Genomic DNA, 123,849 nt, shown 5'->3' with positions numbered 1-123,849 from the left:
AGGGTAGATACGGGTATAAGGGGTGCACGCCCCCTCTATGTTTTGATATTGTCCAACGAACATACATGTACATGTACATTACATGCATGTATTAATATAGCCAATTCTAGGAAAATTGTTATGTATGCCCCTCTATAGCTGTAAAGTATTTCAGAATTTGCTCTTTGTGCCCCCCTCTATTTCAAAATCCTGGATCCACCCATAGAAAATCATAATGTGCAAAGCTAAACCAATGAAGATACTCTACACATTACAAACTTGCCTTGAACTTTCTCTCTCATTTGAATTGATAGACTGAAGCCATTTGGTGTAAACTCAACCTGCCTTTTGGCCTCTCACCCTATGCCTGTCTACACTGTATGTGGACCTCCTGTCTGATTTTAGTGACTTTCTGAAAACACAAAACAATGCTGTATACTTGTTCTTTTAGGCTTGTATATATCATGAACTGCTTCATCGGGTGATCTCAAGTCTGGTGTTGGTGTTGGAAGCATAATTTGGATTGAGTTTCCTAGCTCTAAAACCTATTCTGAATTCACACAAATAATTACAGATCACAATATTGACAGTTCAACACCTAGTGACTGTGAGTGACTTTTCAGGATCATCTTCATGTACATGTATGTTTGGTGTTATACATGTACTTGTGTGTAAAAATTGATCTGACACAGACACCAAAAGGTCAACACTGAATTTCAAATCACCCATTGCATTATAGATAATAATAGTAATAATAATAATGATGATAATAATAATAATAATATAGTAATGATAATGATAATAATAATTTAATAATATATGATATATAGTATTAGTTATATTTGTATAACGCTAAATACTTAATACTTCAAAGCACTTTATTTTGCAATCGGATCCTGGCATGCCCAAACACAATGTATGTACTTTCTCCACTCCCTGGGGAGCATTCCAACAAGAATTCCAATACTCAATTGCTAGGCACACCGGGTTTCACATCCTACTGGCTAGCCATTTGACAACTGGTTGGAAAATGGCAAAGTGTAGATTAACAAATTTTAGTTTTCCCATTCACTTAACAAATTTTTCACTTTTACATACATGTACATTGATTAAAAAAAATCTTTTTATGGAAATTAAAATATTGTCTCATCCCCGTGCTGAAAGTTTTCTCTTTTTGTCCAAACATTTTGACAGGGGTATGAAGCTTGCCATAAATTTGTATGAGTTTAACTTATCTGAATTTTGTTTTACAACCACTGCAACTCAACAAAATGTATAATTTCCTTGTAATACATATATTTTGAAGCAGCAACACAGGAAACTATAATTGATGTTGCTTTGTATTTCATAACTGCAGTCAAGTGTGTGAAGTGGGGAAGGACTCATAAAAAGTAATTTTAGCTCAATACTTCAAGGGGTTCTTAGTACATGAGTGTGTGAGAGATGACGATATAGTGAGATAATGCTTTTCACTTTTTAAAAAATGCAAATAAAAAAAGAAAAATGTCAACTTTCTGTACATGTAGTAGCGCAGTGTGTGCTAATGGCATTTATGCGGGAAGGCGATGATTTTTCGGTTGGTGAGACTCTGACCTTGGGTGGAGGCGAGTGACGCCTTTTAGAACCTACATGTAGCTTTCACTGCTTGCTATGAACTATTGATGGGTTTATTTCCAACTCGTCTAATGCCAAGTCGTCCAATTGCCAACTCGTCTACTGTCATTTGGTCTACCATCAGTTCGTCCACTCACCACATGGTCCACTTTCATTTAGTCTAATGCCATTGCCTCTAATAACCAGTTGGTCCAATGGCCATTTAGTCCATATACCATTTGATCTAAAGTGAGCTAAGTGTTAAATTGTGCAAAATGAATGAAAATGAAATGGATGTTAGACTCAGGCATGAAAATTCTCCGCGTTTCCGCGGATTTCCGCGTTTTTTGTTTGCTGAATTTCCCCCCCCCCCCCCCCCCCCCAAAAAAAAAAAAAAAAAAAAAAAAAAAAAAAAAAAAAAAAAAATCAATTTTTTTTAAACCAGGGAAGTGCTATTGCTATTTTTTAGTATTTTTTAGTTTTTTTTAATTGAATTTTGGGCAAAAAATCCATATAAATACTTCATTACAATCATTCAACTCAAACAGGTTTTTGGAGTTGTAAAATTGATAAAACCCTGGGGCGGTATTCTGAAAACGTTCTTATCTCAATTTTGTTCTTATCTACGTCATGATCTCAAATTGGTATTCTGAAAACGTTCTTATCTTTTTCTTATCTTTTGTTCTTATCTTTTTCTTATCTTGCTTTCCATCCTACGCTGAGCGCGTAAATTTACTACTCGCGCATATAATACAAAAGCGCGCTAAAAAGATAAGAACAAAATGAAGATAAGTGGTATTCTGAAAACGTTCTTATCTTTTTTCTTTCTTATCTTTCACGATATTTAAGATAATATTTAAGATAGCTAGAGGGTAATCACATCTCACGATGTACGCGTTCTTTCTTGCTCAAAATCGATGGCCACTAGTAGTAACAAATACCCACAAGTATTCCTCCCACCCTTTCTTTAATTCACCCTTTATTTTGCCCGTCTCTTCTTTTCTATCCCTTCTTTCTTTTCTTTTATTTATTTTCTATTTTTCTTCCTTTCTATCTGTCTGTCTTTCTTCTTTTCTTTCATTCTTCAATTATATTTTTTGTTTTATTCTGTTTGAATCTTTCATTTTTTTTCTTTTGCTTTGTTTCATTTATACTTCATCTTTCTTCCTTTTTATTTTCCCTTTTCGTTTTATCTCTTTCTTTTTTCTTTACTGAGTCTTTATTACTGCTTTACCCCTTTTCTCTTCCTTTCCTTTCCTTTCTTTTTCCTTTTTCTTTCTTTCTTCCTTCATTTATTTGTAATCTTTTTTTTTCTTCCTTATTTTTTCTTTAATTCTTTCGTTTTATATATGCTTTTCATTTTTTTTAATCATTGATTTTATTTTTCTCCCTTTTTCTTTTTCTTCCTTCCCTTAATTCTTAATTTTTCTTTCTTAATTTTTTTCATTTCTGCTTTCTGACACTTTTTGTGTCTTTTTTTACTTTCTTTCTTTTTTTTCTTTATTTCGCTCATTTTTTTTTCGTTCTTCATTTACTATTTGTCTTTACTTTCTTTCTTCTCTCTGTCTTTCTTTTATTAACTTTTTCTTTATTCTTTCCATTGATGTTATTTTTCGTTTTCTTTTCCTAACTTTTTATTTTCCCTTTTCGTTTTTTGTTCTTTCTTTCTTTCTTTCTTTGAATTTAGCTTTCTTTCCTTTAGCTTTTTGTAGTCTTCATGTTTGCGTTAATTTTCCTTTCATTTTTTCTCTCTCATCTGTTTCATTTTCCTTTTTTTCTTCCTTCACTTTTTAAATTTTTATTCCCTTTTTCTCTCTTTCTTTCTTTTTTATCTTTCTAACTTTCTTTCATTCGTTTTTTTTTCAAATCTTTTTTCCTTTTCGGTTCCTTGTTACTTTATTTTTTATTTTTAGTCTGACCTTTTTCTTTTTTTGTTCCTTTTATAGATTCGTTCTTTTCTTTATTTTTTCTTTATTTTTTTCCCTTCACTTTATCATTGATAATTGTTCTATTTCTTTCTTCTTTTTCCTTCTTTTATTCATTCTTTTTTTCTTTTTTCTTTTTGAGTTATTTTGCTTGCTTTCTTTTGTTTACTCTATTTTTTTTTCATTTTTCTGCTTTGTTCCTTTCATCTTTTTTTCTGCTTCATTCTGACCCTTTTCTGTCTTCTTATTTCAATACCTACTTACTTTCTTTCTTCATATTTTATTCCTTATTCGTACCTGCTTTATTTACTTTTCTGTCTTTATTTTGTGCACGTGGACGTCTCGAAATAATAAAATCAGTCATTGCGTACAAAATGCCTATTTCGCGCAATGCGCCAGAAACAGTGTACGCGCAGTGCCCATGATATTCTCTTCACATAAGGAACACTTCTATTGGTTAAACTGCCAATATAAAGCGCATTTTGATTGGTAATATCCTAAAAATGGGCGTGTTGAAGATAAGAAGGAGGCAGTCCTTACAGAGATAAGAACGCGTTAAGAAGATTTTCAGAATACCGATTTGCAATGATTTTAGCGTCTTCTTATCTCAGTGAGATAAGATAAAAGATAAGAACAAAGATAAGAACGTTTTCAGAATACCACCCCAGGAGCTTAAGGGGGCGTTGCCCCCTGGACCCCACCCGTTAGCAGCGAGCGGCTCGCCCGGTGGGCTTTGCCCACCGTCTTGTCAATGACATTTCCAAAACCCTTTCAGCTTTTTTTTTCATACCCAATTTTCATGCCTGTAGACTAACTGGGTATGAGACGAAATGGTCATAGACAAAGTGATGATTGGACCAAATGGTTAAAGGACCTAATGGATGATAGACAAATTGTTGATGGACAGAATTGCATTAGACTTAATGAAGGTACTTGTTTACGAATTGGCAATTTACCTTCATGATGTGCCAATACGTGCTGTTGACACTTATGACGTCATGGGAATGATACGCTTTCTGATTGGCATCTACCTCTCAGGTAGTAGATTCAAGCTGGAACAACGGTTAACATTCATACATTGTAATTAATTCAAACCTGGGGGGTGTAAGTATGACTTATAGTCGCAGTTAAATGCCTAGTTACGTATGGTACATGTCAACCAAAAAATTACTTTTTTTCTTTCCAGGGCTCTTTTTGGAGAAACTTAAAAATTTTCCAGGGCTACTTTTTCATTTTCCAGGGCTCTTTTTCCACTTTCCAGGGCTACAATTTCTACTTTCCAGGGCTACAATTTCTGGAGCTATTTCGCGGCTTTTTTGCATTTGGGTGTGTGTGTGTGTGTATATATATACACGGTAGCTAGCATATACCAGGGAAGTATAACACTTCCCTGGTTTGACCTTCGCATTGTTTCTTCGAAGTGATTGTTTATGATTTTAGTGTTGTGATGATAGATGGATTTTGATGCTTGAACGATATCTGAGTTGATTCATGGACCTAATACAGACCTATTCAGATTAAATCATGGAGGTAGAACCTCCATGAATTAATCCAAGTTTGAATGTTTGATACTTGGTTGACGTGAGCTTTGCGTGTTTACTATTTAGTGTTATAGCCCATTTGTCAAATTAATCTAGAAAGATCTGTATTCGTGTCTAAAGACAATGTAATAGAAAAAGAAAGTTCTGAATTTGTACAATTCTGAGGTAATTTATTTTATCATACAATATAGGTACCTGCAAATGTTATGAAGTTGAACAAATATCCTTCGTACATATTTGACTGAAAGTTATTTAAATGACACTTTTTAAAAAAGACTTAAAATTATTCATACAAAATAATGATATAAGTCATAAAGGTCATTGAATTGTTAAGCGTTCGTATCAGTTACACAGATTCATGACAAAAAGGCCTACCAGAACGTAAACTGGCAATTTCCATCATCCATCATGAATGCCTAGCCTTGCACAGCCTCTAATTGAAATGAACTTATCCACGTCTTTGCAAATTTTACCTGACCTAATTTCTCCACACAGTGAGAGAGGCCATGTGGCAGCCAAACCAAAACAGAATGAAAAGGGCGGCAATCTCGTACCCCCCCCCCCCCCCACCACCACCACAAGAATATCAGATTTCCAAACATGTGCTTCTCAAGATTGTGCAATACATGACGGAGACAAAGAAAGTTATGTAAACAAATTGCCGAGGGTTGATGTCCCTGAATTAAGGGGCTAGTCTACGTTTTCAGTCACTTAAGAAAATGGCGAACTGGCCAAAGGTGAAATACATCATTGAAAAAAAAATGAATGTTTGGATTAAAATAACGAAGATTAAATGAAATATGACTGAAAAATATCCATAGTTGAATCTCTACTTTTATTACTGACAGAACAATAACATCATTTTTTTATTAAAGGAGAATGAAACCCTTGAAACTAGCTGAATCCATATCAAAGAGAAAAATCAAAGAAACATATTGTTGAAAGTTTGAGGAAGATTGAATGAATAATAAGAAAGTTATGAGCATTTGAATATTGAGATCACTAGTGCCATGTAGATCCTCCCATCGGCAATGCGACCAAGATCTGTGATATCACACACGTACAACTCCCTCATTACTTTAGTACTTATTTCACTTATATTCTCACTTTTATAGAGTCTATCACAAGGTTAGGTGTTTTCTTTATGAGATGACAAGTACAGAGGTTTCACAACATTATATCATTGATGAATCGTTTGTCATATGATTAGAATGAGCAAAAAGAGATGTTTTGGAGTATATTTTCAGTGTCCGAATGGGAGAGTTGTACGTGTGTGACATCACAGATCTTGGTCGCATTGCCAATGGGAGGATCTCCATAGCATTAGTGATCTCGACATTCAAATGCTCATAACTCTTTTATTGCTAGTCCTATTTTACTCAAAGTTTTGTTGATCTTATTCTTTGATTTTTCTGCTTTCACAAAAGCTAACTTGCTCCAAGAGTTTCATTCTCCTTTAACTTCTTGCCAATATTCCAATAAGGCAAGACTCCCATTTAAGACTAGAATGAAAGAAAAAAAAATCAAAGCATGATTTTTTTTAAAGGGATAGACGAGACTCTTGTTTTGAACAGAGATATAAAAATATTTAAAAACAAACAAGAGGTGATAAACACTTCATTAAAATTATAATGAAGTTCGTAGTGAATTACAACTTGAATAAGGAGAAATTAACAAGAATAATAGGGAAACTAGAACTGCAATCGTTTCCGAACGATGTGCATGCATTGACGCGTCTGATTGAAAGGTCAAGTCCACCTCAGAAAAATCTTGATTGGAATCAATAGGGAAAAATCAGACAAGCACAATGCTGAAAATTTCATCAAAATCGGATGTAAAATAAGAAAGTTAGGACATTTCAAAGTTTCGCTTATTTTTAACAAAATAGTTATATGAACGAGCCAGTTACATCCAAATGAGAGAGATGATGATGTCACTCACTCAAAATGGCGCATGCACTGTCATGCATGAATGATTTTAGAAAATGAAATAAGAGGTACACAATAATGCATCATGGACAACATGTCTACCAAATCGGAATGAATTTGGATGAGGAGCGGAGTCAGGGGAGGACTAACAAAAATTACATGTTAATCAAATTGGATTTTCGCAGATTTTGCACTCCATAGGAAGCTACATTCTCGAGTCAACCATTTTAGACCACATTGCACCCCATAGGTTAAGTTCGTTTTTGCGTGAAACCGATCCCATAGACATTGTGTACAATTCTGTTATTGATAATGTGTGCATTCTGAGTAGTATACCATGTGTTCAGATGGGCTTATCTTGAAATTTTCTGTTGTAACCTATGTCATATTTGGTATCACTGCAAAGACCATTCCAATGCGGTGACATTGATACTACTTTTATTTGTGCTTAAGCAATAGACCGGAAGTAAATGCCATATAAAGAAAAACATTAAAAATGAAGGTTTTGCACAATAATTTTAAGCTGACGTCAGATTTTTGTCAGTTTCTGTTACAAAAGGTTGACGAACGGTTGAAGTATATATCAATACTCATATCTGCCAAGTTAGAAAGGATAAGCTTCAATAATAAGGAAATAAGAGCAAGTTGAAGTTGTGCTGGCATTATAGTGCATTTTTGCGTATTTTGCTGATTTTCGGGAGCATTTTTCAGATATTTGGTCAGTGGTAAGGTATATATTTTTCGAAATGGCATGAAAGGGCATATCTTTAACACCCTAAATCTAAAAAAGGGTACGGGTTTGGCCATGCATGACGCAATGAGGAGCATTCAAACGTAAGCGTTTTTGAAACTTTAGAGGGCGCTATTTCAATACCGGAAGGTCAATGATGCGTGAAAACTAACTCGTAAGTATGATATGTTGCCTGTAATAAGTCCTGAAAATATTAGATCGAATTGAATAAAAACAAGAAAGTTATGGCCATTTTAGGATTTTTTTGACTTTACATTTCAATAAATATGAAATTTTTGAAGGAAGGCTATTTCGGATTTGAATTTAGGGCATGAAGATGGCATTTTGAAGGTCAGGTTATACGTCGCAAATGATGGAGCAACTCTTTGACTATCTATAGGAATTTGTTAGAAGTTTGTAGCATGCAGGATGCGGGAGTTAGGACGAGATAAGTAATGGTATGCAAATGGACTTGAAATTTACAAAATGGCGCCTTGATGGTCATGCATGAGTGATTTTGGAAAATGGAAGACGAGGTGCACAACTAGGGATGCTGGACAACATGTCTACAAAGTTTGGATTAATTTGGATGAGGGACGGAGCCAGGGTAGAGCTAACAAAAACCATGTGTTAAAAAACAAATGGGATTTTGTGGAAGAAGCAGAAGAAGAAGAAGAAGACGACGGAATAGGAATACGGAACAAGAACAATGCATTGTCGCCATTGGGCGTCAATGCAATAAAGTTTGGAAGAAAAGAAGGAATGAGGAGAGACAAGCTTTGGGGGAAGGATCAAGATGGGTGGCTGCAGCTCGACATGGGGCTAGATAAATGGGAGGGGGGGGGGAGCAATCATCTATCAAGTCGCCCAAAATCTTACACCTTCACCAAACTTCTCACACAATCCACACACAAATCCCAGTTCATGATACAATCACAAGTGTCGCTCAACACATGCGCACGTGGTCTCTACTGGCATTTTACAGTCACACACACAGAAATACACACTACACACAATGCACACGATGCATCCCCATACCACATGCAGTCACACTGACTGAGCCTAAAGCACACAAGCAGAGAAACGTGATATGACTCCTCGGCTCCAAATTCTACATTTATTTTATCTCAGTGCTTGGAGTCGGCGCTGGGGCCGATTTTCGTCCATGAATGAGAGAGCATGGCAAAGACTTGAGTCCCTTTATCTCAGAACCGCCGCCGCTTGGTACTCGAGTCTCCAGAGATCAGGGTCGACTCCCCGACTCTGGCATAGAGAATCGGGTAGACTCGATTACCCGGCGCTGGCTCCCAAGCCTAGTTGACGGGGGCGATTATGAGTTTTGCAGTCGCCCTTGTGTGAATGTTTTTAGCCCTTTTCCGGGGCTCTTTTTGGACTTTCCGGGGCGAATTCGCCCGCCGCCCCCGTGTAATTTTTTGGTTGGTACATGTATTAAAGGTAAATTCCAGTTTTGGTAACGATATCAAAATGAGTTCGTACAGAATCCAATAAAATGACCACCAAAGTGTCTGTTTGTATTATAAATAAAACATATGTGCCAAAGGATTCTGGAAGAAATTGTGTAATTGCTGAGAAATCAGGATTCGGGTCAAGCGTCGGGCCCAACGCTCAAAGCAATAATTATACACTGCCCCACGTGCGCTTATCTGTGTTGGTGATCTTCAGCGTGAACATTTTTCAGCGTAGATTTCAAGATTTCACAAAGTTTGGTTTATGTAACTGTACCAGATCTAGATCCTCGATGATATACTGACAGTTAAGCCTTGTTTTACAGACTTTCTCATGAAATCAGTGTTTACTGCAACTACTGGCATTTCTCTTTAAAGACATAACCGCATTAGGCAGATCATGCAAAGAGGACGCATACTACTGCGTATTCTCTTGGCTTGCTTCGCGAACGAAGATTTATAAAGGCAGTCCACGTCGACTGCAGGCACGCATGTGACTCACAAGGCCAATACGTGATAGACAGGCCCGGCCACAGCGGCCGCAGTCAAAAGTCACGTTTGGTGTGGCTGCTGAGGCTTCGCGATTCTTTCTGCGGCGACGTTTCTCCCTCAGGTGATCTTTTCGGGATTCCTCGAAAGAAGAGGCAGCCTGATGGACTATATGTCGCCAGCTAGCACGGTCAGCAGCCAGAGTAGACCACTGGCAATGATCGATATGGCATGTACCGAGGGACTTCTTCAGGATGTCCTTGAAGCGTTTCTTTGGAGCCCCTCTGTCACGATTGCCAGTAGAAAGTTCGCCGTACAGGGCTATCTTGGGCAGGCGATGGTCTTCCATTCTTGAGATGTGTCCTGCCCAACGGAGCTGAGTCTTCAGCAGCATGGCCTCGATACTGGGGATCTCCGCCTGTTCAAGGACCTCAACATTTGTGACATAGTCGGTCCAGTGAATGTTGAGGATGATCCGGAGACAGCGCTGATGGAAACGCTCCAGGAGTCGCATGTGGTGGCGGTAAGTTACCCACGACTCAGAACCGTACAGTAGGGTGGTGAGGACAACAGCTCTGTATACGCTGATCTTGGTGCCCCTTTTCAGATGCTTATTTCTCCAGACCCGCTTGTACAGTCTGCCGAAGGCACTGTTAGCTTTGGCCAGTCTGTTGTCTACTTCCCTGTCAATCTTGGCGTCTGAAGTAATTGTACATCCCAGGTAGGTAAACTGGTGAACGCTCTTCAACACAGTCTCGCCAATAGTGATGTGAGGAAGGCGGTACTCTTCCCGGGGTGCAGGTTGATGGAGGACTTCCGTCTTCTTCAAGCTGACTTCGAGTCCGAAGAGTTGAGCAGCCTCCGCAAAGCAGGATGTCAAGCACTGCAGGGCTCTTTCGGTATGGGCAACGAGGGCAGCATCATCGGCAAAGAGAAGGTCTCTAAATATTTGCTCACAAGTTTTTGTGTGGGCCTGCAGTCTCCTGAGATTGAATAGACTGCCATCGAGGCGGTAGCGGATGTAGACAGCCTCGTCTTCATCAAGACCTTCCATGGCCTGCTTGAGCATTACGCTGAAGAAGATACTGAACAGCGTCGGTGCAAGGACACAACCCTGTTTCACACCGTTTGTGATTGGGAAAGATTCGGAGTGATGGCTGTTTAACCTAACTTGGCCACGCTGGTTTTCATGCAGCTGGATGATCATACTGAGGAACCTTGGGGGACAACCGAGGCGTTCCAAGATTAGCCAGAGGCCCTTTCTGCTCACCGTGTCAAATGCCTTGGTTAGGTCGACAAACGTTATGTACAGTCCTTTATTTTGTTCCCGGCATTTCTCTTGGAGCTGACGGAGGACGAAGACCATGTCTGTGGTACCTCGGTTTGCTCTGAAGCCACACTGGGTTTCTGGGAAGTGGTCTTCTGCGATGACAGGTACTAGCCTATTCAAGAGCACTCGGGCAAAGATTTTTCCTGCGATGGACAGTAGAGTGATACCCCTGTAGTTTGAGCAGTCAGACCTTTCCCCCTTATTCTTGTATAAGGTAATGATGACTGCATCGCGGAGGTCTCCTGGTAGCTTGCCCTGTTCCCAACAACAGACAAGGAGTTCATGGAGCTTGTTGTGTAACACTGGTCCTCCACATTTCCATATCTCAGGTGGAATTCCATCAACTCCTGCTGCTTTGCCACTCTTCATCTGCTCAATGGCTTTTGTAAGTTCTTGCAGAGAGGGCGGTACATCCAGTTCCTCCTTGACTGACAGCTGGGGGATGCGGAGGGTTGCTGAGTCCTGGACAACCCGGTCAGCTCCAAAGAGTGCCTGGAAGTGCTCAGACCATCGGGTAAGGATAGATGTCTTGTCTTTGAGGAGTGTCAGTCCATCCGCACTGCGTAATGGACTCTGAGCCTGGTGTCTGGGGCCATAAACAGCCCTGATGGCTTCATAGAAGCTTCTGTAGTCACCAGCATCGGCGTACTGCTGTGTTCTTGCTGCAAGTTTGGTCCACCACTCATTTTGCATCACACGAAACTTACGCTGGAGGTTGTTGCAGATGTGACGGAAGGCAGCTTTCTTCACAGGACAGGACGGATGTGACAGGTGGGCCTGGTGGGCCGATCTCTTCTTTTCCAGCAGTTCCTGGATCTCTTTGTTGTTTTCGTCAAACCAATCTCTGCTCTTCTTTATGGAAAACCCGATAGTTTCCTCAGATGACTGCAGAATGGAAGCTTTAAGCGAGTTCCATAGTGTTTCAGGAGAAGGATCCTCTAGGCAGCTGTTGTTTTCAAGCTTGGCCTGTATGCCTACCTGGAACTCAGCTTTCACTTCAGCTAACTGTAGCTTGTTGAGATCAAACTTTTTCCTGCGGGGGCCTCCCTTTCTTAGCTTAGGTTTGAAATGCATCCTGAGTTTGCAGCGCACTAGGCGATGGTCAGTATGACATTCTGCGCTGGGCATCACTCTGGTGTGAAGGATGTCGTTTAGGTCACGTCCACGCACTAAGACATAGTCAATGAGGTGCCAGTGTTTAGAACGAGGATGCATCCATGTTGTCTTGAGACTGTCCTTTTGCTGGAAGACGGTGTTGGTAATGACAAGTTGTTGTTCCATGCAGAGCTCCAGCAGCAAGCGTCCGTTGTCGTTACACTTTCCAACACCATGCCTTCCGAGTACTCCTTTCCAGGCGACATCATCCTGTCCTACTCTAGCATTAAAGTCGCCGAGAATTAACAGCTTGTCGTCTGCAGGGGTGCTTTGGAGAAGTCTGCGGAGTTCCGAGTAGAACATGTCTTTTTCTGCAGGATCGGCTTGAAGAGTCGGAGCATACACACTAAAAAGTGTTGCATGCTGCTTGTTCTTTAGAGGCAGGCGCATGGACATGATGCGGTCGGAATGACCAGTTGGTAGGTTTTCCAGCTTGGAGGCGATGGAAGATTTGAGCATGAAACCAACGCCAGCTAGACGTCTTTCCGTTGCAGGTTTCCCTGACCAGAAGAGGGTGTATCCAGCGCCCTGCTCATGTAGGCTGCCTTCTTCTGAGAAGCGGACTTCGCTTAGGGCAGCAATGTCAACATCAAGCCTTGATAGTTCATGCGCGATAAGAGCAGAGCGACGTTCCGGTCGGTTGCTGTCAGTTCGGTCAAGCATAGTTCTGATGTTCCAGCATGCTAGTTTCAGTGTTTGTACACCCTTACAGGTGGGTGTGTACCTTTTTTTCTTTGTTGTTGTTCGACCGCGTGAGAAGATGCCCGTTGACCGCGGCTAGCCAACTGGGTGATGAGAGACGAGCTTTGGTTAGGCCACCTTTTCTAGGCCCCTCTCCGTGTGGAGCAAGCAGTGCTGTCCCTAGATAAGGCTGCTCGGTCGTTCAGGGTGCTGCCGAATGATGCCGTCGTCTCTGGGTCAACATCAGGCGACCAATATCCTGAACCGCCTGCATGCAGGATTGGAACTGCGGCTTCCAGTGACATCTTCCACCTGCCGATTTCGCCCCTTTCCCGTCGCTACAGGGCTTGGTAAGTTTGGTGGCGTTTTGGACATGGACATGTCCTTTATGCCTGCGCTATGGAGGTTTAAAGTGGAGTACAGTGTGCGCAGTCCTGGCCCCACCCTTTACACCCGGGGTTCATCTGCCATAGCCTAGCTAGCTGGGACGGTGACAGCGAGGTCCTCGAGTCGTAGGTTTTACATCAGACTTTCCTTGTCCTAGATGAAAGGCCTGCCAAGGCTGGAGAGTTCCATCTACCCTGATTTGCTGGATGGCCGCTGTTGGCTCTCCTAAGCCAGCGCCCTTTAAGATGGATCTTACTTTTCATTCCATCAGGGTGTCCAGCCACCCTCCACACCAAAACCCAAAAGGAAAAGGTGGGGGAGACGGTTTAGTCGCCGTCGACTCGACCCTGAAACAGGTAGTACTGGCTTCCAGGTTACCAGTAGCAGAAAACTGTCAGGTCTCCAGACCTGACAAGCCTCCTGACCTGACCTCCCTGACTGCGTATATCAATAAACAAAATCGCGCGTTGCATATCATGTATGCGTCGGCATTTAAGTGCAGCTCTAAGGGTGTGTTTATCATGCTTCCATTGCGGAAACAGAATCAGCGTTTTCAAACCTTGTTTCAGAACGCCGATTGCAAACATGGTTCTGGGAGTACTGTTTATGCTTAGTTTTTCAGAGGCAAAATAGGGATCTGCAGCTGGCTTCGCATCATAATTTTCGTTCAGCAGGAAAGCGAGGTCAAATTGGGCACGCCCTTTCCAAAAAATATATTCCAGTGTTATGGTCGCCTATTATTTTAACTTTGAATAATTTCTGATAGTAAATGAATATTCATAAAGACATGCCTAGAACTGTTTCAACGGAAAAATGCAAATCTTTAAAATTCAATAACTTTGTTTGTTATCCGATTTTGATCAAATTTTCAGCATTTTGCTCTTTGAATTTTACTCTATTTATTGAAATATAAATATTTCCAGCCAGGACGATCCCTTTAAAGGCTCTGTGGCTAACTTGTTCACTTGGGTTTGAGCGATTATTCTCTTTTTATGAGTCGCTTGTTTTTTGTTAAATAGGCCTACATGTACATGTATCAGACATGGGACCTTGTCAAAAGGCTAACATTCCTAAACCAGCAGTAGACCACTTCTAAATGTGATGCCCTTACCTATGCCTATTATGGTAGCTATCCTATCAATATACATCTGGCACATATTTTACTTAGTGCAGAAAAGGTTTTTTTTAATCAAATCTTTATTATTTTTGTGTCTTTGTTTAGACTGTACTCCTGCCTTGCTAATGGAAGCCCTGATGAGTTCCAGAGGGGTGAGCATATGGTCAGGAACAAAGCCGTCAAAGATGTTCTTCAAATCGGTAAGCCAGTACTTCCAAACATGGGAGTATTTCATGAAACAGTCACTGAATTATTGAATTCTTTACATCTGATTGGCTGACATTGATAAAACTTTCATGAAATGCTTCCTTGACCTAATTAGGGCTGATTGATCCCATTTGCATTTCTCCTTTTTTGTTTCCTCTGGCTTTATACACAAGAAAATTAAATTTATTATAAACAAAATAATAACATGCATGTAGATGTACCTGTATCTTATTATCAATCTTTTTTGTCTTTGTCCAATTAAAAAAAAAAACTTTTAATCTGTTTAGTCCGTGATATAGATCTTGCTTTATTTATTTGAATCAACTGTATCTCTGGTTGAGTTCCCGATTGACTTTCTATAATCACTGTCTTATATTATGCTTTACAGACTGTGTGACATCAAGATAAAGATTGGTGAAATGTATTTCCTTTGTAAAATGCTATAGCACTAGCAGGATTTGGTCTTAAAAATGTGTTCCATGTTTCCCTTTATATTTCCCTAAAGTTATTAAAATGTCATCAGTACCAGCACAATAGCACATCCTGTTTACCAAGAACTGTTTATAAATATTAGGATCAGGATAAAGATAATGATTATGATACCCTTGTGATTTGTTCTAAATTAGAGATAGCGCATGTGCTTTCATTATTCCAGTGTCTCCAGTTACAATGAATTTTGTAATGTTTTTGAATATTTCATTTAGGAAGTTCACAGGAATGATCCATCCTTCAAATCCATTACTCTAGTAAAGAGGTGTAAAGGGAAAAAAATGATGTTGGTATTTATCAAATCGCCAGCCCAAATGTATTATATTAGAGTTTATATTTGGCTGTACAGAAATTTCAAAGGCTCTTTTTATTGCTTTTAGTTTTCGGGCATTTTGGGAGCAAATTCGCCCCGAGCCACATGTATTATTTTACCTGGTTAGAGTGACTATTAGTATGTATTATAGGAAGTTAGGATATGCATGAACTTTTTCAATGGTTAATACTTAGATATCTTCACAATGTTTGCAATTTTCCCTACAGGATTTCACCTGAGTGGGACTGTAGTACCATCCCATCCCATGACCCAACAGCATGGTACAAGCGCAACCTTCAACGTCGCCATCACCTTTGACCGTAGACGCATCTCCTCTTGCAGCTGTACATGCAGTTCGGCCAGTAAGTGGTGTAGTCACGTGGTGGCGCTGTGTCTCTACCGAATCCATCATCCATCGTCCGTCTGTCTTCGTGCTCCTGTTTCAGAATCCCTGTCCAGACTTCATAGAGAACAGCTTCAGAAGTTTGCCCAATATCTCATCAGTGAATTCCCTCGTTTGGTATGTCTGTTTGGAGCGATTTAAATCTGATTGTGAATTAAGAATTTATTTTACACTTCAGCATTTAATCTTTTACCATTAACCATTCAAAAGGTGTAGTAGTCGTGATATACATTGCTGTTTTCTGTGACTTAATATTTTGATACATTTTTCAGTGCTCTTGAATTTTCCAGAGGCTTTTATGATGGGAAAAGCTGAGAAAGTTACCAAACAGAATCTTTATGTATTTCATTTCTTTCTGTCTGTCTGTCTGTCTTTCTTTCTTTATTATTTATTTTGAATATTGATGTATTTATTTATTTATTCATTCAATTATTTTTATTTATTCATTTATGTATTCATTTATTCATTCATTTTTTATTATTTTTTTAATTATTATTATTATTATTTTTTTTGGGGGGGGTATGTCCTTAGCAGTAACCTTTCATTTATACATTTACATGAACATCATGAACAAAAGTCTCCATCACTTTCCCTGAGGTCTCATTTATTGATGTGCAACACAGATGTAAAACAAATTTTTGACATATGGCAAACATACACCTGCTCAATAGCACATCCCCAAAGCCCATTTAGACTACCAAAACATTAAACTGAATTTGTATGGAGATATTGAAGCAAATGGAGCATGCAGACTAAAGTACAATATTTATTGGATAAAGAAAGCTGAGATGCACTGTTAAAGAGGATTATGTTTAAGCATTTGGCAATCATCATACTGATTCCTCATCACTTTTGATATTTATTTGACATACTGCTTGTAAAGGCATTTGACAGAACTTACAGTATTACAAGTGTATCTGCATGTTCTTAGAACATATATTTTCTTCTTTACATGTGTGTCCTTTCAACATTTCTTTTTATACCAATTTTTGATACTCAATGTTCTCTCTGGGAAAGTCTGATTTATTCCATGTGTACACACAAAACATATGGGACTAGAATCAATGAAATTGAGAAGTCAATGTATTTTTTTTCAAACTACAAAACATCCTGAAATCAGTATTTTACACAGCACTGTCTTGTCCTTTTGGGTATGTCAGTTTGCATTGCTTTGGTGTCGTTGTAGATGCAGTGACTCAGTGATAAACAGCTACAGTAGGTCTGTGTTATCAGCAGAATAATGTAAACTTGGTTGACATTTCTAGCTCAATGAGACAATGAAGGCTTTCATTCTGAATTTTATTTGGAACAGTATCTCAAAAACATTGACAGAAATTAAAACGTGTTATGCTTGAAATACATTGTACATGTATTAAGGGCTCTGGATCAAAAACTTATTTGAGTCAAATCACAAAAGAATTACCTATAGATAGATTTGCAAAGGGACACTTCTTTTCATGATGGAGAGGAGATTGCATTTCTTTCTTCACTTATATGAAGGAGAAGCATCAGGCTAGTACTTGAAGTTGGGTAAAAGTACTTGATGATATACGTATATAATTTCCGACTATAATTTTGTAATATTGTACATCTACAGCTCCGTGATGAATTGCTTTTTCTCTCAATGAAGTGCCACCAACAAGGGTTTGTTGTGTCTCTAATCCTAGGATATATCTACAGAATTTAATTCTCAATCTTTATCTTTGTTCAATCTTATAGATCCTACCTACCGCTCAGCGACTCCTTGATGAGTTGCTATTGTCACAAGGTAGTGCTATCAACAAGGTTTGTGGTGCTCCTGATCCTACTGCAGGACCACCAGCTACAGAGATGACACATTGGTTCTTAGATGAAGCCATCCTTCATGAGAACATCAAGAAAACCTTGATCAGGTTCAGTGGCCCTTCACCCATTGTTTTCAGGTAATATCTCTCTTTACAAGTTTATACCTACAGTACATCTACCAAACAATGAGAATATGAAGGAATCGTATACATGGATGTATATCTATATATTTTGGAAAGAAATAAGGGGAATATCTTGCCGATCAAGCAATTTCTTATCCTATGCTAATAAATGTGGCACCCACTCTGGGCTGGGGTGTCTTCAGTGAAATAATCACCATGGACCTTGAAATTGTTTTCATTTTATTTTGAATGCGGTAAGCTGCTGCACATATCTGCCACCCTTATTGCAGTCCTTGTAATCTTAAAATTCACCTGCATACTCATTGTCAATCCTTTCTGATTTTTTTGAAGTGATGTCAACTCTTTATACCTGTCCTCTACGGCACCTCAAGCAGCTGCAGAATGGACTAACTTGCTTCGACCCCTGAGGGGACGGATGCCTGAGGGTATCTGGAACCTGCTATCTATTGTCAGGGAAATGTACCGTCGACGTGACAGCAATGCCATCTCATTGCTTCGTATTTTAACAGAAGAATGTATCATTTGTGATCAGGTGAGAGTAAGAATTGAAAAGGGAGGATTTTTTGTTATTTACCTGCCCTTGTTGAAGCTAAAATGGTTAGAATGAAGAAGCCATGAATACATTAGAACTGCAAGTAGGGGGTTGCTTAAGAAGTGCAAATGCAGTTGCCTGCAGGCAAAAAAATATTTTAACTTCTGGGGCTACTTTTCACAACCTACTGCCTAAATCTGCTACATTGGATAAGCTTTAACATGGAAGGGAATGTGTATTTTCCAGGGCTCTTTATTTAAAGGACAAGTCTACCCCCCAAAAAAAAAGTAAGAGAAAAATCCAACAAGCATAACACTGAAAATTTCATCAAAATCGGATGTAAAATAAGTTATGACATTTTAAAGTTTCGCATAATTTCACAAAACAGTTATATGCACATCATGGTCGGTATGCAAATGAGGAGACTGATGAGGTCATCTACTCACTATTTCTTTTGTATTTCATTATATGAAATATTCTAATTTTCTCCTCATTGCCAAGCGAAACAACAATTAATTCCAACCTGAACACGTGGAATTAGCATTGTGTAATATGATATGATTCAGTCAAGTTGGTCCTTATTGTCAAATTTGTAAAAATATGAAAAATATAAAATGAATTATTGTATATTTCAAACAAAAAACAAAAGAAATAGTGAGTGATGGACATCACCGACTGACTCATTTGCATGTCACTGAGTTGTGCATATCACTGTTTTGTGAAAATTAAGCGAAACTTTAAAATGCCATAACTTTCTTATTTTACATCCGATTTTGATGAAATTTTCAGCGTTATGCTAGTTTGATTTTTCTCTATTTATTCAAATCAACATTTTTCTGGGGTGGATTTGACCTTTACTTTTCTTTTAGACCTCCCACTAATACATGTTCCAACCGCCTATCTGATTAAGCCACATGTGGTAGCCCAAATAAACTTCACTCCATTATTCTTAACCTGCTTGAGTGGGATATATTCCTTGTCTCAATTTGCTTATGTACTAGTAATTGACATATGTATGAATGAGATGTGCCTCCTGATTGTACGGATGTATGACAGGAAGGTCCAAGATAAGTGTCTTTAATTCAGAGCAAAATGCTTGATCAATGCTCAGTATACAGTTGTGCCCAAAAGTTAGTGAACCCACCATAAAATGCACTCCTTCATGCTGAGTGTTGAATGTAGACAACAACGCTACAATGTTTGGCAGGCCCTGAGAAACAATCTTTATTTAATGTAATATTTTATCACCTGACTTCACAATCAAATATTCAAAACATTGCAGAACATGAACACTTAAAATATCTTCATTTTCTGTTGGGGTTCACTAACTTTTGAACACCACTGTAATTGACTTATTCTTTAAAAAAAAATCAAGTAATTCCCAACAGACCTTCCTTTGACTTATTCCTTCTTCTGTTTCTCTGCTATGGATATATACTAGATTATAAGTCTCTTTATTTTGTTTTCATGAGTATATCTTCTGTTTAAAGCGGGTAACACAAGTGTAATTCATAAGGTATAATACATGTACCATGAGCAAGTAGTACATGATTACACTATTTATACCTGCTTATATAGTGCTTCATACCTTTTTAACTGAAGTCTCTATTCAAAGTACTCTTCAACTAATGCAGCATGATTACACTGGCTTAAGCAGAGCAGGGGCATGTAACACAAATTTCCAATTAATAATTGCACAATTGAGCATAATTATGGCAAACCATGGATGATAACTTACAATCATTTGTAAATATTGACATACCTTGTTATGTTGCACCCCCTACCTGGATTTTATGCACTCTGTATGTGATTCCTGATTTTCTTTTCTTTAGGTAATAATTTTCACCCATGTTTTTATTGTTGATTTTCAGATTGTGATTTGGTGGTTCACCACGCGTACCTCAGCCCTCCACTCACAACATGGAAACCATGGACACCGGGCAAGTAGCAATAGCAGTACAGCTGCAGCTCAGCATGCATGCGCTAGTATGTGTGAAGAGATCGTCACTCTGTGGCGACTAGCAGCTCTCAACCCTATCAACTCGCGCCAAGACCGCAGAAATCACGAGCAAGAATTCCGCAAGTGGCATCTGCAGGTGATCGAGAAGGCAAGGAAAGCTCGGGGACCATCACATTGGGTGGGGGCTGGTGGCACGGGTGGGAACAATAATAATCTTCGTAAAGTTGACATTGAGGTCTTTGCAGGGTTCAAGCCTGCTATTGAGGCTTGCATGTTGGACTGGAGTGATTTCCCCATAGAGGGTGTTACACACAGAGAAACACGCATCCCTCGAGTAAAAGTAGATCAAGGTAGTGATTCGAACAATCAATCCTCAGGGAGCAACCACCTAGTCAAAACACCAGAATCTTCCATGGCGGGAACACCAACATGCCGATCGAGTCCAGAGTGTAGCAAGCAGGAGGTTAATGTAGTTGTAAGTAGTAGTCTTCAAGTGGAATCGCCAGGCTCTAAGGAAGAGAAGGTGAAGGTTGAGTCGGACAGTGAGACTCTCCTGCGTGCGAACTCCTCTGATTCTTCAATGTCTTCATCGAGTGACAGGGTCGAAGGTTACCAGACTGGTGCAAGCCTATCACACTCTGATGATACAGACTCTGATGTGCAGACTGTCTCAAACTTTGCTTCAAAGCATTCATCGGATGGCAAACATTTACAACCTCATGGAGCCGAAATCAAAGACACTGGTAGTCAGGGTTCAAACTCACCTCGTGAGGGCGCCACTGCTGGGGATAAACCCAGCGGGAAGCGTAAAACAAAGAGCAAGCATGTTGATAGAGGTGATTCTGATCTAACAGACAGTGAAGCTGGTCTTGTAGCTGAACCGCTCAGGAGAGAGCAGGAGAGTGATTCCTCTAATGATGCAAGGGCCGGTCGGAAGCAAGCGCTTCAAGTTGAACAGAGAGAGTCACGTGAGTCGCAACCTTCTAGTGATGAATATCAGATGTATTATTACGACACCAGACAGGCCAAAGCAGCAGAACCAACCCCACCTAAGAAGAAGAATGATACACCTAACCCATTTGTGGGTATTAAGAAAATGGAAGATAGGATAGAGGTGAGTTGAGTTTATAATGCTAGATAAATAAATGCTGGAATGCTGTAATTTGGTAATGTCCTCAATCCGTTATGTATTGCATCTCTACTGATTCAGTGTCAAAACCCATTAAATAGGTAGTCATGGATGTTGAGTTGCATGTTCTTAGTTATACAAACACTGTCTGGAAAAATATGCTCACTCAAATGCAACAAATGTAGCACTTTGGAAAAGAGGACCTACGAAAGTTAGTCAGTCCAATGGATGAATGTAATTTGAAATGTAAATGGTACTTCAATTGGCTTATATTATTCCATGCATTATACATTTGACCTACACTTAAAATATTGTAGTTTGAACCACAGATGAAATCATCTAGATTTAAATGAAGTTGAAAGATATTTTCTTTAAAATGAATAAAAGCATAATTGATTTAATATCTATTTTTATCTTTATCAGATCATGTTTTCAAGAGCAGAAGCGTTACATGCTCATGGTTATACCAGACATGCATGTAAACTGGCCATTCAGCTAGCTGAAGAGATGTTAGACAAACCACCTGTGTTAGATGCACCTCCTCCTACTGGTTTATCAAATAGAGTAAGTCTATCAATAAAGCTCTTTGACAAAGAAAGTTTTTAAGCTCTGAAAAATGTTCATATTTTCAAGTTTCAATTTTTTTCCTGTGTTCGATGCTCAAAGTTTCAGTTTTTCAAGTAGTAGTACATCATGTCTTTATTAAAGACCATGTACATGTAGAACAAAGAACCAGGCCAGCAACCTATTAGGTTAGCCGACAGGTTAAAGTTTACATTTTAAGAGCATACAACAGCGGTAAATCACAGTACATTATACATTACAATCACATTCAATACATTATCATATTACTGTTCGATACAGTAATATATGATAATAACATTAAATATCCAAAATACAGTAGAAATGAGTTGTTTAAGGCATTCCCTCAGTGATAATATTGTCTAGTTGCCCTTTAATATAAAAGATGCATTTAATTGATCTTTGTGGTAAGATAACAGACCATGTTGCTATTGATCATAAGTTTCACTGTGATCTCGTTTTGCTTGAGGGCACAGTAAATAAATAGATTAAAAAACGATCATGAAACAGATTATTCCATGCAATGTTACAGTGTTTTTATTATACTAATAACTACATTCAACATGTCAGGCCCTCTAGTGCAGCGTACTAGCCGAGTTTGCCCTACTTGTTTAGGATAAGACTGTCAGGCTCTTTAGGGATCTTTCGTTAAACATACATGTAAAGAAACTTTTCTTGTTTAGGATAAGACTGTCAGGCTCTTTAGGGATCTTTCGTTAAACATACATGTAAAGAAACTTTTCTTGTTTAGGATAAGACTGTCAGGCTCTTTAGGGATCTTTCGTTAAACATACATGTAAAGAAACTTTTCACATACATAATTTTTGATACATTTCACACTATGTTCTTATTTCAACATGACTCTTCTATAGACCAGTAATGTGGGATGCACTATCTGGCAATAAGTCAGAAAAAATCTTTAGTGCAGAGTACTAGCTGTGTTTGCCCTACATCTATTTTTTTTGTCCCAAAATGAATTATTAATGTGAAAACAAAATGTTCATAGTGTGAAATGTATCAAAAATTATGTATGTGAAAAGTTTCTTTACATGTATGTTTAACGAAAGATCCCTATAGAAGGATAAGAGGAAGAGGGAAACAACAATTAACACGTATGTTTTTTTCTATTCTCCTAGGCAAGGAAGAAGCATGTTCATTCTCAGAGTGTTCTAACCAGTATGACTTTGTCTAAGGCAGCGTTCCTCTGTAGCGTTCTCTCAGAGCAGTCAGAATGTCATCACCTTGCGTTCAGGATGGGAATGTTTGGCTTGGAGTTGCCAAGGCAACCAGCATCTACCAAAGCACTAGAGGTAGGTTTTTGTGATGTTTTTCTGTTCTTATTTCAACATGACTCTTCTATAGACCAGTAATGTGGGATGCACTACCTGGCAATTAGTTGATGACAGGTTCAAATTCTGTTAGTTCCAAGATTTTTTCTGACTTATTTTTCGGATTGAACATTCATTGGGTGATAGAAATATCTTTAAATTGTTTAAACTTCCCAGCAAGCCTTCAACATTGCAATCTTGTATTTGCATTTTTTAACCTTGTATTTATTCATAAGACTGTAGTATAAAATTGATACATGTAGGTACATGTAGCTGCCTATCTTCTTGATTATATGTACTCCCATTTACAAATTGATTAGCAAAAATTGTAATTAGAAAACAAGAAAGAAGAATTTATTTCCATGTCCATTATATCCATACATGTATTTCCAAATAATGAGTTCTTAATTATTTACGAGTGGACTATGTCCTTTGAATTGCACACATAACCCATCTTCATGGTGCATAATCCTTCACAGTGCATTCAATAATATGTCTTTAACAGTAAAGGAATTTAAATATACTTGTACACCAAGCAATCCATTTGTAAGGACCCTTGTTTGACCTTTCACCTCACCTCATCTTGTGTCAAGCTGGTCTTCATTGTCCTCACTGTCTTGAAGAGGGCTTCCTAATTGAATTACCTACATGCAGGAAGAGGCCGGTGGGCAGGATTTTGGTGGATGATTCTTATCATCAAATCCGAACAATATGAACGGAAATGCAGTCTGAAGGAGTCCATTTCCTCTCGGCCCTGCTCTTCATCAAGAATCCCAAAGCCAATTTCAAAGAGAACCTTATAGAGAACAATAAATGAGTTAGAGGTTTTTTAGTGAGTCCCAGGACTAACTGATGCATATGCCTCCCACTGATCTGTGACAGCCTCCCTTATCCTGTTGAATGGCATGGGTGATGCAGGGATTTTATCGGGAACAGTTCAAGTTTTATTCAAGAGGTCCGGGGTTGGTCTAACATGTGGTTGGAATTTTCAGGGGAAGGTTCTTTCAGATTGATGTACGCGTTTTGGCTCAATGGATAAGTCTCTGACTTTGAACCACAGAGTCTGGGGTAGAAATCCCACCATGCCACTTGCATCCTTTGGCAAGGTGTTTATACATTTGCCACTCTCCACCCAGGTGTATTAAATGGGTACCCGGTAGGAAGAAATGCTCATGCACGCGATCAAGGTAGCCATGCTATAGCAGGGGTAATAGTATGCAGCACTTAGCAACATTGTGGCATATCATTATTTTTATATTTGTTATACCTTTCCCCTTATTTTTGTAAAACATTTTACATTTTTAGAAATATGGAATGTAAGGCCCATGTCCAGTAGAGCCCCTTCTTAATCATCTTTATATGTGTATGAAATGATGCAATGAAAAGAAATAGTTTTGTATTATTCAATCATGTTCACCAATTAATGATAATCCTCGCTGTAGTCTATTTTTTCCTTCAATAAGAATACATATCAAAGCATGAAAATGGTTTAAGAATACTCTGTATCCATTTTATCATTATTGTATTATTTTCAATGCAGTCAATTAAATTCTATTCATTCACTCTTCAAAAAATCAATTGACAAATATCATACAGTATACATCTCAATAATATAGTGATGGGATCACATTTTGAACATTATTATTATTCATTTTTTTTGGTCTTTACTGAATTAATGTAAGCAGCAGCCTTTACATGTGATTTTCATCTGTGCAATCTTGTAGCATCTTGGTAGGTAGGGCTGTTGTAGGCGTCACTAACCTTCCGCTTGATAATGATTTGATCTTATCTGTGTGATTAATGCCTTTGTATTGAGGTAGGAAGTACCCCCATATGGCATCAATATCAAACAATTCCTGAAATAGTTATAATGATGGTAATCACAGTTGAAGAATTTCTTCTGATTTTACTTACTCACTTTAAGTTTTTGAAGATAAATGAAATAGGATACAAGGGAATGTCATTAGTGACCAAGCATGACCCTTGTAGAATATGAAAAGGAAATGGAAGAGAGAAAAATATGGAAAATAGATAAAAGGAGAGACACATATGTTGAATCATCAAGGAATGGGGAGTAGAGAGGAAGGAATAATAATAGCAATAGAGAAGGAAGGAAGGGAATGGGGGGAGGAATAAGTAGATAAAGAGATATTGGCATGAGATAAAGAGCGAGAGCGAATAAAAGTCAGAAAGAAAAAATAAATAAATAAAAGAAGTAAGTGAATGTAAAATTCAAAGTATTTCATTGTTCAACTTAAAGGGGAAGTTCACCCTGACAAAAATTTTATTGCAAAAATAGATATTGGGGAAGGTTTGAGAAAAATCCATGAAAAAATAATAAAGTTCTTAGAATTTTAATTATTTTATTTGTGATGTCATATGCGAGCAGCTTTCCTACATATTGTATAGTAAACAATCGATGAAGTGTCATTTTCTCAGAAAAGTGAAAATGGTTATTACTGTACCTTCAGTATATCAATAGACAAATTATTTCACACCCATTCCTAAAAAGAAAACAAACATATATGTAAAGTCACCATGAACCATTAAAAAATTGAAAAAAAATTCTGGGTGAACTTCCCTTTAAGTGATGAATATAAGTTTTGTGATGTTTGTTAGCTGATATTTGTTTCGACAGCGTCATGTCTGTGGCATACAATCAGATTATTGGTCACAATATTTATAAGGTGTGAAGTGATATTAGGCAGGAAATGTCTGACATTACAATATTTTACAAGCTATGACACAAAAATGATGGGAAGGGGAAATCAGAAAAACATGGAAGAAAATTCATTGGACATGGTATGCCAGTAGGGGGAAGGGGTAGCTTATTCTTTCAAACAACACATCTAACATGTGTGCATAAACCCATGGGTTAGTAAAGATAGTTAGGGTTCATACCAACTAGGTCACATCTATTATCCAGTGAGGAGTCCATGAACCTGCTTGTTGTAATGTCAAGCTTATGTCTTTTCTAACATCAGAAGAATGGTGGAATTAAATTGTTTTCTCAGTTGTAACTTTGAATTAAAAAAAAATTGATTAAACATTCTTTCTTTAATACTCTCTATCTTTGTATCTCTCTCTATTTCTTTCTCTTTTTCACAATATTTCTCTTTCTCTATTTTTTTATTCACTCACAAGCATAAGTTGGTTTTTTTTTGTATAGGTGCTGGCTCATCATTTTTACATGTTTGGGATTGTGATGATTTTGCTGTTGATTTTAATGTCCCCTAATAAATACAATACAACATTTTTATCTTGCTTTGTTTTCCCCTCTCTTTCTCACTTTCTTTCCCTCTGTTCATTTAATTTTTCATTTCCTCTTTTTCTTCTTTGTATCTCTCTTGCTCTCTCCATTGTATGGACAGGTAAAGCTGAATAGCCAGGAGACTGACTTGGTTACCTTGCTGAAGAGGATACCTCTAGGTCCTTCTGAGCTTGGTATGATCCGTGAGAGAGCTCAGAAGCTACAAGAAGGTACCCTACGATCCAGGGGAGAGGCATTGCTTCCTATAATGCTTGCTAGCTTTATCTTTGATGCACTTTGCTTACCAGGTATGTTCACACAGCTTGATTATAATCATCTCTTTGCAGGGGTGACAACGACTCATGTCACAATTTCTTTTAAGGAAAATCACTTTTGTTTTTATAATTTCAATAACAATTTCATTATTATGCTGCAAATCTTGAAGATTGGCAACTCCATGAAATTATCACCATTTTTTTTAACTTTGACCCCCATATTCTTCATTAAAAAAATAATAATGAATAATAACACAGCATTTATATAGCATCTTTTCAATTTTTTCAATTTTTGATTCTTCATTAATTGCACAAGCTATGATAATTTGAGAGCATTACAACCTCCATATGAACTACATTAAAAAGTAGAGAGAAATCATTTTGGGAAGGTACATAATACATATATATGGAATTGCTTTAGAATAGTGTGACATATAAAGCAACATATCCATTCCGTAGTGTGCCCAAGGTACATGTACTTAAAAATCAAGAAGATAAAAGAGTTTTAGAAGAGATATAAGTAGTTCTGATGCCTTCAGAAAGGCTACCTCTCAAAGTTGGGCATGTGTGAGCAAATGATCTTTTCCCACCAAATGTTGGTGAACATAGAAACCTTCATGATTTGTAATAATAAAGAAAATTTATATTATATAATGTATTGAATAGTACCCACGTATCAATGTATTACAAAGAGAGATTGAATGAACAATTATCACCCTCTTTAGGTCAACCAGCTGCAAACATACCTCGCACTTCAGTTCGTCTGGCCCTGGTCAGGGAGCGTACTCCTAACGATGAGAAGATGGGCTTTGAAGCGGCCGTTGGTGCTATGGCAATGAAAGCTAATGTGAGTGAAGCTGATCATCCTCTACTGTGTGAGGGTACAAGAAGACAACGAGGAGACTTGGCTCTAGCTATGCTATCACATTACAAGGAAGACCAAGGAAAATTCAGACAGGTTAGTAGCCAAGTCAATATCTCTTTATATTACATAGCTTTTTACCTCGTTTATAATTTACTATAAAGGTAACTTTTCCATTCAATAATTTCTTTCATGGAGTCCTTGATTTTGATTAGCTGTTGAGAATTTTAACTATGGCAGATAACATTGGATAGCAACGTTACCATAATAGTAACTTAATGAGAACTTTTTTCAGATTCACCGTGTAAGGTAGTCCTCTAAAGAACTTGGGTAATCTTTGGGTAATTGTTTAGTGATAGTAACTTATATGCAACAGACCCACATGTCTGTCTTATCTAGAATTGTGACCAATGCAAATCATTTCAATTAACCTTTGAAATTGATCTCTTACCTAAGAGATGGAACTATTAACTGATTTGAATCAAACACATTTCTTTTTTAAGATTTGGCCATGGCCATAGAAGCAAGGTATTTATAATTTCATGTTATCCATTCTTTTCTCAGATTTTGGATGCCCTTCTAGATAAGCAAGGTCCAAAGACCCACAAGACACCATGTGCTGCTCCTAATCCTATTAATCCAGTGGTATCTAGACCATCTCAGCAAATCCCCACTCATGGCCATGGCCATGCCCATAACCACATCCACCCACAAAGTCACATGCCCCACCCACAAACAGCCACAGGGGATGACATAGCTGCCCGTATCGCACAGAATATGGGTGAACTCTCTATGACTGGCATGCCTCCTGGACAACCCGCAGGAATTAAACCTCAAGATGTAAAGAGAGGTAAAGGTGGCATGAAAGACGGCCATGATAGCTGTGAGGGCGGGTCTGACAGCAACAGCCGCAAGGATAAGAAATCCAAATCTAGACTAGAGGCTCCGGGACCACGCCCTGTTTCCTCTGGACCACCTCTGACAGTCTCCGGCAACTCCAATCTTGATCCTGCCATGTGTAGGATAGGACAACCTAATATCAGTCAGGCTGGTGGAGGTAGGAATAGAGGGGAATTCCCTACTATCAGTGGGGAGGATGATGGAAGTCATCACCCCTCTACCCATGGTCCACCAGGGGGAAGCAACCACCCATCAACTACCACTGGTATTGGTTACTGGGGAAGGATATTTGGAAGACATCCTAGGAAAAGTAAAGGTGAGGAAGAAAATCTCCCCTTTTTTCAATACTTCATTAATTACTTGATAATATGCAGAAATTCATTTCTTTCATTTTTTCTCTTTTCAAGTATGCAAGATAATTACATGTATGAATTGGGACATTTGTGTAAATAATAGGCAAATTGCACAAGATACTCCTATTAGGACTGATGAAATACATGTAGCATTGATTTTGAGAAGTTTGAATTACTTGGTTATAGAGGCAATAAGCAGCAATCAGATAAATGTTTTGATACCTCCATGAATATAACTTTTAGACTTGTGTGACATTGATTTAGATTTGTATTAATCTTGGTGTATGTAGAGGAATATTCTGTAGTGATATATTCTTATTGGTCTTAGTTTTCAATCTGTGATAGTAATAGTTTGATACTGAAACTTTCAGTAAGAGTGGCCTTATTTCAATTTCATAAGATACATGTTTATAGTAAGGTATGTTATTAAGATCAGTCATTGCTACACTAGTATGAACTATTTCAATGCTTATGTAATCCACGCCTCCATCCTTCCTCTAAATTATGTTCATACAATTTTCATCCTTATAGGTATGGCTAGTATAGACAGTAGTGCACCCGAGACAACCTCCAGTGATAACTCCCCCACCCTAGCAAGACGAGTACCCCCAGGGGGATGGGGACGGTATCATGGACCAGGTAGTGATAGCGGAAGCAGTGGTAATTCAAGTGATTCAGTCAGTTCTAGTAGTTCAGGAGAGAGAGGATCAGGTGCAAGGCCCAAGCTTAGGGAGGCTGAACCGTAAGTACACTGTACAATTATCCTTGGATATTGATATTCATATCCCTTCTATGAATATTCATGAGTTAAAGTGAATAAATGATTACCCAATTGGTGCTCACGTGATCAGTGATATCAGTAGAAAACATTAATCTCTGCCAGAGCTCTGTAGAATTCATTGGGCATGTGCAGTTATGGCCAGTTCTGCCTCTACTTGCTAACTCTTATGATGTGATGGCAAAGAGACTAATTAAATGTCTGTAAAACACAATGGCTGAACAACTTGAGTGTGATGAAGAACATTCATCAAAACCTGTAATATAACCTAGCTTTCTAGTAATCCCAGTACATTCTAAATATGGTTGGCAGTCAAAAAGTATATAGAAAATGGGCATAGTTCATCTACGATAAAACAAACTCATTTTCCATCTGTTGATATATAAGAATTAAACTCCTTATTTTTTCTCATTTACTGAATGTGTAGAAGTCCAGGGCAAGGCATACCAGTGTCACTGATGCGTGCTAACCCAGTCAGTATACCGGTTGCACCAGAGAATCTTAATGAGAACAAGGCTTGTATAGCAGCAGGCAAAGCAAACAGGTGAGTCTAGACAGTGTACTTTATGAAGTCATGTGCATACATGATTAGGGGTGGTATTCTGATTTCATTTTATCTCTCAGATAAAATTTAAAATTTATCTTACGTATAAATTTTATCTTGCGTATCTATGACAGAGCTGCCAAATAGTACGATTTTGTCGTATTCCGTACGATTTTTCACTTAAAATACGACACTAGGATTTTTACAAATAAAATACGATTTTTTGAAAATATAGCTATGGTAAGGCTCGACATAACAGAAATCCACCTCGGGCAATCATTATTGAAAAATGTTAAGTTTTGGTGGCCCGAATCGGGCAACCAATAATTTTCAAAGTAGCGCAATTTTTCTCCCGATTTTGCACCATTTATCAACTTTATACAGTTCAAATTGCAACCAATTCGTCATGCGCCCTTTTTGTTGATCTACACACAAATACACACACACATGACAGTACATAGGCTTACCGCTCTAGCATACAGTAGCTATTATCCAGCCGGCCGGCTGGCGTGCGTGAGCTTTGCATGAAACCACTGCAGCTACATGTAGCTATCTGTGCGCTATCAGCCTATTCAGACGTAGACTCGGGGAGCTACGATACGAAATGTTGCTGCTAAGATATCTTCCACAGAACTTTGAAAATCTATTTGCAAGCATTAAAAACAGGAATTATGACCTCTCTTTTGACTCAAAAAGACCGATTTCCAAATGTATTAATACACATAAAAACACATAGGTGAGTACATCACAGTCCCATATGTGCATTTGTATGTATGTTGTTGATACTTGGTTTCTTTCGAAGCTGTGTCTTTTCTAGCAAAAAATAAGCAGACAGTTTTTTCCTTTTTGTCTCACCTGCATAGCAGAGTGAGACTATAGGCGCCGCTTTTCCGACGGCGACGGCGGCGGTGACGACGGCGGCGGCGGCGTCAACACCAAATCTTAACCTGAGGTTAAGTTTTTGAAATGACAGCATAACTTAGAAAGTATATGGACCTAGTTCATGAAACTTGGCCATAAGGTTAATCAAGTATTACTGAACATCCTGCCTGAGTTTCATGTCACATGACTAAGGTCAAAGGTCATTTAGGGTCAATGAACTTAGACCATGTTGGGGGAATCAACATCAAAATCTTAACCTAAGGTTAAGTTTTTGAAATGTCATCATAACTTAGAAAATATATGGACCTAGTTCATGAAACTTATACATAAGGTTAATCAAGTATAACTGAACATCCTGCATGAGTTTCACGTCACATGACCAAGGTCAAATTACAGTGAGCACAACAAAATAATGAGATGTATAGTAGGAAAGTACACGACGGGTATGAATAGGATTTTTTGTCTAAAAATAGGATTTTTTGGGTGAAATAATAGGATTTTTTGTCAAGTGTGGTTGGCAGCTCTGCTATGATGATATGCAGCAGAGCAGTGGCTGCATAGACATACCCATAGCGTATCTGGCCATTGCAACGCGGGTGATGTTCTTGCACCCAAGTTACTTTGAAGAACAAATAAAAATAAACTTAAAAGAGGGTAGGGGCTATTTTTCTCTCCGCGACGTTGATTTCGTCAATATTTCTAGGTGAATTAACTCCAAATGTTGGCATGAAAATTAAGAAAAATGATATATTCATTGAGAACAACACCTTAAAGTTATTCCCGTACAATCAGGAAGCATTTCACAAGACTTTTCTTGGCTAATATTGTCTTTGATGATGCTTGAAAAGATGCGATATAGACTTCGAAAAAAAGATGAGAGTATTGCCATTTTTGTCTCACCTGCATAGCAGAGTGAGACTATAGGCGCCGCTTTTCCGACGGCGGCGGCGACGGCGGCGGCGGCGTCAACACCAAATCTTAACCTGAGGTTAAGTTTTTGAAATGACAGCATAACTTAGAAAGTATATGGACCTAGTTCATGAAACTTGGCCATAAGGTTAATCAAGTATTACTGAACATCCTGCCTGAGTTTCATGTCACATGACCAAGGTCAAAGGTCATTTAGGGTCAATGAACTTAGACCATGTTGGGGGAATCAACATCAAAATCTTAACCTAAGGTTAAGTTTTTGAAATGTCATCATAACTTAGAAAATATATGGACCTAGTTCATGAAACTTATACATAAGGTTAATCAAGTATCACTGAACATCCTGCATGAGTTTCACGTCACATGACCAAGGTCAAAGGTCATTTAGGGTCAATGAACTTTGGCCGAATTGGGGGTATCTGTTGAATTACCATCATAACTTTGAAAGTTTATGGATCTGATTCATGAAACTTGGACATAATAGTAATCAAGTATTACTGAACATCCTGTGCAAGTTTCAGGTCACATGATCAAGGTCAAAGGTCATTTAGGGTCAATGAACTTTGGCCAAATTGGGGTATTTGTTGAATTACAGCCATAAATTTGAAAGTGTGTTGGTCTAGTTCATAAAACTTGGACATAATAGTAATCAAGTATCACTGAACATCCTGTGCGAGTTTCAGGTCACATGATCAAGGTCAAAGGTCATGTAAGGTCAAAGAACTTTGGCCACGTTGGGGGTATTTGTTGAATTGCCGTCATATCTCTATAAGTGTATTGGTCTAGTTCATAAAACGTGGAAATAAGAGTAACCAAGTATCACTGAACATCTTGTGCGAGTTATAGTAGTTTTCAAAATCAGCACTGCTGCTATATTGAATCGTGTGATGCAGGTGAGACGGCCAGAGGCATTCCACTTGTTGTTAAAAAGAAATCTCTGTAAAGACGCGCAAGCGTATAGTGCAAGCGTATTGAAGTCAATAAATTGACACAATCTCACTCCTTTGCCACACCTAGCGGAATGGATTTCCATTGGTTGAGTGATATGAGAGAACTATAAAAGCGCGTTTCTAATTGGACATTGATTAAAAAATAGGTGTGTCTTACAGAGATAAAATGAAGATAAAATTGTTCTCAGAATACCAATTCGGAGAGATTTAAGGGTATTTTATCTCACTGATTTTAACAGAGATAAAATATTTTATTTTATCTGAGATAAAATGGATCTCAGAATACAACCCTAGGGTATTAGAAAAAGTAGGATTTCTAGTTTTGCTTGACTTGATCCAATGTCGTGAGAATGAATTAAGAGATTGATTGATTGATTGAATTTATTCTTCTTCATTTCAAACAAATTGACAAAGTAAGTAGGAACAAATCAGAATATGAATAAAAGAAATGAAAAAAGGGAACTCACTAATAAGCATCGCTTGTTTATTTGAGTCCCCTGAAATAAATAACTGATTAAAGTTATGAGACATACCAAGTCTCATGCTTTAGGTGTAAGACTGCCATCTTTGAGACTCTTGCTCGTATCTCCTTCTCACGCCTATATCACAGCCTATCCCTAGACGCAATGCCTGTGATTTCATCCCGAGTCATGGAAAATCTCACGCATAACTGGTCTTTGAACTTGGCATCTCTGAGATCAGTGGAACTCAAGTGTTGATGCTTAACCTCTTTGTCAGTTCCATGTCTGATATTGCAGTTGTACATAATATGATATCAGTGTAACTCACCTGTTGACACTTACTCCTTTGTCATTTGCATCCCCCATATTCAGTTTACGTCAAAGTGTTGATGTGTAACTTCCTTGTCATTTCAATCCATTGTATTCAGTGTAAATCATGTGTTAATGCTAAAAACCTTTATTTTTTATTCCCCTATATTGTGCTTGTACATAAAGTTACTCAAGTGTTGATGCTAAACACCTTTGTCATTTTCATCCCCTATATATTCCCTGCAGAAGGGGTCGTAAAGGAGGTCGTAATGACAACTGTCCGACCGTTCCGAACCAGCCCAGCGAGGCTTCAGCACACTTCTTCTTTGAGTTGGCGAAGACCGTGTTGAACCGAGCTGGTGGTTCAAGCAGCACGGCGCTCTTCACCCAGGAGTGTACAAACTCTAATCACTCCGGGCCTCACAGAGGTCTTCATCTGTGTGCGTTTGAGATTGGATTGTATGCATTGAGACTTCATAATGCTGTTACACCTAACTGGCTTTCCAGGACATATTCATCTCATGTTTCATGGATTACAGGTTGGTTAAGTGTTTGTAAATCACTGTGGCCATTGTGCCTTATTATGACAGATAAAAGTGAGTGATATACATGTACATGTACTAGCATTTCCTTAAGTGATCAGGTATGATTCTTCTCTCTTGATCCATCTATTTCCACAGATTTAAAAATCTTGAAAATTACCCCCCAAAAATTATTGTATGTACATGTATATACAGGCTCTTCTCTATGGCTTCAATCATTTTTCTAGGGAAGCACGGTTACATTCCACTGGAATTTTAGGGTGTTAAAACTGAGTAAAATGTTTTAAAACATTTGAAATCAACCATCTCAATTACGCTCTCACTAGCGAACCAACATCTGTGATAAGATGGTGGACAAATGTCAGAATTTATCAATAAATCCTGAGAAATTACAGTTATTTCTGTCGAGTAAGTGTATTTCTATACCCTCAAAATGTTATTCTGTAATGCATTTTCAATTCCTGAAATGGCAAAATTTTCTACAGGAGGTTCGGTTGCTGCGCTCCTTCAAAGCCATCAGTTTTATTCTTTTTACATATATCTCTGTCTCATGCCTGAGTGATATATATCTGTCATTTACACTGATATCAATGTGATGCTATGGTTTCACGCCAAACATATCTATTGTAGTTAATTCTTAATTGATAAACTGTAACCCCGAAAGGAGCACACTAGTTAGAATATAAAGATATTAATAAAAGAAATTTGGTTGATATATAGTGTATTTTACATGCATCCTAGTTGACCTTGTTAATCGCTCACGGTCGGGAATATTTTGTTTTAAATAAAATTTCGTTATTGATATTTTACATATTTTCTCTATTATTGCACAATTTGCTGGAGCAGATTTCACCTGTATTTGGAATTCATGATGAAAAGTCAACGTACGTAGGAGTTTTCATTTTAGCTGACAAAGCAACTTTACTTCTCTAAAGAAATTTCTCATTTTAATGTATCTTCTTACCTTTAGGTCAAGCTATGGAGATTGGGAGTGCAGCTATCAACCTTCTCGTTGAAACTTGGGAGGGGCATCTTACTCCTACAGAAGCTGCTTCATTGGCTGACCGTGCTTCCAGAGGGCGTGATCCTAACATGGTACGAGCAGCAGCCCAGCTAGCTTTGTCTTGTCTCAGTCACGCTCACGCTCTCAATCCAACCGATGTGAACAGGGCACTCATGCAGGTAATGAATTTGTAGATGCATCAAGTAAAAATTTATCAATTTCTATTTTTGTTTTGCTTCTTTTCACTAAAAGACTGAGATTGTGTGGCGTAGTTTTATGTTAAAGTAAAACAAAGACTTCTATCTATTATACCTCTGTCATCTAGCACAGTGTAATATGTTATACAGATACAACATAATTTCAAAGTTGAACTGGATTTCTCCCAGTTTTTTAGCTTCTGGTTTTTTTTTAGTTGCTTTTATGGAAATTGATAGTAATTTTTGCTCTAGATATGTTCAGTGCTTGGAAACATTGTATGCAACATTATAGATATATATGTCATTATGTCATTATTCTTTGATAGTTATTTCTCTTAGTTTGCGTGGAAATTTTATTTGTGTTTACACTACAAAAGAGACTGCTGTGATTCTGGTTTGCTGATGTTTTTTTTTCTGTCTTCAGAATAGTTTATGAAATCTTTCTTTTCCAAGGACTCTGATAAACATTGATAATTAATCTCTTTTGCATTTTTAAGTCAAGGGTTGGACTTCAATTTAGAAAAATCATTGACTAACATTGCCCCCCCCCCCAAAAAAAAAAAAATGAAAGGAGGGGATTAATTTTTTCTTCTGTTCATGCCAATGACTTTTAACTTTAAACACAGTAGCATTAGTTGGGGGCTTTTAGACAAGGCCATTTTAGATGGGGGGATCATTCTCTTCCTCTGTGAATCTTTTGCCTTTGAGAGGACCCATAACTAGGGATGGTTTATGCACCATTGTATTTCAGTGTAAGGAGCAGGATATCATGATGTTACAGAAGGCATGTGTAGCTGTAGAAAGCGCAGCCAAGGGCGGAGATGTCTACCCAGAAGTACTGTTCAATGTTGCTAAGCAGTGGGAGTGGCTTCATGACAACTCTACAGGACAGGGTAACCATAGCAACCAAAGACATCAGCATCATCACCACCATCAGCAGCATCAGCACGATTCAGATGAAGACAAATCAACCGCAGCAGACGAAGGTACAGGAGAGGAGATTGGGCCTGTGGTTCCTTTTGTCAACGCACCTGTGCGGGGTATCTTACCACAGCAGCGGGTGGTTGGTCTCCCATATGGGTTGGCACAGCCTCACGCTGTACCAATAGTCTATCATCATCCAGAATACCAGGAGTATGTTGCTGTTGATCCTTACATGGCAAGACATCAGTTTGGTAATGCAGCTCATGCAATGCCCGTCGGAGATCACAGGTTACAACATCGACCTCCGATGCCTCCAGATGCTCACAACATGCAGTGGCTTCCACATCACCAATACCACGGTCCATGTCCTTACAACGCCAACGTAGCCATGCCAGGGATGGCCGTGTCTGTTCCCCGTACAGCCTTCCAACCTACGCAGGTCATGCAGCTTCCTCCAGGACAGGCCATGGCTCAAAGACCCATCATCCAATATCCAATGCCTCCCACTATCATCCATGCACGGCCTAACGTGATTCAGCAACAGCAGCACCCTGTGCAGCCTATCCCTAACATGGCCCAACCTATTGCCCCTCAGCAACACCCAGGACTGTTTTATCTTCATGCTACTTATAGGGTTGGTATGTTAGGTATTGATACCTTGGCTAGGAGAGTCCATGATGAGAGAACACAGTCTAGGTTCTCTCCTAATCCTCCATATGGTGAAGATATCAAGTGGCTCATGGAGATCTCTAAAAGATTAGGTAAGTCTCACTCTTCAAATTGGCAAGGAAAGTAGCATCGGTTTCTCCAAAGATAAGCTTCTGAAAAATGATTTGAATGTTACAGTTTCTTACTTTTTGGAAATCTTACTTCAAATTTCATTCATATATCAGAGACAGGGTCTTTTTCCATAGTGTATTGAGCCTAATGGTTTTTTTTATAATGTATTAAAAAACATTCTGAATTCTAATGATATATTATTGCATGCCTTTAAAATGTAAATTGTAATTTATTAAATGAAAACTTTTTATGAATTGATTCTTTACAATATTTTGATTGTGTACACTGCACATGTTTATTTGAATGTGTATTGACACTAATTGAATACTTTCTTCTTCTCTTCTTTTTCCAGGTGTAAGTTATGTTCAACAGTTCTGTGCATGTGTACTAAGTGTGGTGGTGAGTCCGTTTGTTCTACATACAATAACCTGGGAGGCTGCTCATTACCTGGCATCTATGAACCACACATCCGTTCAGGCTAATCTAAGATCCCCCATCTTGAGTCCCATCGTACAGAAGTGCGTTCAGATGTATATACAGTGTATACATCAGAGGATGTATCATATAACACCACCCGAGTATGATGATTTTATTAGTGTTGTTCAGAGTGCTCAGAAAGCATTCTCAATGCAGGCTGGTGGACAGGCACAGTTTAAAGACTTCATTCAGTCATTACGGAGGTTGCCTAGATGCAAGCATGATTTATGGGTTCGGCTGTCAGCTACGCTCTCACCAAGCCTCTTTGAGCATTCCTCTTCCTCTTCGGCTTCCTCTCCTTCCACCACTACTGTCTCAACCAATCACTGACAGTGTCTCATTCACAGTCGGGCAGGTCAAACCAATCGATAATAGTCTTTGAAATGTTTGGTTGGCAAAAATCTTTGGGGGACACCAAAAGTGAGAGACGATTCCTTTGCTATGAATGATGGGATATTGTGTGTAAATGTTTTCTTCCTGTCTCGTCAGTTGTGTAGAATAGGGAAAGCCAAATTCAATTTCATTTTGTGAATGTGTGTGCCATTTAGTCAACTGTGATACACAGTGAATCAAATCTCAGTATTTCTCTAAATTCAATATTTCTATAATTAAATGTCAAATATTTAAGCAATTCAATGCTTCCTTGGTCAGTTCTACATGTAGGTAAATGAATGTTATTTTCTCTTTTTTGCTTTTCTTGTGAATTTGATAATCCAAAAGTCTCTAGAAAGGGTTAACACAATATTCATATTTGTTATCCATGGGGTGTAAATACTCAATAAACTGGTTCTTTTATAAAGCAGGTCTTCTTACTTCTTATCCATTTTCATTCAAGAGAGCATTTTGTCCCACCCAAATGTATTTTTATGAAACAATGTACAGTTTAATATTTCAACCATTGTTATTTATTTCCAAAAATTTTTGTAACTGATAACTTGAAACTCATATGTTTTATTTTTGTTTTATATCCATGTGCAAGCGTATTTGAAGGACATGTGTTTTTGTATATAATAAGTGAAAGGATGGGTACTAGGAGAAAGACACTGGATTTGTAATTAATTTGATTGTAATATGGAGTATTTGAAATTATTCCAAGAATGAGTTGTGAAAGTGATTTAAAGTCAAGATTGATTAATCAATTGTAATTGTAGTAGAGCAACCGGTTTTGACTCTGTTACAATAGAAAATGAATTCCTTGGTTTGAGCCAAGATAAAAAACTGAAATCTTATTAGTGTTAAGACAAGTAGCGATTAACCATGGAATTACTTTGTGGCATGTAAATGAAAAGAGGTATTTGTGTATCATCCTATTCCCAATTTTCAGAATATTTACCTCTAATTCTGCACCAAAACTTTCATTTCATTCTACATTTACAAATTTTGGAAATGAATTGTCCCATCTCTTTAGATATTGACTTTTTGGTCTGCCTAAAGTAATTTGGGGCTGATTTTGGTTTTAATGTTCATTTGAAAAGAAAGACATAAAAGCAAAGAAATTCTATTTAAAGAAAAAAAATGTAAGAAAAAAAATTGGCATTCATAATTTGCCATGAAGAAAACCTACTAGGTGGTTACCAACATGGCATTTGCCCCCCCCCCCCCTCAAAAAAAGGGGGGGGAGAAATGTGGTCTTTTGTATGCAAATAATGTTTGCATGTGAATTTGTGTGCTTAATTCACATTTGGTAGAAAAAATGATAATCTTTTACCAGTAAAAAGAAATGTGGACATCAAGTGTGAGTGCAGTTGGTGGTCAGGATATGAAGAGGGGATCATGGTCCTGCTTAGTCCTAGATACCTTCTCAATAGCCCCAGTCCTTATGAGTTTAAAACTAAGGGAATTTCTCTTATTTTCAGTGTCTATTTATGATTTTATGTTAGCCCTTTGGCTACTGGAACTAATTGGTCCCTGTTTATAACCATTAGGATTATTTCATTTATACAAAAGTCAATAGGTTATCAAGAAGCAGAATATATTAGGGGAACATCTGAATGTTTCAAATATTTTCAAATATATGTCTGAATTAAAGGATTTTATACAAATGAAAATGGCATGCCGGTATACATGTACATTGTATATTCCATCAATATGAAGAAGATACAAAATATATTTTTTGGCAGGGCATATGAAATGTGAGCTCACAAAACACATCACAGAGTTGCAAATGATTCACAAAGGTATTTGTACACAAGATGAAAAAAAATACAAAGCAATTGATTTTTAAATCTTCCTTTTTTTTTCCTTATAAAAAGTAGCTGAAGCCTGACATACATTATTTCTCTTGCTTTTCATCTTTAAAATCAAGTTCAGATCCTGACATGTATCAGTTACTACATGTAGATATAATCTCAGAAATCATCATGTTATCATAAATATATATTGACAAAGAATTAAATTCAGTCAGTTTGCTTAATTATTTCTTTTTTTCTATTATAAAATCTTAAGATTATTTGCTACAAATTTAAAGTATTTCACATTTCATTTTTTATTTTTTTAATTGTCAATTTCCTACTTATTTATTGAAGAGATCTTTTTCCGAAATGTATATTTTTCAATGTTTTCCTATGTGTAATATGTGTATAACTAGATGTATAAACTTAAATGAGAGAAAAAAAAATCTTACCCCTCTGTTCTCAGGATTATATTAAGCTACCTTTTTAGAAGTATTGTTGTTTAATGTTTAAAAAAATATGTGCAAAGGGTTCAGCGTTTAACTTGTTTCATTGTCACAAGTCATATATATGTGTTTGAGATGTTGCTGTAAATAGCTATTTGATCTCATCTGTATATACATCACTTTTAGATCTCTCATGTTGATTCTGTGAAGCTTCTCCTTGTAGCTGTAATAGAACTTGATTTTATGTAACTGTATGGAAAATTGTCAGTTCATCTCTTCCATATCTAACACAATCCATAGATTTTCTTTGGTTTCTTTATTTTTAATCCACCTATGGTCTATGATGTGTATGGAAAATAATAAAAAAAGCTAGTTGTTTCATGGCATTTTATGTACTAGATAAGAATAACTTTTATCTTTATAATGAATTGAATTTTGGGAAGCTCAATAGGATTCTAATGATATTTTGATATCATGTGAAATACATGAAGAATGAGAATTATTACAATTCTTACAGATTATCAACATTTTTTATTCAATGCATATTTTGCCAATCCTTCTAGAGAATGATCAGAAATACCACAACACTCTTTATTTTTTCACAAAAATTTTTTAGGACTCCTACTTGACTTTCCAAATGCAATTTGTTTGTAAAATTGTTCTTAACGTACACACAGTTTTATGAAATACTCCTACGGTTACTTGTAATTTTTTAGCTATGAAATACTATGTTGCATCAGCTCTGCATTGGGATTTCCAACTTAGAATGATACCACATGTGATCTGTGTGTGTAAAATTAGGCACTGATCTACTTTGTCTAATCTGACATACATGCAATGTTGTACATGTACTTTAAGATACATGTCATACCAATATTATGAAGAGAAGTATCTGACTTTATTGTTATATCAAGAGACACTGCAAATGCTCCAGTCATCTATGTAGTCTCTGCCAAAAGATGGGTTTTTATTCTGGATACACTATGAATACAATTTGGAAAAATAAGCATCTTGGGAATCAGGGCAATATAACAGTTTCGTGTGATAGTAGGGACTTTTCGGTTTGCATGTTCACTTTGCTATGTCATTACGTTGCAACAGTCTGCTTGGTGTTTTATCCATACAATGTTTGTTGAATGGAACTCTGTGACTTAGCATATTATCCTGTTGAAAGATGTTATGTGATAGCAAACAGTTGATATATCAGGTACGTTGATACATTAGTCAAGGCTGGGCATGCCGAGTGTCTTAGTTTGATATATCAGGTACGTTGATACATTAGTCAAGGCTGGGCATGCCGAGTGTCTTAGTTTGATATATCAGGTACGTTGATACATTAGTCAAGGCTGGGCATGCTGAGTGTCCCAGTTTGCTTTGCTCAATCGACTTTGAATGCTGTGAACCACGAAGCAGAATATGGAGTATTATGTATGACATATGATGTAGTTACATGTAATACGTAGCAGTCCACTGGTGAATGTACAAATCGAAAACTCTCTAATTACTCCCTAAGCTATATTCTAATTGTTGGAATAAACAAGAATGGAGAATACTCAAATAACAGGAGCAATAAGGATTTCAATCTGGATTTTCTGTGCAAAAAAATGCGCTCATCACTTAGAGCATTTTTTTGATAATGTAATTGTATTTTGGAATTTGAAACCGTTTTGGAAACACCCACTGTAAGTGTAACCATGGAGAAGCAACTTGATTTTCACATTTTCATGAACTTGAAATACAGAGTCTAATATATTGTAATGATAGTCATTCATACACATTTGTCATCATAACAGGCAGAGTGTTAACTTCTTTTTACAGCACAGGTGCAGATGAATGGCAACAGAATTGGCTTGCATAAAAAGGAAACGAGTTTTGCCCTTAGCCATTTAGTCTTTGAATGTGATATGTTTTAATTCTGGTCTTACAAGGATGCATCACTATAGGATCATTTGTCTGTATGATTCGGAAAACCACTGAAAAGAAAAAAAAAAATCCTTTTTCTTAAATAGGATATTTGTAACATATTACATTTGTTCTATTTGAAGAAAAGAAAGAATCATTCAAAAAAAGGAAATACTTTTGTATCCCTGTCTATATAGGCATCAAAATAGCCCAATCCTTTATGGTTTAAAAAAATGCAACAGAAAGAGATGCAATGAATTTCTGCACTTCTTACTCAAATATACAACATATTTCACCTTCAGCAAAATGCACCATTTTCTATCTACAAAGATGTACATATGACCTTTTAAACGTGCAATTACACAGCATGATACTGTGTACAAATTACTTAAGATTATTACAGACTGAATTTATCACTGGATACATGTAGAAGGTAATTCTTGTTAAAACTGAATTTTCCACCCTGACTTTATTATTAGTTGATTTCAAAGTTATATTTCATTTCCTATCCTACAATTTTACCTCAAATTCAAACAAAATGATGAAACTATGATACATTTATGTTGAATCATGACTGTGTTTTAGCTCCCCAATGTAAGGAGGAAGCTAAACAAAGAAGTCTATTTTACATGTTTTACTCAAAACTCGAGATGAATTCAATAGAAATGTGTAATATATAGATATATGTCTTCTTTTTAAGTATGATAGTAAACTGAGTGTGAGAGAGTATGAGGATTAGGATGACTTTGTTTGAATGAAACAACCAAAGATAACACCAGGGCCTTGTCTTACAAAGAGCTACGAGTTAATCTCAACTATAGAAAGCTAGCAATGCTGACATCTAGAATGCATATGCCTGTTTAAAGTGTATATCTTGATGATTTATTACTGCATGTACATGTATGGCGCAGGTCTACAGGGGTGCACCCTGTAAAATTTGAAAAATGCAGTAATTGCGCACCCCGTAAAAACAGCGATAACCCTTCTGACATTTTTGTCTCACCTGCATAGCAGAGTGAGACTATAGGCGCCGCTTTTCCGACGGCGGCGGCGACGGCGACGGCGGCGGCGGCGTCAACACCAAATCTTAACCTGAGGTTAAGTTTTTGAAATGACAGCATAACTTAGAAAGTATATGGACCTAGTTCATGAAACTTGGCCATAAGGTTAATCAAGTATTACTGAACATCCTGCCTGAGTTTCATGTCACATGACCAAGGTCAAAGGTCATTTAGGGTCAATGAACTTAGACCATGTTGGGGGAATCAACATCAAAATCTTAACCTAAGGTTAAGTTTTTGAAATGTCATCATAACTTAGAAAATATATGGACCTAGTTCATGAAACTTATACATAAGGTTAATCAAGTATCACTGAACATCCTGCATGAGTTTCACGTCACATGACCAAGGTCAAAGGTCATTTAGGGTCAATGAACTTTGGCCGAATTGGGGTATTTGTTGAATTACCATCATAACTTTGAAAGTTTATGGATCTGATTCATGAAACTTGGACATAATAGTAATCAAGTATTACTGAACATCCTGTGCAAGTTTCAGGTCACATGATCAAGGTCAAAGGTCATTTAGGGTCAATGAACTTTGGTCAAATTGGGGTATTTGTTGAATTACAGCCATAAATTTGAAAGTGTGTTGGTCTAGTTCATAAAACTTGGACATAATAGTAATCAAGTATCACTGAACATCCTGTGCGAGTTTCAGGTCACATGATCAAGGTCAAAGGTCATGTAAGGTCAAAGAACTTTGGCCACGTTGGGGGTATTTGTTGAATTGCCATCATATCTCTATAAGTGTATTGGTCTAGTTCATAAAACGTGGAAATAAGAGTAACCAAGTATCACTGAACATCTTGTGCGAGTTATAGTAGTTTTCAAAATCAGCACTGCTGCTATATTGAATCGCGTGATGCAGGTGAGACGGCCAGAGGCATTCCACTTGTTAATACATTTTTTGGCTTGTCAAATTTTACCCGATGGATATGTCCAGTATTTGGGGCTGATGATTGTAATTTTTTTTTGGCTTGTCAAACATTTCAGGCAAATTCACACCACATTGAGGTGTGACTCTGGATTTGTGCTTGCTTTAAGGACGTTCCACAGTTAAAATGAAGTCCATGTCATTTTCACCAAATTTTGCAGAGTTACTTTGGTATCTATGCATTATGATAATGCAAAAAACAATATAGGTTCATGTGCTTATTTTTTTTCTATGGGTCTTCAAAGTCGCCGTATATGAATGATATACAATCTTGCGCAATCAAGAGAATCATGCCTCTCTTAGACCTCACGAATTCACCAAATGAGTTTAAATCATCTTTACTCAGTGGATACAGCATCAAACTTCATCAAATTTTCAAGATATATAACAAAGTGTATACCAAAGTAAGAGAAAGTCTTTTAATTGGTGAAACTATATCAATTTGGAGTCAGCAGTGCCCTCATATGGCAAGAATGGTGCAAAAACTCGGAAAAAAGAAATCTTCAAAGACGTGAATCGACTCAAAAATTAAAACAGTATTTTGTAAGATGCCCTTTTTTCAAAATCCACGTCATTTTCATCAAATTCGGCTAAATTGTAGAGGAATGCATATGGAAGGTGTAGGGAAGTTAAAAATATGAGGTCCATGTGCTCGTTTTTTAACTATGAGTGTCTAAAGTGATGCGAGCTGGCATGAAAATCGCCGAAAATGCACCCAAACTGAGCAAAAGTCTAATAATAGCGTCTAAAATGCGAATGGTTCCGTAGTTTTTCCCCCAAACATTCAAAATCCATGTCATTTTCATCATACTCTCTAGATTTGTAGAAGAATATATTCTGAAGAAGTCAAGACATTTAAACTATGGGGTACATGTGCTCATAATCAAACTATCAGTGTCTAAAGTGTTGCGAGTTGGCTTGAAACAGCCCAAAATGCGCCGAAAACAAGTAAAAGTCTGATAATATCGTCCAAAATGTCTAGAATACGAATGGTTCCGTAGTTCTGCTCCCAAACATTCAAAATCCATGTCATTTTCATCATACTCTCTAGATTTGCAGAGGAATATATTCTGATGACGTTAAAATATTAAAGACATGGGTTCCTTGTGCTCGTTATCAAACTATCAGTGTCTAAAGTGTTGCGAGTTGGCTTGAAACAGTCTATATGCGCCTTAAACGGGCAAAAGTCTAATACCGTCCAAAATGTCTAAAATACTAATGTTCCTTAGTCCTGCTCCCAAACATTCAAAACCATGTCATTTTCACCAAACTTTGCAAATTTGTAGAGGAAGGTATACCTAAGAGGTGCAAACATTACAAAAATATGGGTCCATGTACTTGTTTTCACACTATCAACACTCTTATTAGAGCAAATTTGCTTCTTAAAACACCCGAAAATGCGCCAAAAGCTTTGTATCTATGTGAGGAAAAATGTTGAACCACTTTTCCATTTATTCAAACTCGGGGTCATATTCATCATACTTTGCAGCACAACAGAGAAACTATTTTGAAATTGTAGAGGAATAAAAAAAATGGTCCATGGAATAATTCCAGCTTATTAGCTTCATAAAATAACACATCAGATTTGCAATTAGTGCAGATAAGGAGAAAAATCAGTTCACATTACCTACAGCTGATTAATCACCAGTTCATCCGTTGTGACGTCAGCGCGCAGAGTGTAAAATATGCGCAGATCATGATGCGCACAAACATAAAACGTCCTTAAATAGACTCATGCATATATTAATTTCTTGACAATTCAATTTACACCTAGATTTGTTTTTAATAGACATTGTGTACATATCCTCGATGAATAATTATGACATTGATTTCCATTGGTAAGATTGATTGGATTAATCACAACTCTTTGTAAGATGGCACCCAGATGGTTTAGCAAAGTTATATGAATGTTTGTGTGTGGATGCATATATTTGAGTCTCCTCCTGTTTGTATGTTTATGAAGTGTGAGTGTATGTGTGTGTGTGTGTGCATGGGACTTGTAGAGCTCCCATTCTCTTTGATGTTTTAACTTGCAAGTTGTAGCATTGTATTTATGTGTACTCTTGCGTGTTTCGAGCTGTATCCATGGTTTCTGCATTAAATTTTTGTCTTGCTGAACAGAACCTTTCAATTCAGATTATCTCTTTTCTTTTACTGTGATTGGTTAAATACATGTTATGCATAGTGAGTGGTGAGAAAGAGAGGGGGGAGATAAAGGCTTCAAAAGGGGAAAAGGGGAGATGAGTAAGGTGTAAAGGGGTGTTGATCCAATAGGGAAGAGCAAGCCTAGAAGAAAGGGGTACTGTTTATGGAGACATGGGCCCGTATGCTGTCGGGTTTGACATAGACTATGGTCTATCTCTGTGCTGAAATTTTGGAAAGCAACATTTTCACAATTTTCCTTACATTGTATGTTTTTTATGTTTACTGTGGTTTTTCTTAACTCCTGAATGGTGAAGAAGGCTATCTTATTTATCCTTCCAAAACAGTTAAGAATGATTTGAGAGAAAAATTAGCCTATACATGTACATGTACATTGAAATTTTACTGTTTTATCCCACTATTGGATATCCAAGGTTAAACCACAACTTTAAATCAGAGTTTAAATTAAACCAGACTTCAGAATGTGGGCCTAAGAGGAAAGTATAGAAGAGATTTGAGGAAGTAGAATAAGAAATGGAGAGAAGGAATAAAATGACATTAGAACTGGAGATGCATCGGGGAGAGAAGGTGAAAGAGAGACAAGTATGATATATATATCGGTACAAAGGAAACGTTCTGTGGAGGGAAATACTTGCACTGCAGGCATGTGATGTCACGTGATTGTAGAGGAACAATGATGAAGCCATGCGTCAACGATCACACCCCAAATCTTTGAAGCAGAACTAGAATTATTTGATTGCTTTTTCATTGTCTCATCTAGAAAAATAAACCAATTCATCAAAGCTGTCAAGCTATGTGTAATATGTAATTACCGGTGCAAACATGAACTTTGCAACGGTTTGATGCACTTAGTAACGTAGATCTTTACTATATGTATAATATAGGACACGTACAATGATAGGAAATATTTGTGTACAGTATTTGTTTGACTTCTAAATCAGAGTTAATATAAAAAATGTTTTTCCTCTCAAATTAACTCCTCTTCAAATATTTCCACCTTTGAAGTGGATTACTTTCCAATGGTATCTCTTTCATTATAAATATTCTTTTCTTTGTATTAGATTCTCGGGGAGTTTTCAATCATGAAGGGGTTCCAAAACAATTCACAATGAATATTTATAAAAAACAAAATTGTATGATTATCTAATTGGGTGGGAGAACCAACATGATTAGACCTGAATTAAATCCTACAAAATGGAAAGTCATTTTGAGAGGAACTAGAAATTCAACGATGCCCCCGCTTAACATGATCAGAAATTCATTCAATATGATTGAACTTAATATCGTGCCTTAGTCTCGCTCTGCTATTCAGGTGAGGCTATAAAGTGAAACAAGGGAATTGTTCTATTTCCTGGTCAGGCAGAAAGGTTCTCAATTATTCCAAGATTAGACAGTTTGACCCCCCCCCCCCTTCTATATACAGGTATACACTCCAAAAGTTCTTCCCAATATATTTTATTGGACACGTCTGGGATGAAGTACATGTAAGTTTAGCATACCTCATTCAACTCCTTTTATACACAAGGTACAAATAATGCGATCAGCCAGTGTTTGGTGTTTACTTCACAACATGCAAACAATCTTTATTTCATAATGCATGTTTCAAACAGAGAGTATCTGTCTAAAATTACATGTAGATTGTTACATTTTTATATAAACATGTATAACCCTTAAGTTGTCCCCCTTTTTTCCATCTTTCAAAAATAGACAGAAAAAATATTACTTTTCAATCAGTTGCCTTTTAAGATCACAATGTTTCAGTTACATGTATTTCCAACTGGGAAAGAGTCAACCACAGTTCTAACGAACAAACAGTGTATTAAAAATATAATGTGTACATTGAATATTCAAATCATTGCAAATAAAGTTCACATGATCACTTCATCAATATTTCAACAAATAATCTAACCATCAATTAATGTTCAAATCCTAACATCGTAATTTAATTAAAATGTAGCATCATGTCATTGTTATGTTAACCCCATTGTTTACAAACAAAACAATTACAGGCACATGAACAACATCTCCCTCTGATAACCATTTCTAAATCATTACAATAAAAAAGCCTTATTCTTTAATTAAGAATCAAACAAAAAGAAGGATGGTATTAAGAGTTTGATATTGCTATAATCTAAAATAAACACTACGTTGGGAGAAGACTTCTGAACAATTCAACAGAAAACGTAATGAGGTTATTTTCATGATATGATCAGGGTATTTTACATTTCCTTGATTACAGCAGGACTGCCTACACTTTGCACAAAATTCATATGACCTTTTAGAGTTGGAATAAACGCACCCCTGTAATTATAATGAAAAGTATTCAAGTATTTGGAGTTCAGAATAGAGGAAAAAAACATTTTAAATTGGACTACAATATATCTACACAAAATAATGTGAGTAATCAGGAGATATGAAAGGGACCACCGTTTTATCAGTGCCAGAGTTATATTAATTTACATTTATTAAATACTAAACTTCAAATGGTTGTATTTATCTAGTAACATCCCTCTTGTTCTCTCTCCCATTTAGCATATCTTTTCCTCCTATTGCAATTGTTTGCTATGCCTTTCATCACTTTGGTCATGCTATTCCACAAACACAAGGTGTTTGTATTAGCAGCTCCACAAGAGGAAAATCTTTCTGCCGCCCGGAAAGGCGAGAAATATGTTTCTTCACAAATATAACAAAGAAGTAACCACACCACCCTTGTATTAACAAAACATGTTTTCATGAATAACTCACAAGTGCAATAGAGACCTTGAATCGTTGAATAATGACACAATTTACTTCCCAAATACCAATTTGAGCCTATTACAGTAACCTATTGGTTCTGTATGAATAGACATATGTCATACAATCTAACAATAAAAATATATGACGGATAGCACAAATCCCTTGGCATGATTCCAGCAGACATAATGACAAAGGATACAAATTAAATCAAGACTTTGGCTTTTTTTGCCAACTTCTCCTCTGCTAACAACAAAAGTCGGAAGGAATAACTTACAATTTAATGAAATATATTATGACAGCTAAAACTGTGACAATACTGAGATGCACAAATAGGCTAAAATACCCTTTTTAATATTGCTTGACAACACAAATATTGTGTGCTTTTAGGGAAAAGTTTATATTTTTTGCAAAAGTATGCTCTTTTAAATGAGGGAAATATATTTTAGTAAATGGTCTAAAGACAATAGACAATGGTAAATGAATTCTAATGCAATCAATCTAATCACTGATTTACAACCCACACATGCACAAAATGAAAATCTGTTCATGATTCTTGCTGGGGAAAGACAAGAGAAGAGCGAAAGAGAGAGAAAAAAAAAGAAAGAGAGAGGAAAGGGGGAGGAGTTTGAGGGAGAGACTGCTGTATCAGTAGTTGTATGCAATCCCAAATGGGTGCATTAAGGTCAGACCTTTATTTCACATAATAACTGGATAGAGATTGTCCTTTAACAAATCATTTTTGCAGAACTCAAACCCAGCTGAGAATGTCAAAATATACAATAAATTCAGCACATTAAATTACTCCATTGACAATATCTAGTTACTATGAGTAGTCTACACACACTATTAATATACACTTTAATCAGCAAGGAATCATTGAGAGAAATTTAGCAAAAGTGAGTGTCTGATATCAATTTGTTTTGAAGCAGATATAGTACAGAATTTGGAACACAATTCAAGTAAGTCTCTTCTACTTTACGTTACAATTTAGACTACTACATGTAGAATGTGTTTTGACAAACCTGGGATTTTCCCCTGAATATTCAAATGATTGTCAGCTAAAGAAATTATTCTTCAGTGCTCGATGCAGTATGTCATCACAATGTTACCTTCCAACAACAAAATTACACCAACTTAATATAATCTAGTAGAATCTTTTCATGTAGGCAACATTTAATATTTGTTAACATTTAAAATAAAAAAATACATTCATTGTCTAATTTTCTGATTTCATGTATTTCTATGATATACGCTATTTTATACAAAATACTTTTTGTACCCACTCTATAAACATGTATGTATTACTTAAAGAGAATGAGATGGAAACAAATTTCCAGGCAAATGAGGTAAATGGATTATTTCATTTTGACTTCAACAATGATTTTGTTCCACATGTACATTCCTTAATCAATGAATTAAGGCATGTGTAACATCTGATCTCATGAGATTATACTCTATAATGTGTTTACCTCATTCATCTACATGTAAGTCAACATTAAAACTGATATCTTAGAGCAGCACGTATTATTGATACAATCATTAAAGGGCACAGGCAGTGATGCAAAACCAATGATTCAAAAGCACTGATTATGAAAAGCATGAATAGTAAGCTTGCAAAGAATATAATCTCTAAAAACATACATGGATGAAAAATAAACTAAATATTAAAATAAAATCACTATGGGATCTTCATTTGAATGCATGGAATTAGGAACTCATGCTAATACTATATAACAGATTTTATGACAAATGAGTTATTCCTTACACATACCCTTGACATACTCATGATCGCAAATAGTCCCAAACCAATTGTGAAAGGGGCTTTAATAACATCCTGCATTTTCTACCTCTCGCTGAAAGAGGTAAGGTATTGATTGCATCATTGGAAGTTCATAAATCTCAATTCTACATTTTTTTAACTCATGGATCGTAGTCTGAGTTGTCGCATCCAAGTTGCAAGCTTGAAGATTAATGGGAATCACACGTGTTGTTCTATCAAATGTTATCTGAAAAATGCAATCAATGAAATTCCCTGACCTCTTAACCAATTAAAGACTGTATAATTTTGATATAACACATGTTCTATTATACTCCAGCAAGCATACATGCTAGATCAGTCTCCAATGGGTTAACTTATGACCTTGCTCAGATTGTTAACATATTTTTTTATATACATATTGAACTGTCATATGAATTCCATTATACCAAGATGATGGTTGAATTCACTCAAAGGACCATATTACAAACAGGTCCTGGTAATCTTCTTCTCATTAATCCAACCCAAGTATTGAGTGACCACTGCATACACTCCTGGGGCATTAGGCTGAGCGCAGCCGTACCCCCATGATGTCACACCAACAACCTTCCATATGGATTCACTATTCTCACAGACCAATGGACCACCGCTATCGCCGTCACAGCTGTCAATACCGCCCTGTAGATACCCAGCACATAGCATCTTATCGGTAAGCTTCCTTCCATAGACGTTAGCTCTAGTACAGGTTTCACGTGGTAAGAGGGGAACTCTAGCCTCTTGTAGTCGACTGGGATACCTGTCATTACCTGGTCAGGTAGGAGAGAAGAAAGGAAATTGTATCATTTTAAACAAGGTGTAAAGAGATTACTGTAAAGATAAAGAATGGGGAAGATAGAAATTAGAAGCAGGGAAGCCTGACTCCTTCTCTTCCTCCTCTCCTCTGCTTCCTCCTCTTCTTTTTCTCTTTCAATTCTGCTTACATTAAATGTACATCAACAAAAGAGGGGGGGGGAATCCATATTTCATTGTTCAAAATTGAAATCTGTATTGGAAAACACTCAGATAACTAATTTTGTAGAATTGATCGTGGATCCAGCAGCCACTATGCAGCCACATGTGAAAGTAATCAAACAATCAAGGGATTTCAAATGAACCATCATAATGTCATTAATTGTCACTCTGAAACCAATTGACCTTAGTGCTTGAAATATTGAAGTGTGATTGATAACATGATCTTGATTGCTCTTACTACGGTAAAATGCCACCTGACTCTACTTTCCATTGTGCCTCACCCAAAATGGTACGATTACCATTTAGTCCATTTACAGTTTTGACTAATTACCAGTTAGGCTACTTGGTTTAATGATTAGATAAACCAAATTTTCATTTGAGAAAGTGCAAAATAATAAGTAGAGTAAAGTGAAAATTAAGACTATCTGGAGTATTAGACTAAATGAAAGGAAGACTAAATGAGTTTACCGGTGGACCAAATGATGGTTAAAACAAATGGTTGTTAGACCAAATGATAGGAGACCAAGTGTCTTTAGATGATCCAAGAATCTATTAGTAAACCCTATGGATATACACTATTAACAAGTTTTTGTTATTTACCTGTATTACCCCAACCTGAAATCCAACACTGGTGGTTATTACCAAACTCTCCTTCTGTTGGTAGGCAGGCTGGTGTAACAAATGATGTGATTTGGGCCGGCCGGTCCAACCTTATTACGGCAATGTCATTATTGGTAGTCTTAGAGTTGTATTCAGGATGCTTGTACAGGCAACTAATACGGAAGTCTTGTTCAGATGATTCATTGATGAATTGATGGTGTTCACCTAGTCGAACCTTGAAGGAGCTCTTACCATACCTAATCAGAGTCAATTAATCAATAAAGTCAATTAGCATGAGACATGATAAAGCTAATACACATTTGTCATTAATACCTAAGCAATGAAAATGAAAAGTAACCAATATCACTGACAACACTACAACATATAAGTATTGTGAAAATAGCCAGAACAAGCTGAGCATCTGATCTATGCAAGCAAAAATTAGGTGAATGTTAATTTTAACTAATTATATTGTATTTTGTCAGACTGAGCTCTGATTCAAAAGATTTAACATACTGTAAGAAGTATCCTTTTACCCAAGAGTTTGCTCAGTATTTTTCCTTCACTTTTTGTTGATGGGAACCAATCAATGAACCCGAAGGACTCCATGCCCAAAAATGGAAAAGTAAAAACACTTTTTATACAAAAAGCCCACCAAACAAATTAATATGCTTAGGTTTGCAAAACAAATCTTTGTATGTCTCATAAAAGCCACAAAGTTTCCTCGAATAGTTAGCTTGTGATGATTTGAAAATTAACATTTCCTTTCTGTATTCTTCATGTCTACTGGCTGGCTGCAGTTTAGCAATTGTTGTAGGACTCCGTCATTGCAAAATATTCAGAAACCTTGCCATTTTTGGGTTTACATTCACATCCTTTGCAAAACGTTTGCAAACTATGCAAAAATCACGCTTTATTACATTCCTCATAACTGACTTCTTGAATCACACAAATTTTATCAATATAATTGAAGTCAATGAGGTACTACGGGATACCTTCTACTCTACAAATTCATTAGATTTAATCTTAAATCTTGTAAGCTTCCAACACTGAAAAACAAAAGTGAAACCTGACCTTTGGAAGCAATGAGCTGCTGTAAGCACATGGGATTCGTCAATGAGTGTTCCACCACAGTAGTGACCGCTCCCCCTTAAGATCAGCTGAGCTTGCCACGGCCAATTGCCTCTCTTAGCAGAACTTCCTCCAATGATCCTTGCCATGATGTTACCATTCTCAATGCCCCGTACTCCACAAGGAACTACAAGTTCACAAAACAGAAACAAACCGTTTCATAAAACTAGATATTTATTGCCTCTCTTCGCAGAGCTACCCCCAAATATTCTAACAATAATATCATAAATATTCTGTACTAAACAAGGAACAACGATAAAAAAAAATGGAATATCAAAGATGGATACTAAGAATATATAAATTCCTGGGCCCTGTCTTACAAAGAGTTATGATTGATCGAATCAAGTAACTCCTTTGTAAACAAAGAAAAGCAGTGAATTTTTTAAAGAAAACAATGAATGCATGAATATACATCAAAATTAGAAAACATTTTGAACAAAAATGCATAATACATGTTGATGTTGCTGGCCATCCATAGTTACGATTGATCGGATCAATCGTAACTCTTTGTAAGACAGGGCCCGGAACTTCTCCCTCCTGTACTGTTCAACAAATATCAGTCTAAATTTTCTTGGAAGCACTTATTATCATGAATGAGTTAGACAAGATAAGATTGTTGACATTATCTGTAACTTACGTGTCTCTAAGCCGCATTCGACACCGACGTCTTCATTGTGCTGGCAGTTATGCCGACCGAGTTCAGGAGTGGTGCATTGACGTAATGATGGTTCCGTACCAGAGCATCTCACATCATCAAGCCATATCTGTCCTGACCCTTCCCCAAATGAGGCCTGAGGGTACACACGAACATCTCCTCTATCGAAAGAAAAGAATTCATTTTCAATGATCTGCCTTTAGTAAATACACTTTGGAGGTTCTGCTGTGGATCAAAAAATTGTCTATAATTCTTCACACTATTAGCATTATAACCAGTGTTAACCTAGCAGTTCAGCGATATAGTCTTATAGGTTAACAAGACTGCCATATACAATATGAATGACATCCCCTCCTTTTGCTCCCTCTAATATATACACACAAGTCAATGAAAATGTCTACATTTGAAATATTAGCGATGTAGAGTACATGAATATATACAGTATACAGTACTTCAAACAGTGAGGCATGGAGTGTTTTATATATTTTTAATCATGCAAAAGGGCAGACAAGTTCCAGGGGCATTTGTTTGAAAATGTTCCTTACAATTCACGTATACTGCACAAGTGTATTTATTAAAAGAATATAGAAAATATGTGTACATGGTCTATAGTGGAGCGTTGTGGCCCAGTGGATTAGTCTCCGGACTTTGAAACAGAGGGTCGTGGGTTCGAATCCCAGCCATGGCGTAATTTCCTTCGGCAAGAAATTTATCCACATTGTGCTGCACTCAACCCAGGTGAGGTGAATGGGTACCTGGCAGGAATTTATTCCTTGAAATACGTGTGCGCTGTAATCTTAGTAATTACGGCAGCCAAGCTACAGCTGGGGTAATAATATCCAAGTCCTTTGGAAGCGCATAGAGACATTATTCATAAATGTGATATGCGCTATACAAGAACTGTTTATTATTATTATTATTTTAAGGCCGAAACATGTATATGTAGGTATCATTTAATTTTTTTATTTCACACCAATTTTTTAAATAAGTGGGACGTGAGTTTTTTCCTTCATTTCTTACTTGATGTTGAGCTGATTACAGACAACTCTAGCGGCTGCTTCACTGAAATAATCATCACAGACGGTACCCCATTGGTTGTTATGAAAGACCTCTACCCTTCCTGAGGTTTGTCCGTTTCCACCAACAAGACGAACTGGTAATCGCTGAGGCTCTATACGACAAGAGAAAAATGGTTCCATTATGCATAAACTCAAGTTCACTTACATTGTAATACATACATTTGCCTCAATGCTCATTCAACTATCCAACTACATTCCTTGTTCATATTCTTACACCCCATACAGTTCAGAAGATTAATGCTAGAAGTATCTTGGCAATATCAGTCATTGTAAAAAGTCATTTCACATATCAATTCAAGTGACAAAATTCCACATATCAGACTTCCTTTAATTGGCATTTATATTCATTAGTCTTAATCATCTTTTTTTTTAACAATTCAATGCATAGGATAAAGGACTTAAAAAGTGATAAGCATTGTTACTAAAATTTAATCAGTTAAACTCTAGCAGTGGCTATGTCTAATAATAATAATAATTAATATAGGGTAATTATATTGCGCACATATCCACCTTAATCATACTATAGAACTATACCCAACATAAGTAAATGACTCTATTTACAATGAGAGGGAGAGAGAGAGAGAGAGAAAGGTAATGACAATATACAGATTACCATAGCTTTTATATGGCTATGATAGTAGAGTCTAAGGAGTATAAAGAAAAATAAATAACGTCAAGAGAGAAAACCAGGGGCTTGTTGCAGAAAGAGTTGCGTATAAACGCAAGTCAAAATATCAAGCGCAAGTCCCAAATACGGGTGCCTCATTGGCTGAAAATCAAGTTGCGCAAGATTTTTTTAGTTGCGTTTGATTGCAACTCTTTCTGCAACGGGTCCCAGGGGTCAATTTCATAAAGAGTTACAACTATAATTACCATTATTGTAACTACCATGGAAAACCTGATTGTTCCCATAAATATACAAGTACTTGGTGCAGGTATCCACATAACATGCCATAGAACGGATATAAAGGTTAAAGGCAAAGTCATATTGTTAGGAGGAAATTATTAACAATAAGAGTTAGCTAATCTACCACATATCAAATGATGGAAAATACAGTTGAATACCAAAGACTTCAAGATTTTTCCTGTTCCTTGTGTGCTCTAGCAGGCAAGGCAGAATGTATAACTGTACCATGGCTTTTGAATATAATATAGATCCTTTAATTCAGGGTGCTACATAACTTTTAAGAAGCACTTGCCTTGTCGGGCAAGTAAATTTTAAATAGTTGGAATATACTTGCCCGAAAATCTATTTCGCTTGCCCGAAAAAAATCCAACTAAGTTTTACCTCTTCAAACAAAAATATTGTGGTTTTATAAAACCATTGACCTTTTTTCCCCTCTTTTGACAAGAACTGATGTACCTTGTTCTTGCATTTCTTTTTCCAAAGTGATTTTATCTTGCCCGCCATGCCCAAATTTAGGGTCGATAAATCATATCGACCCTAATTTGGGTAATTCTACTGTGAGAATTTTGCTTGCCCAATTCGGGCAAGTAGTTTTGGTCTATACTTCAAAACACTTGCCCCACTTGAACTTTTACTTGCCCGGGCAATCGGGCAAGTGCTTATGTAGCACCCTGACTTTAATTAATCATACAGATTATGATAATAATAATATTCCATTTTAACATTGCACTACAAATTTCCATCATGGACGGTAATAAAATAATTGAATAGAATATGATTCCTAATGGACGGTAATAAAATAATTGAATAGAATATGGTTCCTAATGTAGCGCAACAATGTCTCTAAGCCCTTGACAGATCTATGTATCATTATCCGCGTCATTGGATCCTGGCTATTTTACTTTCGAATTGGAAGTTGTAGGCTAAAGCATGAAACGCCCCCATTTAAAGTCGACCATTCCATGTACACACAAAACGTGTGAATGTGCGGGAAAAGCTCTATATATAAAGCAACTCATTTGAGTGTGGTTCATTTGCGTTAATACACCACGCAGAGAAACGTACATGTTCAACTGGCCGCATGAGAAGCTAACATTGTAATCAACAATTAGAAAGGAGGCCGCGGAGAAAGAAATAAAGCTTATCAAATTTTGTCTGGAGTGATGTCAAAGCTGGAGCTATAACAAAGGATTTGATCAATCTATATAAGGTGAGAATCAACTGTTCCAAACCTATACAAATAAACAAAGTAGGTAGCTTGTCAAAAAAAGATTTACAGATTTACAGTTCAACAAGCACTTTGAACTTGAAAAGAGAGGATTGTTATGACTAGATTTGATTTGATCAAAAGTGAGCAGGCCTAGAGCAAGTGTGGCAACTATATTTCAGAGCACATATTTGTTTATCATTGTTGTTAGAGATTAACAAGTACATAGAATATAAGAAAAATGAGGACATAATTTGTTCCTGATTCATTTTTTTACTAATATGGAGTTGACATTAGAATATTGTTTTCCCTATTATCTTGCATTTAAACAGAGTGATGGCCTTCTGGTCAAGTCTGCGTCAATGTTTGGCAAACATCTGTCATGCCTGTGCAAGGTGCATGGAGGGTGGCACATATGAGGCAGTACCTGATGAAAGAGAAAACGAAGAGAATAAAAACCTTCCGAAAGACTCCACGTTACCAATATCCGTTCAAGTGGAAAATGAAACTGATGAAGAAGATGCCAAAGAAAGCGATCTAAAGGCTCAGGAAAAAGCATACAGTGAGCGTGATGTGCCTTGAAATATATCTCAGGAAACAAAATGCTATGTATTATTTAACTATAGGCAATAACCATTTAAACAGACCACCGAAATGCAGATGACAAAATTAACAAGACGACATCATTTTTTTTTTTTAAGAGTCATGAAAGCAGTGAGGTCTCCTGTGCAGCATTTTCAAAACCATAGGCTTATTTCAGAGAGATTTTTTTCTAACCCCAAAATGTGTGATGATGATGATAATACACAGCATTTGTATCGCGCCATATATCTGTCAAAGACATTCAAAGGCGCATTGGAGGAGCCAGCCAATCTGGGTCGCCAAGAAGGGCACGCACACAGAACTGTGACCCGAAGGTCTCTCCTCCCGATAATTGGCTGGGGAATGCAGGTGGACCACTACACCGGGGTTTCCCCCTACTCTTAATCGAATAGTGCAGTGGGTTCTTAACGTGCAAAGGTGGGGATTCTCATCTAAACGGGGCCTCCATTTAACGTCCTATCCGAGGGACGGAGTGTTTTCCACTGTAACAAAGCCTGCATCTATGAAACAGGGGAGAGACGTTTACACACGATGCACTGGCTTCAGTCATCCGCCCGGGTTGGACTCGAACCCACGATCTTTGGTTCGACGGGCAGATGCTTTACCAATTGAGCCAACTTTGCTCTCAGTGTGCTCAATAATACATGTATATAGGGTACCGGAAAGAACTTTCGCACAAAATGTCTAGGACCAGTTAATACCTACTTCCTCTCAAACCGTAAGTCTTCATTTCTTTATATTTTCTCTTCTGGGGAAAGGGGGGGGGGGGGGAAGGGGGTCTAAATTATTGTGGAGTGGTATTAGCAGTTCTAGTTTTATTTCAGACTAATTAAATCATCGCCTACATGTATGTAACATTGCCCAAAAGGAAATTGGTATTGGTATTGGTAATGGATGGAAGATTTAAGAAAATTCTTATATTATAAAATTGTAGTATATGCTGGTATCATACATGTATATTCAAAAGAAACATTAAGAAATATTTAGAAAGGATTCTTTTCTACATTGTCTTCCAGGAATAGATTTCGACTAGTTTCATATTATCACATGATACATACGCCTCTGATGACTTTACAGATATGTTATGAATAGGAGTTGTGCAGTTTATGTTTCATTACTGTAGCTTTTGTTCAAAGTACGGTTTAACTATTTTTTAGAGGGGGCATCGAATAGTCTTCAAATAATATATTTTTCAAGATTTACAAAAGATGACATTAAGATGGTTAAATATGCTGACGACACAGCAATAGTAGGTCTTATAAATAGTAATGAGGCTAATTACAGTTATAATAATAATATGGTCCATTTATATAGCGGCTGCTACTATAATTGCATATACTCTACTGCGCTTGATATGAAGATATGAAGTAAATACGTTTGTAGAATGGTGTAAAGATATTTTTCTACTGCTCAATACATCTAAAACAAAAGAAATTGAAAAAATTTCAGAACTTCCACACATGACTTTAATATTGCCCATAACTATGAAAGAAGAAAATATTGAAGTATGTCGAATCATACAGGTATATCGGTACTGTAATCGATAGCAAGATTTCTTGGAATAACCAATGCAAGTCTGTTCTATCAAAGACTCAACAACATGTATTTTCTCAGGAAACTTAAATGATTCAATGTAGATAGGACTATCCTTACTCTGTTTTACCTGTCATCGAGAGTGTTATGTTATTCAGTTGTGTTGTCTGGTACGGCGGTAGTCGAAAGAAGGATCTTAGGAAAATTTAGAAAATTGCCAAACAAGCAGGAAAGATCACAGGCCAAACCCAAAATTTACATGATGCCTGCAAAACAAAAATTGTTCTAGAAATACAACAAATACTGAAAAACGCAAATCCCCCACTCTTCTCCAATTACATGTATGTTATCATGCGTTCAGGTAAACGTCTTCGGTCACTGATCTGTCGCACATCATTTCCTGAATTCCTTCGTTCCCCTCTCCATCCGCACATATTTAGTCTCATCACCTGATTTTTTTTCTGAACTATTCTACCTGGACAATCTTCTTACTTATCGTTTTTACTTTTCACATTTTTTATTGGAAAAACTTTAAGATTGTCTGAAGAATTTCCCTTGTATTTGTCACTTTCAAATGCATTTTTGTATAATTGCATCTATGCAAGTGATATATGTAATATGTAATAATTTATTACAAAATGTTTTATGTGAGCAAAACCATTTTCCATGCATGTGGACAATAAAATGAAATTGAATTGAATTGAACACTTTGCATGGACAGATGATGGTCATTGTTGTAGTTGTAACCAGATTGAACTGGTTAATGCTAATATCTTTATAGACCTAAAACTGTACATCATGTACACGTTGCAGGTACATGTACAGAGGGTAGATATATTTATAGAAAGTACATGAATGAGGGTGGAGGTGATATTATTTCTTCAGTATTTAAAGGGATGGTCCACGCTCGAGAAATTCATATCTCAATAGAGTAAAATTCACAAAGCAAAATGCTGAAAATTTGATCAAATCGGATAATAAATAACAAAGTTATTGAATTCTAAAGATGTGCATTATTCCAGTGAAACAGTTCTAGGCATGTCTTTATGAATACTCATTAGGTGGGCTGATGATGTCATATCCCTACTTGTTCTTTTTTATTCTATTATATGAAATTAGGTTTATTCAAAAAGAAATTACCAAGGACTAAAACAATTGGATTAACAACTGATTAAGTTATTTACCGCTGCAACTTATTTCATCATAATGGAGACACATTATTTACAAATGTATGAAAAAATGAAAAATTTATGATTTCATGTAATAACATAAGAAAAAGGAAAGTGGGGGATGTGACATCATTAGCCCACCTAATGAATATTCATGACGAGGTGCATATAACTGTTAAAAAAAATATTGATAAACTTTAAAATTCAATAACTTTATTATTTGTTATCCGATTTTTGATGAAATTTTCAGCATTCTGCTTTGTGAATTTTACTATATTTCTTTAGATATAAATATTTTCAGCCCCAGACTATCCCTTTAACACCAGGTAAACTGGATTACACAATGCCATGTGTACTAGACCATGGGAGACATGATACATGTAGGTATGACTTGTGAGGCTGTTGATGTCACACAGGTGGTGTTTTTAACTTTTGTATTCAGGCAGGCATTAACACATGTGCCTTGGAGCATAGATTCAAAACCATTGTGCATTATTATTATTTTGAAATTCCATTTCTAGAATTTTGATTTCTTCCTATTTTATTCCATTTTTTCTTAATTCTTCATTTTTTCATATATTTTATTTTTTGTGGTCATTTCTCTTTATTTGGAGGGAGGAAGAGGGGGGGGGGGGGTACTATCCATACAGGGAGTTTTCCATTATATTTCTTCTCATTTTTGTTTGTTTAATCCTGCCAAAGAACATACAAGTTTGTGTGTGCATTTGTGCAAACCAGATTTACCTTGCATTGCAATACTGCATATATATTAAAGTGTATTTATTAGGATGAATGTAGAAAATGCATTAATATGGTCCGCTTTAAGGCTGAGACATGTATGTGTACATATTATTTATTTGGTTATTTCATAATCAAACTATTTATTCAGATCAAGAAAGGACAAACTCACTGCACTTGTGCAAAAGCACTATAAAGCTATACAAGTGACAAATGTACATGTATGTAAGTATTAGAGGCTTTCTCAACAAATTATGTAATTTTGTAGTAAAAATATCATTAGTAGTGATTTAAGTTCCTTGTGAATACAATTGTATTATACATGTAAAAGAAGTTTTAATTGATATTTACTTCATTGGTTGAATTGCATGATGTACTTTTCCAGGACATGAATATTTCATATTATGTAAATCAACTAAGTGATAGAGCTGGTAGAAATGGAATAAAAAGCACCTTTTACAACTTTGTTATTATGGTACCATGATAGTTATCATAACAGAAAAGATTCCATAACTGTAAGTACATGTAAGTCCTCAATGAAATGGGCCTCTAGTGTAATCTATGAATGTGTATATAGTACAGCATCATTGTTGGCAATAACATATTGTGCCTAATACCATGGTACTTTCAATGAAATGTGAAGAAAGAGAAAGGCTGGTGCTATTTTTAGGTATATATTTGTTTTCCAAAGAACATCAGCTTTTATACATTTTCAAAGCAGAAAGAGAATCAGAAAGAAAGAAAAAAAAAAGAAGAGAGATGAAAATGATATATTTCTGGTAATGGTATTAATTCTTATGTACTGTAAATACGTATAGACACTTGTTGAGAATATTGAGGATTCATTCATCCTTTGCATTGTATGAGTTCACAAGATGTGTATAAAAAATAGAACAATAAATTCTTTGGTGCATGTATTACTAAAACTGTGTCTTAACAAAACGGTATGTTTTTGCAGATGTAATTACTTGTTGCAAACAGTACATGTACATCTCACATTTTTGATAAAGGGATATATGAATTAAAAGAAAATCAACCTGAGCAACGCATGATCTTGTGATCAATAATTATTTGTTGTAATTGATTGATTCAGGGTTTATACAAAGTATGTTGAACCCAGACATTCAAACAGAAGCTCCAATTAAAGTACATTTTCAAGGGCAGACCGTAAAAACTGGCTATACACACATACAATACGACTTCTCTGCATACGCCATGTCCTGCTCATAATTTAGCTATTAAAATGTACTGTCTGATGTTCATGAGAGGTATGTCTGTAATATGTGCATGTCTAGGGTGAGAAGAGAATGCTACTCAACCTTCAGAGTAGCATACATAGCTAACTACAAACACTCACAATTTTATTTTCTTTCTTTCAATGATGAAACCTCCAAAAACATTCAATTTGATCAGATGTCCCCAGTTTGGTATGAAGCCTGATTCAGTGGTTCAGGGTAAGGATAGGGAGCTGAAATGTAGGTATTTTGAGAGAGAAATGAGAGGAAATATGGGATAAGTTTAGAAAGAGAGGGGTTGCTAAGGTGTGCTGTGTCCAAGAACGAGGTGGAGAGGGAGAGAGCTTGGCTGATAAGATAGAGAAAAGAAGGTATAAGTTGAAGTGGATTGAAAAGGAAGTGTGTACATGTACATGTAGTCTTAGTGAGGGAGGTGTTGGAGCTGAGAAGAAATAATAGTGGTGACGATTGTGATAGTTATGTACCCCTGTGAAAACCCCCATTTTCATCCTTCCCAGGTCATTCGCATGATACACGATTTTTACTAACACACCTAAATTTGTTTAAAACTTTATATATATAAGTAGACAATGTGCACAGCATACTGCCCAGGAACACTTGCTCCCTGGCCTCTGAGTACTTATTTCTAAAAATTTATCCATTTGATCTATGCTGTCTGAACACACTTCCTTCAGTACATTATTACATGCGTTCTAATCAAGAGCGCTGCGAGCGGTGGCTCAACTAATCAACTATTAGGTCCTTTATAAACCCTCCAAATTAGCTCTGCAAATTAGCTCTTTAGTTCATCAGCCGCCAGTTTTGAGAGACATATCCACATCCTAGAAAAATTTGAGTGCCCCTCCCCCCATCCCCCCCCCCCCAAATAAAAGTGGTAGAACAAGTGAAAAGAAGGAGAGCTCTTACGATATTAAGAGGCAATGTGTGCATTATTAAAAGGACATTTTAGTACATCACAGAGCTACATGGCTTTATAGAAACTCCTTAGTAATTGGCCTGTAAGCCTCTTTTGCAGGAAACACAAAACAATAATCCAAAATGTCATTTCCTCCTCCTAACATACTTCTAAAACCTGCATTACGCAAACCAATATCACTATTAATAACTCATTTCACTCCATCAAAACGAGATTCTTTTTAATGTGAGTCATCATTCACTACCACCCTACCTCTTTGTATCTAACTCCCTCCCCCACTCTCTCTCTCTATCTCTCTCTCCGTCTCTCTCTCTCTCTCTATCTCTGTCTTGAACAATGTATTTTCTATGAATGAAGTAATCAGTCATCTTCTGTGCTCACTACAATCTCAAGGGCATGAGATACAGATGTTAATTACCAATGAGTCTGTTTATCCATTAATTCTTGTGAGATCAAACAAATGGTGTTGGGGAATTGCTTAGCTTCGATAAGGCGGGAAATAATGGAACAATGAAATAGAGACATACCACATATCCTGTCTTGCACACACACAAAAACTGTTGATTATTTTGGCGTGTGTGGGCATTCAACCTCCATTTTAGTTGGTGCATTAAACCACTTTCAGATTGAGATCAATTTTACTATATGATAGGCCTATATATTCCATCATGAGCATGATCTACATGTAGCACGTCAATCCATTTACTGAAATTTCATAAACTTCTTCCTACATTATGATCATATACTTGTACTTCATATACCAGACAGTCTGTTCATATTTAACATATTTTATGGTAATGATGGCCATTGTCTGGTTTCAAGGTCAAATGCATACATGCATGTCATGGCAATACTTCTTTGATAAAGATACTGTATAATAAATGTATGTTTCATAGCAACGGCTGTTGACCAAGAACGAAACAGGGTAGCAACTCCCATCTTGGTGTGACAAAGTCAGAGCTTGAAGTCCAAACCTTAAAAGATTGGAGTTGCTGCTGGCCTGCTACCCTGTTTAGCATGAAACGATTAAAGGGATAGATCTGGCGCTGCACAGTGGTTGGCAAGCCCACAATCAATTGGGCAAACCAAATTATCATGTCTATTTTGAACAATGAAAGATGGAATTTCATTGTCATTTTTTTCACTAAAAATCATTATTTCAAATCAAAACCTTCTTTTCCATTTTGATACAACTAAATTTGTATGGGGCATTTCTTTTACAAATAACATCTTTCAAACAAATATGCTGATATCAATGTTCATTTGAACAGCACTGTATGATCTATAATTTTAATGTACAATGCATTGCTGTTTCAAAGATTTTTCAAATCAATTTGGGAAATACAATCATACTTGCTTTCTGGGATTAATAAAAATCAACAATATTTCAAATAAGCACATTCTATATCTGTTTATCTTACCTTGGAAGCAATTCAGTTCATCAGATCTATCATTACAATCATCCACATCGTTACAAACGACCGTCTGAGGAACACACCTGAGATTGTTGCATTCAAAGTGATTCGCTGGACAATCTGTTAGAAGCATAAAACAGCAACAACAATAAAAGATAAGCAAATATTGAATTTTTAATTTGATTTTTAATTGATCTTCTTGCAGCAAAGTGTACGAGTGTACAAAATGTCTAGTGTTGATCCAAGACCATTGCTGTATATAGGGCATATACACGTCTAAAGGGGCAAATCATTTAGGGATGATATAAAGAAATCAAACCCTAAAAGGACTGAGCTATTTGAGATGAATTGAGAACTAGGGGGGGGGGCATAAAGGCCCCTCCTCCCCTTCTGATCTCGGCCGTCATTCACATGATGGCGTCGAAGTTCGGCATGCACATTCTTTACCACATAAACTACAAGCCAGTATAAAAAAATATCTGAACATACTTCTTTTGTATTCATTATGGATATAATATGCAAATTTATTTTGTGAAAAACACTTTTTGCATATTAAAGAGAAATACCAGTAGTTGCAGTAAACACTGATTTCATGAGAAAGTCTGTAAAACCAGGCTTAATTGTCAGTATATCATCGAGGATCTAGATCTGGTACAGTTACATAAACTGAACTTTGTGAAATCTTGAAATCTATGCTGAAAAATATTCACACTGAAGATCACCAACACAGATAAGCGCACGTGGGACAGTGTATCATTATTGCTCTGAATGTAAGCCAGACGCTTGACCCGAATCCTGTGCTCATTTGCTAATTTCTCAGCAATTACACGATTTCTTCCAGAATCCTTTGGCACATATGTTTTATTTATACAAACAGTCACTTTGGTGGTCATTTCATTGGATTCTGTATGAACTCATTTTGATATCGTTACCACAACTGGCATTTACCTTTAAACACAAAATTTACTTCTTTTTTTTTAATTATTTTAAACACAATTTTTTTTTCCCCAGATATCACCTTTGTTGCAAAAGCCAAATTTTTCTTATGTATTTCTTTGTTTTTTCGATGGAAATAATTACAGACCATTTAACTAAATTAAACCCTAATTTAATTACCAATAAGAATGAAAACTAATCACCCTTTTATGAATTTCATCTCCCATAGCCTTTGCACATGTATAAAAATGAGCCATTTTCTGCATAACATTGTCTCATAAAGTCATGTGGCGTCGCAACACTTTACCCATACATCACAAATTTGGTCTCAAAAGTTGCGTGAGACTTTAAAGAAAAAAGTCATAAAATTTTGCAGCCCTATCTTTTTGCGTTTCAGAAATATCACATGAAGCATTGAGGGGGGGGGCCTGATGGCATGCCCCCCCCCCCTTTTAGGGTTAAAAGAGTGCTAATTTTTTTGACAGCCAAATGGATATTTCAGACTATTTCAAGCTTGAATGGAACTAGATAATTAAACATCATTCACCCAAGAAGACACTGAGGATTTGGTCTGTGGTTTCAATTCAAAACCACTCCTCTGTGCGGTTTGTATTCCCAACAAAATTCAGTGCAAGGGCAAATTGGTTTTACCACCTAAAATGACAAATTGAGTTATTAGGACAGTTCATCTTTTACTTTACATGTACATGTATATCCTCACATAAATTTGAAACAGCTAGGCTTAAAGTGGGTATTTTGGGGTATATTTGATCAGCTTCCTATACAGAGTCTGTGAACAAAAAATTAGCATTTAGGGGCATTGTTTAGTCACTTAGAGCAAACTTTTGATTTTCTGCATAAATTGGCAAAATTAATTGGCAATGAGATTTTTCGCAAAATTTGATCTTACAGTTTTGTAGATTATGCCACGGGTAACGTGTGTGTCAATTTTCGTCGCGATTGCGCAATTGATGGCTGAGGTCATAAGGGGGGCTGAATCAGCCCCCCCTCAGTCTTCTTAGGCATCAAAATAGCCCAGTCTATTTAGGGTTACGAGTCAAGTGACTGAACAACTAAATCAAGACACCTCCACACCTGTTAAAAAGTAGGGTTACAAATATTTGTCTGAAAGTTTGCATCCATATACAAAAATAAGAATTCAAATATAATTATATCAGACCTTGATCTTGTTTGCAGAGTACCCCTGCAGCCTCTCCAACCACACAGTTATGTAAGTTCCATCCAGCATGGGTGCAGTCTGCTAAGGATTGTTCAGTTCCAGTGCACTGTACATCATCCATCAAGATTTCAGTCAAGCTTCCATGACCAAATTCACCAACAACATACACATCTGATGCTCCTCTGATTTAAGGGGGAGGGTGATCGACATAAATGAAAACAGATAATGATAGTAGGAATAATCTTCAATACTACTGTACCTAGCAGGCAGGTTTAATTCCTTGAATGCACTGATTGCTGTTGAAAAAGTGGTAGTTTGAGCCAGGATAATAATAGTTGAATTTTGTATCCTGTGGCAAAAAGTGCTATACACATTAAACCAAACTCTCATTATCATTATCCTCATTTTTTCATCAACTGGTGGGGCTTTGAGTATCCCCAGTATTTTGCTGATTCATATACTAAAATGTAAATGATTTTCCATCTCATACATGTATTAATCATATTAAGTCACTCCCGGGGGAAAATACATCATGGCTCAGGGCAAATTTGACTATAAAATTCCCATAAAAGCAATCAGAAAACGAAGAAGAGCACCTACAATCCCAATATCGTCCAATATAAACTGGAATAGAAAGAAGACATTTTGGGTGAGCCAAAAAATTAGGGCCTAGAATTTTTAACTTATTTTCCCTAAACTCAATCTTAAACATCTTTCATCTTATTTTGTGGAAGTCGTCCTTTCTACCACCTTCTATATTATAAGTTATAGCAAACATAATTTATTACACATACATGTACAGTGGTGCTAAAAAAATAATAAACCCCAACAGTAAATGCACTCCTTCATGCTGAGATTTGAATAAAGACAACAACACAACAATATCTGCCAAGTCCAGAAAAACAAACTTTATTGAATGTAATATTGTATCACCTGACTTCACAACTAAATATCTAAAACATGGCAGGATTTAAACACTTCAAATATGTTCATTTTCTGGTGAGGTTCACTAAATTTTTAGCACCACTGTAGAGATTTTTGTTACAAATAGGACAGTCTCGCTACTTATTGTAAACATGCAAGCTGAGGGGCCCATTGCAAAAAGAATGGCAATTAGAAATAAGTCAAAATATCAATTGCAAGTCCCAAGAGCAAACTTTTGATTGGTTGAAAATTAAAAAGAGATTGATTTTTAGAGTCGTATTTGATTGCACCCCTGGACTTTGATTCTTGGAGAAATTTCCAACATTTGAGGATTAAATGGATGTTTTCCTGAGAATGATATGAGTGAGTACCTGCTGTATCCTAACTGCCGACAAACGACATGTCCATCATTCAGATCCCACTCATCGTCGCATACCAATCCCCACTCGCCACGGTACTTTACCTCAACGCGACCTTCGTTAGGCGCAGTCCCGTTGACGATACGGACTTCAAATGCTTCTGCTGACGTACCTACAGTAATTATCCAAAGATAAAAAAAAGGGATAGCAGCGGGGCAAGAAAAATAGTGAATACTAGGAAGACAATCTGATTTGGGTATTTTGTTGTAATATAATATAAATTTAAATTCTGTTAGTTGGGTAACTGGTGACATGCAAATGTAATAGATGCAAACGGTTTTGAAATTTGTAATCATCACACTGCATTCCTAAGTTAAAAACTGAAGTCTACACTCTATTTGAGGAAGCTTATTTACTAATATCTTCTTAAACACTTCAGCAAATGATACTGCTTTGAAATACATTTTGAAAGGCTTAATTCAATTTGTTTAATTTGAATTTATATTGTTTCGCTCTAGCATTCTAGTCATTCATGTGATTTTATTCTGATGAGTGCACGTCGAAAAGCTTCAGTATGTCAGTTTTTACTATTATTATTTTATTCGGCATAATCAAACATATAAACATATACAAACAATAGAATAGGGAGAGTCACATGGACTGCCAGGAAAGGAAAAAGATTAACTAAAGACTATCACCCGAAGATCTTCCTTTCCTATCAATGTGACTTTACAAAAATAACATACATGTAATATAGTATAGTAAAACTATAGTGTTGAATATCACAACACATTAGAATCAAACATACAATCAAGACTTCAAAATTTAAGGCTATTATACGATTTAGCGGTACCAAACACTTATATAATCTGAACTTTGTTGCATAAAGATTTGTGATCAAATGTAGAATATTGAATACCCTACATACCACAATTTGATTCATCAGTGAAGTCACTGCAATCGTTATCTCCATCACATAACCAATCATTAGGGATACATCGACCAGAAGGACATGGGTGATACTGGATTCCATTCACATTAGTACAATCAGCTGTAAAACAAAGAAAATTATCTTTTTCACTCCAGGGCCCCGTCGCATTAAAGTTACTATTATGGTAACTTTGCCATCCAATGGTAACTTTCATGGAATCCTTGATTTTGATTGGCTGATGAGCTTTGTTGTCATAGTAGTTACCATTGGATGGTAGACTTACCATAATAGTTACTTTTATGGAACAGGCCCAGAGGTTCTATTTCATACTACAACTATGCTAACTTTGCTACTATTGTAATTAACATGGAAATATTTATTGTGATTGAAGCAGTGTAATATGCCAGAAAAATTGAAGAACACCAGGATGTATCTCTTGATTCACGTGAACAAAGAGACAAGAGTCTATAATGAATGATCAATGAAACAACAATTAGGATTTTACCAGGGCTGTTCAATAAAAACTCCCGACTCATAATAGAATTTTTCCCTTTTGCCCCACATTTGCCTTAAAGCTAATAGACCAGCAAATACCTTTGTGTCAGAAACTCTTTGTCAAACAGAATTCAATACAATATGCTGTCTGGTCATGTATCTTTGAATGGAGGGTTTTTGTGGCATACCTTTCAGGAGGAAAGCCATTAGAAATGGATAACATATTCCTTGTAATTTTTTTAATCCCTTTAGTGCTAAAAATAGTGAGGGTTCACATGACTATGGGCAACAGGAAAGGATTTTTCATATGTAAACCCTGACCTATTTTTATTTTCAAAACAATAACAGGACAAACCATTTTGTATAGCCCCTACAATAATAATAATTTTTTTCGGAATGGGTGGATTACCAAATACTATGGAATAGCCTGCCAATTGACATAAGAAGCTCTCTATCCTTGACTCTCTTCAAAACAAAATTAAAAACATATCTCTTTAGTAAAGAAAATTTGCTGTGTAGACATAAGTAAAAAGAGCTCTGATCAAGAACATCTGGATATATCCAAATAAAAGCTGTGCTATTCAAATTAATGTTTATTAATTACTTTTGAGTATAAAAACTACATGAATACCATATTCATGCAACAACCTACTTGTCTGTGATATCCTTTCATAATGTGTAACACCCTGACGACTGAAAAGTCTTCCATTTTGCGACCTGCTAACGTCAAATAAATTACATGTTCGTTCGGCAGCAATGTAATCAAAAGAACGACATATGAAGGTCATGGCGGAAACGCAGAATCTGGCGCATTCCTCGGCTGTTTTCTCCATGTAGATGACAGATGGCTCCCTATTTGGAAGGAATTTGCCGGCCATTACCGTGAAGTCATCCATAGGATCAGCTAAAAATTAAAAGAAAAAGAGTGACGATATTAAGTACCATTAAGTTCTGTTCTACTTTTTGAATGATAACACAATTCTACTTTCATACATGTATTCAGGGACAACGTATTGATATTACATGCAAATTGATTATAATCTGACATACAACTGTATCAAGTATTAATTGATATTCAGAACCATCCTAAATTCAGACCTGGGTACATGAAAGATTTAGCGCCCGAGTGGGGCGACCACACAAGAAACTTTGCACTTTTAGAATGCATACATGTAGTTGAAAATTTTGAATTAAACTTTTTAATTTAAAATGAAAAAGAAGATGTCGTTACTGTCTTGAAAAATGGGGGGAGGGTGATTGTATATACTGTCCCTCCCCCCCCCCCTTGGATTTACACCCATGACATGATGACAAACATACTTGCTAATCAAAAAAGCTGCCACAAGATTAAGGACAAGTATATTCTAAAACCTACTAAAGGTCATTTTAAAAAATCCATGTACATGTATATACTTGTACATGTACTGAAAAAGACTGCTCATATGACTATGATTATGATCTATAGAAAACAACAATCTATCAATGGTTAAATGTACATGTAGAAGATATTAATTTAATAAGATAAGAAAATAAATTATAAAAGATGGGTCTTCTGTATGCATGTCTGTTGTATTCATCTATGTTACAACATTCTATCTATTACAACATTCTATCATTGTTGTAATAGAAATGGCATTTCTTCCTTTTGTGGGCAAGAATACACTCATTGGACTACAATATCAATAGCATTCACAAAGAATACTTCCAAAAGTGCTTTAACTTTTCACCGATGTAAAACCGGTCAATTTAACGCCAAAGGGGTCATGTGCCTCAAAGAATAAAACCCTAATGGTGACAATAGTCAAAATACCATTCTATTATTTGAGAAAATATGGGGTGCTTCATTGCATTGCTAAAAAAAATCAACATTGAAAAATAACAGGGCTTTTCAGTGTTGAAAAGATCGTACATTTTGGTAAAGAAAGAAACTGGCTGCTAAATACATGTATCATTCAGTACCATCAGCCCCCACAAAATCAATGTTGATATTAGCAGGTTCTATAACTCAATTCAATAGAAATTAATTGTTGGCAGGCTGCCAGGCTCCACTGAGTTCCACAAGACATAGGAAATATATTTGCAACAAAGAAATTCATGCAACAAAGGGGGTTTCTTGCATTTAAAATTTAAATATATGAATTGGTTGCCACCTATAATTTGATAACCCCATTTGTTGGAAGAATTTTTCTTTACATGGCAAAGCAAAAAAAATTGTCTTGTACAATATAATTTTTATCATCAATTTTCTTGGTTGCAGGAATTGTCAAGACTCAAGACTTGTCGGAGAAGGGAAGGGGGTCCCTTCCCAACTAGGCAAATTTGAATATTTGTCTTTGGCCCAACCTGAAATTATCAAATTCATACAGTCGAACTTGAAATTTGGAATCCAATACCCACAGTAGATAAATATGGATTTTCTTTTTTTTATGACTGTGTGAGAGGCTGGCCGGATCAGCAGTTGATGTAAAATTAATCAGTAAATTTCCCATTTGATTACTGCCAACTTGTCCACTCACTACATGGTCTACATTCATTTAGTCTATTGCCAATCTGTCCAACATTTCGTCTAACAACCATTTTGTCCAATAACCATTTGGTCCAATCATCACTTCGCCTAATCACCATTTTTCTCTATGACCATTTCGTCTTATAACCAGTTGGTCTAATATCCATTTGCTTTTCATTCATTTTGCACAATAAATACTTAGTCCAATAAGACCAAATGGTATATGACATAAATTGCTATTGGACCGACTCGTTATGAAACAAAATGGTGAGTGGACGAATTGGCAATTAGACCAAGAGGAAAGTGGAAGAACTGATGGTAGACCGAATGATAGTAGATGAGTTGGCATCAGACGAATTGTAAATAAACCATTTATCATGCTCCTCTCACATGTAGTTTACATTATGCACAATGTATCACAGCCCTGAAACTAAACAAATATTCACTGAGTTTATATTCTAAAGACATAAAAGACAAGAATTAGGAAAATACATGTATGAGCTTTGTATTTGAAAAAGCAACACTTGTCTTGCATTACAGACAGCGGGCACCATCTATCCAATTTGAGCCTACAATCAGTCTAACAATGGAAGACTTAAAAGCTGTGATTGAATTTTGAAACTCAATTTCATCGACTCATCCTCTTTCTTTTCTTCCAAGACCTGCTAAATACATTCTCCAATAATTCATGCAGGTAAATTTTCCAAGTGTTTGATATCAAATTGACTATTTCCGTAAAAAACCCACCAATAGTGTAATTGTGCGTTGGCAGCAGTGAAATAGTGTCATTGTAACCTCCTACAATAGATTAGATGCAGCTTTCACCAGTGAGGAGGCAGCTGCATTTATTAAACATTTGGTTCTTCCATATCGGGCCCACATATCTGTGTTTATGACCAAACCCCTTATCCGAATTAGTGCCGGTCCCAACCTGTCCGGATAAGAGCAGTGGGATTGCACATGCAGATTCTAAAATGAGGCTTGAGTTTGTTTTGGAGTGCCTTATTGCATTTAAATAGAATATATAAATATGTTTCAAGATTTGATTTTTCTTGACCCTTTCTTTTTATGGGGGGGGGGGGAGGAAGCTCCTAGAAGGTATTGCTAGCTCAATAAACATCTATCAAAACCAACATTAAGTGGCTATTGACAGTAATAGCGTGTTTTTTTTTTTTTTTTAACTGAAGATTGATTCCATCAATCACCATCTAGAATCAATCTTTATATACGTATCCCTATGAGGCACATAAAGTAGAAAACATTGAACCCTGGATACCAAGCCACATTTTCCAAAACAAATATTTCACATTCTTTTGAGCTGTCTCATAATGGTACCCGTGCTCTGACCACGTGTCAACTGTGATCATGAGAAGTAGCTTGATTTTGTAATAACACCACACTACAATGCAATTTGTTTACCTTGAGCTAACAATTACTGAGAAAAGGAAGTCATAATTCAATGCGATATCAGATTGATATAGTATAATCAAATATCAATTCTTTTTGTGAGTAATATAATCCTTAGAGCTGCCAAGAAAGGCGGAAATATAACTAGAACTATCAATCAAGGTGATTATTACCACCGCCCTATGCAGTACCATGGCAACAGTTTCCAACACATGGAAAAAATGTCTTGCCCATCTTTACCCCAAGACCTGTGTGTGAGCAAAATAAGTATTGGTTAAATACTGATGAAGATATTCGAACCAATAGATTTTTACCTAATTTGGGGCATATATGTGTTTCCATGGCAACACGATGTCCGACACACAAAATATTGGTTTCGCACACCTCTATCTCGAACCCAATGTGTGAGCCAAATTCATGAGAATTCATTGGAAATTGATAAAGTTTTATTACCCAATTTTTGTCATATGATATGTCGTTACCATATCAACATGATTTTTGACATGTACATGTACACAAAATATATGTCCCGCATATCTTCACCCCTACACCAATATGTGTTCCAACTTTTATGCAAATTGGTTAACAAGTGGAACGCCTCTGGCAGTCTCGCCTGCATTATGCAATTCGATATAGCAGCAGTGCTGACTTTGAAAACAGCTATTAAATAATTATTCACAAAAGAATGTCCATTCAATGTCCATTGACCCAAGATGACCTTTGACCATGATCATGTGACCTAAGATATGTGCAAAATAATCATTTATACTTGATTACCCTTAGGTCTATGTTTCATGAACTACATGTGTACATGTAGATCCATACACTTTCTAAGTTATGATGCAAATTCAACAAATACCCCCAACACGGCCAAAGTTCATTGACCCTAAATGACCTTTGATTTTGGTCATGTGACCAGAAACAAGCACAAGATATTCAGGGATACATGGTTACTCTAACATCCCAAGTTTCATGAACTAGATCTACATGTATAAACTTTAAAATTATGATAATTCCACCAATACCCCCCACATTATCAAAGTTTGTTGACCCTGAATGACCTTTGACCTAGATCATGTGATATGAAACTTGCACAATATGTTCAGGGATACTTAATTGCTCTTACGTCTAAGTTTCATGAACTAGATCCATAAAATGTCAAAGTTATGATGACAATTCCTCAAATACCCCCAACATGGTCAAAGTTCGTTGACCCTACGTGACCTTTGACCTTGGTCATGTGACCTGAAACTCAGGCAGGATCTTTGGTTATACACTATCACCCTTATGTCCAAGTTTCATGAACTAGGTCTATATTCTTTAGAAGTTATGATGACATTTAAAAAACTTAACCTTGGTTAAGATTTTGATATTGATTCCCCCAACATGGTCTAAGTTCATTGACCCTAAATGACCTTTGACCTTGGTCATGTGACCTGAAACTCAGGCAGGATGTTCAGTAATACTTGATTATCCTTATGTCCAAGTTTCATGAACTAGGTCCATATTCTTTCTAAAGTTATGATGACATTTCAAAACTTTAACCTTGGTTAAGATTTCAATGTTGACGACGCCGCCGTTGGAAAAGCGGCGCCTATAGTCTCGCTCTGCCATGCAGGCGAGACAAAAATTGAGGAAGTAGTTTGATGCGCAAGATTTGCAACGGACCGACCGACCGTACGCTGATTCCTATAAACCCCCTTCAAACTTCGTTTGGCGGGGGTATGCTTACTAAAGCCTCTCAAAGGTAATCAAGAATTTAAAAAAATGTCATCTACCCATCCCCAATAATAAAGAGTGCCCCTTATGATAAATCCAATCAAAATGTTCAATGATAATCTTTAATACATCATAGCAAAAACTCTATTGTCCACTTTCCTATTCCACATTTTCTAACTTTTGTGATCTTGACTTAGTTACCTTTGCTTGCATTCAGTGCATTTTATGATGTTTTGTTTTCCTTTATTATGATCTTGTCTAGTCTGGGGGGATAGAATGGGTACTGTGATCCAAGGTTGAAAGTCCAAACACTTATTGCTCAGGGAGCCACACTTGTCTTCATCAATTGGACAATGATAGCGTCAATACCAGTTTATTTATTGCCAAAATAGCCATTAATTAGCACTCAATACATCCTCCTCTTTGATAAACAAAACATAACAAAAGAATTGTGTATCAAGGTTGTTGGGAATAAAAAGGCATGTCGCGATAGGAACCTGCAAATCTTGATCGATGGTACAATAGCAGTGTCAATACAATTCTATTCAGTAAGTCAACAGCAAGTATTTGAGCCTTTTAAGAAAATAATAATAATTCTTTCACAGTATTGAATTATTACCAGGGATGGAGCCTATGGAGGATGTTGATACAATAATGACATTTGACACACCAGGAAGTAAGAATGACAAGAGTAGTGGTATTATTTCTGATTTGGGGTTTTGGAGGGCATTTGTAATTTGGTTTTGAAGATTTCAGTGCTTTTCGAAGTGACTTTTTCCCTTGTGAGCTTGTTCCAGTGGTGAATTATGTCAGGGAAGAAAGAGTTCACTGATTGCATTGTTGATATGAAGGTGGATTTTACCTTCATATCTATATCAAAATCCTCATCAGTGTAATCATGAACACTATCTATTAAGATAGATTTCTATGTTTACTCTTTTTTTTCTATTTTCAAATTTGTATGATTCTTCACATGGATTAAGCATCTGATAATAAAACTTCTGTTCAGAAGCAACTGTATATTATCTCTCTTCTACCTTGCCCTTGTTTAAGTGTTCGTCTGCATAATCTCACAATTAACTCATTGCCTACTGGAACTAGGTTGTCCCTGCACAATGAATATAGAAATGACAACATTCAGAAGCTAACAGGTTAACCCATTGCCTACTGGAACTAGGTAGTCCATGTAAAATGCATCAGGCTTTTGAGTTTTCCCAAAGCACAATCACACAAAAAAAAACATCAATAGAAAAAACATTAACCAAAGGGAGAAGAATCTACTTGTTCAACATCTGCTAAAAACCAGAATAAACCGGTTTACAATGTAAATGTGGAAGTCTAAAATTAACCAGGAACCTGTCTTCCCCCATATGACTCATGGCCATTGGAAAATACCCACTCAGGTATGCCAGAGGTGCAATTAATCTGTATTAACATATTTCAAATTCCGTCTCCATGTGGGGTATCCTACCCTGGATAAAAACCAACCTGTTCAATGGTAGTCCTACCATTGATCACACCCTATACAAATGCAATCAAGCAGTTACCTGTGTAAATACCCTAAATTATCTCATTATTGCTATTAAAGGGGAATGAAACCTTTGGAACAAGTAGGCTATGTCGAAACAGAAAAATCAAAGAATAATAATAATAATAATATTCCGCATTTATATAGCGCTTAATACATCGGAACGACGTCCCTAAGCGCTTTACAGACATATTATTACCCCGGTCATCGGATCCTTGCATGCCCGCATACAATGTATGCACCTTCTCCACTCCCTGGGGAGCATTCCAACAAGAGTTCCAAGACTCAATTGCTAGGCATACTACATATAGGCTTTCACATTCTACCGGGTACCCATTTAACACCTGGGTGGAGAGTGGCAAAGTGTGGATTAACGCCTTGCCAAAGGACGCTAGGCCATGGTGGGATTCGAACACACGACCCTCTGATTACAAGGCGAGAGTCAAAACCGCTACACCACCTCCTATTGGCAATGCAACAAGGTTGTGTGATGTCACATGTGAACAACTTTCCCTTTGATGGACTATAAAATACCCCAAAAATTTCTTTTTGCTTTTTCTTACGGTGATACAAACTCTTTATCCATGATGTATTCTTTGAAAATCTGTATTACATGCCCTCCTATAGAAAGAACCCATGATCTACTGATAGATGTGATGAAAGAGGCATTTTTAACTGAAATATATACTAAAGTAATGGGGAGAGTTGTTCACAAGTGACATCACACATCTTTATCGCATTGCCAATATGAGGATCTCCATAGCATTAGTGATCGCAATATTCAAATGCTCATAACTTTCTCATTATTTGTCCGATTTTTCTCAAACTTTCGTTGATCTGTTTCTTTGATTTTTCTGTTTTCACACAAGCTATGTTGTTCAAAAGGTTTCATTCTCCTTTAAACTGTTCCTTTATTTTGTATTTTGCCTCTGTTTTGCCTGTCTTTCTACTTTAAAAAAAGTTATTTCTATATCTATTTCATACAATGGAAATTCTTTCTTTCTCTTTTTGAAAAATGTTTTGATCATTTTGATCATCTATTTCCATTCAATAACTTTCTGGGAAGATAAATAATTATATCCCATGTTATATCATCCATTCCTGAGGAGTAATCTTTTTATTTCCAAAAGTTCCCTCCCCTAATAAGTTGAATAATTGCATGGATATGGGTAATGTCAATTTGAAAAAGTAATTGTGTGAGTTCCTTTGTTTTAAATAGAGACTTTCTGAACTTATTTATATCAGACTGTTCAGACAACATGAGGCACTGAATTGATTGTCCATTCTTAATCAAGATAAGTAAGCACATACACATTTCAGTTTATTGACTATAATGATGTGTAGTTTCTGCATGATTAGATTGTACTATTCAAAAGGTCATCTGTATATACATTGCTCTCTTTAGTGCAGATCACAGGTGGCATTTATGAACTCCCCCCCCCCCCCCCCCCCTCCACCACTTGTTCTTGATTTTAAGAAAATAACCCCACTGGTCTTTGGTCTTAGATTCTGAATTGTCAAAATCACTGGATTCACGCTTGCTTAAGTTTGTCCACGTACCATAACACTTATTTTAATATCTGAGGAGAAGTTTGCCCACTGCTTTATCTTGTATTAGAAAGAGCCCTGTTTATACATGTATAGGGAAGTAAATTGCCTTTGGTGTGCTTGAAATGTGTGTACATCTAAGTCCTCAATCTACTACAACTACAAGAAAAAATAAATGCAGATCCACACTGAGGAATTTCTCTTACATGTAACTCTTATTTCCAGAAGAGGAGGGGGGGCATGTCTATATCCTTAGGTAAGGATCAATGAATTACATGTCTAGTTTAGGTCTTTAGCCGGTGTTGTCAAAAGTGACTGTAACATATTGACTTTAAAGATAAGTGACTTACGACATCCAGATTCATCACTTCCATCTGTACAGTCATTTTCCCCATTGCACTGCAGTCTTTCAGCAACACAAGATACACTATAGGGGAAAAAAAAAAAGAGTTGAACATTGTTTTTCCAGAAAAAATTGCAATTTCTGATGCTGTTGTACATGTAACTGATGTAAGGGACAAATGAGTTTGTGTGTTTACTTGATTTTTGAAAAAGGTGTATGACATTACTTTTAATACACTAGCTTATCTTAAATTCTTATATTTTTGTCTTTTGGAGCTATTCTGGCATCAAATTGGTCTCAAAGGATGCATGAGACCTGAAGGGATATGTCATGAAATATTGCAGTGAAAGCTTCCAAAATTACAGATTCATCTCACAAAAAGTTGAAGATAGCCATTTACAATGTAGACCACTAGTCTCAGTCAAATCTAGTTTTGGTTCATATGGTGGATGTTCCCTAGTATATCAAACTCTTATTTTAGTCTTAAATCAGAGCTGGTTTAGATTGATATAGGTGTGGTGCTGGGTCTACTGATGCATATGAGGCACTGACTAGTAACCTTTAAAAGTCTGAAGGTTGATGATTCCCAAGCAATGTATTTCATAGGCCCCAGAGCATTTTATCTATGTTGCCTTTTTGTGTCTTTTGGATGGTAACAATAGGTAAATCCCAAACATCAATTATCATATCTCATTGTATGCCTTTTAAAAACCTGAACATACATGCATGTGGCTCTTCCCAAGCCCACTGTAAACCAGAAAATATAAAAATCTTACGAACACAACACAATGTGATTCATACCCCTAGTTCACCACAATAGAACTTTATAATTACAGAAGCATAAGAGTAAACATTTGTCATTCTAAACACCTGATACATGAAATAACATATCTCATAGAGTAAAACACATACATGAACATTTACAATCAACCTCCTCCTTCCCAAATAAAAGGCATTTCCCTACTTCCTCTTTGAGAAATTAGCAACCATTCCTTATCTATAAAAACAAATTATGTGTGTGCTATAATACCTCTAAAGCTTTTTTATTGAAATTCTAAATAAAATGCTTTGGTAAAGATATATGAATTTCATTGAAGTATCATTATAACATTCAATTATGATCTGATCTACAGATCAGATTTATAGCACACTGAAAGTATAATTTCATTATTATCCTTAAAGAATACTCTTTAAACAGTTACACATATTCCTGCAAATGTCCTGTTCCATGGTTGAGGAGTAGTTTCATTAAAAAAACACCCTTTATATAAACAAAGATAAAACTTTTTTCATTTCAAAATGCTATACACATCTTCAGGTTCCTAACTGAGGTTAATTTGATGTGTGGAAATCAATTGTCAGGCACATGTCTGTATTGACTTTGGCAGAATCATAATCATATCTTATCGACCCATCATTTTTTTTCATGCTGGAAGGGTAATTGTTATTGTTGGGAATGTAATAATATTGGATGATATTCATTAGCCATGATAGATGGTATTGTTATGGCACGTGAGTAGCCACTGCCTGGGGAGCCAGGCTCAATGCATGTACTCCTGACCCCATTAACACATACTGATTTGTTCAAGGTGAAGTCTAACCCAAGAAAAAAGTTGACTTGAATGAAAATCAGACAAGATTTACCCTGACAATTTTATCAAATTGGAAGTAAAATAAGTGTTACGACATTTCAGATTTTAACCCGTTTACTAAAAAGAAAACAGTTATATGCACTACACAGTGGCATAAGCATGAGAAAGTTGATGATGTCCCTCAATCACTATTTCTTTTGTATTTTATTGTATGAAATATACAATGTTTCAATTAGTGCACATTTGGCAAAATGAAACACTCACAAAATCACAAAAATACAAGTGGCAGATTCACATATTCAGTGAGAAATCATATGAGAGAGTCTCCTTTTAACTAAAACAGATTATGCAGTACCCCACCCACTCTACAAAAATTATACTTTCAACTGTTCAGGCATACGTCTATGCACACTGAAAACCCATTTGAGACAATCATTTGTTCCCAATGCAATTCATCACTTTAACACTCAAGTCCGAAGGTCTCAAAATTAATAAGTATCCTTCTCTTACTACTTGATCTGTAGTCACAATAGATGATTTTGACTATACTTATATAAAATAGAGGTTCTCTTTTGGAAACAGACACACCTCTTATGCACTTCCCTTACTCTCTACTATATTTTACAATAGCATATGCATACCAGTTTTTGATCCACTGCTATCTTTTGTAGATAACTTTAACCATATATATCATTTTAAAATATGAATAATTCTTAAACCAAACCAGACTTTTAACTTGGACTTGTAATTTCAAATACTTGTGTATTGCAAATTTTACGTGAATCTTATACATCCGAGTCAAAACAACTGTTGTCATGTTATCACCATCTTTTTGTTTTGTTCTGTGTATGTACATTGTACATCGTATCTACATGTGTGTAAACCAGTGAAAAAGACTTTCCTTTATGGACAATAAACTTATTCAATTCAATTCATATGTTTCATAATATGAGAAATTTAAGATACTTTATATACCAAAAGAAAATCAAATTAGTGAATGAGTGACATGGCCATTTCCGTCACCTGCATAATATGGTGACCGGGGGACCGTTTCATCAACATTTTTGTCTGACAAATTGTCAGATCTGACATCTTTCCTTGATTCTGATTGGCTGAGAGGCACTGTTACTATAGTAACTGTCGGATAAAATGGGACTTGTCGGATAAAACGTCCGACAAGTCCTTTCATGAAACGCTCCCCAGATGTGCTTAGAACATTTTGGGAAATAAAGCAAAGCTTTCTTTACTTAACATCCAATTATGATGAAACTTTCAGCATTGAGCTTGTTTGATTTTCCACTTTGTATTGAAATTCTGTTGGAGTGGATTTCCCCTTCAGTTTACATTTCAGACATGTTTATTCAAATTCATTTAAAGTCTGGATCCTATTCATATTATATTATTTATCTGCTTATGTTAAATAATTTGCAAATGATATAAAAAGATAAATACCCAAATTAGAACATTAAATTTCGATAGGTGACTGACTCAAATAAACCATTTCATACCAGTTAGAAAACCCTAATATACAAGCAAAAGTACATGGTGTTGTATGTATTGTACTACACTAGGTCTGCCATTATCATTTTCGTCATGCATGAATTTTCAAACGGGAGCTCTCCTGTAAGTTATGATGATCATGTATTTGGAGACAAGTGCTCAGAATACTGGGTAGAAGACTCCCATATCTACTGTGAAAACAAAACAGAATGCCACTGGTATTCATACAATACAATAGCAGGCATATCGCTACTTTTAAACCACAATGTGATTGTGGGTGTGAAATTGGTTTTCTTTTGTTACCTTTAAAAGATAAATACCTCTAAATTATCTGTAAAAACTTCAATGGGACAATAGGACATGTGGCAAACAACCATTGTGAATCTTTGGCTTTTATTGGAAAGGGAGGAAACCAAAATTGGTTCAATAGAGGGTTTTGCCTTATGAAGCTTTGCATTGTATTATCCATGATCTTGATATGATTGATGCACAAAAACCTAGTCTAGCTCTCCTATACATTTTAAGCAGCAATGCATAAAAACTGAAGTACACCTTAATCAATCTTAATATTTTCATGAGACTTTGTTGTCAGAGCCTCCATTACCAAATGTATCTGGGAGATAATTCTTGTGGGAATTATTCTTTGATAGAGAGATCATTGGTAGTCAATGACTATAAGATAGTCTTGTTATTCAGACCCACCTTCCTGATGTGCACTCAAATTCAGATGCGGTACAAGTGACTGCAGGTTCAGGAGCTATTTGGAAAAAAGAGAGGGGAAAAAAGATGTAATTTTTTGCAATCAGTACGATATTTTTAAAAACAATGAAACTGAAAAGAAGCACTAGCCTTCAAAAAATTGTGCCTCAATACATAGTTTTTCATAGCAAAACATTCTGCTGTCAACCATACAACCACATCTATGTTTTTCCTAAATGATATAAGATATGTTCATATCTATCAGAGGCATAGCAAGCAAAATTTGATAAGGACTAAACCATATAAATAGAGAAGGGGGTAGATCTACGAAAGGAGTCACAGCATACTGGTCGCCATCCGTACCCCTAAAAATACAAGAATGAATAAAAAGATGAATGATTAATCAAATAAACAAAGTAATACATAAAAACAGATAATAAAACAAATTAATTCATGTATACAAATAAATAACTCAATGAATGAATAAATGAATCAATAAGTGGATATGAAATAAAGTAAACATGTTAATTTGGTTGGTAAACAAGATAAAGGAAATGGCATCATTTCAGAGATGAAGGGCATAAAAGAGAGAAGATTCAATGTCCCTGTAACACTCCCTGCCCCATCAGATATAATGGATTATTGGTATTCGGCAATGAAGATTTTTGTTTCAATGTGCACTGGCGGGAAAAAATGGTCGAAATGATACCTCCCCTTACACACCAGTACACGTACATAACTCTGCCTATTATCACTTTTTGTTTAACCCAAGGCCATGTTGTAGTGATAATCAAATATGTAGTACTATGTGTTTTAACCTACAGAATCACTATTAAAAAGTAAATAACTGTATACATGTATTCCAATGAAAGAATCTACAACAAATCTGCTACATTTCACTGCATAAAAGATAAAGGTATATCATATTGTAGGGCGGCTCAGCAAACCAAGGGGGATTGAAACACTAAACTGACAGGAATGAAATACTTGTATGCACCCCTTACACACTGGTAATACCAGCATTTATCTCTTAGCGGGTCATTTTTCTCATGAATTCTGTAATCTGATTGGTTGATTTGTTTGTGAGAAAAACCCGTATTTACCTATTTTACTTGGTCACAGAAATCAAACAGGTAATATGACCCTGTATCACCTGTTTGGTGTTTAGCTGTTGTTGTTTTGATGTTGTTTTCATTGTTACATACATGCCCTGTTCTGATTTTAACCACATAATATGAGGTCATATTACGTGCATATTCAAGCATCGCGCTGCGCACTACAATTTGCGCATTGATTTTAATGTCAAAATGCGCATGTTTTTACTGTGATCATTGTGATGTTATGAATGACTTCCTTTCAAAACTCACTCTCAAAATGCAGGGTTTTGCATTTTTTAAAGTTTTATTCTATACATTTCCCTTATTTTGCAATAATATAAGGATGCACTTAAAGATATAAAATCACTACACCCAGTTTGCCCTTACGAAATACAGAAAATATCTAAGTTCAGGGGGCCGTTTCATAAAGCTGTTCGTAAGTTAAGAGCGACTTTAAGAACGACTGGTGAACCCTTCTTACGCGCTAAACAATCGTCAATTCAATATACCATTTACCACAAGAAAGGATCACCAGTCGTTCTTAAAGTCGCTCTTATCTTACGAACAGCTTTATGAAACACCCACCTGGTTCCATATTATGTGAACAAGCAGGGTGTCACTCACAGTATCCATTTACCACCCTTTATAATTATGCTACACATGAGTAGTCAAAGATTACAAAAGAAGAAACAGCAGGAATATGTAACCATTCAGTGAATTATTTAGCCTACATGTACACCAGATTCTGGCTCATGTGCATTTGGTCATAAACTTTAGCATACAACTGCTTTATTATTAAAGGATGGGTTCATTTTCACAATAGAATCTGGGTTGTCAAGGTAACTGGACTCAAATCTCAAACACACATTGAATCTCTAACCATTGACCTATGTGCCTTTAACAAAACATTAAATATTATCAATGGTTCCATAAAGCAAGTGATAATATACTGTGAATTTTAGTAAAATAACAAAAAATCAGGAATGCTTGAATTCATCATTTAAACATTTTGTTTCTTGGCAAAAAGTGAGGACCAGGTAAAGAGTAGCATAAAAATATTTAATGAGAATGTTGCATCCTGGGTAATAATCCAGGAGTGATATTAGTAGACGAGGTCTTATCCTGGTGCACTTCAGAACTTGTATAGTTTATTACATTCATGCAATTTTTTGTTGGTCATGATAGAAATATGTTTTGAAATGCAAACTTGAAATGATGTAAAAAATGTGTTTAAAGGTCGAATCCACCCAAGAAAAATGTTGATTTGAATCAAAAGAGAAAATAAAAAAGCATAACACTGAAAATTTCATGAAAATTGGATGTAAAATAAGAAAGTTACGACAGTTTTAAGTTTTGCTTATTTTTCACAAAACAATAATGTGCACAACTCAGTGACATGCAAATGATATATAGTCAATGATATCCGTCACTCACTGTTTCCTTTGTTTTTTTATTGTTTGAATTAAAAAATATTTCAATATTTACAGCTCTGACAACTTGACTGAACCATAAAATGTTAATATAATGGTAATACCGCATCCGCATGTTCAGGGAGGAATAAAAACTTTCACATGGCAATGAGGAGAAAATTATAATATATTTCATATGATAAACTACAAAAGAAATAGTGAGTGGATGATGTCATCAGTCCCCTCTTTTGCATACCGACCAGGATGTGCATATAACTATTGTGTAAAATTAAACAAAACTTTAAAATGTCATAATTTTCTTATTTTACCCCCGATTTTGACGAAATTTTCAATGTTAAGCTTTTTGGATTTTTCTCTTTATATTCAAATCAACTTTTTATTGAGTTTGGACTTGTCCTTTAATAAATGTCCTGCACCATTTTTCCAAAAAAATTGGCTTAAAAGCAAAAAAGATCTCAATCATGAGCTAGGATAAAATCCTGTTTTTGTTTCAGATTTGGATTTCTTAAACTTCAAGCTTAGCCATTCTTCCTGGGTTAAACTTCTCGGAAAGTTATCAGTGGCATGACTTAAAATTGGAGAAACAGTGTTGAAGAAATTAGCTTATTATGCTCTCATATTGCATGAATACACGTAAGTGACCCTCCACCACAAATTAACCAATAATAAGAAGCCAAAAATGAATTTTGAGATTGTGTAAGTTCGAAAAATTAGATCCTAAGCTTTCAAATGACATAAAACTTCTTGACTGATCAACAATACCCCTAGGGTTAAAAAGTAAATAACTGTATACATGTATTCCAATGAAAGAATCTACAACAAATCTGCTACATTTCACTGCTTAAAAGATAAAGGTATATCATATTGTAGGGCGGCTCAGCAAACCAAGGGGGATTGAAACACAGCTTCTAAACTGACAGGAATGAAATACTTGTATGCACCCCTTACACACTGGTAATATTAGCATTTATCTCTTAGCGGGACATTTTTCTCATGAATTCTGTAATCTGATTGGTTGATTTGTTTGTGAGACAAACCCGTATTCACCTATTTTACTTGGTCACAGAAATCAAACAGGTAATATGACCCTGTATCACCTGTTTGGTGTATAGCTGTTGTTGTTACACACATGCCCTGTGCTGATTTTAACCACATATTATGAGATCATATTACGACTACGTGTGTATTCAAGCATCGCGCTGCGCACTACAATTTGCGCATTGATTTTAATGTCAAAATGCGCATGATTTTTACTGTGATCATTGTGGTGTTATGAATGACTTCCTTTCAAAACTCACTCTCAAAATGCATAGTTTTGCATTTTTTTTTTAAGTTTTATTCTATACATTTCCCTTATTTTGCAATAATATAAGGATGCACTTAAAGATATAGAATCATTACATCCTGCTTGTCCTTACGAAATACAGAAAATATGTACGTTCTGGTTCCATACGTGAACAAGCAGGGTGTCACTCACAGTATCTATTTACCACCCTTTATGCTACACATGAATAGTCAAAGATTACAAAAGAAGCTTACATGTACATCAGATTCTGGCTCATGTGCATTTGGTCTTAAACTTTCGCATACAACTGCTTTATTATTAAAGGATGGGTTCATTTTCACAATAGAATCTGGGTTGTAAAGGTAACTGGACTCAAATCTCAAACACACATTGAATCTCTAACCATTGACCTATGTGCCTTTAACAGAATATTAATTATTATCAATGGTTCCATAAAGCAAGTGATAATATACTGTGAATTTTAGTAAAATAACAAAAAATCAGGAATGCTTGAATTCATCATTTTAACATTTTGCATCTTGGCAAATAGTGAGGACCAGGTAAAGAGTAACATAAAAATATTTAATGAGAATGCTGCATCCTGGGTAAGAATCCAGGAGTGATATTAGTAGACGAGGTCTTATCCTGGTGCACTTCAGAACTTGTATAGTTTATTACATTCATGCAATTTTTTGTTGGTCATAATAGAAATATGTTTTGAAATGCAAACTTGAAATGATGTAAAAAATGTGTTTAAAGGTCGAATCCACCCAAGAAAATGTTGATTTGAATCAAAAGAGAAAATAAAAAAGCATAACACTGAAAATTTCATGAAAATTGGATGTAAAATAATAAAGTTATGACAGTTTTAAGTTTTGCTTATTTTTCACAAAACAATAATGTGCACAACTCAGTGACATGCAAATGATATATAGTCAATGATATCCATCACTCACTGTTTCCTTTGTTTTTTTATTGTTTGAATTAAAAAATATTTCAATATTTACAGCTCTGACATTTTGACTGAACCATAAAATGTTAATTTAATGGTAATACCGCATCCGCATGTTCAGGGAGGAATAAAAATTTTCACATGGCAATGAGGAGAAAATTATAATATATTTCATGTGATAAACTACAAAAGAAGTAGTGAGTGGATGATGTCATCAGTCCCCTCTTTTGCATACCGACCAGGATGTGCATATAACTATTGTGTAAAATCAAGCAAAACTTTAAAATGTCATAATTTTCTTATTTTACACCCGATTTTGACGAAATTTTCAATGTTAAGCTTTTTGGATTTTTCTCTTTATATTCAAATCAACTTTTTATTGAGTTTGGACTTGTCCTTTAATAAATGTCCTGAACCATTTTTTCCAAAAAAATGGCTTAAAAGCAAAAAAGATCTCAATCATGAGCTAGGATAAAATCCTGTTTTTGTTTCAGATTTGGATTTCTTAAACTTCAAGCTTAGCCATGCTTCCTGGGTTAAACTTCTCGGAAAGTTATCAGTGGCATGACTTAAAATTGGAGAAACAGTGTTGAAGAAATTAGCTTATTATGCTCTTATATTGCATGAATACACGTAAGTGACCCTCCACCACAAATTAACCAATAATAAGAAGCCAAAAATGAATTTTGAGATTGTGTAAGTTCGAAAAATTAGATCCTAAGCTTTCAAATGACATAAAACTTCTTGACTGATCAACAATACACCTCACTTGAATAAATTCAGCATGGGTGTCAAAGAATAAAGAGACAACAAGGTTTGAAAGTCGGGGTCCTCTCAAGCCAGAAATGTGCAATTTGTGCAATCTTGGTGCATGTCCCAGTAGAAGTTCAGAAAAAATAGTGTCAAAGAAACTCTTGAATCTTGTCTTTCATCTAAACTCAAAAAGTCAAATTTAGACAATATGAGAAAGAATTAGTCTTTCAGATAAGCCAAAGCACTAAATTTACTAGTTGATGATCAAATTACTTCTTTGGCTATTTACAGTGAACCTAACGTGGCAACTTGTTGTTGGTTTGGAGTAGGAGGGTCCTTAATAGAATACAATGGAGCATTGTGGTCCAGTGGATGAGTCTCCAGACTTTGAAACATACGGTTGTGGATTAAAACCCTAGCCATGGTGTAGTTTCTTTCAGCAAGAAATTTATCCACATTGTGCTGCACTCAACCCAGGTGAGGTGTATAGGTACCAGTTAGAAATCATTTCCTTTAAATGCATGTGCACTGCAAGTAATTACTACCGCCAAGCTAAAGCTGGGGAAATAATATCCAAGTCCTTGGAAGCGCATAGAGGCATTGTAACCATAATGTGATATGCATTATACAAGAACTGTTTAGTAAATTTATTATTTCAAGAGATAGTCACCTGCTGTAGGAGATGAAGGTGTTCCATAGACCTCTACCTCACAGAGTGAAAGATAATCCTTACGAGGTGAACCAATATGAACATAGCTCCCTCTGATGGAGCTAGGACAATCAATCCTGATGCGCTTGTGAGGGTCGCTGTTAGCTTCGGCCGTCATGCCTCGTGTGATACGACCACACTGGATGCGGCTGGATGGATCGGTAGCAGACGAACCAATGGAGACCATTGATCCACGCAGCCTCTCTCCTGTAAAGGGATGGTGGGAGTTGGAGCTAATCTTAACTTTCTTTTCAATTTTCTTTATCACATAAAGAAACAAAATATTATAAACTTGAATTCTTTATCTCGTAATAATCATCATCATAATCATTGCTGTCATTGTCCTTCTCCTGCTCCTCCTTTTCATGTTTTCTATCACATCATCATCATTACCATCATCATCATCATCGTCATCACCACCACCACCACTATCAGTATCACCACTATTATTACCACCTTACCCACAACCATACAGTTAATGGTGATGATATCAACCAATGGCTCTAAAGCAGACCCAGTGTGATCTGAATCATGACATTATAAAACGAACCGGTCATGTTTTCAATAAATTATTTGCTTTCCTCACCTTGTGTATCTTTGTTGACTATGACCACAGTATTAACATCATAGGTTCCTTGTAGATCAATGTACCACCATGAATTCGCTCTATGATCTACAAAAGAACATTAAAGGCATCTAGTAACTTTGTATTTTAAATAATAATCATAACGTGACATATAAGGCGCCAAATCCACTCTACAGAATGTTCAATGTGCATAAAGAGCCAGGGATCAAGTAAAAATGTTTTGAGAAGATTTGAAAATCAAAATTCCTTTCCAGCTACTGTGCTATACAGACTTTGCAATCATTCATATATCAAGGTATTTACAAGAGAATGTACTAGCACACCACCATACCATGAAGAATTCTTCTGGTAGGTATAGCTCTCTGTGTTTTCCAGGCTGCTACAGATGTGCTCTGCATTCTAAGCACCCTCAGGGAAGGTGTAAGATGAACCTTAATTATTTGTCACAAGTAAATTGCTCTCATTTTGTCTAAAACTTGTAGGTATTACATAAATTTAGAAAATGAGCAATGATTATCAATATGGTTTTGTCACGATATCTTTGAAGAAAAGTGTAGCACCACTGCACCTAGTAACAAAATATTAGGGGGCATCATAAATTGAGCTAGGTGGTCACTATACATCCAGGGGACAATTTCATCAACATTCATCATCCGCCAATTTGTTTGATCTGTAACATTTCCTTGAATTGGCTGAGAAGCAATGTTACTACCATAACTGTTGGAAAAAACAGACTTGTCGAGTCGGATAAAACGTGCGACAAGTCTATTATGAAACGTGTCTGACAAGTCTACTCATGGTTCAATACTCACGAGTTCTGGAGCAGGATCCTTGATCAAAGTTTGGGTTTGCATTGCCATCGACAGCTAGGCGAGCGTGGTACATTACACCACCTGAGGTAAAGGTTGAACTCTGGAAGGCAGGTTTCCCTCTTGATATAGACACAGGACCTAGATACAAGGGTCAAGGGTCAAAGGATCAAAGGTCGCAGGAATAGTTTGTTAGTTTGTTTTTATAATTAAATTTCAACATGGATGCATTTGAATCATTTGATACAGAACAGATAAATTTCAATGGAGAAATCCAAGCTTCTAAAATCATTATTAAGTAATTGTCAAACATACAGTAGCTGCCACAAGTTTTCTGAATAGTTTCCCTGACAGAATAGTCTCTTTACATCTAATTTCCATATACATGTACCATCATGATACAAAAGATAATGATGACAACAAAAATTAATTTTCAAATTCATTCTCTCACCTGATGGAGCTTGGGTAGGTACCGGCGGTTGAGGTGCCGGTCTTTCCGTTGGCAGCGCTGTGGTAGTTGAACAAACAGTTATGTTACAATACATCCATCCAGTTACAGTTGACGAGTCAGGGTCCTTGTAATAACACCATGGTCGACGGTCACTGTCTGGGTTGCGGCAGAAATTATGATTCCCAATTCCTGGAGGGAAAAGATCAGTAATTCAATTTTTGCAGAGAACAAAAAATAATTCAATTCAAAATAATAATACCAAAAAATATCATTTAAGGTAACTTAACCCCCATTCTGACATGACTGCCTTCTGTGAGGAACTTTATACGTAAAGCAAGAAATAAATCTTTCCTGATGTATTGCCATCGTATGTCATTATCTTTTCAATGTAGTTTTTATTCTTCCTTTATTGAAAAAAAATTCGACTAAAAAACTATCTACAAAGATTAGAGACTGTGAAATCCCTTATTCCAGATGTACAATGAATGGTGAATTTCAGGAAGACCTCAGGCATACCTCCATCAGGAAAGAGTGCAGGTGTTACTCCTACACGATCAAGAGCTGCTGCTTGCCAGTTAGTACATTGTCTTCCTTGCACTGTAGTGAAGCTAAATCCACGATAATTCTCTCCATTGCCTGAATAACAGTTCGGAGTGGCTGAGGAGAAATAAAAAGAATGAGTAATCAGGGTTGGTATTCTGGAACAGTCATAAATTTTGTCATAAATGTTGTAATTTCTCTCTGAGATGTGACACCGCTATGATTGTCACAAATCGGTATTCTGAACATTGTCTTTTCCCTGTGATTTCTCTCTTTAAGTTCCTGCCTATCTTTTCAGGAGCAAACCAATCAAAATCATCACTAGATCCCAGTGAGAGCCCTTCTAGCGAATATGAAGGCCCTGTGGCAGGTAGGGCGTATCCCCAATACAGCTGCTGACATCGCGCAACTACGCGCTTAATTACAAAGAGACAGGGAGCTATGAAGGATTTAGAAGAGAAATAGAAAAAGAAGGAAAGCAGAGAAAAAAAGGAGGAATTAGGGCCTAACTAATTGTAGCATGAAAACATAATTTTGAAAATTGTCATGGATGATGAGTGAAACTAATACCACAATCTAATCTAAATAATATCATTATATGCTTGAAATTCAATCGGCTCAGTATCGGGTTATTTGGTACAAAAAGATATGACAACATTTATGACTGCTACCCCATCTGTCATAACTTTTGTCATATCATTTTTGGTGCGCGCTAAAGAGAAGAGACAAAATTTCTGACAATTTTAGTGACAAAAGTTATGACTCCACCAGAATACCAATTTTGTCATACAGGTGTATCTCTGAGAAAAGACAATGTTCAGAATATCGTGCCAAGAGAATAGTTCGTTTAAATACAGTCCACATGAGAAATTTAAAGGAAGAGTTCAATTTTTTTTATTTTAAACAAAACTAAAAATCATTTTAATCCCTGAATGGATTGTGTTTGTTTTTGTATTCCTGTCTGATTAATCAAGAATTTTTTTGTTCCAATTAGCTATGCCTTTCTTTATTATTCATTCCCTCTCTTATGGAATCATAGAATCTCATCACTCAGCTATTATCTAGTTATAAAATGGATGTACGTATATGTTTTCATTATACACATTGTATCAAGGGAAGTATATCCATTTATATCTAGGGACATGGCATTGAATCAACCCCCCCCCCCCCCTTGAGATCTCGGCCGCCGATCAAAGACCTTGAAAATTGGCATGATAATAGTGTGGGATGTAATCTACAAGGCTGTATGGTTTATTTTTCCGAAATCATCAGATTTTTGTTATATGAATTTATTACGCTAATTCATGTGTTAATCAAACTCTTTATGCTTTAATTCACTATAAAAAGCTCGTAGAATGCTAATTTTTGGAGTAAATCTTCTTTATGCCATTGCTAACAATTACAAATAATAAAATCCTGGTTTGAAAATGAATTTCTCAGGCTTATTATTGTTTCATGAATTTCTTATTTATTTCTGTACTTTTTTACCATTGTTTTTCTTCATTTTTTAAACCAAATTTATTGCATGTCCTTTTTGAAGCACAATTATGCTAAAATCAATTAATTTCAGCTGATGAAAGTAAAAATAATCATATCTTAAATAATGAATAAGATGAGAATACCAAATTTACATTGACTTTGTACACAAAATAACGTTTTAGAGCAATTATGAGTCTGATATGCGATTACGTAATGTTGTGTCATTTTTTAACCGCATACCCGGGCATCGTAAATTTGGTCTCAAAAGATGCGGAAAGACTTCAAAGTAAAAAGTCAGCGAGCCGGCCGATCAACAAATATCATACAGGAGAATGGTCGCGGAAAATGTCAAAATTATCACCATCATTATCGTCATCATCACCACCATCAAATTATCATCATCAACTTAGTCATCATCATCATTACCATCACTATCCCCACAATCAAAATCACAATCACCACCACCAACACCACTACCATCATTATCAAGATTGTCATCACAATCACCACCATCAACACCACTACCATCATTATCAAGATTGTCATCACAATCACCACCACCAACACCACTACCATCATTATCAAGATTGTCATCACAATCACCACCACCAACACCACTACCATCATTATCAAGATTGTCATCACAATCACCACCACCAACACCACTACCATCATTATCAAGATTGTCATCACAATCACCACCACCAACACCACTACCATCATTATCAAGATTGTCATCACAATCACCACCACCAACACCACTACCATCATCATCAAGATTGTCATCACAATCACCACCACCAACACCACTACCATCATTATCAAGATTGTCATCACAATCACCACCACCAACACCACTACCATCATTATCAAGATTGTCATCACAATCACCACCACCAACACCACTACCATCATTATCAAGATTGTCATCACAATCACCACCACCAACACCACTACCATCATTATCAAGATTGTCATCACAATCACCACCACCAACACCACTACCATCATTATCAAGATTGTCATCACAATCACCACCACCAACACCACTACCATCATTATCAAGATTGTCATCACAATCACCACCACCAACACCACTACCATCATTATCAAGATTATCATCACAATCACCACCACCAACACCACTACCATCATTATCAAGATTGTCATCACAATCACCACCACCAACACCACTACCATCATTATCAAGATTGTCATCACAATCACCACCATCAACACCACTACCATCATTATCAAGATTGTCATCACAATCACCACCACCAACACCACTACCATCATTATCAAGATTGTCATCACAATCACCACCACCAACACCACTACCATCATTATCAAGATTGTCATCACAATCACCACCATCAACACCACTACCATCATTATCAAGATTGTCATCACAATCACCACCACCAACACCACTACCATCATTATCAAGATTGTCATCACAATCACCACCACCAACACCACTACCATCATTATCAAGATTGTCATCACAATCACCACCACCAACACCACTACCATCATTATCAAGATTGTCATCACAATCACCACCATCAACACCACTACCATCATTATCAAGATTGTCATCACAATCACCACCACCAACACCACTACCATCATTATCAAGATTGTCATCACAATCACCACCACCAACACCACTACCATCATTATCAAGATTGTCATCACAATCACCACCACCAACACCACTACCATCATTATCAAGATTGTCATCACAATCACCACCATCAACACCGCTACCATCATTATCAAGATTGTCATCACAATCACCACCACCAACACCACTACCATCATTATCAAGATTGTCATCACAATCACCACCACCAACACCACTACCATCATTATCAAGATTGTCATCACAATCACCACCACCAACACCACTACCATCATTATCAAGATTATCATCACAATCAACACCACCAACACCACTACCATCATTATCAAGATTGTCATCACAATCACCACCACCAACACCACTACCATCATTATCAAGATTGTCATCACAATCACCACCACCAACACCACTACCATCATTATCAAGATTATCATCACAATCACTACCATCATTATCAAGATTATCATCATGATCATCATCATCATCAACACCACTACCATCATTATCAAGATTATCATCATCATCACCACCACCAACACCACTACCATCATTATCAAGATTGTCATCATCATCAACACCACCATCATCATAATCATATTCATCATCATCATCACCATCATAATCATCATCACCATCATCATCATCATCACCAATACTATCATCATAATCATAATCATCATCATCACCATCATCATCATCATCACCAATACTATCATCATCATCATAATCCTCCAAGAATCTCACCTGGACCTCTCCTAGCAAAGAAGTCGTACGGGTTCTCAGGGAAATCACTCCTAATAGCCACCTGACTTGGAGACTTGTTACTCAGCCAGCACCTATTGGCACGTCTAGCAAAGTCAAAGGAAGCACAAGGCCAAGGAGCAGTAAGACACTTCTCAGCGCATTCCTCCAAAGATACTGCTGTCAAAGACTCAATGTTGTTACCAGGCATTGCAGAATTAGGTGTCATGTCAAATAGGGAGATTGGACCTAAATAGGGAATTTAAAATTGGTGTTCATCATTATTTTCAGAGTGAGTGAGCCATTATTGATGATATATCAGCACATTATGTGTCATTAAAGAGTAAAGTAATTAGGAAACTATCATCTTTAAAAGCATTCTAAATATCATTGTTTTCAACATTGTCATAACAATTATGTTTATAAATATATAATCATTATCATCATCCCAACCTTCATCATCATCACCACCAACATCATCATCTTCTTCTTCATCATCATCATCATCATCATCATCACCATCATCACCATCATCATCATCACGATCACGATCACCATCATCATCATCATCCAGCCAGTATCTTACCAATATCCAGCCTCTCAAAGAAGTTAATCTGGGATGTGGTTAGAAGTGTAAGATCTGCATCTCTTGAGTTACTGGAGCTAGTAAAGCACTCATTAGACTGCTCATTGTACTCAAACGACCTACAAACGAAGGTCCTCTCCTGAATACATTTCTGGGCACAGAGTTCAGGTGTAGCCACGGAAAAGGTCCCATCATTGTGACCAGCAAGAAAAGCAGCAGGAATACGAGCAAACAGAGAGAGATGATCAGTTATTTCAGCATTGCCTGCATGGTTAAACCCCAAATGAAATGAAATACAGAAATAAAAGTTAAAGGAAAGGAAAATAAGCTTGTCCAAGCAAGAACTTTCATTTGTAATCATAGAATTCATAATAATTAATGTTACAATAAAAACCCCAAAAACTTTCAATCAGAATAAATTTTAGGGCTTTTTGAGCCCCTTTTTTAATTTCTTGTTTCCTAATTCAGTTTATGTTGATACTGAACTGTTTTCCTGACTTGGATTGGAAACATAACTGCCATGTACCAGTAATGGTTGTATGATTAAGGGGGTATCAAGCATAGCAGACACAAACAGGATGAATATCTAAATAGAAACAACCAACAAACCTGTACAATTATCAAGATAATATAATGGGAGGGATGCGTAAAGGGGGCAAAAACATGTCCAAACATGCTGGGATAAATACACAAGTGTGAGGTATAAGGGTAACATTACAAGCTCTCCAAACACAAATAATATGTACAGTACATCATATAACATTGCAGGGTTGAGCTGAGGTTTCAAGGAGAAGTATGGAGTAGTACTTCCAATCATGCAAAGGATCGTGAGAAGAGGAAATCATTCAAAGCTTTGCAGGAAACAAAAAGATCATACATAAGGAGAGTGCTCATCAATACTTAGCTTGAAAAGGTGTCAATTCTGATAACTTTCCTTGATTTGACTGGTTGAAACACACAGGTGTCCAACAGTTACTATCAGATAAAAAATCTGGCAAGACCTTCATGAAACACTCACAATAACAATGTACTGTATGATTGAGCTGATGTTTTTAGGAATGATATGGGATAAGGGGCAATACTTCTAATCATGCAAATGTTCTTGTGATTAAAGGAATAGCATTCCAAGCTTTGCAGTCAGAGACAGGTTGGGTAGCAAGATAATGTATCCAAGCAATGAAGGGATAACATCCCAAGATTTGCAGACACGAACAGGTTGGGTAGCAGGATAATGCATCCAAGCAATGAAGGGATAACATCCCAAGATTTGCAGACACGAACAGGTTGGGTAGCAAGATAATGTATCCAAGCAATGAAGGGATAACATCCCAAGATTTGCAGACACGAACAGGTTGGGTAGCAGGATAATGCATCCAAGCAATGAAGGGATAACATCCCAAGATTTGCAGACACGAACAGGTTGGGTAGCAGGATAATGCATCCAAGCAATGAAGGGATAACATCCCAAGATTTGCAGACACGAACAGGTTGGGTAGCAGGATAATGCATCCAAGCAATGAAGGGATAACATCCCAAGATTTGCAGACACGAACAGGTTGGGTAGCAGGATAATGCATCCAAGCAATGAAGGGATAACATCCCAAGATTTGCAGACACGAACAGGTTGGGTAGCAGGGTTGTGTATCCAAGCAATGAACAACCTTGGTCAGCCTGGGCTGCTGCGGTGCATGATGTCCTGGGGTTACCGACATCACAGTACTCCCTGATGATACGAGGATCGGTAGTATAGCACCAAGGCTGAGAGAATGTCCCTGGATTCCTACAATGGTTATGATTCCCAAGGATCCCTGTGTACTGGGCAGGGGTGTAGCTATGGGTGTGGGGTGTCTGGACATTCCATTGCTGACAGGTGTGCCCCGAGATGGTCTGGGAGACAACACCCCTGTAATCTTGACCATTCGACATAGTGTAACACTCGGGGTCTCTCGCTCTGACGACTGAAAGCAGAGATAGAAAAACAAAAGAGGATTAATCAGATAAACAGTGATTTCAAGGTTTAAAGGCAGATGTGTCATACAGTATTTGCACTTACCATTATATTTTTGTACACATTTAACTATACTCATACATGGTGTAGGCCTATTCTAAGACACACATAAATGTTTCTTCTGATATAACTTTCTGTCTAAGACATAATTCCATATGCTACTGAATTGACTCACTTTTTTTGTTTCATACTTTTTCAAAAAAATGAATAAGAAATCAATATAGGCCATGAAGATTTTTTTTTTGAATAATCACATGTTTTTCAATCTAATCAAAAGCAGTTTAAATAAAGTACTGTTTCATTTACATCACTTGAATCATTCAACAACAACAAAACATTTTAGCTTTGCATTATCTGATTACCTACTTCAGTATACATAAACCCCTCAAAAAAAGTTTGGAAATCTGTGTTTGGTCATTATTTTCTCCCAACTCCCAATTTTACACTATTTGATATCATTCAAAAAATCATTTAATTCTCTTTAAAATGATACCATGCTTGTTATGATCATGCTATCACGAAAAGAGCAGGATTCAAAAGTGTTGGATGAGGTCTGAATTGAAAAGCTGCAAAAATAGGAAAAAAAGTTTGGAAATCTGAGTTTGGCCATTAATTTCTCCGAACTCCCAATTCTACACAATGCATATTTGATATCATTCAAAAGATCATTGAATTTTCTTTAAAATGATAGCATACTTGTTATGATCATGCCATCACGAAAAGACCAGGATTCAAAAGTGTTGGATGAGGTCTGAATTGAAAAACTGCAAAAACGAGCAGAAATAGTCATGAAGGGTCAATACAGAACATGATTCTTTCGTTTGTTTCAATAGCTGAAAATCCATTCAAATCAAGCCCCTGCTTCTGTAGTGATGGTTTTGTGAGATAACATGGTTTGAGTCGTGGTTTGAAATACCCATGCATGTTTGTTTGTTATGTGTTTGCTTGTGCAGAGGTGTGTTTGATTCCATGTTAATGATGATGTTAAGGTGCATGAAAACAATTAAAAGAAACCGCTGAGAAACTCACTCATCACCACAGAAAAAAGAACAGTTACTTTCAATATTGTGTCATTTTGCAACTTTTGAAATTTGACCTTGCCCCACATTTCAAGGCACTGCACCTCCATGTGAACCATAATCATATCGTGTAGGATATCATTTTAAAGAAAATTAAATGATCTATTCATTGATATTAATTACACATTGATATTTACTAAAACCAATGAGGAATTATCGATCAAAGTCAAAAGAAACCGCTGAGAAACTCACTCATCACCACGGAAAAAAGAACAGTTACTTTCAATATTGTGTCATTTTGCAACTTTTGAATTTTGACCTTGCCCCACATTTCAAGGCACTGCACCTCCATGTGAACCATAATCATATCATGTAGCATATCATTTTAAAGAAAATTAAATGTTCTATTCATTGATATTAATTACACATTGATATTTACTAAAACCGAGAGATTATCGATCGAAGTCAGATTTCCAAACTTTTTTTGAGGAGTTTATATTGAGGTTATGCACACTTGAAAATCAGACATTTCTTAAATGCAGTTATCTCTTGAAACAAAGACACTGCTTCACTTCAATCCTAAATCCAAAACCTAGATCATAAAGCTCGTTAACCTAATACTAAATAACAAGTTTTTCCTTCAAACTGTACATTTGAAAAAAAATATATCCTCAAACGAATAGTTATACATATGAATCCAGGGGACTGTTTCATGAAAGTTATCAGTATTGACATTTTGGCTGAATACAGTTACCATAACAACAGTCAGATACCAGTGCTTCCAAGCCAATCAAAACCAAGGATTTCACTGACAATTTAGTCAGTGCTGACAACTGTCATAAATGCCCCCAAATCTAAATATAATACCACCCACCTTGAGTGCCTCCATCTAATCCAGTTGTCCCACTTGTCCCTGTTTCACCTGCCCCTCCACCTGTCCCAGAGCTTGGGGCATCTCCTGGGTTTGATGCGTCAGGTTTGGACCCAAGGATGCTTTGAAGCCAGGGTGGAATCTCATTTATATTGAACCGCAAAACAATCCCAGAGGAATCTGGACTGGCTGGTCCACCTTGAACCGACCTAATGGCTATTGAGAGGTCAATACTTCATGAAATTGGGCAGGTCTCACAAAAAATTTCATCTCTGAATTATTGACAATGTATACATAGAAAAATTGATTTCATTACTAAATATCCTATTATGGGCTGTGAAAACCTTGTATCTGAATGATCTTTTCAACTTACAATCAGATCAGAAATAGGTCTATTTTGGAGTGATGCTGTCTACCAATATTATGATGAATTAGAACTTTTTCTGAGCTGTTTGAGGTATATCGGTTGTAACAGCTTACAATACTAAGATAACATATTTTCATATATTTTAAAAGGTACAAGAAATACATTTATGAGGATAGAAGCCGATCACAGACTAGGCTAAATACACTCTAAAGGACTTGTCAAACATAATACACTTATTATATTGACTTAACTTGTTGGAATATTGATATATGGCACACTACTGTGTGATCAACAAATATGCTAAGTGCTTGATTGCTAATATTAGACGCATGCATATCAATTGCAAACACAGTAAGGTAAATCTATTTCAGTTAATCTATTGGGATCCGTCTTACGAAGATTTGCAATAGATTCAAATCAAACTCAAAGTGCCATTGATAAAAAATTCCTGTCTCTTTTCAACGACACAATATAAACAGATTCAGATTTCAGATTCAGGGTTGTGTTTTAATCATTCATAAGACTTAATAAGACAGGCCAAGAAGTGAAAGATCAGCAATTATTTAACCTTGGTCCGTAACACAAACGTTACTGATTAATCGTACACTTGATTTTTACAATTAATTGTATATTTTAGTCAATGCAAGCAGAAGTTCTAAAATGATTGCTAAGCTTCGTGTGTACAGGTCTCTGGATATGATGATGATTCTACATCAGCCCCTCCAGTGAGCCATCATATGGGCAAGACAATTTTCTTTTGAAAATAACAATGGGGGTGTCATGGTAGGATTCTAACCCCGGACCCTTGTGGATCATGTCCGGACATTTATCCAGCATGGCACATTAAACAGCGTTTACAAAAGAAAGATTTGTCTCCAGTGTCATTAGACATGTGAATCCACGAATGCCCTTTCATTATTACCCATAATTGCACTGAGCTGGTTACACCTCTATAGATCTTTTGATGAAGACCATGAATAACGGTTCCTCCAGCCGAATACAACAATTGATATTCATGTATCCATGCAGATAATGCATATTTATACGATCAAAAGCCCAAAGGTCCCAGTTCAAGTGATCTTTTCAGCAAAATCATCACCTGTTACCTCTTTTCACTATACCCTAATTCACAACATGCAATATTTTCTTATCATGGTTAATAAATGGAGCTTCAATTACACCAGTCAATCAAATCCATGCCAGTGAGGTATAACTGTGAATAAAAAAAAACTATTTACTCGCTACATGTACATCCATGAGCTTTACAGAAATCATATTTCTGAAAGACAATGATGAGTATCTCTTGGATATCACCTACAAGAGTGGTATAACATGATTAATTGATTTGCTGTGAGTTTGTGAATATCAAGTGAATATCACATTAAATGATTTACAGGAGCTCTTGCTTCTGCAGCTGATTTATTTTTAGGTGACACACAATGAAACCATACACCAAACTTACACCTTACACATACTACACTAACACCAGAAGGACATCAGACAGACACCACACTGACACTTGACTGCCAGCAGCCTACTAACAGATCTGATTACAATTACTGCTATGGCCAAGTATAGTTTGTAAGTGCAAACAGAGCTTTTCACTACATAGCATCTCCTTTGGGAAACAATTTTACACTTTTTCCCTATACTGATTGCTAGCAATTATAATATGATTACAAAGAGAAAATATGAAAATGTTGATACCATATCCAGTAAAGTAGTGGTCAGGATGAAATCTATTCAACTGAAGCTAATGATCCCACTCTCTAAGTTGGAAAAGCAAGGAATAAACAACTGTTGATAAGGCAAATTGGCAACTATTTATTGGAGTTTGGCAATTAACATTTTGAGTTTAACATTGTTGGCAATTTGAGAACCAAATCTTGAATGCTTCAGTTGGCTTCAATACAACCTGACATAAGACTACTCGAGACAAACACCAAGCTGACAAGAAACAAATATAACCATGGTAAACCTAGGAACTGAGAGGTTTAAAGTTTGATGGGGTGGGGTGCCTAGATCATCAATTGCCCTGTTACATTACCTCTGTTGGGTATTGTTCTCTCTACACATCTGACTCCTGCAGCTTCCACGTTCTCACAGTTGTGTGATCCCCATCCTCGGTAAGAACATTTTATGAGTTCTGTCTCCGTTCCAGAGCATACTACATCGTCCATAGCAAAGCTATTACTGTTACTCCCAAAGTCAATTGCTGCCAATTGAACTGCTGACTGGGCTCCACTGTCATGAAGAAAGAGAGGGAGAGAGGAAGAGTGAGAGAGAAAAAGAAAAGAGTGAAAGGGAGATTAAAGAGTGTAAATGTTCTTTTAGCATGCCCTATACAGTACCGGTACATTATAATTTCCTGTTATTTAAATTATATCAAAATGAGCCCCATATCTATCCTTCAATGTCAATGGCTTGTCTTTTATTAAATACCATTGGTAGACACTGATCTTATGAGTTTTCATTAAAGGAGAATGAAACTCTTGGAGCAAGTTAGCTCTTGTGAAAGCAGAAAAATCAAAGAATAAGATCAACAAAAGTTTGAGTAAAATAGGACTAGCAATAGAAGAGTTATGAGCATTTGAATGTCGAGATCACTAATGCTAATGCGACCAAGATCTATGAAGTCACAGATCAACAACTCTCCCCTTTTGGACACTGAAAATATACCCCAAAACATATCTTTTTGCTCATTCTAATCATATGACAAACGATTCATCAATGATATAATGTTGTAGAACCTCTGTACTTGTCCTCATTACATCAAGGAGTCTCGTCAAAAGGGTATTCATCCTTTTTTTTTCATCCACTGCAACCGCCTCAGATGGCTCTGAATTAATTCAGGTCTTAATTATATCACGCATTAAGGAATTTTTTTATTTTCTTTATGTTTGTGTACAGAAGAACAGATAAATGAATAAGAAATGGAGTATTCTATCAGAAAGCATTTGTATTTGCAAATGAGGGCATGAGGAAAGAAATAAAGTATTCCAAAAATTTAGTCTTTTACACTTACTCATAACCCAGCTGGTTGCAGACGACGTTAGCTTCCTCGATACCCCAGCCATCATCACATACCATGTACCACTGGTTTTGGTATCTGATCTCCACCCTACCTTCATATTCAGATGATCCTCCCTGAAGCCTCACTTGATATTCTGTTGAAGAAAGAGGATTAAATAAGGACCAAAGTCAGAGATGCACATTTCAACAGCACTTTGTTAGGAAGGCATAAAAATGATATAAACATTTCATCAATGAAAGAAAAATATACTTCATATAAAACTTGAGTTCAGAGAACCTCATCGATGTCAGACCCAGTTTGATATGAATTGCCTCGTATCCAATCTGCAGACATGAGGAACATGTACCATTTCTATTAGCATTTTTTTTGTTATCACTCTCAGACTCCGATGAAAAAAAGAAAGACCATATTTTTTCATAAGTCTGATAAGATGAAAGTCTTATAATTAAATTAGATCTAACGTTAGATCTGTTATTCTGTTGCTCTTGAATCTATGACTATGACAATGACCATGGCATGATGACCGAGATTTTCATTTTGTTGTTGTCGTCTTTCGATTTGGGCCCATTTCATGCATTAACATTAATTGTCTCCTCAGTAAAACTACACTTGACTGCACTTGGGTGTAGATCATCTAGTTAGTGCTGAAACTTTTAACTTTTTTTAGTTATTCTAGGCCTACATACCAATCACAGACCTAAGAACAGTAGAGGCGCATGGCCAAGATGGGAGACTGTCTCCCATGAGAGAGATTATCTCCAATATCAGAGACTTTTGTAAAGAATTTGGGTATCCAATTTCAGAGACAGTCTCCAGTTTGGGAGACCAATTTCCTTTGTTTACATTTGCTGCAAAAGGATTACCTTGGCGGCAAATAAAAATGTGATAAGCAGATTCCTCATGAAAAGTTACCCCTTTTTACCGTCTACTTTAAAAATTCACTGTCTACTTTTGTTTTGATAAGGATTTTGGTTGTCATCCACGCACAAAACAAATGGGCTTCTGACCTCAGCGAGACAAAATTTTGGGTGGAAAAAAATAAACTTTTGTTGGTGTTGTTTCTTTTGTAAATCATGCAAGTTTCCAATATGGGAGATTGTCTCCCTTATTCAATTGGAGTCTCCCATATGGTATATTGGCTGTGCGCAGTGGCGTAACTACGGGGGGGGGGGGGGCATGGGGGGCACGTGCCCCCCCCAATCAGCTGGCAAAAAAAAAAAAACAGGGAAAAGGAGAAGAGAGAGAGAGTGAGAGAAACGTAATGGGAAAGAAGAAATTATTGTTCATTATAATGTTATATAATAATTATGTTATTTATATTACATTTCAAAAATTTCATAACTTTATGAAACGCAATTTGCTCAGGGCCTAAGTCTTCATTGTTCCTGGTGCTCGCATTGTCTGTTTAACGAGATATATAATCCTATTGTACTAAAACCTCCCGTTTTCAAGTCAATATACACCAAATAGATTTCCTCGCACTTCGAATTATTGCTTTATGTAGTGACATATGCTTCTTTTTCATGACTACTTAAAGTGATTGTCCCATATTAAGGTCTCAATATAAAACATTTCCTGCCCGTGCTTATGTTCCCATTAGTGGATTGGTGAGATATGTATGCTCTTCATGAATTCCCAAAATCAGTCCTTAAAATGTCCCTTTTTTCTGATCTGAATATCAAAAATTTTCAGCTTGCGATTCGCACTTGCATCATTTGGTTGGTGAAATACGCATGGTCTTTGTTAATTCCTACAAACAAGCCTTAAAATGTCCTCTTCAGGTCTGAATTTCCTATATTTTTCAAGCTCGCATTAATTGATTAGTAAAATGCGTATGATAACTATGATTAGAATAACTGCAAAAAGCGCTTCAGGTGTTTAGACGCAATTCTAAAAAATCAGTATGCGCTTGGCACTTGCATTAGATGACTATGGTGAGATTTGTGTACTCTTAATGGATTCCTTAAAAAAAGGAGTCCTCAAAAGATCCCTGTTTGTGGTCAATATATACAAAAATATCAGCTCGCGCTCGCATCATTTGGTTAATAAAATACGCATGGTCTTCGTGAATTCCTACAAACAAGCCTTAAAATGTCCACTTCAGATCTGAATTTCCTATATTTTTCAGCTCGTGCTTTGCACTCGCAATATTTTATTAGTGTGATGCGTGTGATAATCATGATTACAATGACTAAAAGTGTTTCATCTGTTTAGATGTATATAATTGTAACAAAATCAGCAAGCGCTTGGCACTCGCATTAGATGACTATGGTGAGATATGTATGCTCTTGATGGATTCCTAAAATGTAGTCCTCAAAATGTCCCTGTTTGGGGTCAATGTATACAAAAATTTCAGCTCGCGCTTCGCGCTCGCATTGTTTGTTTAGCGAGATAGAAATGTATCATGATTACAAAAATTTGCTTATAATATCCCTTTTTAGGTCTGAATATAAAAAAAATTCAGCTCGCGCTTCGCGCTCGCATTATGCGATCAGTGAAATACATATCCGTTTAATGGCACTGTCCTTAAAATGTCTGTATTAGGTCAGTTTATCTGGCAACTGGCTTCGCGCGCTCACTATGTGACTAAAAAAAATTCTGGTGCCCCCCAATGCCACTGGCTGTGCGCCTCTACTGACAGTAGAGGCGCACGGCCAATATGGGAGACTCTCTCCAATAGGGGAGACAATCTCCCACATTGGAGACTTGCTTTGCAAAACGACAAAAGAAACAACACCAACAAAACTTAAAAGCATGGTTTTTTTCCACCCAAAATTTTGTATCACTGAGGTCAGAAGCCCATTTGTTTTGTGTGTGATTGCCAACAAAAATCCTTATCAAAACAAAAGTAGACAGTGAAATTTTAAAGTAGACTGTGAAAAGGGGTAATTTTTTCTGAGGAATCTGCTTATCACATTTTTATTTGCCGCCAAGGTAATCCTTTGGCAGCAAATGTAAACAAAGGAAATTGGTCTCCAAAACTGGAGACTGTCTCTGAAATTGGATACCCAAATTCTTTACAAAAGTCTCTGATATTGGAGATAATCTCCCACATTGGACTCTTTGGAGACAGTCTCCAATATTGGCCGTGCGCCTCTACTGACTGAAGAACTAGTAGTAGTACAGTACGTAATAACGTCGTACTACTAAGTACTAGTACTACTATACTACTACTAGTAGATCTACCGTACTCTTCTTGAGTTGATAAAGAGCAAGCAATATCAACTGAAACTGGTGTATGTAGGGAAATTTTCAAGAAACATGGGGCCCCCTTTATACCGGCGAATAGATTTCAATCCACTTCCTCCAGACCAGGGGCACGTCAACATTCCGCGGCCGCGCCGGTGGGGGGAAAATCCCTTCTCTCCACCGGTAACTCAACGAGCTCCGTCGCCCTAGCTTCGGCGGCGGAGCTCCCTTCGGTACGGTCTAAAACCTGATCCACAAAAAATCGGGGCCACAACAGTTGATTATTTGATACCTCAGCAAGAAATAACTACAAAGACGAACTTCACGAAGCTTTCGGCTTACCTTCACGAATAAGAAGGTCATAGCTTGAACAAATCTTCAAACAACTTTTATTTTATCTGTTTTTGGCTTGTTAAACCGCCTTTTCTCCGGTGCGTTGCAAGCTTGTTGTTTTTCCATTGACTGTATGCACCATTGCCCTCTGCCAGGGCCCCGTCATACATTTGGTTATAAAGTTACGATTGATCCAATCAATTGTAACTCTATATGGAAATCCATCAGTGTCATAATTTTTTTACGGAAAATTTGCAAAATGTCTTTTGTAAACAAAGAGCAGCGCAGGCGCGATAGCTCAGTCGGTAGAGCGGGGGTTTCGGATTCCGGTGACCCAGGTTCGATTCCCTAGTGGTGCGCTAGTGCCCTTTGGTAAGGCATTTATCCTCATTACCAGGTCCCTCGGAGAGGACCTTAAGCCGTTGGTCCCCTGGTTGCTTGCTCACAGGCATTCGTGCTTTCTTAGCAGTCAGGTAAAACAACCTCGGTATAACAATAACAGTGAATTTTCAAGAAAACAATGAATGCATGAATTTACATCATAGTTAGAAAATATTTTGAACAAAAATGCATTAGATGTTAACATTGCTGGCCGTCCATAGATCGGATCAATCACAACTCTTTGTAAGACGGGGCCCATATCTTTCAGGGCCGGGGGCGCCGCGCTGGGGGGGGGGGCTAATAAAACTTCTCGTATTCCTACTAACTACTTGGAGAGGGAGACATCCCCCCCCCCCCCCTTCTACAGTGAACATTGGCGGCGGAAGCCAAAAATTTTAGGGGGGACCATAAAAAAAAAAGGTTATCAACAAAAAATTTAGGGGGGGGGGACACGTCCCCCGCGCTTCCGCCGCCTATGAAAGTGAAGACCAAAATGGGTTGTATTGCCTTACTAATCAGGAATGTGCAATAATATATACCGGTAGTATGTATGAAAACAAATGATTAAAAAAAAAAAACTTCAAAACTTCAATGTCTTTCCTGTGAAAAATTATCATTCTAGTTTAGCTTTTTAGAGCTGCAATTGGGAGGAATAGGCCTATAAGTAGGCCTATTATCATTGGTAGCCACCCTCAAACGTGCTTCTTAGACCACGCATTACTTCATTTCCATTAATGTTGTTTTGAAAATATCATAACATGTGCTTGTTTTACTTCTATATGCTGAGCGCAGCCACAATGAACGATGAAAAGTTAAAATACGGGGATACAAAAATAAAATATCACCACTTTTTCATAATTTATGTTTCATTTATGCTTCGGTTTTTCTTTAAGGACATTTGTGAGTATTTTTAATTCAACGCATAAACATAACTCTTTCTGGATATCGACCGAGTAAATTCATCTTTCCAAAAGGAAACACAATGTGCAGTGGAAGTGAATCACCTTGACTACCAGTATTTTTGCACAACTTCCTTTGAAAAACACACACACACACATGCCGGCAGGAGGGGAGGAGGCAGGAGGGGGCCGAGCCGGCCCCGGCCCCCACCCCCCTATTTTTTTGACAACCTGCAGAAAAAGTGTACTCTTAAACTTGATAGAAACCATGAAAAACAGAAAGAAAAGTAAGAAAGAGATATTATACCCATGATGTGTAATTTACAGCCTCGTAACAGCCGGCCCGACCCCGAAAGGAAACAAGAAAAAGGTAAGGGGAAGAATTGGAAAATAGACTTTATATAAAAATTTTCGCTCGCGCTTCGCGCTCGCATTGCCTGTGTAATGAATCCTATTCAAGAGGATTAAATAGCACTTAATATATATCCAGTTCTGAAATCAATTTGCACACAATATTTTAGCTTTCATTATTTTGTTTGATTTACACAAATTGTTAATATATATCAAAATTTTCAGCTCGCGCGGCACGCTCGCATTGTTTGATTTGTGAGATACCTATCTTCTTTGGAAATTCTTACCAAAATTTGTCAAAATATTCCTTTATCATGTCAGTATATAAAAAAATTAAGCTCGTGCTTCGCGCTCGCATTTAACTGTTTGAGACACACAGCTTGTTCTTTATCTATAAATAAAAACGCGCTTAGACTGTCCAGTTTTCAGGTCGGAAAATCAAAAATTTTGAGCTCGCGCTTCGCACTCTCATTATTTAATTGGTGATACTTGTACCCTCTTCATTCATCACTAAAAACAGTCATAATTGAGTCCCTTTTCACGTTCCTATAATGAAATTTCGGCTCGCGCTTCGCGCTCGCATTGTTTAGTTAGACATATATTTGTTCATGAATATAACTTGAAAAGTGATCAGAATCTTCAGATCTAAGGACATAAAATATCAAAGAATTTGAGCTCGCGCTTCGCGCTCGCATTATATATTAAAACCACATGAGATATCCTGTTTATAACAAAACTTATAACATAACAAAACTAACATAATACTTAAAACTTCAGCCTTTAGTTAGGACTACTCCCTGAAAAACCAACAAAAAATCAGATTATAGCGGCCAATCGAGAAAGATGTTGATGAAAATATTTTTCGCCCCCCCCCCCCCCAATGGCGAAAGCTGGATCCTCCCCTGGGCATAATCGTTTTCATTGAAGTATCACATCTAATTTGGGTATCATTGGAACGCTAATTAGTCATGAAGAAATGCATGTTTTTATGACTATTAATTGGATAATCTCCTCCTAAACAAATTCGACTTCCATTTTATCAATAGGCCTATACCCCTCGTATCATTCATTACCTAATAACAAATGTAGGTTTTATTGTTATCATTATAATAATTAAATTTGCATTTCTCATTTCTGATCTTAGTGCCTGATGAAAATTGATATAAAGAAATAAAATACACCAAATTAAAAATATTGAATTATATTTCTTGAAGCTTTATTGTTTATTACTTCACGCAAACCTATACCCGCGCTGGACCACCCCCCCCCCTTCTCTCTTTCTTTCACGCTTTAATTATCTATATCAACTTAACTTTTTTTTTCGATCATATCCATATACCTCGATCTCTTCTCGATAAATGAAAATGTCAAACAAAACCTAAATTTCCGCTTTGAAAATGTATATAATTCCCTTAAAGTGCCCCCCCCCCCGCGCTGTGTGTATATGTCTACTATACTGAAGTCACTTACGGTTACTACTTGCTCTCGTTTGCCCCGCCATGTATTGGGCGCTCTCATGTGTGGCTCGTATTTCGGCAAGGATTCTGTCCAACTCAGCAATCGCCGCATCGATGTCCTCCTCGTCGTCATCATCATCGGTGTCACGTCGCCACCTGTGGTGCCCTTCGTCTACCTCTTGTACCAAATCGATCTTGCTCGCTAAAACATCATTGGCATAGGAATCAATAAATAAAACTTTGTGATCAAATTTGATTAATACAGGTCAAAATAGCAGGGGGCAGTGTTGACACTCACATTATTTTTTGAAGGAGTTAACAAAAAAAGGAGCAAAAAAGGAAAATATAAAACAGGATCTAAGAAAAAAGAAGAAAGTAGATTAATTGAACTAAGCGAGAGAAAAGGAGAGATCTTGATCGCGGCAAAACTTAATTTGATTGAGAACAAATGAGGTCACCCCCCCCCCCTTCTCAAAATATCCTGGCGCCGCCCCTGCAATAATGCTAATTGAGTTTCGTGCAATGGTGTGACTTATAGTTACAGAAAATAAAAAATTGGGGTTTTCAAGGACTTAAAGTTTGTTACAAAGTTATCATCAAGATTGAGTGCTATGCACCCAGTTGTGTCAAAGCGAAATTACCATTAGCTCTATACCAATAAAGATAGGATAGGATGGGATACATTTTCTCAAACTAAAAATTAAAAATAAAAAGGCTTGGAAGTTGGAAATGATACAAGTACTGGTTATTATTACCTTCTAAAAATTCACTTACCATAGCTCGGGGCGTGAATCTTTTTAGCCTTTTCTTTGGCATCGATGCATGACACCTAATGGAATTTAGAATGAGAAAGGAAGAGGAATGATATACAATTCACGATTTGTATTTTCATGACTTCAACAACTACAACAAAATCGTCAATAAGGACATTTCACTCGAGAAAAATAATCAGTTTTAAAGTTATAGATACTTTTAGAAAAAAATTCATGTATCGGATGAACGCAATCCTAATCTATTTTATAGGCAGAAGAAGATGGAATAGGAGAAGAAGATGAAGAAGGGGGATTATTTTACATTAAATAGTTCAAGGGGTACTCCAGGCTGAATATGAAGAAAAAAATAGACAAACAAAATAATGAAAATTTGATCAAAATTGGACAAGGAATAACAAAGTTATTACATTTTAAACATTTACATTATTTTGGTGAAACAGTGCATGCGTTCATGAATATTCAATGAGCAAAGTTATGATGTAAATTTCCCAGGCACTTAAATAATCTTTACTAATATTTTGACCTCAAAGAATTAAAAGATTGGATTGAAAAATGTTTAAATGCATTAGATATTCATTGCTGCAACTTAATTAATTATAAAGGATGCATATCACACACCAGATAATAATGCATGAAAATATGAAATAATCATGATTTCATGTAATAACGTAAGTCAAAAGAAAGTGTGGACATGACATCATCAGTTCACCTAATGAATATTAATGACGATATGCATACAACAATTTTCACAAAAATATTGCTAAACTTTGAAATTTAAGAACTTTATTATTTGTTATCAGATTTTGATGAAATTTTCTTAATTTTGCTCGGTGAATTTTACATGACATAACCAGTGTTTCCCATAACACCTCTCACAAAAAAATTGAGGGAAATGACAAACTACTCCAGTATGCAGGGGGCTACAGAACTGCACCAGCCCTCCCTTATTTTGCTGTAAATATGTACAAAACCTTGTAATTCAGCATATTATTTTATCTTTCCGCGGTCACTGTTGTGTGCAATCGGTACTATGTCACGTGAATTAATGCACATAAAATGTTGTGGTTGTTCCGGATTCTTCCTGAAATATATAATTCTTTTCCTATAATGTTATGCCTTGATTATATAGGAAGTTCTGAAACTTCCGATAAAGATTTTAGATCCATACATTTGGGGACTCCAGAATAAATGAACAAAGTGATATGAAAAAAAACCTCAATACTAATTCAGATGAAAAAGATAAAGAGTTTAATTAAATTTAGTATTGTTTCGATTAAACAGTCTGATGCATACCAGTGCATGTTCTAAAATTATTTTCACTTCTTTCGTATTACATCATCATCATCATTATTATATTTATTATTAATTATTATTATTATTTATTATATTATTATTATTATCATTATTATTGTTATTATTATTATTTATTATTATTAACATTATTCCCTGATTTGGCTGTAGAAATCCCCAAAATTTCAATTTTTCTACAGCTCTTTAGAAACATTTGTCACATAACAATAAGTATTTCATTATAATAAACAAATATTCGGTGTTCACTGTTATTGGCCCTATATTTTGAGCACGGAAAATGGTATTTCATGCATTTCATATATACATTCACAAAGCTGAATTCATGACATTTTGCTATTTAGTGTAAAGCTCCAATACGTAAATCTTAGGCTTCTGCATAACATGTATAATTATAGTGTTATACTGTTAGCAATGTTTAAGGTCGAAATCAAAAGTGCATTCGCTTAGAGCTATGTTGATTGTTCGCTTATTAATATCGCTTTGAAAGCTCGGTTTTGACAGAACGATCACGATCCTTATTTTCTAAAAGTTTTGGAATTTTTCTAATACAAAAATCCAATTTGTGATAACTTTTGACATAATATTTCGAAAATTATATCGTATTTCACTTTCTCTTTTTTTCTTGGTAGTGATTTTTTTTTTAGAGGGAGGGGTGCCATTTGGCCTATAGGCGAATGTCACATTTTTTTATTACTGAAGGTAACTTATATTTAGGGGAGATCAATCAATTTATAGAATTTTCGAATGAATCATAAATATTTGCACTGAGAAGCCAATCATGGCTTCAGGGGTCTCAGTTCTTTCTTTGTTGTTTCTCTGTATTTTCAGGCTCTGAAAAATGACGCTTATGGAATTTTTTTCGATCAGGCTGTGAATATGAAATAAAAATCGCTACAATCATTATAAGTATGGCATGCCCATATCATCCAAATAAAATTGCACGATCGGCAAATCATATTGTATCAACCTTCAAACAAATTGCATAAGGGATAACACAGTGACCATAATTGGTCTTGTTGAACTCATTTTGCGTTCACGCGGGTCATCTGTATGCCAATGTTGGCATTAAAAGTCAGTTGCTATGGAAACATTGGCAACTCTCCTCATTGAGTCACGAAATCGCTGACATAAACTTTGAAATTACATGTACAGGGTTATAGTTGTCATATTGATTTTAGATCAAAGCGATTTGAATGATTGATAGTGTGTTTTGTAATAATATGCGCATGCGCGAACTGCACTTCTTTTACAACATAATTATGAATACAAATTCCTTTAGAAGTAACAAATTACGATGGAAAAATAAAAGTACACACATCATATCACTTTAAATTACATGAATTCTCCCCACGTCGAAATTATGTTGGTCAAAAAGTACATATACTTTCTTTATAGGCCTATAAAATTCCATTTATCAAATGTGATTAACTGTAATGATTTGATATCAAATTCTCTGTTGAAGTACGATTTTGATTTCATTTTAGTTTCATACTTGAAGAATAGCACCGTGTTCTTGTTTTATTTTCTGAAACATTATTTTTGTTTTAATCCATTGTGGCAGGTATAGGCAACCGCGCTTCTCAAGAATGGTCTGCGACCTGATATTGGTATAAAATATAGTAAAATTTGAGGCTAATATCAAGGAAGCATTCATGATTTTACCATTTCCATGCTACATAGAATATCTTACTGTGTAATTTTATAAATCATCGTACGACTACCTATGTTCAAATCTGTGACTATGCTATATGTGACTATCTCAACAAATTGACCGGAAATCCCTGAACAAATCGAATTATCGATAATAATCGTTGCGTGTGAACCGGTTATACAAGATGCCAGTGGGATGCATGTCATATCATAGGCAGATCGATAGAAGGAGAAAAGTTATCACCTGTTTACCTCAAATGAAATTATGAGAGAGTAGTTGGCATTGAAGTATTCATGGATGAACGAAACTTTTTTGCTCATCGTATACCACCCCCACTGGCGAAATGAGCAAAAAGGTTGAAGGGGCTTGATATGGCTCATCGCGTAAAATTTAGTTTTCAAAAAAAAGTTGCGAGCGAGCGAAGCGAGCGAATTTTCAACATTCTCTTTCCTTTTCTTTCCTCCTCTCTTTTTTTCTTCTAGAATTTTTTGGGAGCAAGAACTCCCCAAGCCTGCCCCATCTATACGCCACTACCACTCCCTCCCACCAAAGCCAATCTCTGCTTAAAGTTTAAAAAGTTTTTTTTAATCTAAGAGCTAAGAGTGTGTTTTTAGTGGCCAAAATAATCTTGGTAAACATTTGGCTAAATAAGATATCGTGTGTGAAAATTAATTATGATTATACATGTATGTTATATTTATCAAAATGACGATGTTACCCAACCAGAGGATTGTTGGCTTCAAGTTCAACTACATAGCAATATATCTGACCCCTTGACCTAAATAATCGCCGGCAATCTTTCACCGCATGACTTGTTCCAAGTCAGCAGGCGATGTTTTTATCACTACAGACCGGACACATCTTCGCGGGTCGATGAGGGACTGTTCGCTGATTGATAGCGCAATGCTGCACGGGTACGACTCGGTACTCGAAAAGTTCGTTATCCTGGACTCGTTTATCACAACTCTAAAATTGTTACGAACGATCGTCAGAAAAAAACCCAGAATGTGTCAGTTCCTATTCCGAAGATTCTTCAATTTTTTAAAACTATTTTCATATATTTTCATTTCTGACATGCGAACCTATATTATGCATCCGTGACACTTCAAAATTATAGTGGAGCATACTTGTCACTGATCAAAGGCCATGAAGGCTGTGTTTCTAATTAACAAATTGGGTCGGGGGGGGGGGGGTTACATGAGGTACCTGGATCGATGCATGCTATGTCAAGAAGGATAAACCGCTATATGTCCGCCAATATTTCAAGTTTTTGGCCTAAAAAACTTCTTCATGCAGACAAATGGCCTTCGATCGTTGACGCCTTTCCAAGACTTCAAATTACCATTTTACAGGTGCGGCGCTACAGGGAAAGCAGGGGGGGGGGTGCGGTCACCCAAAATGATTTGTCAAGTAGTAAGAAAAAAGGGGATCAAGACCCGGGAGCCTGGAAGAGAATGGAAGAAAGAACGGAATTTTGAATTGGATTCATAATTCATTTATCGTCATTGTGCTTTAACTTATCAATATTAATTATTGAACGTTGATCCAATTCTCGATAATATATCATGACACCAAACAATTGTCGAATTGTTATTGTAGATTATCTTTAGAATGAACCTGAATAATTATTTTCATTTTTCATTTTCACTATCATTGAATTTTGTAACTTTTCATACATAGATCTCACAATCAAAAGAAAGAACAAAATATATTTTCTATAACAAAGCGATTTAAGAAGGTTGCAGGAGTTGTAACACCAGAAAACAATTATGTTTAATAGCAATATCTTCAAGTAAGAGTGCAAGTTCAGAATGGGGGAGGTTCTAAATAGGGAGCAATTAGTATTATCAACAAACATGAAATAAAAGTTTGTAAAAGGTCACAATTCTTTTATGGCCATTGTCAAATGAGACAATAATATAAAGGAAAAGGGTAATACAATTAACCTGTTTGAAGTACATGACCTAGGCCTAAATGTTTCAATGTTTTGTTTTTATGCATTTCTGTTTTCTTGATGAGATCATGTTGGGTTTCGGTTCTCGTCACTTCATGAGATAAAAAGAAAATAAAATGCTTGTAATGAATGCATTTGGAGAGAAAAACAAAGGACCACTTTTTGAAATCATTATCACCCTAGACTACCCCCACTCTCCCCCCCCCATTTATGCATTTAATGTTCCATGACCCCCCCCCTTCATGCACCTCCACCCCACACAACCCCCCTCACTCTCCGACTAAATTCGAACATTTGATATTTGTTTAGCCCATTTTTCTCGTGCATGTTTTTAATAACCAGCTAGTTCATCAAAAATTGAATAGGAATTTATCATTTTGGCCATTCTAAGGATTTTAAATATTTGTAAAAAGAGAAATGTAAGTTTTTTATAATTTTACATAGATACACGATTAGTACACACAGTATGTGAATTGCTTAACTGACCTTTCCATCAAAAAGTACAAACCGAACGTTTCCATAGAGTATTACATTTATAAAATTCTGTTTAAATAGATTATAGGATTGAAAACAAAAACGTGTATTTATCTTTTTAGATTTAAGTTTACATGCATGTAAACTAAAGAATCCCAAAACGAAACAAAACACAAATAACAATCATTTGTTATTATTTGAACGAACTCGGCTTAAATATTCACACTAAGCATGTTAAGCATCACCATTTAGAGTTTTTAATTATTATAAGCATGCATGTTATACCGAAATGTTCAATAGATGATAAATTTACATTTCAACGAAAACTTGACTATGATAATATAAGAAATACTTACCAACGAAAAGACACATAATGAAATTCCCAAGCCTAATAACACACATTTTGCTGAATCCATTCTGAGAAGTTTCTTGGTATGTTATTCAGAAGGAATGTGAACTCCTGGTCCTAAGCGATCCTCCTCTAGTCGAGAACTTATCAAAACTTATCCATACCACAGCTCCCTCAAAACAACGACTTAAATCCGAATATTCCTGTAAGCATATACTCCTTGGACAAATTTGTCGAAGTTTGTTTCTGATTTACATTAACCGAGTGGATAATTCATACATACACGTTTAGCTATAACACTAAAACTAAAGCTTGTATATGCCCCGACGATTAAAAAATGCTGAAGTTTGCCAAGATTTTGTAAATGACCGCTGCTGTGTTCTGTCAAGAGTTTAAATATAGGCGATGGGTTAGTCTGTGTGCGTTTAGGGGCGGATTAAATTAAACGACTGTTTGGGCTACATTGTTCTTTGCTGATTTTATGAGTCGAAATCCTGTAGATAAATTAGGGTTGTATATCCGCACTTCAGCGCTAACGTACTAAATCAGGTCAAACACGATTAGTGAATAATAATGATAAAACCAAGAATTATACATGCTGCCTGCCTTAAAGGCGAACGCGAAAGGGGCGTTCTAAGATCGTGGCTGCCTCGTGAGTATCCTTAACTTGCTATTATTATTATTTTTTAATAAAACTGTTAATATTTTCATCTTGCATGCTGATGCCCATCACTAAGTTGAGTGAAAGAGGAAGAGAAACAGAGAAAAAAGATAAGGAGGGGGCTCAGGGGCCCTGGAAGTGAGAAAAATACAAGGAAGGGCACAATAGGGGACCTGGAATTGAGAAGGGGCAAGTGACAAGCGCGTATCCAGCATCAGATCCTACAAAGGATTTAATGGACCCAATTATTGTTTGGGGACAATAGTGACTCTATTATATGTTTGTGCATGGGCCCATACATTTGGTCATAGTTGATGCCGGATACGCCATTGAGTGGCCCAATATATCTCTCACTCTCTGTATATTAAGCTCTTCCAACGAGTTTATTATTTTTACGCCTGAATAAGGGCGTTTGTTGTTGTCCTTGCTGTTTGTTGTTATTTGTTTCACCTTTTTTTCTAATTTTAATTTTCCTCTTTTTGTGGGGGGGGGGGGGCTGTCCCTACCGCCATACATACATGAAGACACATCAGGCGTATTGTATGGGACTGCTGTAGTTTTTTTTATACAAGCTTCACATGAATTACAGACTATCAAACCTGTAAGGCTATTGACATTTAACACGTCCATCATTATCGTATTAAAACATTCCATAGCATACATCTGATTCATGCTATAACTTCTTTCACCTAAACTGTATATCCTCAGACGTTCGTTGTCATCAAGCTGAGTCACCGAGTTTCTAGAGAAATAACCTGAGAACAATTTAGGCAATTCCTAGGAACCTATGTTTCTTTTCTCGTTTCATTTTTCCCCAACCGCCTGCTTCCTTCCTTCATGCCATGATGAATGACTTAGCTTGGGTTCCTCTTAAAGTTCGAAGTCCATCTTGGAATAAGTGCTCAGTTTAACAATACATTTCAGAGGAAATGTAATGAATATATAGATAGAAACATGATTGGAAAATCAATCATATATATAAACATAATTACGCATGTATATTTTAACATGTTTAATCGGACAAAATCAAAGATTTGAAAAAGTCTGAGCGGTTGGTCGGATGTTAATTTAACAAAGAATTGATGGCCTGCAAAAAAAAAATGAAAGACCAAATGGATATCTTTAATAGATAATTAATACTTCATTGTGGAGATGATCATGTAAAGAGATCAAATTAATTGAAATTTAGTTGAATATACATACATGAATCCTGCGCCAACAAGCATGACAAGTGGCGACACCATCGGGTACCACACTGCAGTGAACAGTTAGGTACAAAGTCTATCAACATAGGCTTACTTGACATATTGGTATAAAGTATGCAAAGTAGAAAATATTCTAACCCGAAGAGTGAAAATTTTTGAGCATATATAATCTTGAACAGTAAGTGTGTATGGCAGCATTTAATTGTATAGCAATTATTTTATGATTGAAAAAAAGATCTGCCGATTGGAGGCAACTGGAGGTATTTGCCCCCGTGCCCTAATTCGGCAACCACTATTCTGTTCAAAATTACTAAGTTTTGTGGCAAATATACTTTATATCTGTATTCTACCATTTAATGCCTAAAATAATATCTGCCGGAGGCATTGAAGGTATGAAAATCTCCTTTTAAATCAGCTTAACTTGCCAGAATATAGACGGCCTTGCTTAACAAAATCACTTAATTCTTTTACGAAAACTTTTCATTTCAATATTCCATTTTAAAATGGAAAGCAAGGGAGTCCTTTTAAGGCACCTGTTGCACGACATGATAAAACAAATTATTTTCCCAAGTTAACATTATAATGCCTTGCTATCAAGCAAGCACCTGTTCAAAAGATACCACGAGAACCAAAAATGACGTTTGGAATAGGCTTACTGGAATGCGGTCATGGTTTAAATCCATTCTTTTTCTTCATGGTCCAAAATTAAGATTGAAATCTGGGTATATTCGAGCAAAAATGATCATGTAAAATAATAAGGAGATTTTTCATATTGAAAACAAAGAGCGAGGGGGAGAGGGAATTTACTTGTTGCCATATTAGTGTTTGTTTCATTATAGGTTGATTTATTTATAATTCCATCTTTATAATGAATGAATAAATAAATCATAATTATTATGGTTCATTTAGTCATTTGTTAAATTATTAATGCTTAATTGCAATAATCGATCCATTCACTGATTCATTTTTGACGTTTGGAGATGTAGACATCCCCTGAAAAGACAATTTACATATATGCAAAAGAACCCCTTCATGCAAAGCAGACTTGATTACTGGATAATTTCTGAATGTTTAGAGGAAATGGTTATAAAGTGCGATATAACTCCATCTGTGGCCCCTGATCATCATTCAATTTTTGTACACTTATTCGACAAAACAAAAAATAAAGTTAATGGAAGGAAGAGGTCATATTGGAAATTTAATAATAGTTTATGTGAAAATGAAGATTATGTTAAAGAATTAAAGAAAGAAATTCGTGAATTGAGAAATGAATTGCAATCTGAAATAAAAGATAAAAGGTTGTTATGGGATTTTCTCAAAATAAAAATTCGAAGTTTTACACAAACATTTTCGAAAAAAATGGCTGATAAAAGAAGGATAATGAAAACGGATTTAGAAAGAGAAATACAGTTTTTAGAAGATCAATTGAAAGATCGTACTGATGCAAATACTTTAGAAAAACTAGAAAATACAAAAGAGAAATTAAGGGAAATCTATAGTTATGTTAATGAAGGTGTTAAGATTCGATCTCGTGCCTCCTGGTATGAATGTGGTGACTCGCGTTATTTCAACCAGTTGATGCAAACATGGAGCTATTGTATGATGCAAAGTAATAAAAGAAAAACCACAATTAAAAAAATTAAAACCACAGATGGAAACATCTGTTGAGATGAAAAAAGAATAAGTGAAGAAATTGGGAAATTTTACAGTATAGGTTGTATGATAAAGTAGAGTGCGTGTGTTCAGATAACCTCTTTGATGAATTTTTTCAAGGATTACCTAAATTGGCGGAGACATCTCGAGAACTTTGTGAAGGGTTAATAAGTAACAAAGAATGTCTAGAAATTTTAAAAGAATTGAAACATAACAAATCACCTGGAAATGACGGCCTTTCTTCGGAGTTCTACTATACCTTTTGGCCGGATATATGCCTTAAATGAGGCATATTGGTCCGGGGAATTAGCATCGTCGCAAAAACAAGCAGTTATTACGTTAATCGCTAAAGATGGGAAAGATCCTCTTTTATTGAAAAATTATAGACCTATATCCCTTCTTAACGTGGATTATAAAATTTTAACAAAAATTTTGGCTAAGCGAATCAAGAAAATACTTAATGAAATCGTTGTGGGGGATCAGGTGGGTTACATACAAGGTAGAAGTATTGATGAGGCCATTCGTACTATAGATGATGTTATTTTTCATACATCCCATTTTAATCTACCTGGTTTTTTGTTAGCTATATATTTTGAGAAGGCCTTTGACTCGTTATCACATCATTTTCTTCAAAAGGCTCTGACGGCTTTTGGTTTTGGTACATCTTTTCAGAGATGGGTCGAAGTTTTGTATACTGACACTCTATATTGTGTTTTAAATGAAGGAAATTCCACCGGTTATTCATTTTGAAATAAAAAGGGGGGTGAGGCAAGGGGATCCTCTTAGTCCTTACCTTTTTATTTTGTGTATTGAAGTAATGGCTCATAAATTACGAAAAGATAATCTGATTGAAGGAATTAAATTTGGAGATAAAGAAATTAAATTAGCACTTTATGCAGATGATATGACAGTTTTTGCTCGTAATGTAAAATCAGTTGATAGACTAAAAGTTTTATTTGCAGATTTTGAAAAACTTTCTGGATTAAAAATCAATAATGACAAAACTAAAGTATTAAAATTAGGTTCGTGTCAGCATTTGGATTATGACTTCTCCTTCGGCGAGATCGTTGATTTTTTTAAAGTTTTAGGAGTATTTTTCACCCTAGATGAACATAAGAAAGAAGATCTAAATTACAAAGAAATCTTAAGCAAAATTAAAACACTCTTGAACTTTTGGAAGCTAAGGGATATAACGCTTATGGGGAAGATTCAACTATTGAAGGTGCATATCTATTCTAAAGTCCTCTATCGAGCGTATCTTACTCCTGTTCCTAAGTGGGTTTATGAATCATTATTTTTTTTGGATGAATTAACTTTTGATTTCTTATGGAAAGGTAAGAAAGACAAAATTAATAGGAATACAATGTTTTTAGACTATAAGCAAGGAGGAATAAAGATGTTAAACTTCCCTGTGCAGGTAAAGGCACAACGAATAATGTGGATTAAAAGGCTTTTAAATAAAGATAAAATGGAAACAGTACTTTAATTTTGCTACTAAACATTTGGGTGGAGATTTGATATTTTCATGTGACTATATACCAGGTTTATTGAAAGTAACATCTTCCAAATTTTAAATGGACTTATTAGAAGAGTGGGTAAATATAAGACATATTAGAAGTACAGAGTTTGGGAAAGTGGTGATTTTTAATAATAAGCTTATTCGATATAAAGGGAGTTGTATATTTGATAAGATTCTATACGATAAAGAGGTTTATAAATTGCATCATATTTTGGATAATAATGGTAAACTAAAATGTGATACACATTTTCTTAATTTGAATTTAGATGCAAATGATGTTGAAAAGATCAAGCATATTTATGCCTGTTTACCCGTTAGTTGGAAGAACAATATCGAAATAAATGCAAAGCATAACTCTGGAATCAATTTCAATTTGGGTAAGAAAACAACTAATTTAATGTTATTAAAATCAAAAGAAATATACGAACAGCTGTTGAATAAAAATGAAATGTTTGGACCAATTTATGCTCATTTTGTGAAAAGGAAGAAGAAACGTATGAACATCTATTTTATACTTGTGAATTTTCAAAATCACTTTGGGATCTGTGTGCAAGAAGTTTAAATTTTGAAATAAATGAATTTAGTTGGCAGGAAATTCTTTTCGGGAAGCAGGAGAGAAGTAAAGGTAAATATCAATTAATTAATCATGTCTTGATTTTAGTTAAATATATCATTTACAAAAACCTATAATTAAAAAAACCTCCTTCATTGAATGAAATAAAAAAAATAATATTAGGGGGATCAAAGAGAAGAAAAGAAATTAGCAACAAAGAGGGGGACTCTTACAATCAATTTCTCTAAATGGGAAAACTTAAATATTAGACCATTTATTGGAGCCCAGAGCCAGTTCTCCACCGGATAGGGGATGGGGGTGTTTTAGGGAGGGTCGGGGGGGGGGGGTAGGGTCCAGGGCTGAGTTTGTTGTTGAGATTGAATTTATTTGAGTGAAGAGGCCGAGGCGATGGGTTTTTTTAAAAAAAATATGATGATGGCTTCAATTCGTTTAGGTTTTATTAATGATTTATTTTTGTGTATTTGGAAAATCTCTTTTTTATGTTTTTATTTGACAGTGAAAAAAAAATCAATATATTGAATTTTTTGTAGAAGTTTATTCTTATTGCATATTATTATCATCAATGTTATTTATAATTATGTATTGGAAGATGTCTGACATTGTGTTTTATTGTAACATTCAAGAAAAATAAATGATGTTAAATTTATGAGTTGTCAATGTATTTATCAATTTGTAAAGACATCAAACTTCTATTTGTTATATATATTTGATTTTGTATATGAATTGAAGTTGTCAATAAAAAACTACTTAATACAAAAAAAATTCATTCATTCATTCAGGATTCACGATTCAAGATTTATTAAAAATATGTGATCGCAGCTTAAAAGCTGAATTGACAGATGTTTTACAATTGAAAAACAATGAAATTAACAAATAATATAACAAAAGAATCAAGAAATATACACTGCAATATAAATTCAAAATATTACGGAATACGGTAATAGTGGTAATGTAAGATAATATTTGAAAAGCTATAAGAAGATGCATTTTCCTGAAGATTTGAAAGACCGTCTAAGAAGGTTGAGCAGAACTTCAATGAGAAATCATAATAATGCCATATGTATTAAAAAAAACATTGAATAAAAGAAAATTTGTTTTAACCTGTCTATTAGAAAATTGAGTACTGGCAATTGAAAAGGTAAAATTCATTCATTCATGCATGCATGTTTCCATCCATCAATTCATTCATTATAAATTATCTATTGAGTTTCCTCTTTGATCATAAAATTCCGAATCTATCCTGAGACCCAAACCAGGAAGGAACCCTCCTTCATCCCCTTCTATCTTCATCACTATACCCCCTTCCAGTGGCGTACCGTGGGTCACGGCATTGGGGGGGGGGGGACACCAGCCAAAAAAAATTGAGTCACTTAATGAGCGCGCTCAGTTGCCAGGTATACTGACCTAATAGAGACATTTTAAGGACAGTGCCATTAAACGGATATTTATCTCACTGATCAAATAAGCGCGAAGCGCGGGCTGAAAATTTTTGATATTCAGACCTAGAAAGGGACATTATAAGCAAATTTTTGTTATCATGTTACGTACCGGTCTCGCTAAACAAACAATACGAGCGCGAAGCGCAAGCTGAAATATTTGTATATAAAGTTGTCATGAAAAAGAAGCATATGTTACCACATAAAACAATAATAGCTCGAAGTGCGAGGAAATATATTTGGTGTATTTTGACGTGATTTGACAACGTCATGTCTCTCAAATATACTTGAAAACTATAGTATTCCGAAAAAAATATTTGATCTATTATATCTAGTTAAACAGACAATGCGAGCACCAGAAACAATGAAGACATAGGCCCTGAGAAAATTATGTTTCATTAAGTTATGAAAAAAATTGTGTTTTTTAATGTAATATACAGTACCATAACATAATTATGATATAATAGAACATTATAATGAACAATAATTTCTTGTTTCCCACTACGTTTCTTTTCCTTTCTCCCTCTTTTTCTCCTTTTCCCGTTTTTTTTTTTGGCCAGCCGATGGGGGGGGGGCACGTGCCCCATGCCCCCCGTAGTTACGCCACTGCCCCCTTCTCTCATCAATGTTTTCTTTGCTATCTTGAT

At 36.2% G+C, this 123,849-nt stretch overlaps 2 protein-coding genes across 3 annotated transcripts; one reads left to right on the top strand and one right to left on the bottom strand.

Moving 5' to 3' along the window:
- The first annotated feature begins 13,410 nt into the window (after positions 1 to 13,410).
- Positions 13,411 to 42,181, top strand: LOC129282044 (zinc finger SWIM domain-containing protein 8-like). The gene is made up of 17 exons (XM_064112813.1): positions 13,411 to 13,646; positions 14,427 to 14,521; positions 15,558 to 15,850; positions 17,453 to 17,655; positions 17,992 to 18,193; positions 20,065 to 21,267; positions 21,706 to 21,846; positions 23,001 to 23,174; positions 26,564 to 26,750; positions 27,443 to 27,675; positions 28,144 to 28,795; positions 29,364 to 29,574; positions 30,038 to 30,154; positions 33,933 to 34,225; positions 35,199 to 35,410; positions 36,180 to 37,113; positions 37,485 to 42,181. The coding sequence occupies exons 1-17, from the start codon at positions 13,411 to 13,413 to the stop codon at positions 37,937 to 37,939; spliced, it is 5,841 nt and encodes a 1,946-aa protein (XP_063968883.1). The 3' UTR covers positions 37,940 to 42,181.
- A 5,657-nt stretch (positions 42,182 to 47,838) lies between these two features.
- On the bottom strand, positions 47,839 to 116,607 carry LOC129282046 (atrial natriuretic peptide-converting enzyme-like). Of its 2 annotated transcripts, XM_064113566.1 has the most exons (24): positions 116,162 to 116,607; positions 110,417 to 110,471; positions 109,656 to 109,844; positions 103,024 to 103,165; positions 102,046 to 102,242; positions 95,734 to 95,997; positions 95,151 to 95,396; positions 91,256 to 91,396; positions 90,740 to 90,928; positions 90,292 to 90,429; positions 89,480 to 89,566; positions 88,855 to 89,100; positions 82,671 to 82,725; positions 78,884 to 78,960; positions 70,478 to 70,729; positions 69,328 to 69,450; positions 68,412 to 68,571; positions 67,117 to 67,298; positions 65,007 to 65,120; positions 55,198 to 55,348; positions 54,160 to 54,338; positions 53,466 to 53,649; positions 52,392 to 52,648; positions 47,839 to 51,586 (listed from the first exon to the last, which is right to left on the bottom strand). In XM_064113566.1, exons 1-24 carry the CDS (start codon positions 116,219 to 116,221, stop codon positions 51,264 to 51,266), a joined length of 4,011 nt encoding a protein of 1,336 aa, XP_063969636.1. In that variant the 5' UTR covers positions 116,222 to 116,607; the 3' UTR covers positions 47,839 to 51,263. The 2 variants fall into 2 exon arrangements, with proteins under 2 accessions (XP_063969636.1, XP_063969637.1); XM_064113567.1 differs by lacking the exons at positions 109,656 to 109,844; positions 110,417 to 110,471; positions 116,162 to 116,607 and adding an exon at positions 106,564 to 106,814.
- Positions 116,608 to 123,849: the final 7,242 nt, after the last annotated feature.

The sequence above is a fragment of the Lytechinus pictus genome, chromosome 18, assembly GCF_037042905.1.
Source record: "Lytechinus pictus isolate F3 Inbred chromosome 18, Lp3.0, whole genome shotgun sequence".
Taxonomy (NCBI): Eukaryota; Metazoa; Echinodermata; class Echinoidea; order Temnopleuroida; family Toxopneustidae; genus Lytechinus; species Lytechinus pictus.
This window is presented reverse-complemented; position numbering and strand designations above follow the sequence as displayed.

Bases quoted from the DNA above. Each gene is read 5' to 3' on its own strand.
- LOC129282044 (XM_064112813.1), top strand. From the start codon at position 13,411: ATGGCCGCTGTTGGCTCTCCTAAGCCAGCGCCCTTTAAGATGGATCTT. The intron at 18,194-20,064 runs GTGAGAGTAAGA...GTTGATTTTCAG, and splicing joins AATGTATCATTTGTGATCAG to ATTGTGATTTGGTGGTTCAC. The intron at 23,175-26,563 runs GTAGGTTTTTGT...TTGTATGGACAG, and splicing joins CATCTACCAAAGCACTAGAG to GTAAAGCTGAATAGCCAGGA.
- LOC129282046 (XM_064113566.1), bottom strand. From the start codon at position 116,221: ATGGATTCAGCAAAATGTGTGTTATTAGGCTTGGGAATTTCATTATGT. The intron at 102,243-103,023 runs GTAAGTGTAAAA...TCTTCATGACAG, and splicing joins TGCAACCAGCTGGGTTATGA to TGGAGCCCAGTCAGCAGTTC. The intron at 78,961-82,670 runs GTGGGTCTGAAT...TTTCCCCTATAG, and splicing joins TTTGAGTGCACATCAGGAAG to TGTATCTTGTGTTGCTGAAA.